This window comes from Prionailurus viverrinus, chromosome C2 (assembly GCF_022837055.1).
Source record: "Prionailurus viverrinus isolate Anna chromosome C2, UM_Priviv_1.0, whole genome shotgun sequence".
In the NCBI taxonomy this organism is placed as follows: Eukaryota; Metazoa; Chordata; class Mammalia; order Carnivora; family Felidae; genus Prionailurus; species Prionailurus viverrinus.
Window position 1 is genome coordinate 6853845 of NC_062569.1, and position 144179 is coordinate 6998023.

The 144179-nt window shown below is 44.4% G+C and overlaps 1 protein-coding gene across 1 annotated transcript; it reads right to left on the reverse strand.

Moving 5' to 3' along the window:
* Positions 1 to 6146: 6146 nt before the first annotated feature.
* SCN11A (sodium voltage-gated channel alpha subunit 11) lies at positions 6147 to 92821 on the reverse strand. The gene is made up of 27 exons (XM_047875156.1): positions 92785 to 92821; positions 92368 to 92678; positions 89152 to 89270; positions 87066 to 87167; positions 78776 to 78904; positions 77373 to 77476; positions 73368 to 73541; positions 72359 to 72422; positions 66777 to 66918; positions 66012 to 66209; positions 65003 to 65176; positions 61890 to 62019; positions 60568 to 60806; positions 56102 to 56284; positions 53304 to 53672; positions 50730 to 51161; positions 40025 to 40138; positions 39180 to 39294; positions 37226 to 37380; positions 34113 to 34286; positions 28251 to 28352; positions 27528 to 27797; positions 26794 to 26847; positions 23976 to 24117; positions 15670 to 15770; positions 10390 to 10660; positions 6147 to 7462 (listed from the first exon to the last, which is right to left on the reverse strand). The coding sequence occupies exons 2-27, from the start codon at positions 92638 to 92640 to the stop codon at positions 6432 to 6434; spliced, it is 5361 nt and encodes a 1786-aa protein (XP_047731112.1). The 5' UTR covers positions 92641 to 92678; positions 92785 to 92821; the 3' UTR covers positions 6147 to 6431.
* Positions 92822 to 144179: the final 51358 nt, after the last annotated feature.

The following is a 144179-nucleotide window of genomic DNA, read 5'->3' on the forward strand; positions in this document are numbered from 1 at the left end:
AACTGTAGCTACAATACATGTTAATGGATACACAATATAAAGAGATACAAGGCGTGATGTCAATATCATTAAATGTGGCGACAGGAGAAGTAAAGGTATAGGGTTTTGTATGTGATTGAATGTAAGTTTTTATTAGTTTTAAAGAGATTGTTAGAGCCATAAGATGTTTTATGTAAGCCTCGTGGTAATAACCACACAAACGCAAAATACTGCCAAGAGATACGCAAAAGATGAAGAGAAAGGAATTAAAGCCTTCCACACCACCATGAAAAATAAATAACAAAGGAAGAAAATGACAGAGGAAGAAAGGAACTACAAACAGACAGAAACAATTAACAAAATGGTAATAGTAAGTCTTTACTTCTCAGTAATTACGTGCACATGGATTAAATTCTCCAATCCAAAGTCCTGAGACCTGACACCATAAACTCTTGGAGGCCAACATAGGGGAAAAGCTCTTTGCCATTGGTCTTGGCGATAATTGTTTGGATATGACACCAAAAGCACAGGCAACAAAGCCAAAATGAACAGGTGGGACTACATCGCACTAAAAAGCTTCCGCACAGCAAAGGAAACCATCGACAAAAGAAAAGGCAACCTATGGAATGGAAGAAAATATCTGCAAAGCATATATCAGATTAAGGATTAATATCCAAAGCATATAAAGAACTCAATAGCAAAAAACCAAATAACACAATTTAAAAACGCACAAGGGATCTGAGTAGACACTTTTCCGAAAAAGATATAAAACATGGCCAACAGGTACTCAATATCACTAATTATCAGGGAAATGCAAGTCAAAACTAATGAGATATCACCTCACCCCTGTTAGAATGGCTATTATCAGGGGCACCTGGGGGGCTCAGCTGGTGAAGCAACCGACTTCGGCTCAGGTCATGATCTCACAGTTTGCGAGTTCGAGCCCCGCATCAGGTGGCTCGAGCCCCATTCCAGGCTCTGCACTCTGATGCCCTTTGTCTCTTGCTCTCTCTCTCTGCCCCTCACTCACTCACTCTTTCTCAAAAATAAAAAAAATAATGGCTATTATCAAAAAGATAAGACGTAACAAGTGTCGATAAAGGTGTGGAGTAAAAGGAACCCTTGTATATTGTTGGTGGGAATGTAAATCGGTACAGCTATTGTGGAAAACACCATGCAAGTTCCTCAAAAAATAAAAAATAGAACTAACCGTACAGTGCAGCAGGCCCATTACTGGATATATATCTAAAGGAAATGAAATCACTTTCTCGAAGAAGTATCTGCACTCCAATTATCATTGCAGCATTATTCAGAACCACCAAGATGTAAAAATGACCTAAGAGCCCATCAACAGATAAACAGATTTTAAAAATGTGAACGAAATGTCATTTGGAATGGTAATGGAATATCACGTAGCCATGAAAAAAGAAGGAAATCCTGTCATTTGTGACAACATAGAAGAACCGGGAGGGCATTACGCTAACTGAAGTAAGCCAGACCCAGCGAGACAAATGCTGCATGATTTCACTTATCTATGGAATCTAGAAAGCATCAAACTCATAGAACCCGAAAGTAGAAAGGGGGGCAGCAGGAGCTGTGGGTGGGGTGAAGAAAGGGAAACATAGCCAGGTTAAAGGGTGTAAGCTTTCAGCTGCGAGATGAATTAAGTTCTGGGAATTGAACGTACAGCAGGGTGACTATAGTTAATAACACTGTGTCATACACCGGACACTTGCTAAGAAGCTAAGTGAGGCGTTGGATGCGGGAATCAGCTTGATTGTGGTAATCATTTCACAATGTATCCGCGTCTCAAACCACCATGCTGTGTACCTTAAATATACACAATTTTTATACCTCAATAAAGCTGGGAAAAAAACAGAGTGCATCAGTGTGATTTGGACCCGGAAGTGATTTTAACATTTGGATCCGGAAGTGATTTCAAAATACGAAAAGAGCTTAGAGGAGGTAAGGGCGTTCGAACTTCCAATGGCTCAGCAGACGCAGTGGTTTTCGGGGGACTGTGTGCTTGTCCCGGGTGGCTTGGGCCGGGGATGGAGATTACGGTGGACTAAATCAGCACCCCCACGATACCTCTTGTACCATCGCGGTCACGTCAGCACGCTTGAAGCTGACATCCATAGCCATACATAAATTGTCCAAAAGGAGATAGACTAACCGGAGTTTGGAGAAGGAGGGGGAGAGCAGGAAAGGGATGGAAACTACATCAAAATGTTAGGGAACCGAGTACATGGACAGAACTGAGGATGTGACATGTGCGGGGTGGGAGGGGGTGGGGGGACAGCATCTGTGTCCCCCCGCTGTAGGGGATGTTTCCACAATGCAAGAACTTGGAAAACATGCGTTATCTCCAGGGGAGAAGAGGGGGGTGGCGAAAGGTTCACGGACGTAACCGGGGAGGCTCTGTCCCCCCCCCCCCCCCCCAGACTCCAGTCACACTACCCCTTTGTGTCTGGCCAGTGGAGGGCAGCGGTTGATCGCTTGCGCTCTGTGGCCCGACTGCTTGGGTTTGAATCCTGCCAGAGCCCCACGCTGGCTAGGTGGCCTTAAACAGGCCTCTTATACCCCCTACATGCCTCAGTTTTCTCATTAGAACGGTGAGGATTAAAACCAGTCTCTAATAGAGCCATTGTGCCGATGAGACGGGGTCGTCCCGGTAAAGTGGCCGGGTCCAGAATAAGCTCTCAATAAATGTTACTTTTGTTTCCTTACCGCCTCTCTGATTACTCCTTGTGCAGCCACGGGGACAGGACTGCCCAGTGAATGGCCCTGGCGCTTCTCTGTGTTGCCAGGCAACAAGCTCTCCGCGACCGGCGGCTCCCCCTCCTGGAGCGGGAGGAGCTCGCGCAGGATTTCAACTTTCCCAAGGGCACCGAGCACGAACACGAGTGGCTGACATTCCAAGACGGCTCCCCCGAGCAGCCGGCTCCCGAGCCCGGACTGTGTGTACGACAAAGTCTCATGCTTGCTTCACAGACAGGGAGAAGAGCGGGCAGTGGGGTCCTTTCCTGGAACCCAACGACCCCGCGTCCTGGTTCCTGGCTTGCTTCTTGGTGGAACGGGTGGGAAGGTGGGACCACGTAACTCGTCCTGTTGGCTGTGAATTTCTCGTGAAGCCCGCTCCACGCCCAAACGGCCTGGCATCGTGTTTCCCTTCCCCTGCCTCCCCACGCCCTTGGCCGAACTGTCTCTCCTCCTCGTCTTTACCCTCTGAAAGCATGTCCCCCCGGGGCGAGGCCTCTGCCTCCTTCTAGATCTGGGTATGCTCCTCTCCTCCAGGAGTTCATCTGTTCCTGGGGCTTCAAACGCCATCCCTGCTCATGCCTTATCCTCGCGGTCTTGGCCGGACACCGTCACTTGGACGGCATCTTAAACCTTCAAAATGTTCCCAACTGTTAAAAATGTTCCGAACTGGTAAAAAATAAAAAATAAAATAAAAAATTTACTCTGCCAGGGGTGCCTGGGTGGCTCCGTCGGTTGGACGTCCGACTTCGGCTCGGGTCGTGATCTCACGGTGTGTGGGTTCAAGCCCCGTGTCGGGCTCTGTGCTGACAGCTCGGAGCCTGGAGCCCGCTTCGGATTCTGGGTCTCCCCCTCTCTCTGCCCCTCCCCCTCTCATGCTCTCTCTCTCTCTCTCTCTGTCAAAAATAAATGAACATTAAAAAAAATTTATATAAAAAATTTCCTCCGCTGTACCCATGAAATCAAATGACTTCTTGCCCTCCTATAGTCATGAACTTGGCAACTTGTACTGCTGTCTACCCTGTCACCTTGACCCTCAAATCCTAAGGTTCCCCCTGGATCCCTGCACCACGGCCGGTCAGTGGGCACAAGCATCCTAGGGTCACACTGCATTGCCTCTGCCTCCCTCCTCAGTGCCTCTTCCCCTCCAAGACCAGTATTCTGCTCTCTTTCCACTGTATTCCACCCTGCATCCTCTGATTAGTTTTTCTCCCCGTTTCAAACACCTTCAGTGCCTCCCTATTACCTAAATATGTTATAACTCCTCACCCTGGCATTTAAGGCTCTTCAGAGAACAGCCCATTTCTAAGATTCTGTTGGGGCTGCTCCACCAAGGTGCTCTACGTCCCAATGGGTCAGCTGGATGGCCGGTCCTTCCTTACACCTTCTACACCTTTCTCCTTCCCCTCCACGGTGCCACCTCCTCCGTCTCCACCTCAACACCCTCCCGAGCCAGCTTCCCTTGCCACAATCCTGCACATCTATCAGTGTCACGTCGGGTACCCCACTTTCTCTTGTGAAGCCTTCCCGGGAGCTTGCCTACTACAGTCACACTCTCGAGAACAGAGGGATGTCCCTGGTTTACTGCACCTGTTACGTTGCATTGTATTATTATCCCATGAGTCCTTGTCTGACTCCCCTCCCCACCAGCGTATGTGCTCGTGACGTTAAGGGCTATTGGCTGTGAGCAGTTTACCCAGGGTGGTCCTGCACTGGCCCTCAGGGACATGGCTGTCGATTGAATTCAGCAGGGGCTGATTTGCCTGGAAATACAACTCAGAAGACAAGACGCCTGGCTTCTTGTGCCTGTAGGACTGTTTGCCCTGGACATGCAGCTTAGCCCCAGGAGGACAGAGTATCGTCTCTGTGTCCTGGGGGTATCCTGGAGCCCCGCATGGTGCGAGCTCTCTCAGAGGAGAGAGACTTCTAGCACCCGCCCAGGATTTGGATAATTCTCCCGCCTTGGCTTTCCTCCCTTAGCCCTTTGGGTCTCCCAGTGCCAGGCTCACACACAGATGCCGGGCAGCGCTCGGAAAAGAGCACGTCGGGCATTTGCTGCCATCTAGTGAAGGAAGCGTGGCTCAGTCTGTGGCTAAAGCGAAGCAGAGCCTGTGCCCTCCCCGCGACAAGGAGCAGCAGGTCAGAGGCTCAGACCTGAGACCCGGGGCCGCTGGCAGTCACCAGCCCCTCCAGTCTGCCTGCAGCCCCGGTTTGCACAGGGTTTTCCTCCACGCCTCCACTGTCACGAGGTAGGTTCTCCGCCCCCAGGGCAGCCTCTTGCCAAGCCTGTCTTGGTCTGTAGACACCTCCAGTTTTTAGGGAGGTCCTGGGCCTTTTGAGAGAGGCCTGGTTGGTTCTCTGGACAGCATTTCACTCATTCAGCCAGAACTGGATATAGGGCTCATCAGCTCACCCGCTACGGCTCCCCCACCCAGGGGTCCGTGTGTGGCTAAGAAGGTGCTCTCCCTGCCCAAGGTGGCCACTGCAGATATTTTAAGTGAGGCTTTCTTTTTTTTTCCCCTAATGTTTATTTACTTTTGAGAGAGAGAGACAGAGTGCAAGCTGGGGAGGGGCACAGAGAGATGGAGACACAGAATCCAAAGCAGGTTCCAGACTCTGAGCTGTCAGCAGAGAGCCTGACTCGGGGCTCGAACTCACAAACCATGAGATCATGACCTGAGCCGAAGTCGGATGCCCAACCGACTAAACCCCCCAGGCGCCCCATTAAGGGAGGCTTTCTTACTGGTTCCAGCCAGTGGTGTGCCGGGGCCAGCTCATGAGAACTGGTCGGGCATCTCTTCCCCGCTCCACATTCAGTAATATCATGTCGGTAGCCTGAAATCAGGCCTGATGGGAGAGTTCACCACAGAAATCAGTACATGTTACAAATCGTGGCCCCCCCTTTTTTTTTCCTGAAGAGCCAGCTGCTATACATTTATCAGCATATGACTGGCTTCCATCGAAATTCGAAGCAAAGCACCACTTTTAAATGATTCCTTAGACAACCGCCAAACAAGATGTTTTTTTAGTGTGCCATCTGAATGAAAGGCCAACTAAAAGTCTCATTTATTTATTTATTTTTTCGAAATGTATATAACGGAGATTGCAGCTGGTGAAAGATAGGGTGGGAACTGAGAAGTCAAGATCATGCCTTAGGTTCAAAACAAAACCAAAATACTAATGGCTGGTAAAAAAAAATATATATCTGCAATAGGTTATTTATTTATTGGCAGGTTTTGAATTTTTACTCAACATGCAAAGGAGTTATATGGGATAAGCCACATACTTGCATTGGGGAAAACACTGAACGAAGGTATTGAACAATGTGCTTAGAAACAATATGGAAAAACACCATCTACAGTTTTAATGTGGTTTTTGTTTTGTTTATTCTTTTTTTTCTCCATGATTTGAACTGTGCTTCAATCCTAACATTGGTGTGTCCTCTACAGCCCTTCTAGTGTCTTCCTTGCTAAGATACTGCCAGTGGTTGATAGTCAGGCAGCCTTATCGTCTATCTCTGTAAGAACCATTTGAAATACACATTGACATATCACTTCTTTTAGGCAGAAAAAGAAATGGGATGGCTATTCTGGGGGGTCAGTTGCTTGTTCACACACCGAGCTGTGGACCCCTGGAGCTGAGAGGCCGGAGGCAAGGTTGTGAGGCTGTGAGGTAAGGGTGGAGGTAGGGGCTCAGTCGTAGTGGACCTTGCCCTCCGCCACCCCGGAGCTGGAGAGGTCTCCATTGCAGAGTGTCTGGAGTGGTGAGCGAGGCCCGTCTTCTAAGGCACACATGGACATCTTCAGCTTGTATTTTCGAAAGGCCTTTTGAATAACAGCAGCACATCTTTCCTCTTCCTTCCTCTTGGTGGTGGTGACTATGGGTTCATACAACTTCTTGGAAGGGTTGGCCTCCATGAACTTCTCCTCCATCATTGCTTTCATGCTGTCCAGGCCGCTGGAGTCACCAAGTACCCTAGTGGTGAACGCGAAGAGAATATCCAGGCAGTGGAGGCGATCTCCACTCACCATGGGCAAGTCCATCATTAGGAACTGAAATCTGTTTGGCTTTGCCACCCGTAAAGGCTCAGGAAGGGCATCGGCAAAGTCAGAAAGGGCAGGATACTTGATAAACTGTGTTGCTTCTGGGTCAAACTTTTCCCAGACTTCATAGAATATTTCAAAGTCATCTTCACCCAAAGGGTCCTCGCTTTCTTCAGTGGCAGTATTGAAGTTCTCTAAGATCACAGCAATGTACATGTTGACAACAATGAGGAAGGAAATGATGATGTAACTAACAAAGTAGGCTATGGCTATGGCAGGGAGGTGACGGCTGTCTAAGTTGGGGTTGCATGAATCATTTGATTGCAGCATGGGCCTGAGGAGGGCATCCCAGCCTGCCGAGGTGGTGATCTGGAAGAGACAGAGTATGCTGCCAACAAAAGTCTTGAAGTTGAATATGTCATCAATTCCAAACCCTTCCTTCACTTTGCAAAAGCAGTTCATACCAAAAATGGCATAGATAAACATAACCAGAAAAAGCAGAAGACCGATGTTGAATAGAGAGGGAAGGGACATCATCAGAGCAAAAAGGAGGGTTCTAATTCCTCGTGCTGCCCGAACAAGTCTCAGGATCCGACCAATCCGAGCCAAGCGCACAACTCTGAAGAGCGTCGGAGGGAAGGGAATGTGCTGCTGGTTCTCCAAGGCAGAAACCATGGCACCTTAGGAGAAGGAGATAGGTCGATTAATTTCCAGCAGGCACACTGCTTTCAGATGCAGCTTGTCGCTCCTGCCTTGGAATCTTAGCGTGACCGACTTTTCTCGGTACTTTGCAACTTACGCACCGCACCCTTACCAACATCAGGGCAATATCTATCTGTGCCTTAACTTGGTAAATAATTTCCAAGCACCGTACAACTTTAAGATGGGACTTTGGATGGAATAGGAGATGATCTAAAATATTGAAGGCACCCAAGGAATGGAAAGAGAATGCAGTTTATAAAAGACTATTTTGTGAGTTATCTCATACACTCGAAGTACATTTTCTGTGCCGGGTATTGAAAGTCATTCACGGGATAAATATTTTTCCGTATTTGTTGGAAATGGAAGTGGAAAACAGATGGAAAACAGATAAACTAAGGGTGGAGTCCTTCAGATTAGAGCGCAGGGAGGAATGTCTGTTACCGAAGGTTGGCTTGAACCTGAGCTGTCATCAGAAACTGTGGAAACTCTAACCCCAAAACTCCTTAAAAAGGCCAGTTCCTCTTTGTGTAGGGGAATGTGAGCACAGCCTGCTACAGGTGATGACAGGGCTGGAGGGAGAAGGTGTTGGGAGGCTCAAATCTGGGCGGAAGCTGCCATGGGCGTCTCATATTTGTCAATATGCTCATCCCAAGGAAGGACTCCTGGGGTCTGCTCAAAAAGCTTGAGGGACTGGAGATACTTTCCGTATTGCTGTAGACACCCCCCAAAAGAGCATCTCGAGCAGAGGTTTCCGCAAACAGCTGAATATTTGCCCTAAAATGTCATCCTGTTCTCTCATCGCCTGCTCTGCAAGGAAATGATACAGGATTTGAAACAGCTCACATTTTGGCCTAAATATTATAGAACGGCTGGAACCTGCTTACCCTGTGTAGATATGGCCTTGGTCTTGCTCTGGGGGGTCCTCTGAGGTCATTAGGGGGGGTGGGCAGCCAGAATTGTCTGCTATCACCTAATGACTAAAGAGAAGTGGTGGATAATATACTTCACCAGCTGCCCCGTTGTGCCAATGAAGTTAAATTCACATGTTAATTTTGCAGCCGACGCTGGTAGATGTGGAATTTATTAAGTTCCAATTTAGCAACAACTGGAGGAGGTCCACCCTTTAAGGCCACCTCCTCCACGAATATTTCTCTGACTAATTGAGCCAACAGTAATCCGTCCTTTATCTGAGCTCAGTTCTGTGTACCATGAGATTTGGTGTGCAGCTAATTTCTCAGTTTCTGACTCTTTAAGGTGAGTAAGTCTCAATACGTCACCTGCCTCGTCAACTCCTAGAGAGATTCACTTTGACTCGCACTCATTTTGTATTTATCTAAAAGCTTAGGAAAGAGCTTGAGGAAGCGTAGAAGCTTAGTGTTGGGTGGCATATCTATCTACTGGCAAAGGCAGATAAAATGCTGCCCACATCGGTGAGTAGGATTTGGCTCAGCGCATGCATTTTCTCATCCACTGGAGCAAAATGCGATACAGTGCTCTGCTGGGGTCTGTTCAAATTGCCTAGCAGTTGTTCAAAGGACAGAAGTAAGAGATACTCCCACAAACTGCACAATGGCTGGCACTGCCTGGAAGGAGCTCAGTAAGTGGTGGGATAAGTGAGCTGCTCTCTACATATTGGAGGAAGGGCTCTTCAAGTTCTCCGAGGGCTGTGCCAAGACCCATCCTTACCACAGTTTTCTGGTTTTGCTGTTGCTGTCAGTTTCACCAGGACTTGGGATTGGAAGTGATTGACGAAGATAAGCGATCCATTTCACTGTAGGCGGGTGGAAGGATCTATTGCTAAACTTTATCTACATAAGTTTCATGGCTTAGAAGCCAGAACAGACTATCATCTGTACCATTTTCTCGTTCTTGGAAACATCGGCATTGCTGCCGTAGTGATAGGAACCAAAATATTTTGATCTCGCGTATCTGTTGAACGCATCCTTTCTGAAGGAGCACAAAAGCTCCCACTTGTGAAATCAGTTTTCATTATCTTCATTGCTTTTTGAACTACGAGAATGGCCTCTGGGTGGTTGCACACAATTATAAAAAGTCAAATTATCGGTTTAGTTAAAAGCAAACTGCAAAAACCCAGAGTGTTAACTCTCACGGTTTAGCCATGAAGAATTTAATTTCAAAGTTGATGTGTGTGTGTATGTATGTGTGTTATAAAAGGTATACAGCAACAGCTCTTTTTTTTCTGTATTCTTCTTCCATAAATCTTCTAGGTAATCCTGCTTATGTTAAGAAAAATATACTGATTATAGAGTAAGGCTGGTTGGTGAATGGGGTCCAAGCAGTAGAGACAAGCATCGTTCATGCTGCGGTTTAGGTTAACGTGGGATTCAGAAAAAAGAGAAAGCTCTGTTTATCTTTAGGACACACTCTTGGAAGCCCAGTTTGGAAGCCATGGAGGCCCTGTATGGGAGGTGAGAGAGGGCCTAGGAATGTCCCAGGGATACAGTAATTGTGATCTGATATCCACATGGATTTTGAACTAAGGAAAACCGTGGGAACTAAGTGCCAAATCCTCCAAACTAAAAGATGCTGACGAGAGCTTATAGTTGCGCAGGAAAGGTAGAGCTTTGGCTCAACTATGTGACTGTACCAGGTACCCCCACAAACACTTTAAGGTCATCTTAACTTTGTCTCTCTCCACTGAATAAATGGATCCGCACATTTATTGGACTCTCTACTTCACTCATGTAAACAGTCAAGAGAATGAAAATTGCTCCGTATCTCCTAGCAACTTCCCAGGCGAGAATGGCATCAGTACACCTATTTTTCTCAGAATCCACGTTAAGCCTAATTTGTTGCGTTGCGGATAGTCTGGACACGCTACCAAATGATAAGATTTACTTCTAGCTCTCAGAGGAAGGCCCCTCTGGCTTCTGATTTTACTTACTAACAATAGAGAGAACCACGATCACACAGTCGAATAAGTTCCAGCCATTGGTGAAGTAGTATTGCCTCAGAGCAAAGACTTTGATGAGACACTCAATTGTAAAGATGACCACAAAGGCCAGGTTGAGCTCCTCAAGGATGGCTTTTGTGGCTTCGGGATGGTTATTTGATTCAGCCATCATGATAACCATGTTGAGGAAAATGAGGATGATGATGATGACGTCAAAGACCTGGTTTGTGACCAGGTCGAACGCGAGACCCTGGCATTTATTCTGAGAGGGGGAAAAAGAAAAGAAATCTTAGATCATTTTGCATTGTAAGAACGAAGTCACGTACATAAGGAAGACACACACGACAGAATTTGTCCTCCCTCACAATTAAAGCAGTTTCTTGAAAAACGAACACCCTTTTTAAGCAAGAAATTCTTGCATATACATGTTCATTTAAATTTAATTACATGACTGCTTTTAAGCTGTAGGCTTACAGCTTTAATTCCATTTTAAAACACAAAAAATTAAAAATTCTCAGTGACAGCATAACTTTGGTATGATGGATGATGTTTTGCTAAAATAGAACAGCTCATGTTGGATTTAATGACACAAAGATGACCTTTGGTCTCTATACTTCAGCTGTTTCTTTACTTTGACTTCAATAATACCTGCTTACATAAGTATGCTGGACAAAATGGAATTCACATCCCCAAGGCTCCGTTCATTAATTCAGAATAGTCAGACCTTGTCCTTAACCCAAACTCTGTATGCGAGCAGTTCTTGAATGCCAATGTTCCACATGTGGCTCACTTGAAAATAAGGCTAGGTAAATGGGATTGTGAGGCAATGATTACTAAAGACAGAAGTGGAAAAATGATTTCATTTTATTACTGGTGGTGAACTTGCACAGTTGGCTGGTACACAGATGGCCATACGATGCACAGTTGCCCTGGTACAGGTTCTATCTCAAGTTTGCACACCTAACCCACCACACGCAGTGATATGACTCAACTATTCCACTGTATTTTCCGTAATCTAATGGCTGTGAAGCACTACTTTGCTCTTAGTGGAAAGCTATTCTTGAACACAAACTCAGACACTAATATTGCATGGCATGCTTGACTATAAATTGATTGTTTTATAATATATGTACATGTTAAGGTATTTTGTATTATCACCCAATCAAAATATACACACGCCAGTCTACTTGGAAAGCTCCTAAACCCCTAAGAATCATCATTAGAACCCTAGCATCTGTTACGGTAATCAGGCAAAAGATGATGGTGGCTGGTGGTGGTGATAGTGGAGAGAGATATAAGCATTTAGGTCGAAGAGCTAAGAGGGAAGGAAATGCAGAAGGAGTGTGTTTTCATGGCGGTGGCTGCGGGAAAATGATAAGCTGAGGCTATCATCTCAGGCTGGGGGAACCGGTCAGCCAGCCACAGAGCAGACAGTGCGGAATTTCGGAGGGAGATGTTAAGATCTGTCCTGACAACACTGAGTTTGAGGCACCAGTGAGGCATCCGAGGGCCCTGGGCAGGTAACGGTATGGGTACGGAGCTCAGGCGCAGAGCTGGAACGCAGATGTGGAGTTCAAGGGCACCAGTGCCGACATGACTTAAAACCATGAGAGTGAACGGCATCAGTCAGGAAGGGCGAGAACAAGGAGAAGAGGGGTTAGGGACAGCACTGGAGGGATACTACACGTAAGTTGGTGTCTTCCAAATTTTGTCCCAGAATCATTAAAGGAGTCTGGAGGAGAAACTTGAAAGTCAATTGCATTTGCTATGTGAGAATGCATCTGGGAAGTCAGAAAGGAACTGGAGAAAAGGTACTTTTAAGGGCGCTGTCCGGGGAAGCCCAGTGAGTGGCAAGAACTAAGAGCGAGGGAGGGTAAGCCTAGGCCTAAGAGTTCAACTCTGACAAACAGAGGAGATCAAGAATACAAGGTAGCTAAGTTGGCAGAGATAAAAAAGCATTTGCATGTACAAAAAAGCGTTAGAATGTAGTGAATCCTGCACCTCAGTATCATTTTTAAACCGGTAATGGAGCCCCCTCCCCCCCGCCGCTGTGTGGATGGTTCAGGAAGAATCAGAAATGACTCCAGATCCCTTCCTCTACTGTTAAAAAGAAAATGCATCACTGCTCAGGTAAAAACAGTTAGATTCCCCCCCCCCCCGCCCGTGCAATTGTTATTCATCTGTCCCAAAGATAATATTTAGATTTTAGAGATTGAAAAAAGTCAGTAGGAGGGGCGCCTGGGGGGCTCAGTCGGTTGAGGGCCAGACTTCAGCACAGGTCATGATTTCACAGTTTGTGGGTTCGAGCCCCGGGCCGGGCTCTGTGCTGACAGCTCGGAGCCTGGAGCCTGCTTCGGGTTCTGTGTCTCCCTCGCTCGCTGCCCCTCCCCCACTTGCGATCTGTCTGTCTCTCTCGCTCTCAAAAATAAATAAGCATTTAAAAAAAATTTTTTTTAATGTCAGTAGGGAGATTAAGTTGCAAGTTAAGTGCTAACAGCTGATGTAAAGTCTTAAATTCAGGGACATCAGCGAGTATGTATTCACCTCTTGCAAGACTGCTGTCTGGAACATAGAAGTTAACGTAAACGTGATGTGTTAACTGAGGAAATGATACTCGGTTGTTGGAATCGCTCGGTGTGAAGCTATGACTGGTAAGCTGCAGCTACACAGGGGATTACGGGGTGACACCTACCCGCAGACAATCCATGGGCCACAAGCACGGAGGTGGCAGCTTCCCTGGGGTAAAGTAGCTCGTGCCCACCGGAAGCTCAGCGCTTGCAGCCTAGCATGCAAAGTGCAGCGGAAAGGCCTAGAAGCTGCATCTGTGCCCTTGCAACATCTGTCTGGCTGTGTGCTGCCTTGCTTGCTTCATACCCTTTATGAGGTCGACGGGTAAATACGTGGGAACATACTGTGCCTCTTGAGTCTTCCAGTTAATTTCAAACCTAGGACCAACCAGTCCCAAATCAGCGGTTGCACAAAACCCACGGGCAAATAAAAATTCTCTCTGTCTTTTTTGTTGGCTCGAGGTCAAATGACAATGTCCTCAAATATAGTTATATCATTAACCTCCCAGTGAAAAATTCTTCCTGGTATAAATTCTAAACCCTTTGCCCGAACACTCACAGGTATTTTTAGCGCAACGCAAATATTTAATCCTAGTGGCGTGGACTCTGTGTGGACCCTCGAACATAACCTCTCACTCAGCTAATGGTCACGGACAATACACGCTGTGCCACGCTCTATTCTGCGTCACGGGAATAGCAGTAAACGAAACATACCTTGGATCATTTGGGGTCTCGTGTTCGAGTGGAAGTCTCTATGTCCTCTACACGCTGCAGACATCAAGCCCCTCTTCCATATTGCCTTCCTGAACTTTTCGGCCCCCTCCCTCCCTTGAAACTCACCTGTCAGAGCTGCTAACTATGGCTAGCCATCCCTTTTTAATCTGGTGTGCCCCAATTCCAGAGCCTCAATTAAGCTGCAAGCCTGAGACAGCCCCAGGCTACCTGAGAAAGCACGATTCACAGAGAGCAGGGGTCAGATCTGGCCCGCAGTTGGTTTTTGTGTTGCCTGGGAGCTCAGCATGGGTGTCACATTTTTTTAATGTTTGGGGGAAAACTCACGAGAAAAATAAAATGTCAGCATGTGAAAATTAAAGAAATCCAAGTTTCAGTGTCTATAAATCAAGTTGCCCTAGAACACAGCCATGCTTTATGACCATTAGTTCAATACTGTCTACGGCTGCCTTTGTGCTAATGCCAGAGTGGAGACCACGTGGCCCGCAAAGCCTGAAATATTTACTATCTGACCCTTTGCGGAAAAAGGTGTGTCAACTCCCGACACAGAAACTTCGTCGTAAATGCTGGTGAGGTGGAAGCCAGTAGGCATGGCCTAGACTTCACACCAGAAAAGACCGGTCGAGGATAGTATAAATACATTTTACACTGGTCAAGATTTAGTCAAAACTACAGGGAGAAATCACCTCACACCTGTCGCGGTGGGCAGAATTAACAACGTAAGAAACAACAGGTGTTGGTAAGGACATGGAGAAAAAGGAACCCTCTTGCCCTGTTGGTGTGAATGCAAACCGGGGCAGCCATTGTGGAAAACAGTATGGAGTTTCCTCAAACACTTGAAAGTAGAACTACCTTAAGGTCCCACAATCGCACTCCTAGATATTTGCCCAAAGAATATAAAAATACTAATTTGGGGGGATACATCCACGCTGATATTTATAACAGCCTTATCTACAATAGCCAAATTATGGGAACAGTCCCAAGTGTCCATCAACTAATGAATGGGCAAAGGTGGATATACACAATGGAATATCACTCAGCCATAAAAAGAATGAAATTTTGCTACTTGTAACAACATGGAGGGAGCTAGAGCCAAGTGAAATAAGTCAGTCAGAGACAGACAAACACCATAGGATCACACTTGCATGGGGAATTTAAGAAACAAAACCAACGAGCAAAGAGAGGAAAAAGAGAGAGAGAGAGAGAGAGAGAGAGAGACAAACCAAGAAACAGACTCTTAACTGCAGAGAACACACTGAGGATTACCAGGGGGAGGTGTGTAGGGGGAGGGCTGAAATAAGTGATGAAGATTAAGGAGTGCACTTGTTGTGGGGCGCCTGGGTGGCTCAGTCAGTTAAGCGTCCACCTCTTGATTTCGGCTCAGGTCACGATCTCACGGTTCGTGAGTTTGAGCCCCGCGTTGGGTTCTGCAATGATAGTGTGGAGCCTGCTTGGGATTCTCTCTCTCCCCCTCTGTCTCTCTGCCCCTCCCCCACTTGTGTTCTCTCTCTCTCTCTCTCTCTCTCTGTCTCTCTCTCTCTCAAGAAATAAACGTACAAAAAAAAAGGGGGGGAGTGCACTTGCCACAATCATCACCAAGTGATGTACGGAAGTGTTGAATCACTATACTCGACACCTGAAACTAATATAACACTGTGCGTTAACCACACTGGAATTTAAAATTAAAAAAGAAAAAAAAGATTTAAACTGTTAAGTTCACATCATTGCGATGAGCATATACTAAACACCTATTGTGCGCTTACCAAAAAGCAAATGAAAGGTTTTTTGCCTAAGTTCTTATTATTGAATTTGAATGTCTCATTTCCTTAAAGACACTAGGGTATCTGGGTTTTTATGGAGTTCTTAGATAATGTCTGTAAACTTAAAAAATAAAGGAGAATGGCACAGTAGACATCTGAGCTCAAGACCACTTAATAGATCTATGTGTTTAGAACAAATCAATTGCTCTCACCAGAGGCCTCGGAATGGGCTTTTGAGGTTTTTTGGATCCTAATTTTTTCATTGCATTATAGTATTTCTTCTGTTCTTCTGTCATAAAAATATCTTCACCACCTAAGTATATGGAGAAGATGAGAGCTAATTATCATTAACAGTATTTTTTTTTTTTTTGGAAACAAGTTCTAAATTTTCAGAAACAGTTTCAAAGTTCTACTACATTCTATCCTAAAATTCCAGTGGGAAGCAAAAGAGGCGGGACTCTAGGGGAAGGCTGAAAGGTAACAGGGTTTAAATTAAGGAATGAGGAAATAATGTTACTTTTATCAGCTATATTTTACTTTTTAGAATGTCAACAAAGATTACTTACTCTTTGCAAACAGCCATGGAATCTTTACAAGAACTGAATATATTTCAGGTTTCATAAATCAAACCACAGTGCAACAAAAATCTAGTAACAAACATTTAAACAGAAACTCTCACGAAGTGGCAATTAAAATTCTCCCGAATAAGTGTATAAATGCACATACCACCATTAATAGGATTTCATAAGATTTGTTCCGACCGATTCTCAGAAAAGAGCAACAACTAGAGAGCTTTAAATGTCACTATTGAGCAAGAAAGAATAGAAATATGAACAAGAATTTCTGTTTCTGGAAAATTTGGGAGGGAGTAAAATATCTAGAAATGCTGGGTAAATCAGAACAAATTCTTTTAAAACGTACAGCTAAACTGGCACAAAAGACAGGAAAATCTCCAGGGTCTGAAAATCAATAGTGATCAAAAAAGACAGAGAGTAGGAAACTAGCTTGAAGCCATTGTGGGCCAAGAGCATTTGCTAATCTCTGTAAAAACTAGAATCTTGGGCCTTAATAAGTATAAGGGAGTCATGAGGGAAAAAGGCAGTGGGCTTATGCCAAGATGCCTCCATGAATCTGGGACTCCCCAAGTGCTACCAATGACAGGGTGAAGAAGAAAACAGAATCTGTCTGTTGGTGGAGGAAGATAAGTAGGAAACTTAGTTTGGACTCTGGGTAAAAATCCAGTCTTCCCTGATAATTTGTGAATCCAGGCCTGCCTTGATGACAGTGTGGGATTTGAATTTTCACCCTACCAGTGTAGACCAAAAATATACAGCCTTATGGCAGTGTTTTCAACAATGGTGCTGGGGAAACTGGATATCCCCAATTTTCCCAGCACTAAGAATAAAGGTAAATCCTTAACACCACACACACACACAAAATACTCAAAAAAGATCAAAGACATAAAGGTAAGATCTAAAACAATAAAACTCTTAGAAGAAAACATAGGACAAAAACTTCACAACGTTAGATTTGGCAATGATTTCTTGCATGTGATGTGAAAGGCACAGAGAACAAAATTAAAAAGAGACAAATTGGACTTCATGAAAATTTTTAAATTTTGTACATTAAAAGACATTATCAGTGGAGCCAAAAGGCAACTCACAGAATGGGGGGAAATATTTACATATATATATATGTATATGTATTTATTTTATATATGTATATATCATATACATATTTTTCTATGATTTTATTTTTAAGTAATATTTATACCCAACATGGGGCTCCAACTCAAACCCAAGACCAAGAGTCACATGCTTCACTGACTCAGCCAGCCAGGTGCCCCTTATATATCAGAAATCATGTATCTGATAAGGGATTAATCAGAATATATGGAAAACTCCTAAAACTAAAAAACAAAAAAAAACCAAACAGCCAATGTCAGAGAAATTACTATCCGTGTTCTCTTCTAGAATTTTATGGTTTTAAGTCTCACATTTAGGTTTTTGATCCATTTTGAGTTTATTTTGGGGTATGGTGTTAGAAAGTGGTCCAGTTTCATTCTTTTACGCGTAGCTGTCCTGTTTTCCCAACGCCACTTATTGAAGAGACTGTTTTTCACCCATTGTATATTCTTGCTCCTTTGTCACAGATTAATTCACCAGATAAGCGTGTATTTATTTCTGGGCTCTCTATCCTGTTCCATTGGTCTGTGTGTCTATTTGTGCCCCGGTGCCATGCTGCTCTGATTACTACAGCTTTGTAGCATATCTTAAAATCTGAAATTGCAATGCTTCCAGCTTTGTTCTTCTTACTCAAGATTGCTTTGACTCTCCAGGGTCTTTTGTGGTTCCACACAAAGTTTCGTGTTATTTGTTCTTGTTCTGTGAAAAAATGCTGTTGGTATTTTGACGGGGATTGCATTGAATCCATAGATTGCTTTGGGTAGTATGGACATTTTAACGATATTAATTCTTCCAGTCCATGAGCATGGAATATCTTTCCATTTATATCATCTTCGATTTCTTTCATCCATGTTTGTAGTTTTCAGAGTATAGGTCTTTCACCTCTGTGATTAAATTTATTCCTAGGCATTTTATTCTTTTAAGTGTAATTGTAAATGGAGTTGTTTTCTTAGTTTCTCTTTCTGCTACTTCATTATTAGTGTATTAAAATGCTACCAATTGGCGGGTATTAATTTTGTGTCCTGCACATTTACTGAACTTATCTATTACTTCTGGTAGTTTTTTGGTAGAGTCTTTAGGATTTTGTTCATATCGTTTCATGTCATCTGCAAATAGTGGCAATTTAACTTCTTTAACAATATGGATGACTCATTCCTTTTCTCTTGTCTCACTCTCTTGTCTCCAGCCACGGCTGGAACTTCCAGTACTATGTTGAATAAAAGTGCCAAGAGTGAATATCTTTGTCTTCTTCCTGATCTTAGAGGAAAAGCTCTCAGTTTCCCCTCCACTGAGTACGATGTTAGCTATGGGCTTTTCGTATATGGCCTTTAATACGTTGAGGTATTTCCTTCTAAATCCCCTTTGTTAAGAGTTTTTATCATGAATGAGTGTAATATTTTTGTCAATATGTTTCTAGATGTCTCCTGAGGCAAGGGGAAAAAAAAGCCAAGATAAATTATCAGGAGTACATCGAAATAAAAACTTTTGCACGGTGAAGAAAACCATCAACAGAACAAAAAGGCAACCTACTAAATGGGAGAAGACCTTTGCAAATGATTTATCCAGTAAGGGTAAATATCCAAAATATATAAAGAGCTTATACAACTCAACAACCCAATTAAAAAATGGACAGGGGACCTGAATAGACACTTTTCCAAAGAGGACATACAAATGGCCAACAGACACATGAAAAAGGGCTCAACATCACTGTTGGGATCTTGATGCAAATCAAAATCACAGTGAGATATCACCTCACACCTGTCAGAATGACTAAAATAAAAAGGATAAGAAAGAACGAGTGTTGGCAAGAATGTGGAGAAAAAGGAGCCCTCACGCACGTTGGTAGGAATGCAAAATGGTGCAGCCACTGTGGAAAACAGTACGGAGGTTCCCCAAAACATTAAAAATAGAAATAGCATATGATCCAATAATTCTACTCCTGGGTATTTACCAAGAGAAAATGAAAACGCTAACTTAAAAAGATGCACACACCTCTATGTTTATTGTAGCATTATTTATAATAGCCAAGACATGGAAGAAACCTAAGCATCTATTGATAGACGAATGGAGAAGGAAGATGTACTACAGGGGCGGGTGCCTGGGTGGCTCAGTCGGTTAAGCATCTGAATCTGGCTCAGGTCATGATCTCACGGTTCATGAATCCGAGCCCCACATCGGGCTCTCTGCTGTCAGTGCAGAACCCGCTTTGGATCCTCTGTCTCCCTCTCTGCCCATGCTGGGCGCGCTCTCTCTCTCTTCCTCTCCCCCTCAAAAATAAATAGACATTAAAAAAAAGGGAAGATATGGCACACGTGTGTGCAATATTATGCGACCATTAAAAAAGGAGGAGTTTGTGCCATTTGTGACCACCTGGGTGGGCCTAGAGCGTATTATGCTAAGTAAAATAAGTCAAACTGAGAAAGACAAACACCACATGATTTCACGCCTACGCGGAATCTAAAAACCAAACGGATAAACAAACAGAAAGCAGAATCAGACCTAGAATACAGAGAACAAAGTGATGATCGCCAGAGGGAAGGGGGGGGGGGTGGGCAAAATGGGGGAAGGGGAGTGGGAGATACAGGCTTCCAGTTATGGAGGGAATAAGTCATGGGAACAAAAGGCACGGCATATGGAATAGAGGCAGTGATACTGTAATAATGTTGAAGAGTGACAGATGGCAGCCACACCGTGGTGAGCACACCGTAACGTATAACCTTGGCAAATCACTATGTGCTACACCTGAAAGTAATGTGATATCATGTGTCCACTATACTCTAAATAAAAAATAAATAAATAAATAAATAAATAAATAAATAAATAAAACAATCCAATTCAGAAACTGGCAAAGGACTCGACTAGCCATTTGTCTAAAGAAGACATATAAATAGGCAACAGGCCTATGGGAAAAAAAAAATGCTCACCACCGGGAGGCAGAGATATCTGCACACCGATGTTCACGGCAGCTCTAGTCACGAAAGCTAAAATGTGGAAGCAACCCAGGTTGCTTCACCGTCCATCAAGAGCTGAGCGGCTGGGCAAAATGCAGCATATATACGCGGTGGAATATTCTTCAGCCTTAAAAAGGGAGATTCTGACATATGCTACAGCACGGACGAACCTTGAGGACACGATGCTGAGGGAAATAAGTCCATCACAAACGGACAAATGCCATAGAACTCCACTTACACGAGGTACTCAGAGCAGCCAAATTCATAGCAAAAGAAAGCAGAATGGGAGTTTGCCAAGGGCTGGGGGAGGGGGAAAGGAAATGGGGAGGCAGGGTTGAACAGGTACAGGGTTTCGGTTTTACAAGATGAAAAGAGTTGCGGGGATGGGTAGGGGTGACGATTGCACAACATTATGAATGTACTTAATACCCCTGAACTGTACACGGAAAATGGTTAAGGTGGTAAATTTTATGTTATGTATATTGTACCACCGTAAAAAAAACAAAAAACAAAAAAAAAAAAACAAAAAACATTTTTTTTTGTAAAAAAAAAAAAAAAATGCAGCCCTAGAAGTTAACCAGATTGTCTCAGGATGCCTGGCAGATATGCGTCTTCAGTAATCATATGCATCATGACAGTATGTATTAGTGCTGTTATTCTGAGACTGTCCTGTGTGTGTGTTGGGGTATAAAGCAAAAATGAGTAATCATGGAAAATGTTGATTCTATCATTTCCTGTGCCCGTGAGAATCGGTTTTCTCAGCATGGGAAAGAAGAGATTCAATTCAAGTTATTATCAGAGAAGAGGTTAAGTGAAAACCTTACAGTTCTCAACGTGAATGACCAGTATTCATATTTCTACGTACATTTCCTTGAAGTCCTACATGTGAATAGCTCTGGCCACTGAAACATCCTAGAAGCAATGGCAATGAGCGTTCCAGGTTGTGATCTTGGGATACCACCTCCCCACCCACCCCCCCCCCCCCCAAAAAAAACCCAAAACAGAACTCCTTAGAGAAATGGCTGATTCTTGATCGGACACAGGAGTGATACCACTTAGCCCTGGAACATCTTGTCATTCCAGATGGCAAGGAAGCTGTCAAACGGGAGGACCTGATTTGAATCCTGATTTGAAAAGAAACAAACTTTAAGATCACTTGATCAAAGGATGAAAGATAAATATTTTAAGAAAATGAAAAGACTCAAAGAAATCTGAATGTTGACTGGGTACTTGACAAGCTTAAAGATTTCATGTTAAACTTTTTAGGTGTGATCATGGACTGTGTTTATGTTTAAAAAGAGATATGTCGGGGCGCCTGGGTGGCGCAGTCGGTTAAGCATCCGACTTCAGCCAGGTCACGATCTCACGGTCCGGGAGTTCGAGCCCCGCGTCGGGCTCTGGGCTGATGGCTCAGAGCCTGGAGCCTGTTTCCGATTCTGTGTCTCCCTCTCTCTCTGCCCCTCCCCCGTTCATGCTCTGTCTCTCTCTGTCCCAAAAATAAATAAACGTTGAAAAAAAATGTTTAAAAAAAAAAAATAAAAAGAGATATGTCTTGAAATATCGGTGGATGAAATGATGTGCTGTCATTTGCTCTGTTGAAAAATCTGGTGGCAGGATTGGATAAGGGGAGAGATGCCATAAAGATGGTTGTTTTTTTTTAATTTTTAAAAATGCTTTATTCACTTTTGAGTGAGAAAGAGAGACAGAGCATGAACAGGGGGAGGGGCAGAGAGAGAGAGAGAAAAATAGAATCTGAAGCAGGTTCCAGGCACTGAGCTGTCCCGCACAGAGCCCGACGCGGGGCTCGAACTCACGAACAGTGAGATCATGACCTGAGCCGAAGTCGAACGCCTAACCAAATGAGCCACCCAAGCGCCCCCATAAAGAAGCTCTTAAATCAATAAACATGTTGGGTGATGGGTAGTGTAGGTTCATTTTAGTATAGTCTTGTGCATGTTGGAAATCTTCTATAATAAAAAGTAAAGACAAAACGAAATGCCATGGCCTGATCAAAACAGTGATTTCAAATGTAAGCTGAAATCTAAAATCACAAGGCCTTGACATCCAAATTGTAAGTATTGACTGCAGTCAAGCCGCATATAACAGAGGTGACGCCACACCACACACCTCCAAGTAATAGCAGCAGTAAACTTACAGAAGGACAATGAGTGACTTTCCCCGAAGTCACTAAAGGCTAATCAGGGGCACCTGGGAGGCTCAGTCAGTTAAACGTCTGACTTCGGCTCAGGTCATGATCTCACGCACGGTTCGTGGGTTCGAGCCCCGCGTCAGGCTCTGTGCCGACAGCTCGGAGCCTGGAGCCGGCTTCAGATTCTGTGTCTCCCTCTCTCTCTGCCCCTCCCTTGCTCTCTCTCTCTCTCACTCTCTCTCAAAAATAAACATTAAAAAAATATTTTTAATAAGTAACAAAGCTAATCAGTATCAGTCTACATTTTGGATAGATTACAAGAGTTCAAGAAAAATTGAAAAGAGCCATAAAAAAGTTAGAAAACCAAAGGTGAATATTTAGTTACCTGATTTTAGGATTTGGGGATTCAGTTCCTACATGTAAGAGAAGAGGCCAAAAAAGGACAAGATTGGGAGTTCGGCCCCACAAAAATACTAAATGCCTACAAATCAAAAATGTCATTACAGAAATATAAGAAGCAAGTCACAAATTGGACTTAATATATAAAAACATAAGAAAAAGTGACAATTTCCATTTGGAAAAGAGACAAAGGGAGAAATATGGCCATCAATCTGAAAAATATATAAGCTCACAAATGATTAAATAAGTGAATATAAAACAATGAAATAACACCTTTACCCATCAAGCTGGAAACGAAAAATTATAAAAATACGAATGATGAGAACAGAGCAAACAGGCATTTTTGTATCTTGCAATCCTGTTGCAAGGAGCACCGAGCACAGCATTTCTGGAAGGTTATTTGACAATATATGTTTAATGCCTTAAATTCTAGAAACTTATCCTGAGAAAATAATCACAGATACAGAGAGAATTTCAAGAATGTTCACGATAGTTTCAGAAGAGCAAGAAATTTAGAAATGACCTAAATGTCCAAAAAAGAAGGGAGTGATTAAGATAAGTTACTATCTATCTATAATATGAGATGCAATTCAGCCCTGAAAATTCTCACAATAGAGATGATTTCATCACATGGGCTCAGTACTAATGGGGAAGGGGGTGCTACAAAATTAAAAATATTGTGTCATCTCAACCATGTACAAGGAATACATATTTAGTGAGAAAGTAACTGAGGAGGCTTACTCTAAAACTGTTATCATCTAGTGACCACCTTAGTGGCGATTAAATTTTTTTAGTCTTCTTTTATTTTCCGCATTCACTAAACATCCCCTTATAGACTACAGAATCAGAAAAAAAATACACATCTGTTTATTACAATGCATGACGAAAAAAATCTCCCTAAAAAAACCCCGCCTCTTTCCCAACCGACTTGTTTCCAAGTATGTTCACAAAATCTGCCGAGACTCGCGTGCTGGGAGCCAGGACACAAGTTTGCTGGAAAAGGAGAGTTCTTCTTTTTATCTTGGATTACAAGGTACACTTGAAAGGTTACTTAAATATGACTGTAGAGTCATAAATACTAATCCTAGTACGTGTTTTTCTGTTGGGGTTCAACAATGTCCTCTGTGTAAGGGGGTAGAATGGAGAATAAACGCAGCGATTTAATAGAAACCAGCTATCCTCAATCTCTTTTCAGCCATATCTCCAAGAATCTTCTCCAGGTGGCTTTGTTCCCATGCAGATGATGCTTTGCACCACAATCTAGATCAGCATTGTGTTCCTTCCAAGCCCTTTGGGGAAGACGTAAAACCACCAAATCAGAACAACCCCCATACTTATCTTTTTCTGCTGTTGGTTGAAGTTGTCAATAATAACACCGATGAAGAGATTCAGAGTAAAGAATGAGCCAAAGATGATAAAAGCCACGAAGAAAAGGTAGTTTTGTGGGTTCTCCTCAAACCCTGGCTGTAGTTCTTTCTGTTAGGGAGTTTTTTTAAACAAGAAAAGAAAACAATTACTGGAGAAAATTAGAAGCCATCTTAACTACCTTATCTAAAAGACCACAGTGTCTCTCGGCAGGAGCTTTAGCTCCCCAGCCTCCTCCAACCAGCCATGGATCGTGCAGGGAGACCCTCTTTAAGCTTCCCCTTGAGGGGCTTAAGTTGTACCATGCAATGGGGAGGGCATGTGAAAAGAGGCGTAGGCTTTTTTCTCCTAAGCAATAGAGAATCATGAAAGGGTTGTAAGATTGGGGAATGGCATGACCCCATGTGTCCTTTGAGAAGGTCTCTAGAATGTCTATATGGACACATAACTGGAAGGAGCCAGACTGGAGATGAGGCCACTGGAGAAGGGGCACAGTCCCTTCAGGCAGAGGTGACTACCAACTCTTGATGAACAGCTACATCCTTCATATAGAGACCACTGTTGTATTTAGTCTGTGCTTGTGCCCGGTCACTCTTGAATTCCCAGTTTACTGGGAATACTTTGGGCATACTTTGTGACATGTGACATGTAGATTCTCAATACACCTTGGATGGATGGATGGATGGATGGATGGATGGATGGATGGATGAGTGAATTAATAATCAAGCTCTAGAGCAGACGCAAAAATGGACCACAACTAACTTCCCCCAACTCAAGGTGTGACCAAAAGAATCCAAAATCCCCTTTGTCCAAGTTCTTCACATTGTCATTGGCTTTATGCAGTTTGGGGACAGGTGGCAGGAAGAGTTCTCTTTTCTTTCTTCAGATTGCATGCGAAGATATATCTATGAGTGTTGATAGCTCTGTCACTTGTTCAATGTTTTTATGATGTTTGCTATTTAATACCCACCACACAGACTAATGTAATGAAGGTAATATTTGAAAATATTTTTGTCTTTTGCCTTGAAGAGTACCTGGCCTTGGTCCCAATTGGCTTGAGATGTCCATTTGTTTGAACTAAGGGTAGCCATTAGTACAAAAACTATATAATGGAAAGAATCACCACTCAGCATCTGACATTTAAAATAAGGTTATAATGCAGGCTAACCATCCTGCAAAGGGAGGTTCAACTAGGGAAAGTAAATGATAAAAGCTCACCTCTCTTGTACCCAGAAAAAGCAGTAGAGCGACAGAGAACATCAGAGTCATGAGATGTGTATCCTGATTCTCCCTCCATGGGTTTGGAGAGGGGACTTGGGATTCAGTAAATTGAAAGGAACATGAAGGGGGGAAAGAGGATAGTTTTGCTCAACTTCTGTATTTTTCTAAAAGGAAGCTGCTGCTGGGAAGGTCTGGGATACATTGTGTAGGCAGGATGACTTAAGAGGTTAGAGTAGCATACTTGGACAGAAAGAGTCTCTCAAACTTCTCAGTTTTCATGAGGCTGGGAAATGGAGTTGATAGCCATGGGCCCGCCCTGATGGGCTTTTGGTAAGTGATGGGAGTAGCCTGCTGGGCCAGGGAGCCAAGTAGAGGACATGACAGAGAGTCAGTGTTTAAGGCCAGGAAGAGTTAAGGGGGGAGAAAGGCCCATGTTTTCACCAATATTTGAGACCCGCAAGATTCTCTGTGACTACACAGACAAGGGTATCATCATGCTAGGTGCCAGCACATACCAGCTATAATGTCCCAGGACCAGCATCAGGATGGGCATCCCTCCACCCACCGCCACCCACCTATCATTCGCTCAGGGAACATACGTAAGCCACGCTTCCTGCAGACTTCTGCATACGATTCCCTCCCCATCCCCCATCTCCACCTCAAGGCAAATGGATGCCTAAGGTAAACTAGGGTGAAGGTCATATACTCAAAAGACAAAAATTAAGCACATTAATACTTTAAAATACTGCGTTTGTTATAATTTACTACTGTACCACTTCTCACACCCCCAGTGATGCCTCTACCAGCTCACATGTATTGAACATCTACTATGTGCCAGGCATCAATCCTGCAGACTCTCAAACAGAACAACATGTGTGTGACGACAGGAAAAAAATAATGCTGGCTCCATTCTTGATTCAACCATTTGCTTACTCCATGGCTTTGGGCAGCATTCTTCCTTTCTACTCCTCGGTTTTCCCTACTGGGAAATAGAAATGGCCTAGATGGCTGAGTACCCTTCCAACTTTGGGAATCCATGATTTTACTTCTTACTTAACTAGAATTTAACAGGTGGCAATCGCCAAAAGCCCGTTTAGTCTCTGGAGAGACTGTAGCCATGGGAAGCCTCTCTTATCAGACGCAGTCCGTCTGTAAGGTCTTCCCAACAGCCCTTGCCTGGCACCCTTTGAAATCTGGCTTCTGCCTGTATACCCATTTGGAAAAGAAGTGAGAGAGGAAAATCAAGGCATTCTGTGATTCTGTTGCTTCTGGCTCCAAAGCATCCCAAATCCCTTTTGTCCAAGTTCTCCTCCGTGAGAGGTTGTTCCTTGGTCACTCTGGAGAAACAGGACTGGGCTTTGGAGCAGAACGGAATGGAATACTCATCAGAAGATGAATGGAAACTTTTTTTTTTTTTGATCCCTATTTCATAGTGTTTGTCCCAAGGAAAACAGGGCAAGAATGCTAGCCAGTGGAACTACGACGTGGGAAGTTCTAGACCGTGTAGTGATAACATCCCTGATGTGACCCTGGCACTCTCTATAACATGGCAGAACACGAGCTCACCCCTCTGGAGTCGACAGCTGCATACATGATATCCATCCAGCCCTTAAATGTTGCCTGTAACAAAAGCAGAGAAACATGAACACAGAGACTTGCTATCTACAGATGAGTGCCATAAAACAGCAAGCAAGGCCCAGTGGGCAGATGCATCTAAGACGATGCCCCACCCTTCCAGGACAGAATGGCCAGGTGAAAGAGAATTCCTTTCCTTTAGAAAGGAATTCAGACTATGGGTGTCTTGTGGGGTTTTTTTTTCTTCTTCATTTATACAAAATAAAGAGTTGTTTTTTTTTTTTAAGAAATTCCTGCCTTAAAAATTTCTGGAGAAGCTTTGTTAAAGCTGCTGGAAAGAGCCTGGCTGAGGCTTCCCTTGTGCCTCATGTTTGTGCTGTTCAAGCCCTGGCAACCGTGGTTTGACCAGAGGACTGACTTCCAACAAAGAAGTGCTGCTTAGCAACTGAGTCTCCGCTCCTGTTTGGCTCTGGAGAGTAAGGCGCCATACGGGACAGGGTGAGAGATGTACAGGGCCTTGCGTGGAGGTTGAGGCTCAGTAAACAAGAAAGTTGGAGACACTCGGTGGGGGGCAGTTCCAGAGGGCACTGGCTTCCACATGAGGAACTGGGATTCGATTCCACCAGCTCAATGCAGTCACTGTGTTTTTCGTTAACCCGAGAAACGATTTATGCTTCTTTTAAGGTTTCTCTCCTCCGAGTAAAAAATATACCAACGGCACTTACCACTTGCAAGAGGGCAAGGTAGGCCATTCCTACATTGTCAAAGTTGACCGGCGGGGTGACCCAAGAGAAATTTCCACTTTCGCATTGACTTTGGTTTGCCACAACGCTGTAATTTATAACTGAGTTTGTATCTGATACATTAATGCATCTTCCAAATTTTCCAGAGAAGAAGTTTACTCCCAGGATACAAAATATGAGCCAGAAAATGAGGCAGACAAGCAAAACATTCAGAATGGCAGGTATGGCACCTATGAGAGCATTGACGACCACCTTAAAAAAGAAAACGGAAGAAAAAGTAGGACTCACCAAGCTCTGGATCTCAGGATGGGCCTGATGTGCAGGACTGGACCTCTTAGGGTCTGTCTTTACTTTCTACCCTCAAACTCCCAACCCCGCATCCTAGGACAAGCCCTGCTCTCGGCTCCATACGGACCCGTTTCTCTTGTCACTGAGGATCACTTGAGAAGTGTCCCCTGATGACAGTGTCACAGACCTATGGGACACCTGCCCTAGGATTGAAGGAAAGCCGGAACCCATCTTGCCTACCACAGAATGCACGCTACGTCCTAAATTTTTCATCTCTCAAATTCTAAACAGCACGTTAGGTAGGAAGGAGTCCAGAAACAGCTTGATGATTTAAGGGAAGCCCAGCCCAAGAAGAACGATTGGTGTTTCCACTTCTCCCTGACAGCTGACCTTCCTCCCGTGTGCTGAAGAACGTACCTTCATTCCTTCAAACTGGGACAGTGCGCGCAGGGGCCTCAGTGCTCGTAGAGTCCTGAAGGACTTCAAGCTCTTTAGGTCGATGAGACTGGTCACAGAGACCTGGTGGGAAGAGAAGCGATAGGTAGTGTACCTGACTTGGCTCCCAGGGAAGCCAGTGGGGGGCTGGTAGCCCTCATTCTGAGAAGCAGACACAGGGTATCCTCAGTGGATTATCCAGAAACAGAAGCCAGCCAGCCTTCTAGAAGTCGGAAGGCAAGTGAAGAGGCTATTTTTGCTCCAGTCTGCCAAAGCTACAACCCATGCAGGTGAGGGCAATGCACTTACATGATTTGTTTAATGAAAGACAAAGAAAAGTGAGAAATTGTTAAAGGAAACCAAAGGACATGACAATGATGTGTCACTTAGGGTCCTGAATTGGATCCTGGACTAGGGGTAGGTGAGGGAAGGTGACACAGGTGGATAGAAAGAATTAACCATAAAGGACCTTATTGAAACGATTGACAAAATTAGAAAATGTGTATGGATCTTACTATTGAGTCACGTTAAATTTCCCAACTTTGATAATTGTGCTGTGACCATGTGAGACAATTTCATTGTTCTCAGGAAATACACACTGGAATGTTTAGGGGTAAAGAGGTGTGGTGCCTGCAACCTAATCTCAAGCAGTTTAGCAAGAAAAATGAAGAGAGGGGCGCCTGGGTGGCTCAGTCGGTTAAGCGTCCGACTTCGGCCAGGTCATGATCTCGCGGTCCGGGAGTTCGAGCCCCGCGTCGGGCTCTGGGCTGATGGCTCGGAGCCTGAAGCCTGTTTCCGATTCTGTGTCTCCGTCTCTCTCTGCCCCTCCCCCGTTCATGCTCTGTCTCTCTCTGTCCTAAAAATACATAAACGTTGAAAAAAAATTTTTAAAAAAAAGTTACAATGAAATAATAAATTGTTTGCTAGTATTTCCCCTCACTCAGTTAAATTTGGGGGGGAATTCAATCCAATTTTCTCTCCCAACATACTTCTTCCCAATGAGTCAGGACTAAGGACTGGATAGCTCTATAAACACACTAAATTGAAACTTAAATATAATGAGCTTAAGTTGCACACCACCATTTGTGGATTCCAGTCACTCTCATCGATTATGCAGAGGCTCAGCTTGCAAGACGGGTTGCTCAGCGGGACAGGAAGTGAGTTATCCTACAACTGACTATGCTGATATTAGAGTTCGCTATTATCTAAAACCATTCCCCACTAATCCCGCCAATCTCATCGTAGTAGTAAAATACTGGCAAATTCAGAGAAATTAAGTGAGTTGGTATGGCAGAATGACAAAATTTTTAAATGGGTAATTCAGCTTTTAAAAAATTATCGATTCAGGGGCGCCTGGGCGGCTCAGTCCGTTGAGCGTCCGACTTCGCCCAGGTCACGATCTCGCGGTCCGTGAGTTCGAGCCCCGCATCGGGCTCTGGGCTGACAGCTCAGAGCCTGGAGCCTGCTTCCGATTCTGTGTCTCCCTCTCTCTCTGGCCCTCCCCCCGTTCATGCTCTGTCTCTCTCTGTCTCAAAAATAAATAAATGTTAAAAAAAAATTATCGATTCAAAATGCTCTTATTTATAAAGGTTTCCTAAAATAGGCTGTTTGTTTGTAACGGCACTGCCTGTCGGGAGAGTTATTTCAGCAGCTTTTCCACAAATACTCCTTCTACCTGGTTCCTGGCAAGAGGGAAAAGAACAGCACAGCTTAACGGTTCTTCTGGCTTTACCCAGTAGCTGTTATGGGTGGGGAAGAAGGGCCCCTAGAGGGACATTGTACACCTTTTCACCTGGAATCCGAACCCCAGTCTCCGTTCCACTAGATTCAGAAGCACCGACGAGACACGCAGACATAAAAACACCCGCATTCTTTCCCACTCTACAGTCTTCTGCTGCTTTTTATCTTATCTTTTTTTCCTATCTAGCTTGCATTTATCAGTCCGCACCGTGTGAACAGTCACCATTTTGATACATATCTTTTTTTCCTTGTGGTTTATTCCTTTTAACTGTTGTAAAATATTACAGTATATAAATATTCATATTTTATGGGTCCATCCCCCCTTGGTGAGGATCTAGGTTATTTCAATTTCTTTGCTGCTATGAACAACAAACTGGACAGCTGTATGCATTTTTCCTGCCTACGTACTCAAGAATTTTCCTTACATGTCTAACTAGAAGTGGTATTTCTGGAGAGTAAATTACAAATTGGGCTCATTTGCAAGTTTACTTAATAGTGCAAGATTTTTCTGGGGCACCTGGGTGGCTTAGTTGGTTAAGTGTCTGACTTTTGATTTCAGCTCAGGTCATGATCCCAGGGTTACAGGATCGAGCCCCACATCAGGCTCGGTGCTGAGTGTGGAGCCTGCTTGGGATTCTCTCTCTCCTTCTGTCCCTCTGTCCTGCTCTCTCTCTCTCTCTCTCAAAATAAACAAATAAACCTTTTTAAAAAATACTGCAAAAATGTCCCTGAAGTTTTATTACATTAGTAGCAGCGATTAGAGATTCCATTTTCTTATATCTTTCTAAGTATTAGAGATTTTCCAACTTTAAAATTTTTGTCAGTCTGATGAGTAACACAGTTTCTCATTTTAACGTGTACTTCTGGGCTAACTGGTGATGCAGCTAGTATGTATGTCTTCATCTATTTATTACAACTTGAGTTCCTTATGTGAATTACCTGTTTGCATCCTTCTACCATTCTTACATTGGGTTGTCTTTCTCTTAAGAGCTGTAGGGAGTTTTTTATACTATGGATAATAATTTTCTGTTATGTATATGTCAAATACTGTCTCCAGGCCCTAGCCTGTCTTTATAATTACAATTCTACTGAATAAAAAACCCAGAAGTTTTACATTTTGGGATAGTTGAATTCAATTATGTTCTTGTGGTTGTGTTTGTATTTTTCTTTTTACATACATTTTTTTTTTTTAAGTCCGACCATTTATTTTGAGAGACAGAGTGCATGCAAGCAGGGGAGGGGAAGAGAGAGAGGGAGAGAAGATCCCAAGCAGGCTTCTTGCTGTCAGTGCAGAACCCAGTGCAGGTCTCCAACTCACACACTGTGAGATCATTACCTGAGTCGAAATCCAGTGTTGGATGTTTAACCGACTGAGCCAGCCACCCAGGCGCCCCTCTATTTTTCTACTTCAAAATTATAAAGATCATTTTACACAATGCTGATTAACAAGCAGTGTAAAAGGATTATTCACGGACATTCTCTTATTTAATCTGCACAATAATTTTCTGAATTAAGTACATTTTATATCACCTACCATGTTACAGACAAGGAAACCCAAAGCCCAGAGGATTAACAACTTACTTCAAGTGGAATTGGCGTTCACACCCTGGCCTATGTGATGCTACAGCTAATAATAGCAATAGTGGACCACACTTATCCAGTGCCTTGTCTGGGATTTATAAAGCATATAATTATAAGATTATTTCTTTCCTTGTTCCGTTCATTTTGTTATCAAGGTTATACTTGTCTCATTAAGTAAAGTTTGTAAGCTTCCTCTCTTTTCTTATTCTTTGTAACAATTTGAATAAGGTTGGGGGTAACTGCCTATCTTAGTTCAGGCTGCTGTAACAGAATATCATAGCCTGGGTTGCTTATAAATAATGGAAATTTATTTCTCACAGTCTGGAGCTGGGAAGACCAAGATCAAGGTGTCAGCAGAATCACTGTCTGGTGAGAGGCCACATCCTGGCTCACCTATTGCTTTCTTCTCCCTGTGTCTTCCCGTGACAGAAGGGGTGAGGAAGCTCTGTGGGGTTCTCTTTTATAGCAGCTGTAGTTCCATTCATGAGGGCTCTTCCCTCATAACCTCAGCTCGTAACCTAATAAACACCTCTAAATAGGAACACATTGAGGATTACGTTTCAACATATGAATTTTAGGGGATGCAAACATTCAGTATATAGCACTACTCCTTGAAAGTTTGATACAACTTGCCTGTAAAACCATCTCGGCCTGGTGCCTTTTTTGACAGTGTGGTATTGAACTACTGTTTTGGTATTTTAAATGGTTATTGTTAGATTTATGCTTTCCATTTTGTATCTGGTCAAATTTTGGCACTCGGTAAAAAGTCTATACTCTCATTTTTATTAATGTGAAGATTTATGTCAAAAGAAGGAAGCACTTTGCTTAAGGTTACACAGAAAAAGCACAGACAAGAGAGGTTTAGGATCAGTTTCCTGAGTTGAGGTCAGTGGACCACAGGTCCCTAGAATGGAGATGCCAATCATTTGTCCACTGTCTTATGGGTTCTTCACTATAAAAGAAGATAATGGATTCGGAATGATTTGCACCCTGGAAACTGACAGGGTTGACAGACGTGGATATATTTATTTCCTTTTATCACTCCTGTTGGAGCTCCCATAGCACTGCTGCCTTTCTAAAATGCCTGAAACACATGGCTACTTGTGTCCACCAATAATTTTTTAAATTTTTATTTAAACTCTAGTTAGTTAACATACAGTGCAATACTGGTTTCAGGAGTAGAATTCAGTGATTCATCACTTACATACAACACCCAGTGCTCATCCCAACAAGTGCCTTCCTTAATGCCCACCACCCATCTAGCCCATCTCCCTACCCTCCTCCCCTCCAGCAACACTCAGTCTGTTCTTTATTGTTAAGAGTCTCTTATGGTTTGTTTCCCTCTTTCCCTTTTTCCCCCTTCCCATATGTTTATCTGTTTCTTAAATCCCACACATGAGTAAAACCATATGGTTTTTGTCTTTCTCAGTGTGACTTATTTCGCTTAGCATAATACACTCTGGTTCTATCTACATTGTTTCAAATGGCAAGATTTCATTCTTTTGATGGCTGAGTAATATTCCACTATGTACATATATACCACATCTTCTTTATCCATTCATGAGTCGACGGACGCTTGGGTGTGTCCACCAACATTAGCAACATGGTTCTCCAAATAGGTATGCTGACCACATGGTTTATGCACGTATCATGTCTACTTCTTTAAATAGCAGGGACAAAGTCTAACTAGTTAGCTCATGGTAGAAAGGATATCAATGTGAAAATCAAGGGCTTTAGAGTGAGGCTTCCTTGGTTTTTGAGTTTCACTTCCGCCATTTCTAGCCAATCTTTGACATGTTTCTTAACTTCTCTATGACTTAGTTTCTTCCTGCGTATATGAGAAAAGTAATAGTGCCTACCATACTGAGTGGTTGTGATAGCTAAAAGAGAGAGTGCATGTGAAGCATATAGCAGAGTACCTGGTACAGACAAAGCTTTTGATAAGTGTGATATACTATTATTAGCTTTAGCATCACACAGACCAAGGTGTGAGTCCCAGTGTCATCTGAAGCAAGCTGCTAACCACCTGAGCTTCAAAGTTCTTTGTCCGTAATCTGGTAGGTGATGTATAACTCTGCTTAAGCCAGAGCACTGATGTGCAGATTAAATGAAAGAAGGTTCTTATGTTGCTTGACAATCAAAAGGGAGACCAGCTTAGTCTACTGGCTTCTGACCTGCTTTGAGAAGTCTTCAGAGAAAATAGAAAGTTGGAAGGAAAAGGGTAGGACACTCAATATTATTCTAGGCATACATCAGACATAAGCAGCGTTTATGGAGAGAACTGGATGAGTCATCATGGAAAGGGCTGGGGTGGTGAGAATATGAAGTGCAGTGTGAAGAATGTGACCCAGAACAGACGGGACTGCTGATGGGTAGAGGACGACTATTTGCAAGTACTGTGAAGAAAAATATTTTGGAGAGGCACCCATATAAGGCACACAGGAAAGGCAGCTCCCGTATGATGCCCACCCCTCCCCTCCCCCCAACCCTTGCCCGCATGGGACACAGACATGGCAAACTTACAATTACAATGATGAAGTCAAGCCAGCACCAGACACTGGTGAAATACTTCCCAAATCCAAAGGCCACCCATTTTAGACCCATCTCCAGGATAAAAATGTATGTGAAAATATGGTCAGTACAATTAAGTAATGCTTGGATATTGGGTCGTTTCTCAAGGTGAATATCTTCAAATACCTGAAATGATAAAGCATAGCCATGGGCCAGGTTGAATATTTGCACAGAACTGCTTGAGGACTTTGCTTTTTAATTTTTCTTCCTTATTTGAATAAACTAGTATCTCTTTTGGTGACAAGGCTTTGCTCAAAAGGTATTAAGGATGAAATGTCTCAGTGGAATCAATTCCTTGAGTAAGTAAAACCACAAGAAGGAAGATCCTATTTCTAGACTTCCATTGCCACAAGAGCTCCCTAGGTTCTCATCACTGACCCCTGAAATATGAAAACATCTTTGTAACAGATCACCACACAATTTCCTGATCTTCCTGATCCTTCCAACTCTTGTCAACAATATCTTGCCAACGTTTCCAGAACCACTCAGTGAAATACTCCATCTCTCTCATCCTCCTAGTTACTTTAGTAGCCCTATTCAGTGGCTCTCCATTGCCTGTAACACCTTAGGTCCAAACACCTTAGCTCCCACTCTAAATCCTGCCAACCCTGATGCCAACGACCTACCGCAAACAGCCTTACCACTTACCCCTGTGCTCACGATGCATGTGCTCATTTTTATGTGTACCAACACATGCAAAAGTTGAGGAAGCTCTGGGCTAGTGTAAATTACTTTGAACGTGAAACATTCGTTCAGTGTGATCATGAAAATGAGACGCCTTAGCTTCTGAAGAGACTCTTTTTCATGCTACATGCAAGCATCTCCGTCATTCAAAGTGCATATGTGATTCTTCGGGGTCTATATAACTAGGCTAAAAACTGAGAATGAAAAAAAAGAAGATAAGGGGACCTAGTACTGAACCTGTCAAGACATCTGGGCAAACACTGAAGGCAAGAAAGAAATCGGTCCTCTTGTTGAGTACGAAGGTAAGCCCACGGCCCCATGGCCCTAGGGAACAATAATGCAAAAGAATAAAACAGTCTGACTTTCAACTCCTAGGTGGGCTTTGACTGGAGAAGACCCTCCACTTCCTCTTGTCCCCTGTCATCTCCTCATCATTTTTGAAGTCTCAGTTTGGCTGATATTTTCCATAGGAAACTGTCCTTCTTCCACCAAGAATGAGTTGGATGCCCATTCTACATGGTCCCATGTCATCCACTGCTTCTCTGAGTGTATCACTATGGTCCTGGTCTATAATTCTTGGACCCCATCTGTCTTCCCTACTAGACTCCCTGCTCCTGGAAGTCAGGGACTTATCTGTGTGTTTGCCTCTTAAAGACAGACAAATGGGAATGGTGTGGAAGCTCAGTTCCTCTGTCATTTTGGAAGCTGAGCAGCAAGCTGGCTCAGCAGATCTGTTTGCTCTGCAGAAGAGTAGGCCAATGTTAGCAACTGAGCTTTGGAGGCTCCCACATTATAATGAGGACATTTCCTTGTCCAGGAAGTTCCCATTATTACACAGTTGTCCAGACCAGGGCTTCCCAAACTCTAATGAGTCCCGAAGCATCTAGGTTCTGATTTCAGCGGGCCTGGGGTGGGCCCAAGACTGCATTTCTAACAAGTTTCCAAGTGATACTAAGGCTGCTGGTCCACACAGCACAGACAGTGGCAAGAGACCAGATGTTTCCTGTCTTCCTTTCTCTGCAGATACGTTAAGTGGAACTAGACCCGAGTCCCTCTCCTATAACCCTCAACATTGTGTGTTCAGTCTTGCTTTGTCCAACCTACACTCCTCTTAACATAACAAAGATGAGAACTAGAAGGAGAGTACCATGTCTCCCTGGCCTTCTGACAACACCGTGCTTTCCCACTGAGTAACACAGGGTTTGGTAGACACCAATTACCATTGTGGAATAAATGAAGAGCCCTATTACTCGAATAAGGTAAATAGCCAGTGAAAATGTAAGCCCAGAAGACTTCAGGGGATCCTAGACCGAGGGTTCGCGACAGAAAGTAGGAGACTTCTCTGATACGGTTTAGAAAAGGTCACTTTTTTTTTTCTTGAGAAATAATTTGTACCGCAAGTAGATAAATGGAGACGGGTGCTGATCATAGGGTCTGGCGGGCCCCAGCGTGCACTTATCTGCTTTCACCTGGAGATCACACAAACGTAAAGCACTAGCCAGGAAAGCAGTGGTGACGAAGCAAGACATTTCCTTGTCCCTTCCAATGGCTAGTGACTTAATGTTCTGTGACCCCAAATCAATAAGGGAGAACCTAAGGTTCCATTCCCTTACATACCAAATAGTAAGAGAGTTTAGTTATATATTCTGTCCATTTTAAGGGAAAACACAAGATAGAAGGGGACGAAGGGAAAGGGAGAGAGAAACATGTAGGTAGTAAGGAAGAAGATACTATCACTCAAGGGTGGGAGGCAAAGAGAAGGCAAGGACCAAAAGGTGAGGAGAGAGAGCAGGAAGGATATATGCTATGGAGGCCAATGGATTTGGAGTTATTTCCAAACCTCACTGGGACACACCTGACACCTCAATCTAGAAGGATCTGCCATGTACATAAAGCAGTATCTCTTTGTTTCTCCTCCCAAGGGAACATGAGTGGTGGAAAATACCAAGACAACAGATTATATCCTCATCTGGTCCCTGTAGCCTTTCCCTCTTAATGTTTTACCTTTTGGAGAGCAGCTCTATGTTCTTCTGGAAAAGAGAGGTAGAAACATTGCTGTCCAGAGGAAGAAATATGTAGGATACAGTGAAAATGTCTAGAAATTCTCCAAGAATGAGGGACAGGCCTGGGGTCAAGGGCAGGCTCCAGTAGCCACTTTAAAGTGCTGATTTGAGTCACGCTTCCCCACAGGTAAAGTGCCTTTGGCTTGGGGACTTGGCAGTTGGAGCATGACTCTAGAATTTGGGTAAAATCTTGCCCTTGAGGGGGCCCAGCAGCAGAGATCCCGCTTCTGCCTTGTCTCCCCACATTCACAGCCCCATGTCAGAATGTAGCCCAGCTGCCTTGATCCCCAATGTTCCCACAAGACCGTGATAATTTACCAGTGCCCCACTGCTCAGCAGAATCACAAAGATAACAAAGCTCTCAAACCAACTGTGTTTCACTATTTGGTAGCAGGTTTTCCGCAGGTTCCACCAAATGATCCAGTGGGACTTTCTCTTGTCCGTGGCACAGCATGGGAAGCAGTGACCCAGGCCTGCAAGAAAGAAGCAGTAGCATTATCATTAGTGCCTGCCTTGAACTGTATTAATAATCCTAACTCTTCATCCCTGCCTTTATGTTTATCCCTTACCTTTGCAATTTTTCCCACTGAAGAAAGAGGTGTAAGTCGTTTTCCAACCCTTCAGCTCTGGGCTTGGCCATATGACTTGATGTGGCCAATAGAGCAGAGTGAAAGTCACACATGCCAGGTCCGAGCTTCGGCCTTAACAGGCCGTGCATGTTTCCACTTGCTCTCCAGGACCATTTCCATAAGAAAGGAATATTTGGGCCAGCCCACTGGTTTCAGGAGAAGGAGGATGGACATGTGGTACAGAACCAAGTGGCCCAGGCAAGCCCCGGCTAGGTTGGCCGGCTCCCAGTCATTACCACTCATACGAATACAGCCAGCCAAAATCAGCAGAGATACCAGCCTAGATGAGCGGAATCATGTAGATGCACGTTCACTCTTGTGTGCCACTGGGGCTGCATGGCTGTTTGTTATACTGCAATTTCTTTTGGCAATAGTAAACTGTGTCCTAAGGACTGAGGGGAATGAGGCAAGGAGGGGCACAGGCTCTGTGAACCACCCAAACCACACAGGGGAGAATCTGATCCACTGTCGAGGTGCTTACACATAGCTGAACATTTGCCTTCAACACACACGAGCCCTCGGCATGAATCACATCACCCTTCTCCCCTTGTCTCCTCCGCCCATCCTCCAAGTCCTGTGGATGCTAATTTCACAGTGATCACAACATTCCACTCCCTTCCTCATCATCTTCCTAAGCAACCGTGAGGTCTCCTCAGTCTGCCCCTGCCATCCTCCATTGTTTAGAACACCAATAGGTCAATCTCCCTGAAAGGTTATTTCTTCTTTTATGCCACCCCTCCCTTCTTGAAACCAACCTTTCTTCTCCAGCTCCACTGTTGACAACCTGTGCATACCTCAAAGACCAGTCCAAATGTAAGTCAGGAGAACGGTGATCTATTCCTACCCTGACTTCTGACCCCGTGAGAAGTTGGGGGGCCGTCAAACAACCTGGAATATGTTTGAAACCATTCTTGGTGTCTTGTCTGAGACCGGTCTAGTGTCAAACTTATGGAGAAATTTTTAATTTTTAGATTCATTCATTCACTTAAGTCCCTATCTATCTATCTATCTATCTATCTATCTATCTATCTATGTTGAGCCCATAATCTAGGAAAGATTCCATTCTCACCCTAGAGATACAATATTAAGTCACTGCCTATGTTTTTAAGGACCTCACAAGAGAGACAGACACAAATAAATTCCCTACATGAATATAGGAAATAATAAAGGCACATAGGAACGAACCACTATAACTACTCAAGGAATCAGGAGAGACTGCATTTATTGATTGCTTATTATATGCCAGATACTCTTCTAGAAGGTGATTTACATTCACTCATTTAATACTAACAATAACCCTTTGCAGTAGATACTAGTATTATAGCCATCTTATAAATGAGGCACAGAGTGGCTAAGTAAATTAAGTCACACAGCTAGTAAGTGGAGAGGCCAAAATTAAGCTCAGGCAAGTTTTCTGGAGTTTCTACCCCAGTTGTTAGGTTATATAAGTTGAGCCCACCTAAATCAAGAATTTCCTGAAATCTCCTTTGCCTGGATCTGATAATGGCCCCAAGAATTGATAGATGCCCTCTCTTCACTTTTGTCTCCAGTAGAAGTAGAAAGAAGGCATCTACAGAGCTTCCAAGAAAACAGAATTTCCTCCAAATGTTCTGCGAACTGGATGCAGGAACACTGCCACTTACCTTTGGGAAAACATCTCTCTGGTTCTTTTTTGGGAACCATTTCCGGTACCCTTGCAAAAGGATCCTGTGGATCAATGGTGCTACATTCTGAGAAAACACTGGTGGTATCAGACTTCTGCACATGAGAACAAAGGAAAAAGGGAATCATTTACCAAGACTGTCTCTCACCATGGTAGCACCTAATACCTTAGTGTGCGACATTTTAGGAATAAAGCCAGCTAGACAAAGATTCCAGGTATAGGGGTTTCTAGAAAGTGTCCCTCTCATTGGGTGTTTCTAAAAAGTGCTCTGAGTACCCCTGACATTAGGAGAGAATTTCCTAACTGCTCTCCCCTGGCTGAAAAAAGACAAGGTATATGAAGATACAGTGTCTCAACCTCCCCCCCCCCCAAATCATATCTCTGATACACTACTTAACTCCAAATAGGGAAGCTGGGTGATGAGGTGAAGGCTACTTTACTGAGACTAATTTTCAGCTCTCTCAATCCCTGGAAGAGTAGGCCTATGTTAGTGGCTCTTATTGATTTTTGTCTTCCAGGATACATTTTGACAATGTCTAGAGACACTTTTGATTTCACAACTGGGGGATACTATTTGCATCCAGTGGGTAGATGCCACGAATGTTGCCAAACATCCTACAGTAGACAGAAGAACCTACCACCATGAGGAATTATCATGCCCCAAATGTCTTAGTGGAGAGGTTAAGAAACCCTGGCCTACACCTTTGCTTAAGATCTGACTCTGGCAATTGGTTCCGCATTAGTCTTGATAGCCATAGTGACTGTCTTGGAGAATGTGTATGGATAAGCCACAGGTTCCTCCTGGAAGCACCCTGGGAAAATTACCTTTCGGGGGTTCTGTGCTGACAGATAAATGTCACCTTCAGAGAACACATCAATTTCCACACTTTGAGCTCCTGGGCTGGTAGACGTCTTGGTCTCCTGAGGGAGTTCATAGGCCTGACACAGAGGAGGCCAATTAAGTACAATTAATATTCCTCCTGGACAGCTCACTTGAGATAAAACAAGTTTGAATTATGACGTTTTACTCCTTTTCTTTTCACTTTTTAAAACTCTCCTGGAGAAACTCCACACAAAATAATTCTGGGAAAGCTACCATAGGAAACAGGTAATGAAACTTACCCAAAAGTCATTTAAGCAAAACTATATGGTTTTGGTACAAAATTCACCAAATAATTCAGAAGGGGATGGCTAAATAATAAATTATTTAAAAAGTGGTGCTGGTATAATTATCCCTGAAAAAAATAATATAATACAGAATGCAGTAAAAATAAAATCCATAATGATTTGATGTACTAATATAAAAATAGATGAGTAAAAAATGTTAGAAGAATAATTTGGAAAATAATTTTTTTTATTCTTTGGGGTACAGAGGGTTGGTTTAGTGAAATAGAAAAGGGCATAAAGAGACAAATGAAGATGTATTACTACAGAAAAATACAAAGTAAATTTTGTGTGACAACCTGCGGGTATATTCAAGAAAGATGTACAAAGTCATGCAGGTATATGTGATTACACCTGCAGGTATAATCAAGAAGGATGTCACGGTGTATGTAAATATTCCTGTGACTCTGACACTCTAAGGTCATAATTTAAGAACACTTCTCCCTTTTGAACACATGCATGGACACATTACACACACACACACACACACACACACACACACACACGAAACACAGGTAAATGTATCTATGGACCAGACACAGAACAGAAATATGAAGTAGTAACAATTTAAAATGTGTAGCAGAGAGGGGCGCCTGAGGGGGTTCAGTCGGTTGGGTGTCTGACTTCGGCTCAGGACATGATCTCATGGTTTGTGAGTTCGAGCCCCGCGTCGGGCTCTGTGCTGACAGCTCGGAGCCTGGAGCCTGCTGCAGATTCTGCGTCTCCTCCTCTCTCTTCCACTCCAACGCTCATGCTCTGTCTCTCTCTGTCTCTCAGTCATAAATAAACATTAAAAAAAAAATTAAAGTGTGTAGCAGAGAATGATAACTAAAAGTGCCCCATATGAGGAAGGGAACCACAGCTATGTCCAAAGCTTGAAACTGTGGACTGGGTTGAAGTTCTTGCACTTAAGAGAGAAGGCCAAAACAAGTTGTTGTCAATGCTTGGAATTACAATTATACACAGCTGCCTATCTAGGGAGGCAGAAGGAAGGAAGGCCTCAGCAATAAGACCTGAGTAAAGGTACCCACTGGATCTGAAATACGTCTAGTGTCACTATTAGACAAGAATCTCCAGTTGGCAATTTAAGACTTGGTTCTGCGCTGGTTGCCCCAGAAGTATCTATTAAAGACATCACAGAACTTAGACTGCAGAGAGAGTGACAGATCCTCTCACTAAAGATGAAATTTTACTTTTTTTTTTTTTTTATTTTAATTTTTTTCAATGTTTTCATTTATTTTTGGGACAGAGAGAGACAGAGCATGAACGGGGGAGGGGCAGAGAGAGAGGGAGACACAGAATCGGAAACAGGCTCCAGGCTCCGAGCCATCAGCCCAGAGCCTGACGCGGGGCTCGAACTCACCGACCGCGAGATCGTGACCTGGCTGAAGTCGGACGCTCAACCGACTGCGCCACCCAGGCGCCCCTAAAGATGAAATTTTAAATGAAGACTCTGAAATACAGGAGGAGACAAACAAATCAGTAGCCCTGTAAATTAACTACTAGGAGGTGGATTTACTTGAGAAAAAAACAAAATCATATAGTAATCTGGAAGTGTCATCAAAATGAGTAAGTTTAGGATTTAATCAAAAGTATACAGAGTTTCACTTCCTGAATGGCAATGTAAGGAGCTCTGTGGACATGTTCACCAGAGAAATGAGCCTAAGTGGGGAAAAATATTTTTAAGAAATCACTTAGAGTCTCTGGAAATTGTCCTAAGGGCATACAGCAAAGGAAGAAACATTTATTCAAAAAAATCTTCAGAATTCAGGAACAGCAGCAGGAGTCCATGGCAATCGAGCCATGATTTCCCCTCTCTGTCTCACCTTCCAGCTCAGTTTGATGGAAGCCTTACTCGAGGCAGCTGTGACAAAGATGAGGTTCCCTCTACCCTCAGCCCCCAAGGAAGGGATATGTATCTTATCAGCAGGTAGAGATCACTAGCTTTTCTTATCCTCTCCAATGCGGAGTTGACGAGGCCATGTTCCTGGTGAATGTGGCCAAGAATTTGGGCTCTCTTTTTCCAACCAGTCTCCTAGGACAGAGACTATTCCAGGCTCCCCAGCCTGAGAATACTGGAATCCTGATAAGCCTCACGCCAGCTAGTTTGTAGGGAAGAGGTTCCCTCTTTTTACAAAGAGGGAAGCTGAGAAGATGTGAGACCACTGCCCCTCCAAGCACTTGCATTAGTAGCTAAGGGCTCTTGTCTATGAAAGGAGGCATTCCATAAGAAACAAGAACTTTGAAGCTCTCCACAAAAGAATCGACTTTAGGGGCACCTGGGTGGCGCAGTCGGTTAAGCGTCCGACTTCAGCCAGGTCACGATCTCGCGGTCTGTGAGTTCGAGCCCCGCGTCAGGCTCTGGGCTGATGGCTCAGAGCCTGGAGCCTGTTTCCGATTCTGTGTCTCCCTCTCTCTGCCCCTCCCCCATTCATGCTCTGTCTTTCTCTGTCCCCAAAATAAATAAACGTTGAAAAAAAAATTAAAAAAAAAAAAAAAAAAAAGAATCGACTTTATCTGACACAACATGAGGGAGTCCAAGCCTAAGGGTATTCTTGAAAACAACAGAGATTTTGACGGTAAGCAAGTAAGAAGAGACTGGTAGCTCTTCATTAAAAGCAACAAACTCCAACTAATTTGGATGTAAATCTTAAAAAATAAAAAAAATAAATTTAAAAAGGCAACAAACTAAACCACAGGTCAGCAAGTTCACCACAGAGAACCGAGGAAAGAGACAACTGAGAAGACTCTCCCTGGGTTGGGGGCGGAGGGGAGGGACCTGAGTGGCTCAGTCAGTTGAACATCTGACCTCGGCTCGGGTCATGATCTCGCAGTTTGTGAGTTTGAGCCCCACACTGGGCTCACTGCTGTCGGTCTGTCAGCGCAGATCCCACTTTGGGTCCTCTGTCCCCTTCTCTCTGCCCCTCCCCGGCTTGCGTGCCTCCAATAAATAAAAAATAAATAAATAAATAAATAAATAAATAAATAAATAAATAAATATTTTTTTAAAGAAGAAGGAGGAGGAGGAGGAGGAGGAAGAGGAGGAGAAGAATCTCCCTGGGGTCAGAACAAATCTCCAAGACTGGCCGAATAAGTAAACCCTACCTGAATTTAATTAGGTCAGACTGCAGAGCAGTCAATGCTCTGTGGTATCGTCAAAAACAGTAGAGCAATTAAGCCAGCAATTAGTTGAGCCTAAAATCTGGGTGTGACGCCATATATGGCAGACAGAGTAACAGAGAGATCGTGGAAAGAGACAGTCAAAGAGAGACCTACTAAAATAACTGTCATCCTGCAGTGACGGCCAGCAAACCCAAGGGTGTGCCCTCCAAAGTGGCACCAAAGACTTCACATTTGTGTGTGTGTGTGTGGTGAGGGGAGGTAGGGAAAGGAGGGAATAGACTTCACTAGAATAGTCTAGCCAAGTCACCAAACAATCCCCAGAGAGGAGAAAAGGGAATAAGTTCCAGGTCCGCTACAATATATTAAAATGTCCAGTTTTAAACAGAAATTATAAAACATGGGGAAAAAACCCAGGAAAGTATGACCCATACATAGGAAGAAAGCGGACAACATATACTGCCTGTGAGAGGGCCTGGATGCCAGAGTTAATAAACAAAGAATACAAAACAGTGAGTATACATATGTTCAAAGAATTTTTAACAATATTTAGTAAATAAGGGATGCTATGATAACAATGTATAATCAAATACAGATTATCAATGAAGTGAGAAAACTTATTTAAAAAACAATAAAAATTCGGGGCGCCTGGGTGGCTCAGTCGGTTGAGCGTCCGACTTTGGCTCAGGTCATGATCTCACAGTTTGTGAGGTCGAGCCCCGCGTCGGGCTCTGTGCTGACAGCTCAGAGCCTGGAGCCTGCTTCAGATTCTGGGTCTCCCTCTCTCTCTGCCCCTTCCCTGCTCATGCTCTGTCTCTCTCTGTCTCTCAAAAATGAATAAACCTTAAAAAAATATTTTTTAAAAACCAATAAAAATTCTAGAGTTGAAATGTGTAATAACAGAAATGAAAAACTCACTAAGTTGAGCAACAGTACATCTGAACTGGCAGAAGAAAGAATCAGTGGACTTGAAGAGGGATCAGTACAGATTGTGCAATCCAAAGAGCACAGGAAAGAAAGAAGAGAGAAAACCTAAAGGAAACTCAGAGGAATGTAGGACACTATTAAGCACACCAACCACAAAGAAAGGAGAGAGAAAAGGGAGCAGAATAATGGCTGAAGACTTCCCAATTTTGACCAAAAATATTAACTGACACCTTTAAGAAGCTCAGAAAACTCAAAATAGGATAAACACAAAGGGATCCAAACATAGATATACCATAGTAAAAATGCTGAAAGCCAAGGACAGAGGAAATATTGAAAATAGCAAGAAAGAAGCCATTCAACATGTACCATGGGATTCCAACAAAATTAACAGCTGACTTCTTATTAGAAACAATGGAGACTAGAAAGCAGTGGAATGATATGCCGCGAGTGCTGAAATTAAAAAGCAAATGTGAATCAAGATTTTATTATCCAGCAAAACTATCTTTCAAAAATGAAGGTGAAATAAAGACATTCCCAGATTAACAAAAAGGAAATTCTTGGCTAGCTGACCCACCTTACAAAAAAATGCTGAAAAAGATCTTTCAGGCTGAAAGGAAGTGATCCTAAATGATAGTAAAAGTGCACACAAGAGAGCAAAGAGCGGAGGTAAAGGTAAGTCTGTAATTATAAAAGGTGAGAAAAATGCGTATTTCTTTTCTTCCCTTCTGATTTCAAAAGAAATCGTCTGAAACAGTTTAAAATTAACGTATTTTTGGACATGTAACATATAAAAATAAAATATATGTGAGAATAATAATACCAAAGAGGCAACCAGGAGCAAAGTTTTATTGTAGTAAGGATATGACACCTGAAGGTAACTCACATTCACAGAAACAAATGAAGAGAGCTAGGAATGATAAATGAGAAAATTAATAAACTCTATAAATAGATACTTGTTTTCCTTCTTTTCTCAGCTTCACTAGTAAACATATAATTATATAAAGCAATGATAAAAGTGTATTGCTGTGTTTTTAACATATATGAATGTAATATGTATAATAAAAATAGTACAAAAATGTGGGAGAGGAAACAGAGCTACACATGAGTAATGTTTCTGTATCTCATTAGAACTAAGTTAACTTATCAGACATCAATTCTGAAGATGTTAGATGTATGTGGCAGCTCCTAGAGCAATTAATAAGGAAGTAACTCAAAAAATGATGTGAAAGTCGTTAAAGGAATTAAGATGTTATATTAGAAAATACTCAAATAATGCAAAATAAGGCAATAAAGGAGGAAAAGAGGAATAAAAACACATGGAACTTATAAAAACAAAAAGCAAAATATTAGTAGATAAACTAGATCAATAATAATATTAAATAAAAATAAATAATATTAAATATTAATTAATCAATATTAATATTAAATGTGAATGGGTCAAACAATCTAATAAAAAGGTAGAAAATGTTAGACTGGATAAGAAAACAAGATCCAATTATGTACTGTCTACAGAAGAGACATTTTAGATTCAAAGATACAAACAGTTTGAAAGTAAAAGAATGGAAAAAGCTATCATACAAGCAGAAGCCAGAATAAAGCTGTAATAACTATATTAATATCATACAAAACAGACTTTGAAACAAAAAAATTTACTAGAGATAAAGAGGGACATTTTATAATGACGACAAATCACTCTATCAGAAAGAGATAACATTTATAAACATGTATGCACCTAACAGAAGAGCCACAAAATATATGAGGCAAAAACTGACAGAATTGAAGGGAGAAATAGACACTTCAATAATAATAGTTGGAGACTTCAATAACCCATTTTCAAAAATGAATATAACAACTAAGTAGAAGATAGAAATAGAAGACTCAAACAACCTGATCTATCCATTATACTGAAAAGACACCTGTGGAACCCTCAACTCCAAACAGCAGAATATACATTCTTCTCCCATGCACACGGAACACTTCCAGGATAGACAATATGCTAGGCCATAAAACAAGCCTCAATAAATTTAAATGTATTGAAATTGTACAGACTGTGTTCTCTGATCATAATGAAATAAAATTGGAAGAACAAAAAGACACTTGAAAAATCACAACTATGTGGAAATTAAACAAAACATTCCTAAACAACCAATTTGACTTGTAGTCAAATGAAAACATCACAAAACATATTAGACTTTAAGGCTTAAAGTATAAAAGACTTTAAGATAAATGGAAATAAAAATATTATATGCCAAAATTTGTTGGATACATGCAGCTAAAGTAGCACTTAGAGGGAAATTTATAGCTATAAATACCTACAATTAAAAAACATCTCAAATCAATAACCTAACCTTCCACCTGAAGGCACTGGGAGAGGAAGAGAAAACTAACTCAAAACAAGCATAAATAAGCATACAGTAAGTATTTGAGCAGAGATTCAGAAAATAATAGATATAATCGACAAAATCAAAAGTTGATTATTTTAAAAGATCAACAAAATTGACAAAACTTTAATAAGACTGACCAAGAGAAAATGAAAGATCAAATTGCTAAAATCAGGAACAAGAGGGGACATTGCTATCAACCTTAGAGAAACCAAAAGGATTCCAAGGAAATATTATGATTAACTATATGTTAACAAATCAGATAACTTCAAAAAAAGGACATATTCCTAGAAATACAAAAACTACCAAAACAGCCACAAGAAGAAACAGAAAATCAGAACAGCCCTGTAATTCCTATAACAAAGTAAACAGATTTAATTTGTAATTTAAAAACTTCTCACGGAGGGTGGCTCAGTCGGTTAAGTGACTTCTGCTCAGGTCATGATCTCAGGGTTTGTGAGTTTGAGCCCCACATCGGGCTCTGTGCTGACAGCTCAGAGCCTGGAGCCTGCTTCAGATTCTCTGTCTCCCTCTCTCTCTGCTCCTCCCCTGTTCATGCTCTGTCTCTCTCTCTCTCTTCCAGTTTCTGGTCTGACATGTAAGAAGGCGTGGAAGTCTCCACTTCATCCTAACGTGTGAAAAGCTAAACAAACTGGAAAACCAATAACTCTTCTTAGAGCCATAAGAGAAATAAGTCCAGGACAAATTATTGTCCCCCAAGTTGGAGAGAAAGACAGGATAATACAGAGAATCACAATTTACCAAAGCAGAAGCCCAGGAGCAAAATCCTCCATGGGAATCAGTCCCCGAGGAGGGAAACCTAAACTGTAATTGACGAACTGCTGGAGGCTCAGTGTGGACAAGTCTCAGAGATAAAAGTCCTAGGGGACCCAGTCAACAGAGGCCCCCACACATTTGTGAGTTTTAACTCTTAGAGCTCTACCAGGTTCTCACAGTAAATGTAGGAGAAAAATCCACACTTGCTTCCAGCAGGGGGAGAGTAAAAGGAAGCATTTTGAAACATGCTAGAGAATTCTATTCTTAACAAGCCCTTCCCTCAAGAGAAACTAACCAGAGCCTAACCTGCTGGGGTTTTATCAGGACCTAACTGACCCGGGGGTGGGAAATACCCGACTCTAGCTCATGCTAGCCACACTGAGAAGCACTGTTCACGGTCCAGAAGCACAGGCTCACTAAAAGACTGAGATCTAATCATAGGACCACAGAGCTTCTTCATTCCCCTAAACCTCACCAACACATTGATAAAGGCCCATTTAGAGCATTTCCATCTACCCAGCACATCATGTCTGATTCTGAAGAAAAAATAGAAGGCATACTAAAAGGCAAAAAATATAGGTTGAAGAGACAGGCAAGCATCAGAACCAGTCTCAATATGGCAGTGTTGTTGGAATTGCCAGACCAGGAATTTAAAACAGCTATGATTAAAATACTCAGGGCTCTAATGGACAGAGTAGACAGCATGCAAGAACACACAGGCAAATTGAGCAAGAGAGATGAAAATTCTAAGAAAAGATTTAAAAAATGCTAGAGATCTAACACATTGTAATAGAAATAAAGAATGTCACTGATGGGCCTATTAGTAGACTGGATACAGCTGAGGAAAGAATCTCTGAGCTTGAGGCTATCTCAGTAAACATCTCCAAACCTGAAAGACAAAGAGAAAAAATATGGGGGAAAAAAGGAACAGAATCCTTAAGACCTGTGGGGCACCTACATAGGTGAAACATACATGTAATGGGAATACCAGAAGGAGAAGAGAGAAAAGAACAGAGTATTTGAAACAATACACACAATGTTCTAGCCTCAATTACAACTGATAATATTTGGATGGACCCCAGGACATCACGCTCAAGTGAAACAAGTCAGAGAAAGACAAATACAGCATGGTATCACTTATGGGTGAAATCTAAAAAAGCCAAATTTGCAGAGACAGAGAACGGAATGGTAGTTAACAGGGGCTGGGGGGTGGGGGGTGGGGGGAGTGGGTAGCTGTTGGTCCCAAAATACAAACTTTCAGGTAGAAGATGAATAAGGATATAATGTACAGTGTTGTGATTATAATTAATAATACTATGGTATATACTTGAAAGTTGCTAAGAGAGTAAACCTTAAATATTCTTACCACAATAAAGAAATAATTATGTGACATGACAGAGGTGTTAGCTAATACTATGGTGGTAATCATATTATAAGGAGGGCCATGTTAACCTGATACCAAAACCAGGCAGACACATTATAAGGGAAAAACCTAGGGATGCAAAATCTTTAACAAAATACTAGCCAGTTGGATGCAAATATACATAAGAGGATAAAAATATACCATGCCCGACTAGGGATAATCCAAGGAATGCCTAAGTGATTTAGCATCCAAAATAAATGTTAAAAATGAGTATCCCAATAAATATAGGAAAAGTATTTCAGAAAAATCGATACACATTCATAATTTAAAAGAAAAATAAAACCTCCTGGCAAATGGAATGAAGGGAACTTCCTCCCCTAAGATCTTACTTAATGGGAAAAGACTTTATGTTTCTAACTAAGACCAGGAGCAAGGCAAGGAATACATTCCCATGATTCCTATTCAACATTATACCAAAGGTTCTAACCAATGGAATAAGGCAAGAAAAAAAAAGCCCACATAAAAAAAAAAGTTTTTATTTACAGATGAAATACTTATATGCCTAGAAAATTCTAAGGAAACTACAAAAAAGCTATTGGAATTAATAAGTCAGTTTACCAACACTGCAGGATAGATACAAAGTCAAAACACAAAAGCCTATTTATATCCATGTACTAATACCGAACAATCAGAAACTAAAATTTTAAAAATTACATTTACAATAACATAAAAATATTAACAGATAGAGCCAATTTGATTTTTGACAAAGATACCAAGTTGATTCAGTGGGATAAGAACAGTCTTTTCAAAATACGGTACTATAATCACTCATATATACAGGAAAAAATGACTCAACTCATATCATACACAAGAATTAAGTTGAAGTGGATCATAGACCTGAACCTGAGCGTTAAACCTGTAAAATTCTCAAAGAAAACATATGGGAAAATATGTCCAGTTTTGGGTTATACAAAGATTTCTTAGAATGGAATGAAAACCCATGAACCATAGGAATAATATTGATGAGCGATACTTCACCAAAATTAAAAATTTCTGCTCACTGAAAGATACCGGGAAGAAAATAAAAGATGAACCACAGGCAGTTAGAAAATATGTGCAGTATTATACCTATCAAAGGACTTGTATCAAAATATGTAATCGACTCTTACGACTCAATAATAAGAAATAAATATGGACAATAGATACTTTACCAATGAAGATATATTATGCAATATCATTATTTATCAGTGACATGAAACTTGAAACCACAATGAGATACCACCACAAACCCGTTAGAATGATTACAATGATTGCTAATGGGAATGCAATATGCTACAACCACTGTGGAAAACTCAGGAATATTGAGACAGCCCAGCTGCATCCAGAATGAAGCCTGTGGTTGTTTATTTAGGGCGCTCAGCTCCCTGCCACTCCCTGACCGCCTCATCTCCCACCACGCCTCGCCTACTGGTCCCTTCAGAGACTTTGTTCTCACCACCATCTCCTTTTCTGTGCTGTTCAGTTCACTTCCCACCTTTCAGCTAATCCAAACGCTACGCTTCTTTTAGGGCTCAACCACAGTCACTTGATTCCCCTGTCACCCTGGCCCACTCTGATCTCACTCCCCTCTGGACTCCTCTGCCATCTCTCCACCTCCGTACGTGCGGGACCACGATTCGAACCGGCACTAGGATGTGCACGCAAATACTGCATGGCGCTCAGAACAGGGCGGGCCACCAGTGCCCCATGGCAGCTCTCCCTTCATGTGACCTCTACGTCTACGTATGAAGCTTCGTACCTGTTTGCCAGCCTCAGGTGGTGCAACGCACTGTGGATTGATTTTTCCAGAAGATTCAAAATCATCCTCTTCCTCTGCAAGTGGGGCCAACCAAGTCCGGTCATGCTCCACACTCAAGGTCTTTGGTGCAGACGTGACTACACCGAACTCCTCCCAGGTCTCCGAGCCCCTTTTCACCCCTGCGACCAGTGGAATGATGTCTTTGCTTTTGGCAGGAGGGCCTCCCGACACCTCTTTTTGCTGCGGTAACGTTTGCCTCCTGCACCACGTGTGACAAAAACGCGCAAGAGTATGGATTACAAAGCAAAAAGCCCGGTGGAACCGATCCAGGGCTAACTGGACTTTGGTTTTTTTGGCCTCTCCATCCAAGCTTCCATCCTTCTCCTCATTACTGAAGGAATTGAGCAGCAAGGCAATGAAGAGGTTGAGTACCTGGGGCGGGGCGGGGGGAGGGGAGACACAAGGGGAATAGGAAGTTTAGCAGATGGGAAGATACAGTAGGTTTCCGGAGCAACTTCTCCCCCAAGACCCAAAACTAACTCAAATGAGAGTTCTACATCCTTCTGGCTTCTAAGAAAGTTTACCTATAAAATGAATAAGAGGAGAAAAATTGAGGAAGAGAGCAAGGTAAAAGAAAAACGGAAGGGAAATGATGCAAACAGCCCAAGTCTGGCTTGTCTACATACAAGCAACAGATGTTGTAAACCCTGGCCACGGTAAAGCTGAGCTGTGTGGCCATGTATATTCCTTGGGGATCCGTCGAATCCTGACCTTGGTTTTCCTGGAATTGCCCACAGGGATATGGGTCTGATGTCTCATACTGCCGTGGAGTCCTTGCCTGTTGGTACAGTCTGAGAGAGGATGTTTGGGCTTTGGGCAGGCTTTTTAGGTCCTGTTGCCTGAACCACAACAAAGTATTGGGACTGAACCGGAGGGGTTGGAATCGAATCTGCGACTCTTCTGTTGAAGCTTGGATCAATTTAAATTCAGATCATCTCATCAGCTTCCTACTTGGGGTTTTTTTGCTGACACTTACACACCCTCCCATTCATCATCTTTACCTCCTCAAGCGCCTTTGTGGCTGTCACCCGCTCAAAAATAGACTGCCTTCGGGAGGCGTGCGTATCTCATGAGCTCGAATGGGTCTCGTCACTCTCCCTCAGCTTCACCATAAGAATTCCCAGCTGTGGATCTTTGCTCAAGCTTTCCTCTCTTTGCTAAGTCCACCTTGCCTCTTTTTTTTTTTTTTATAATTTTTTTTTTTTTTTTTTTTTGAGAGAGAGAGAGTAAGCAGGGGAGGGGCAGAGAGAGAGGGGGACAGAGGATCCGAAGCACTCTCTGGGCTGACAGCAGTGAGAGTGATGTGGGGCCTGAAATCACAAACCGTGAGGTCATGACCTGAGCTGAAGTTGGACGCTCAACCGACTGAGCCGCCCAGGCGCCACCTCCTTGCCTCTTGAGTACCCTTCTCAAGTACTGTATCTTCCACACATCCTTTGTTAACACCGTTCCCACTCCCCCTGGTGATACCCTGTTCCAAAACTTTTGTATCCCTTACTGTCTTTCTAACACCGCTGATTTCGTACATAGGATGAAGCAATGGTGTTCATGCGGATGGTTCATTATATTTGCACGATAGCCCCAACTTGATTCTCAAGACCTTGTGGTCAGATGTCCTGTGTGTCCCTTGTCTCTTCATAGCTTTACTGGGTACCCAATTAGCTAATAGTGTCTATGTTTCCGGCTGCAGGTAATAGACTCAAGGTAACTTACACAACAAGAAAATGTAACACAACAAGACCTTGAAAATAAAACAGGGGGGTGGGGTGTCTGGGGGGCTCGGTTGGTTAAGCGTCTGACTCTTGATTTCAGCTCAGGTCACGATCTCACAGTTGTGAGATCAAGCCCCGTCCCAAGCTTGGGATTCTCTCTTTCTCCCACTCTGTCCCTCCCCTGCTTGCACACATGTGCGTGTTCTCTCTCTCTCTCTCCCTCTCTCTCAAAAAATAAAATAAAATAAAAAAATAAAACATGGGGAACACGAAGATAGGTTCGTTCCACCTTTTCCCTCTACCTTCCTAACAACTTTGTGTTAGGCTGGCTCTTCTCCTGCTTGGATAATGTTTGCAGCTCTGAGATGAATCAGTCTTTAATAAAAAGGCCCAGGGAAAGTAAAAGGACCTTTTTTTTTTTTTTTAGCTCATCCCCCCCTTTTTTTTTAAGACCAAGAAATCTTCCTTACTAGATATCCCTTTACATCTTATTGCCCAAATTAAGTCACACATCCCTACCTCAGCCATTCATGGACAAAGAGAATACAATTATCTTAGAATAATCACCTGTAGTAGAATAGATATTGAGGCATCAGTCAACATGAGCGCTGTGTGACGAGGAGGTTTTGTTTCATGCTTATAATAATTTCCTCAAGTCAAATTCAAATGCATGTTTTAATATCATGTAACATTACATGCATAATTTTATATTTAGAGTAATAATCACTAGCGAAGCATTGCAAAAAAAGGTAATGCATCCGTTTAGTCCGTATATTAAAAAAAAAAGATATAAGACACTCACCACGAGTTTTCCTATCACCATGATCAACAGAAAGACGACGACGCACAGTGGTTTACTAGTTTCTTGCATACATTCCCACATGTTTTCGATCCATTCCCCACAGAGGATGCGGAATACCACCAGAAAGGAACGGTAGAAGTCCCCCATGTGCCAGCGTCGTAAACATGGGACTGTAGGGCCACAGGCTTTGGTGTTATTCCTTATAGAATTGAATTTAGAGCCAAAAAGCTGCATGCCAACTACTGAGAAAATGAAGACCACAATGGCCAGGACCACGGTCAGGTTTCCCAGGGCTCCGACGGAGTGACCAATTATCTTTATCAGTGTGTTTAAAGTCGGCCAGGATTTGGCTAACTTGAAAACCCTTAGCTGTAGAAACAGACAATAAACAAAAGTGGAAGAAAAGCCTGTTAAAGACAAATTCCATCTGCTCAGCTATGTAGTAAATGACACGTTCCCAAAGCACAGCATTTATGATTATCAAAAATCTTTTCAAAGCCAAATCCATCCTAAACATAGTCATCAACTCCTTGTCCTACGCTAACACCCATATTTACTTTTTGTTTTAAAAATGGAAATATTTGGGGCGCCTGGGTGGCTCAGTCAGTTAAGTGTCCGACTTCGGCTCAGGTCATGATCTCACGGTTCGTTGGTTGGAGCCCCGCATCAGGCTCTGTAATGACAGCTCAGAGCCTGGAGCCTGCTTCGGATTCTGTGTCTCCCTCTCCCTCTGCCCTCCCCTGCTCACGCTGTCTCTCTCTCGCTCTCTCTCTCTCTCAAAAATAAATAAAAATTTTAAAAGTTAAAAAAAAATGGGAATATTCTACAGAGAACAAACTAAGGGTTGCTGGAGGGGAAGTGGGTAGGGGGATAGGCTAGATGGGTGATGGGTATTAAGGAGGGCACTTGTTGGGATGGGCACTGGGATATATGCAAGTGATGAATCACTAAATTCTACTCCTGAAACCAATATACACTATATGTTAACTAACTAGAATTTAAATAAATTAAAAAAAAGAAATATTTTGTTCTGATTTTTGTTAAATGATACTTTGGAGTCATGATGGTGGAATTAAGCATACGTGTCTGTTGCATAAAATGAAATGTTTTGGAATTCTATACTATCGAATACTATAGAATACTATACCCAGAGTCAAAAAAGTCTGGCCCAAGGACCAAATCCAGCCAGTGCCTGTTTTGGTATGGCCTAAGGGCTTAGAATATTTTACATTTTTAAACGGTTAGACAATAATCAAAAGAAGGGTATTTCATCACACATGAGAACTGTATGAAGTTCAAATGTCCACGCCTGTAAATAAAATTCTATCGGAACACAGTCACGTCCATTTCTTCTCGAATGTCTATGGCTACTTCTGTGCTATAACAGCAGAGTTGAATGATTTCGACAGAGACCATATAGCCTATAATGCTGAAAATATTTACCATCTGGCCTTTTACAGAAAAAAACTGCTAACTCCTGCTTTACATAATTCAGGTCACAAGTCTGAATCTAAACTGTCTACCGGTGATGAGAGTAATATGACATTTTGTACCCAGGAGAGAAAAAGCAATCAGCTACTCAAAACACACACACTTTTTCCAAAAAGAACATTTTTTCCCTGGAACCTTATAGACCCTGTAGGAGACAACGTGGCAACTACGTTCATAGGTCATTTCCTACATTAACTTCCAATGTAAACCAATGGGTTTCATTCCAAAGTACAATCCTATCAACTATTTGGGAGAAACATTTCAGGTCAGTAAGACTTATGGCCCAAGAGAAGGATCAGCGCTGTGTCCCCAGAGGGTAGATGGGGGAAATCATGGTTCTGTTCTCATATAGACAACTCCACAGAGTCCCGCCCCTCAGAGCATGGCTGTAATAAGCCTAAACAATCGTAAAGCAAACGTAACTTTGCTCACCTGAGCACCAATAAAACTTCAGGAGAGCAGCCTAAAACGATGCATGACTTTGGGCAGTGTGATCGCCTAACATATCCCAAGTATAAAATGTACACCTTCTGTAACTGCGGCAACTGTCTTACTCCTGGAAATCTCATCCCTGCCAAAATCAAAAGCAAGTCTCTGGAAGGGGACAAAAGGCCACCTTTTCTGGCTTCCTGCTTCCCCTGTTAGATGTGGTCTCTCTGTAGCTTTCTATCCATACTTCTCATGGGGTCTGTCACGTTCTCTACTTTGCCTCATGGTCGTTTCTGGCCCTGCCTTGTCTCGTCTCTAGATGCCAGACTCCTTGAAGACAGTACTTTTCCTCACCTTTCAGCCCTCCTTCGAGGCAGCTCCTATCAGGTGCCTCTGCAAAAGGTCACCAGCATGCCTCCATGGGCAGTAGACGGAGGGCCGAGACGACAGGATGGGAATGTGGCCCTGGAAGCCGTGAGGTGGAACCTCGTGCCTGTCGGTCTTCACCCCCCCCTTGGTGAGCCCAGATGTGAGGGTGCCTGGCTCGGAGCTCAGGGGTGGGTGGTGGGGAAGAGATGGAGGGAGGGGTGGTACGCTAATCAAGGAGCAGAATCCTGACACCAGAAGACACGACACTGCACCTGCTTGCCCAAACGATCATCTTGGGAGTGGGGAGGGAGGGGTTCAGCTGGGAGGAGACCCCCGCGGACTCCCAAGAATATGCAAAACCTGGGTGGCAGGGGGAGCGCAGTTTTGAGTCTCTGGTTAAGGCAAGAGGAGTTCAAGTTGAGTGCAAAATAGCCACTGAACTCACTCAAGACTCTCGTCAACCCTGGCCGCTAAGGCATTTCAGTCAAATACAACAGTAAGTGCCTTACCACTCTTAAGGAATGGAAAAACAGAGGACTTTGTTTTCCTACAACTACACTGTTCATCACATCTGCAAAACTCAGAAGAGCGACGATGCTGTCAAAAATGTTCCAGCCTCGGCGGAAGTAGTTGTAGGGATCGAGCGCGATGATTTTTAGGCACATTTCTGCCATGAAAATGCCAGTGAAAACCTGCAGTGAGACAGGGAAGAATGAGAAAAGGGAGCTACTGCTCCTTGAAGATACAATTCTAAGAATGGTCCAAGGGAATTGCAGAAGTCACGAAGAAATACAGCGCATTTTGATTTACTTGGCTCCTCTCCCCCCATTCCTCTCCCCATAGTGCCCATTCCAGTGTTCCCAAGCTCGCAGACATCGGCGTGGAGAATAAATATTATTTCCCATTCAGCTGAAAATAAGGCAGAGTGATAGAAAATGTCAAGCGATCCCTCCTCTAAGTTCCTTTAAAATGTCAATGAAAGTTCCAAAATGGGGGAGGTGGGGAGTACACGGCAGCTCTGAAAACTGAAGATAAATATCCTCCATAAAGCAGAACCCAGGAGGAGTTCACCCAACCACTTTGATCAGAAAAAGATTTAAAAGGGGCCCAGATGGGGCGCCTGGGTGGCGCAGTCGGTTAAGCGTCCGACTTCAGCCAGGTCACGATCTCGCGGTCCGCGTCGGGCTCTGGGCTGATGGCTCAGAGCCTGGAGCCTGTTTCCGATTCTGGGTCTCCCTCTCTCTCTGCCCCTCCCCCGTTCATGCTCTGTCTCTCTCTGTCCCAAAAATAAAAAATAAACGTTGAAAAAAAAAAAAAGGGGGGGGGGCCCAGAGCAGAGACTTGAAAAAACACTGCCGGGAACAGGAAACATCTTTGAGCAACTCAATATGTAGGCTTAGCCTCTATGATGAATACCATGGGCTAAACCCCACATTGGTCATGGTTGAAAGGAGAGGTGAGTTGGCGTATAATCCTAAACATTCACTCGCAGAATGCAGGGTTCCTTATTCCAGAACAAAATACCGGAGAATCAAAAAGAAGGGCCAGAGTTACAGAAAGCGCTAAACGATGTGATTTCCACGGGCACAAATATATGTTTTTGGTTTTGTCTCTGAAAATTAGATAAATACAGGCTGAAAAACACTGCAGTGTTGAATAAGTGGCAGCCAAACTCTACGTCATCTACATCTTTGCAGACGATAAAACAAAGCATTTCTTCATAGCAAATAGCACATTCTCTCTCACACATACACAAATAGATATGAGAAAACAATAGTATGAAATAATATGAAATATGAAAACAATAGCATGAAATAAGTAATAAATATAAAAAGGTTGTCAGCTATAGGACTCTACGGCTTTGGAAAAGAAAAAGAAACACCCCAGAAATGATTTTTAAACGTCCTTATTAGAAGTAACAGATGATCCATTTTTATAAATAATTTGATGACGTACTATTTATCTTTAAAAATCCCTAAAATAAAGTGACACAAGTTAAAAAAAAAAAAGGGGGGGGGGGGAATAGGCAAAGATAAATCCAAGATAGGCAAATAGAAATCAAGGGGGCAAAACCAAAAACCAAAAACCAAAAAACCCAAAGCTCGTATCAGTCTTTTCCCTTTAAAAATTTCTATCTACTTCTGCCCAAAGCTGCAACCAGAGTCTAAAAGCACGCAGTGTTACCTGTTCTAGTTAATTATGCTGGACTGATCCCTGTCCCCTTTTGAGCTCCTCCTCCCCCTCCTGTCCCCTTCAGGCTTAAGCCGTCTAGCCCTACAGCAAGCAACCCTACATGCCTTGGGACCATGGGTTTTGCAAGCCGACTCAACTGCTACTCATGGCTTTGCGGGAGCTCAACGTACTCCCCTGATTTAAGCTGTCCCAAAGCCTAGAGAGTCCATTTTCAAGTCCAGTCCCACAGAACCTCCACAGGCCAGTTAAAGCCTCGTCCACCCATCAGAGGAGGGAGGCTTGGATGTGTTCTTGGGAACTCAGGGCTCCAAAGCCTCCTTCCACTGCTCCTACGGGGGCACAGATGAGGTGGCTACCACCCTCGTATCGTGTGCCTAGGGAACGGGGCGCAGGGGATGGAAGCACAGGCTACGTGGCCAGCAATGCAGGTTTCATGTCAATTTTCAGGGGCTGGGGTGCAGCCACTGCCTGTGAACTCAGACACCAACAATGTCCCTGGGCCTCCTTCTATACCACTTCTGGGGAGAGTGAAGAAGAATGTCACTTAATTATCCAACTTCTGACTACAAAATGCAGCTTCACCTCAACACCCATAACGTCTAATCAGTGGGAAATCTGAGAGGGTGGCTTTTGTCATTTCCCACACTTGGATCAGAAAATGAAGGGATGGACAGACAGGCCACCTTTGCAACTGGAAAGCCCTGTCTAGGGGCATGACTTTGGGTTTTTTGGGTTATTCTCTGGAACTAATCTAATAACTCCATCCACCAGGAGGTGATGAAGGATGGCTCTGCTGACTCCGTTGAGCCGGGAACCATGGTCTCGTGGGCACAGCTTTCTGTCTCCAAGGGAAATAACACTGTCAGCCCATGTCTGGGATACGTCAGCAGGAGATAGCTGAATACGCTGGCCTAGAGCCCAGAAGACACCAGCCTATTAGAAGGGACCATGTGTGTTAGTTTCATCGAGCAGCATGAAATCTGATCTGACCCACACACACCCACAAGGGCACTTCCTCCCAAGGGCAGTTTGGGGAAAGAAACGTAAATGCAGACTGCATGGAGAGCCACCTTGGTCCTGCCCTGTGGTCCCACTGGATCCCTGCTCCTCCTGAGGGGCGCCTGGAACTGAGGGTGTCAGTTACCTAAACCTGATGCATGGAAGCAGCTCTGTGAACCAACTTCTGATTCAATAGGCATAGCGGGTTCCGATCAGCGTAAAATAATTAATTAAAAAACACATACGTACATATTGCCTAGAAATCCTCTGCAATGCTAAAAAATGATCATCTTTGCCAACAGGACCATAGGAAATAAGTTTCTGCTTTGTATTCCCCTCATTTTAAAAATTTTCCTTATTTTTAAAATTTAAAAAAAGCATGTATTACTTTTTAAGCTGGAAAAATAAAATAAAACTTTAAGAATAAATGCCTACAATTTGCAACTATGTAGATGGAACTAGCGGGTATTATTCTAGGCGAAATTAGTCAGAGAAAGACAAATATCACATGACCTCACTCATATGAGGAATTTAAGATACAGAAAAGATGAGCATAAGGGAAGGGAAGCAAAAATAATATAAAAACAAGGAGGGGGACAAAACATAAGAGACGCTTCAATATAGAGAAAAACAGGGTTGCTGGAGGGGTTGTGGGAGGGGGGATGGGCTAAATGGGGAAGGGGCATTAAGGAATCTACTCCTGAAATTATTGTTGCACCATATGCTAACTAACTTGGATGTAAATTAAACAATAAATAAATTTTTTAAAAAAAAGAATAAATGGCTACATACTCTGGTAAGATTTTTAGCCTATTCACTCATTAGCTAATTAGGATAGAACGTTCAGCGGGTAATTTGCTATTTCTGATATTTAGGAGACTAATTAATCCTCGGGAAAAATGCCTTCTCCGGGAACAATAAATTGAGCAGTTCATGAAATGTCTGCCCTCCTACCTTAATTTTCCCAATTTAACTTGGATTAGATACATCTAACGAGAAACATACTGAAGCAGGCTCAAGTCGGGAGCCCCACCCCACCTTCATAAGCATTGTACTTCATAAGCTTTGCACATAAGCATAAGCTTTCCCTCCTGGGAAAGCAAGCCTCCCACAGCTGCCACGCCCTGGCCCACCTTTCCAGGGGGAATAATAACTAGTAATGGCAGTCACATTATTTTGTGACAAATGATGCCATCAGCATCACTGGGGACCATGAGACACGTTACCAAGGGTCTCTGGACATCATTAACGTTTTCTTGCCCCCAAGATCGTGCCAAATAGCTGACCTTTTAAGATGTCTGCTGCCTTCTGGCTTACCACTGGATGGCTAAAGAGGTGCCTTGGCATACCAGAGGGCCAACACGGGGGCCATGGAAAATTACCAAACGTGGGGCGCCTGGGTGGCACAGTCGGTTGAGCGTCCGACTTCAGCCAGGTCACGATCTCGCGGTCCGTGAGTTCGAGCCCCGCGTCGGGCTCTGGGCTGATGGCTCAGAGCCTGGAGCCTGTTTCCAATTCTGTGTCTCCCTCTCTCTCTGCCCCTCCCCCATTCATGCTCTGTCTCTCTCTGTCCCAAAAATAAATAAACGTTAAAAAAAAAAAAAAAAAAGGAAAATTACCAAACGAGTAAAAACAAAATTCTAACAGTTGTATTTGCCCTCGACTCTACTTAAGGGGACCAGGGACCTAGGCTAGGTTAGGCCACTTACAAAATGTTTAGACTTTGAAAGAGTTATAAGTCACAGTTTGGAATATTTGTATATTTTAAAAAGCCTAAAGTTACCAAATTCCCCGTATACAACATATACTCAAAACTCTGGTCCATTTTGTAATGCTCCAAGGCCAAGAAGACAGTGTTGATTACGATGCAGATGGTGATGACCAGCTCAGTAAAGGGGTCGGTCATCACGACTCGCAGGGTCTTCTTAACACACAGCCACTGGGGGCTGCAGTTCCACACGAGGTATCTGGACGCCACGTTTCCCCCACATGGGAGGCAAGGCTCCTGTGACTTTTCTTGCTCTGGAGAAGGAGAATGGGAGAGCAGTTGAGTAGTTAGCTATGAATCCAGCTGGCCGCTGTTTGCCTGAGTGCATTCCACTCTCTTCCCTCCCTCTTCCCTACGGTCTCTTGTGAACAACGTGATCAGCCAAGAAGGGCGCTGACGGGTGCAGCCAGAAAGGTTTGCCATATACAACTTCCCTGCGGTACAGCCATGTACATCCAGTCTTTATACTTGTGTTGAGCATCTGGGAGCTGAGCCGCACCGTTAGAGATACAGATGGGGAAGTCAACACTCACAGGCTGTGAACCCGTGAGAGAGAAAGGTATAAGCTCAAATTATGTTCATTCAAGGCAGACCACGGTGACAGCTGTACCAGAGGCACACAGAGCTACCAGGGCTCAGAGGAAGGCCAGGTATTCAGGCAGGGGCATCTTTTGTTTTGAAGCAAAAGGTACTCTATCAGCAGGTTGAACTCAGGCCACAAGGCCACTGTACCCCTGATTTCCGATTTCCCCGGCACCATTTCAAGGGACTCATACAAGCCAAATGAAGTGATGCAATAGGGCTCAAAAGTGCTAAGGACGAATCTGACCCCATCCCTGTAAGGACTTGGGTCCTGCCTTTGAACACCAACCCCTCAGTTGGGGGTCCTGGTTACCTGCTGTTGATGAGGTCCATCAGATGATTCCAGCCTATCTACACAGGTCTTCCACTTTGCATGCCAGATTCCTAACTCTAACTTCCATGACAACCGTCACCTTCTGGAAACTTCTGTGTCGTCTCTTCTTTGGTCACTGTCATTGCCACTGCGACCCCCTGTGACTGCCTGGCCTGATCAGGGTGGGTAAGGGTGGGGGTCTTGTCTGTACTCTTGGTCCTAAATGCCAAAGCTAGCCAGTTCCCACCAATACCCAAGGGCCAACTCAGGGTGGGCCTGCTTCCTCAAGCCACTTGGCTCCCGTGCTCCAAAGAGGCACAAGAAGTCACTCTGCAGGAAGCAGAAGGGGCTACAGAGGGCTTCTGGGGGAGATGGAAAGAAGGAAAAGGGAGGGACGTCACTGCAGTTGGGCTGTCCCTGGGGCCAGGAGGGCAGAGCTTACCCTGCATGGTGATGGTGAGGATGCTGACGGCACTCAGGGCCCTCTGCCTTTGGAAGGGGTCCCCGTGCTCATCACAGAAATCCACTGACAGATTCTGGGACAGCCGTTTGGTTTGCTCTAGGATGTGTGGCTGTAAGAGAAGGTAAGGCATGGTAGACCTTCAAAGGGAAGGGACTGCCCCTCCTCAAAAGGTCACAAGCTACTCTGTTTGAACACCACATGCCTGGAAAAGACTTAGTATCTTATAAAGCTCTGCTCCCTTCCATCTCATGGCAGGACGAAGGTTCAGCTTTCCTGTTTCAGATTTCATAAATAACTAAAATGCAGGGTGGCGTTCATACTTTTTAATGTATGCACATTTCCAGGATCCTAACTATGGAAATGTTTCTTTCTCTGTGATTTATTCATTGTCAACAAAGAGGAAACGAAATTTTACAAAAAACGAAGGAGCAATAAACGGTTCAGGACACAAAAGCAATAAAAAGTCAAAATTAGAAATAATGTTTTTGAGTGGCAGGAGTGAGGGGATAGATTCATTTAGAAGGGTGGATCGGGGCCAGGTTAGAATGGCTGCCTAAATTGATTCTGAAACAGTCAGTAACTAAAAAGAACAGCCAAAATAAATATGACAAAGTCTATACACTAAACCTCAAGCACTCTCTCAGGCTGTGCTTGGGGGCTCGACTCTCGCCTTACCTACAATTCTAAAGTCTCTGGACACGACAGTACATAAATCTGCAGCTACCTAGGGAATTGCCATAATGACTTGTTTCCCCGAAGTTCTGACCAACCGTGGCCCCAGAGGGAACTATCTTATTTTAGTTAAGTTTATTCATTTATTGTGAGAGAGAAAGCATGAGTTGGGGAGGGGCAGAGAGAGGAGAGAGAGAGAATCCCAAGCAGGCTTCACGCTGTCAGCACGGAGCCCGCTGCGGGGTTCAAACCGTGAGATCATGACCTCAGTTGAAGTCAGATGCTTAACTGACTGAGCCACCCAGGTGCCCCAGTGATAAGCTATTTTAAAGGCAACCTGTAGTCTTTCTATAGCTATTTCCTATTTTGGCTTAGGGAAAAGACACTTTTTATTAGCTGTCTGCTCTTGGTCTATTGTTTTGTGAAATGAGAAAAAAAAACCCTTCAAAATACTAAAAAATATTTGCAGGCTCTTCAATATGCTATGGTCTGACATTAGAGAAGCCTCTAAACTGAAAGATGGGTCCCTGTCACCCCACCAGAGAACTGCACACAGCAATGGACGAGGTCTGCCCACCTACTTCTGTAAAGGCCCCCGACCCCCTTTCCCCACCTCCCCTCAGGCAAGCACCCTCCCTTCCGACCACTTCACCTCTTCCTCCCATCTCAGAAAAGTGGCTCTCGCCGTGATTCCCTGGCCTGTATCTTCAACGTTTTCCTCTCCTCCGATTTCTCTCTCCACAATTAAAATGTGTTCAAACATCCCCCACCACACTGATAAAGATAGGGTTTTTCTCTACCCCTCATAGCTTCATATCCACTTGGCCTACAAAATATCCCTGCTAGGATGCCCCACAGGCATTTCAAACTTGCCACACCCAAAACTGAGCTCGCCACCCTTCCCTCCCCCAGGACAAGCTCCTTTCCGGTCTCGGTAAACTACCGTCCATCAAGTTGGCTACCCAAGCAGTCAACCTGGCATCTTCCCCCTCTCTGCATCTATCTAGTCAAGTGCCAAATTTTCGCTTCTGGAAATCACTGTACCACTATTGTCTCTTCATCCTCCTGCCCTCACCACAGTTTAAGCCCCTGTCGCCTCTTACTTGGATTGCCACCACAACTTCTCAACTGGTTCCCTCCAGTCTCGTCCTGCTCTGGTCCGGTCTCTTCAGTGCATCTAGGATTTCAAAACTGTCAACCTGGTCAAGTCACTCTTTTGCTTAAAACCTTTCACGGGCGCCCGGGGGGCTCAGTCGGTTGAGCGTCCAACTTTGGCTCAGGTCATGATCTCATGGTTCATGAGTTCAAGCCCCGTATCGTACCAGGCTCTCAGCTGTCGGCTCAGAGCCTGGAGCTGCTTTGGATTCTGTGTCTCCCTCTCTCTCTCTGCCCCTCCCCTGCCCGCACTCTGTCTCTTTCTCTATCTCAAAAATAAATAAATATTTAAAAAAACAAACAAACAACTTTCAATACTGCTTAGCCCTTGGTCCCTGAGTAAAGGGCGAGCCCCTCAGCTCGGCTTCAAGGCCTTTTGTGATGACCCCATCCTACCGCTATAGCCTCTTGCCAGGCCGTCTCCAGCCTCATACACACATGCACGTGCACACACACACTCACAAGTGTTCTACGAGGTCACATTCTCCCGCCCTCCTTTGCCTCCAGGCCTTTGCGTGTGCCGCTCCCTCTACCTGTGGTGCTCCATTCACTTTTTACCCAGGGATGAAACACTAATTCATCCTTTGGGCACGGATGCTTTTTTCCTCTGGGAACTCTTCTGATCCATGGCTCTTCTCCCGCCCCCCCCCCACCCAAGTCATAGATGCTGCCGTTGGCCGGATCTGTATGTCCCCGGGTCCTCCCTGAGGGCTTTCTCTGGCGACCTGACCACCCTCTGCCCTAATGAACACAAAGTCAGAAATGCAGGAAAATGATTGTCACCTGAATCCGGCAGTCTGGAACCAATGATGGACCAAAGTCGGCGTATAAATACTCTAGTGCCCTCACTCCACGGAGGTTAAATTCCAAGTACCTTCAGTGGTAACCAGCTTAATGACGAACCTTAGTTGGCCACTTTAAGCCATGGCTTCTCCTCTGTTCTCCCATATGTGATCATCATGTCAGCTGTCATACTAAACAATAACCGCCTCCTTGTTCGTGTGTCTTCATCGTTAGTCGTCTGTTTCAGACATCTCACATAGCCCTTGTACCTACCCCAGTGCCATGTGGCTGGTAAACCCTGTCGACACTTCAAATAGATGTTTGCAAAGAAATGGGTAGTTGAATAGATGCATGGATGTGGGAAAGTACGTGCAAAAGGATGAATGACTAAATGAATGAATGAATCCCTTCAATTAGGCTGACAACTTGACCTGTCCCCCTAACGGTGCTATAGGATCATTAATCCCTGGGCCGAGACTTGCCTTTTTCGTGGAATCTTCATCAGAATCTGATTCTGGAGGCTGGTCTTTCCCAGAGTCTCTCAAAAAAAAGGACTTTCGTTTCCTATTACCAAATAGCTTTCTCTTCTTTGGGGAAAAAGATGATGCCTCAAGGGAATTAAGTGAACTTCTGTCAATTCCCATGGCAACCAGAGCCTTAGAAAGTGAACAAAAGCAATTAATAAACAGATTATACCTCCCCATAAAACACTGCAAATGACCTGACCCCCGTGAGCGTTCTCTCCTCCCTTCTGGAGGCGTCCACCCACTTAGATTGCTCATCGCCGACTTGGAATAGGCTAGCTTTGTTATTATTTACCAGAGGGACATATCCTGTTTATTTATCCACAGAGACTGCAGCCTCAAAGGCAAGGTTAATGCTTTCATGTCTCTATCGCTAAACCATAGCACGGCACTCTATACGTGTCTGTGCCTGATGATGCCGGTATTAAACATGGTGGGGCCTCCCTCTGACAAATCTCCGTGGAGGCTGAGAAAGAGAACAAAACATGTTCCTGAAGTCTTCGAATTGGAAAAATGTAAAGACGCCAAGAAACAATGAGAATGGCCTGTAAATATGACGGGAGTTTCAAGAAGGGAGAGGTAATCACGGCTATTGTGTCTAGAGCACCATTGTACTTTCCCAAAGCCTCGGCAAGCAAAGGCCCTGAATACAGGCATCTCCGGGTTCCCATAAACAAGCCTGGAGCACAGCCTTAATTTACATATATGTATATTTTATCCTCTAGCCCCGGTTTGGGGTCTGTCCTACAAGGCCCAGGTCTCAGAAGACCGAGGATTTCCTGCTCTCAAGACCTCTGTGCCTGGACAGCTCAGTAAGAACAGCAGCAGAGCCAGTCTTCGAGGGGCTTAAATTCTCCAAAACGCATAGTAGAGAAGGCTCTGAGCCCCGGCCTAAGGCTCAAGGCTTCGCGACCTCTGCAGTCCACCCCCTAAGCAGACCCCACTGTCTGACGCTGCGTGTCCCTACCTCCTTTTCCTCCTTCAGCAGCCGCTGGGCTTCCTGGAACATCTTCTCCTTGGCCTCGGTCTCGGCAGCTACGTTTCTGTTCTGCTCCTCGTAAGCCATGGTGACAACAGCCAGGGTTAAGTTAATCAGGTAGAAGGAGCCCAGGAAGATGACCACCACGAAGAAGAAGACTGAGAAAAGCCCTGAGGTACGCAAGGTCTGCAAAGGACACAGCACACGCTTGCGTCTGAAGCCTTGTTCCGCAGGAGGTGACCGTCACCTCAAGGAGACGCAGCACAGTGGCAAGCGGCCCGCCCCCAGCACCGGTTGGCCGAGCCGCCCACAGCAGCATCATGGATAGCCTCGCGTTCCTGGGGGGGCTCCTGCTGCCCATCAGTGAGGAGAGGCCGGCCCTGAACTCCCATGTGAGTCTCGGAACTTTACGATGACTTTCTCAAGGGTATTTGCATTTTAGAATTGAAAAGGCAGGAGAGAAAGGAATGCTTCCTGAAAACCCCAGCTTGGGCAGCAGAACCGCAGGCTGCAGGGAATCTGGAGAGGGGCAGCATTTCTAGGAAAAGGAGGCACTTTTTTTGGCGTTTCGCACGGAATATCTGAAGTAGAACCTAACAGTACCACTGCTGAGGACGGAGAGCAGAGGACAATGGCGGGGAGTGGATGGCAAGTTATGAATAAACGACGGAAATGTCGATGAGTGATGGAGGGGGAGGGAGGGAGGGGGGAGAGGGAGAGGAGGGGGAGGGGGAGGGAGGGTAATTAGATAACCTGTTGATAAAGCTTCTCCCAGGAATCTTGGGTTATCAGCCGAAACATGGACAGAAAAGACCAGCCAAAGTTGTCAAAATTGGTATAATTATAGTCAGGATTCCTTTTGGTGTGGTTGCACTGAAATTGTTCAGAACAGGCACTAGATGGAAACAAAGGAACAGAGGAGGAGTTACATTCCAGGCCAGCTTCGCTCCTGCCTCCCGCCCATCCTGGCCAACGCACCTGCTCTTCTGGGGACCACGGCTCCCATTGGAAAGCCCTAGAGCTTTTGTCGAGTGACTGTGCCCCAGCTGCCAAGCTTCCCAGCCCGCACCTTACTGTGGGCACTCACTGGCGCTTTTCAACTGGATTGATTAGTAAGTTCATATTAGCAGGTTTTTTCTTTTCATTAAACATGGAGTGCGGGGACGCAGTGAACAATTAGTGGTAATAAATATGAAATCTCCCTCTCTCCTCAGACCCTCAGTCCCACTTCCTAGAAGCAACAGCTTAACAGTGACTTCTATAGCTTTCCACAAGTTTTCTACAAAGAGAAGCACGTATGTACCCGTATACACCTTTTACGATACATTTATGGGAGCGTTCTTTGACCGCTCTCTTGCGCCTTGTTTTTTTTTTCATGGAACAAGATAGCACGGAGGCCTTTCCACACGACCATACAGGGAAATATCTCATTTCTTTCCGTGCCTTACAGCCCGATGATTTATTTAACTGCTGTGCGAATGGTGAAGATTTATGCTTCAGTTGTTAAGTCTTTTTGGGCTCACAAACATTCGGGTTCTACTTTACAAACAGTGGATATCGTGTACATGGGTCTTTGCCCACGTCATCAGAGCACACATCACTAAGTGCATCTATCAGATAATACTAAGGGTACATACTTTCTTCATTTTTGATAAGTACAGCATTTTGACCGAAGGAATACATGCGTACAGTTTAAAAGCCATGTGGTACCCAAAGCCTTGTAATTAAGACCTTTATCACCACTCTTGAACCACCATTTATTTACATACCCCAAAGTCAACAACTTTCAACTCGTTTATGTCCGTACCTCTAAAGATAATGTTTATGCCGATATCTCTCAATTTTAGTCCTTGGTGATTAAGTTGCTGCTGTGGTAGATGAGGGTTAGCTCCCCAATATCCTACCCCACTCCGTCACCACTTACATCCCTCTTTCCAGAAAAGTACCGCGGCCTTGGTTGACGGCTCTCCCCAGTCAGATCCATTTTTTGTTGGCTCTTGTGTGTTGCTTTTTCCAAGTTGTATTTCCTCATTTTTCTGGAACAAATCTCAAGTGGCTTCTTAAGAAGACTGGGTGATCTTTGCCTATGTGAGTATACTTTTATCCCGCCTTCACAGTTGATGGTTTGGTCAGAAGTAGAATTCTGGTTTGAAAATAATTTTTCCTCAGAAATATGAAGGCATCGTGCAGTGGTTATCCTGTGTCGCTGTTGAGAATTCTGATGTCATTTTGATTTTTGTTCCTTTGTGGGTAACCTTTTTCTCTTTATTTTAAGATCTTGACTCCTAAAGGTTCTGAAATGCCACAATAATGCCCTTGGCATGGCCTTTCTTCATTCACGGTGTTGGGCACTTTATGGGACATGGAGGGACAGAGAGACGTGCATCCTCAAGCTCAGGAAAATTCTTTGTATTGTTGCATTGCTAATTTTCTCCCTTTTGTTTTTTCTGTACTCTGTTTCAGAAATTTCTATTTAGTCGAAAGTTGGAATTTCTGGATTGATACTTATTCTCATATTTTCTGTCTCTGTTGTTGCTACTTTCTGGGGAGTATTTCCTCAACTTAATCTTTAAAAAAAATTTTTTTTAATGTATTTATTTGAGAGAGAGAGAGAGAGAGAGCGCACGCACATGTGCGCACAAATGGGGGAGGGGCACAAAGATACAGAGGATCTGAATCGGGCTCTGTGCTGACAGCAGAGAACCCAGTGTAGGGCTCAAACTCACAAACCATGGAATCATGACCTGAGCCAAAGTTGGATGCTTAACCGACTAAGCCACCCAGGTGCCCCTCCTCAACTTAATCTTTTAATTCTATTATTGAGTTTTTGGAATCATGTTACAAAAAAACCTTGTGTTCACTGTTCCCTTTTTAATGTTTATCTTAAAAATTTTAATATAATAATAAAATAAATAATAATTTAACAATTAAATAAATAATACTTAAAATTTTTAATGTTTATATTTATTTTTGAGACAGACAGAGCATTGACTGGGGGAGGGGCAGAGAGAGAGGGAGACACAGAATCGGAAGCAGGCTCCAGGCTCTGAGCTGTCAGGACAGAGCCCGACGCGGGGCCCGAACTCACACGAGACCACGCGAGATCACGCGACATCACGCGAGATCATGACCTGAGCCGAAGTCGGACGCTCAACCGACTGAGCCACCCAGACACCCCTGTTCCTTTTTCATAATGAGCTATTTTTGTTTTTATGTACACAATAGCTCTTTTAATTTCGCTGAGGACCCTATTTAAGGTTTTAAAAGTCCTTGTTGGTTCTCTCTAAACTGTTGTTTTGTCCACAGCTCTTATGGCCTGAATGTTTGGGTCCTCCTGAAATTTGTACCTTGCAGTTGTTATCTTCAGTGGGATACTGTTTGGAGGTGGGGCCTGTGGGTGGTGATTAGAGCAGGAGAGTGGAACCCTCATGATGGGATTCGTACCCTCAAAAAAGAGACCCCAGAGAGCTCTCTCACCCCCTTTCTGCCATGCAAGGACACAGCAGAGAAGACTGCCACCTACAATCTGGAAGAGACCCCCACTAGAACCCAACCAAGCTGGTGCCCTCATCTTGAACTTCCAGCCTCCAGAGCTATGAGAAATAAATTCCTGTTGTCGATAAGTCACTCCGTCTACTGTATTTTATTATAGCTGCCTGAACTATGACAACGATCATTTTTCCCATTTCTTTATGTCGGCCCCTTTATGCCAAAGGCTTTCTTCAGATACCTGGTAAGCCTGGGCTGTTCAGTCACATTTAATCAAAGGTCCTGACAAATTGATTGGGAGTTTGCTTGGTGGGCAGAATAGGACTCGGTGAGGGGTAGACTTGGCGTTAGGGTGACTCAGAAGGAAGACATCCATTGTGCCCCTTTCTCAGACCTCAGTGAAACCCTACTATTCAATTCACAAATTTTGCTCTTTCTGTCTCCTAAATGCCTTTGGAACTCGTCCATCCATTTCTCATCATCTCCACCGCACTGCTTCGTGACTCTCACCTGTATCAACGTAGTCTCCTAAGTGGCTGCCTCATCTACTCCATGCATCCATTCTCCATGTAGTAGCCACGGAGACCTTTATAAACCCCTAACCTGGTCAGGTCTTGTTTCCTTTGTGATCAAAGTAAAAATCCTTGGCACTGACGGGCTACCAGACCCTGCAGAGTTAGTTCCCGTCTCCTGCCCCTGTGCCCAACAAGCTGCTGGGTTTCTTCTTACTCCCCCTGACCACTTACCCTCAGGCGCAAAGCCTTCCCCGTTACTTTTCTACTGAATGGACTTGTTCACACTATCTCCTCACCTGCCAGAACCTCCTACTCATGCTTCAGAACCAGCCGGATGGTCTTCAGGGCACGAGGCAGCGAGGAAAGGCTGAAGACCAGGCCTGGGCCCTGGGCACATGGAGACCTGCCTAGGAAGGTGACCTGAGACCTGCCATCTCCTTGGAAACTACTGTGCTATGATCAATGCAGAAGATCATGTACTAAGAGTTGGTCTACCAAACACCTGGTGCACCTGGGTGGCTCAGTCGGTTGGGCATCCGACTTCGGCTCAGGTCACGATCTCGTGGTCCATGAGTTCAAGCCCCGATTGGGCTCTGTGCTGACAGCTCAGAGCCTGGAGCCTGTTTCAGATTCTGTGTCTCCCTCTCCCTCTGCCCCTACCCTGCTCACGCTCTGTCTCTCTGTCTCTGAGAAATGAATAAACCTTAAAAAAAAATTTTTTTTTAAAAAACAACGCCTGAGCTTTGAGACTACACCTAGACTAGAGAACTAAGACCGGCATACAAGGTTAGAGAGACGAAGACACAATAAAGACCATTTAGAAGCCAAGGCTGCGGTGTCTGTGGGTCCAGGTGGCCCAACCCCTCTTGGATTTTGCCCATAGTAACTGTACCTGCCTTGTGCGGGGTCAAGGAAGCACTGTACGTTACAGTGTCTGTCTCCTCATTAAACGAAAGCACTGTGTATGCAGTGTCCTGCCGGGGATCCTTTCAGAAAGCTCAAGAAACTTTGTATTAGATTAAAGCCTATGGCGTCTTGTGGGCTTGGCTGAGTCTGAACCTGTGACCGTCCCACGTGGTATTGCAGGATGCTTCTCTCGTGTTATAGACAGGGTTATATCCCCTGTTATTTCTCTCAGTATCCACACATCTCTCTTAAAACACTCATCATACTTCCAAAGAGTCAAACACATTTTCTCTCGTTCCTGCAAGAGGCCAGCTTCCAGAGGAATATGCTCCCTCGTTCGCACTTGGACTCTTTGGGCTTAGCACAGAGCTTGGCATGCTGCTGGCCTTTGATACTTATCTGTTACTGGGGCGCAAATTTAGCCTATTTTGTGAGAAGGATTTGCGTATTATCTTAATTTGAAATATGCTCATTAGGGGCGCCTGGGTGGCTTGGTCGGTTGGGCGTCCGACTTCGGCTCAGGTCATGATCTCACGGCCTGTGAGTTCGAGCCCCGCATCGGGCTCTGTGCTGACCGCTCAGAGCCTGCAGCCTGTTTCAGATTCTGTGTCTCCCTCTCTCTCTGCCCCTCCCCTGTTCATGCTCTGTCTCTCTCTGTCTCAAAAATAAATAAACGTTGAAATATGCTCATTAAATCACCCTGAATTGAATTTCTCACCACAAGAGAGCACTGAGACCCTGGAAGAAAGAAGGGTATCCCCAAAGGGCCAGAGGGCTACGAGCGGCCTGTGAACACACATAAAACCGTGTATGAAATTAGAGGCTTTGGTGATCAACACGTGAGCACCTGAGAAAGACGTTCGGATAGCCTTGCATCAGGACCACGCCATTGAACGGCAAATAAGGATTCCATGAGGCTCTCAGTCATAACATTCTTCCTAACCTTTGAAAGTCCTGAATACTCACTCCATAAAGTCAAAATACTACATTCTCAGTAGGTTTCTTCAGCTACTAATTCAACCTAACTTTGGGGAGGAAGGGAAGCTGCTGTAAACACTTGGAAATAATTATTATATTATTTTTTTAAATCATGTTACCTTACTTTTTTATTATTTTTAAGCTATATGAAATTAATTGAATTATATTAAATTCATGTTCACATGAATATATCAATTGCAGTAAGCTTAGTGTTTTATGATTAATTTTAAAAATAATTGATTTTATTTTTATTAATTACAGTGGTGAGTTGTTAATAACTTAATAGTGCATGTCGAAACTTGCGTAGATGCGTGCAATAATCGGTACTGTTTGTCAACTGCCATCACTGCCTCCACGAGTCATTAGATGAAGACCGTTTGCAACATCACCCTGAAAGGTCCACAAGTGATCTGCTTGGGAGTAAAAAGGAGAGTGTGAACCTCTTACCTTTCACCCATCCAGCTGCCACATATTCTGAATTCAGTGGAATCTTTCTTTTCAAAGCAATGGTCTGAAGAGGAAAGAATCATAAATTCAGATTTAAAAGCAAAGCCTGAAAGGAAAGACAACAGCCAATGTGCCAGGTTTGCTTGAAACCCATGGTTTGGAATCCTCTAAAATTATCAAAGTGGGCAGCCAGAGAAGAAGCAGACAGTAAGCCCTCAGGAAGGAGCAAGAGAAAAGGAGGGAAAGGAAGAAGGAAGAAGGATGAGGAGGAAGCAGGGACACCACCATGCCCCCCTGGCCTCTCGGTGCATAAAACTGAACCAGAGACCAGGCCCTGGGGGAAGCTGGACACAGACTCAACCCACGAGAAGTTAAATAAACCAAGACAGACACGGAAACGGGGTAGCCATGTGAGATCCAGGACATGTGGAATTGCTGGAGGGTCGACCTCAGTGTGGAGAGGGTGCTGCAGAAAAAGAAGTGGTATCGGGGCTCCTGGGTGCCTTAGTCGGTTGAGTGTCTGACTTTGGCTCAGCTCTTGGTCTCACGGTTTGTGAGACCCACAGTGGTCTCTGTGCAGACAGCTCAGAGCCTGGAGCCTGCTTCAGATTCTGTGTCTCCTCTCTCTACCCTCCCCTGCTCATGCTCAGTCTCTCTCTCTCTCTCCCTCCCTCCCTCCCTCTCCCTCTCCTTCTCCCTCTCTCTCTCTCTCTTTCTTAAATTAAAAAAAAAAAATAAAGCAAAACATGACACAGGGTGGACAGATCCACAGGGGAAGGGATGGGAGCTGACACCACTTGTATGGATATGGCTTCAGGCTTTGCCTTCTCCATGGAAACCCAAAGAATGAGGCAGTTCTCTAAGAAGCGCATCTGCCCATGTGAGACCCCTGGAAGGATGAAATCATCCTTCCTGCTAAGACTCTGGAACGTAGATCTGTAGATAGCATGAATGGTGAGAATAAAAGTTAACCATGCACGGACCAAGGTGTGGAAGGTAGAATATTTACCGTCAAGGTTATCCATATCCTTACAGTCCTTCCTGACACATCTCTGGTTCAGATTTTCCTTAAAGAGCTGCTGACCTACCAGGGCGAAGATGCTGAGGCAAAAGAGAGTCAGGATCATCACGTCAACAAGCTTCTTCACAGAGCGCAGCAAGGCCCCAACGATGACCTTCAGACCTGGGGAGGAAAAGGACCAGGGTGGGAAGAAGCCCCCACTCACGTCTACAGCAGACACAGGCGAAGGGCATGGAGCGAATGTCCAAGGCCTCGGGTGTCACCTGACTGCCGGCTGGGACTGTAAACTAGCCTGGCCCAGGATTCTGCTGCCACGGGTTCTGGTTCTAGCTCTGCCAGAGCAGTTCCGTGCCACTGGGTGGACGCCGGTCTAGGGCTCAGCCTCTTCCTCCCGCCCTGTGTCTGTGACGGGGTTGCTCCGCAGGGCAAGTTAGAAGACCGAACAGAAACATCCCATATAGGCAACTTGATTACAGTTGTGCAGACAACGCACAGCTGGGGGTCACGTGCAGCATTAAGGCCACAGTGAGGCCAGCCTCGAGGAGGACACAGAGCTGTATTTAACATGCAGTGGTCACTACCAACCACAAGCTCTGCAAGGTGCCATGAGACCTCGCTAAGTCAGGGGGCAGGGAGCTAGAAGGAGGAGCTCTTTCTGGACTCAGATAATGAGAATATTCTAGGGAGGGGGGAACTCAGATTACTACTCCTAATAGGGGTTTTTTGAATTCAAGAAATATTTACTAAACACCTACTGTGTCCACGGCAAATGTTTAAAATCAGCTTTCTGGGGAGGGGAGAGGGGGTGTATGTGCAGGGAAATTCCCATCTGCAGCGTTTACAGCCTTCCTTGTTTGCAGAATCGTGTAGCAGATCCCTCTTCTCCCTCCGTACAGCCCTCCCATCCAGCTGGTTTCAGGCTACACAGCACGACGTCCCTGGATGCGGAGCTGGAAAAGGACGTGCACGTTCTCCTGCTGCGGAGCCAGAACAAGTCAGCCCCAGCACATGACTGAGCCAGGGGCCCCGCTGTCCACACAGGTGGAGAGATAAACAACCAGACAGGACTTACAGTGTGTGGGATGGCACCAAGTGACAAAGTTTCCAGTGATCAGTGTAAACCACGACGGGTAGACTTGAGAACAGAAAGTGCCACCTGACAGGAGGCCAACGCGGCAGCAAATGACTTTCCCACAGAGTGCAGTGCCGCATAAGGAGGAGGCTTCCGGCCAAGCTGGGACATTCACTGTGTCCCCAGCGGCAGCCAAACAAGTGGACGCTTCAACCTTACCTAAGCCCGACTCTCACCTATAACAACGTGTTTGAGTCTTCTCCAAAGCCAGAAGATTTGGCTGAAAGACGGCTGGGACGCCTGAATAATTTTTACAAAGTTCCTTAAAGGATCATACCTCACGCCCTTACTTCCAGAAAGTATCCAGGGATCTCATGTGTTTCATGGGTCAAAACAGAGACTATGGTCACCCGTGTAGAGATGAAGAAGGAAACTCTGCAGCTGCTAAGTGACTGCCTGATGTATATTTCACCCATAGGAAACACAAGGCACTGAGCCCCTCACTTAACTTGGGAAACCAAGGCCGACCTTGCAAAAGAGGAAGAAAAGGAGAGGGGCAAATCCTACATAAACTGTCCTTGACTGCCAGTTTACCATTACGCGGCTGTTTTTCTGAGGTTTCAAAAAATAACCAACCCACTGCCTCTTTTTGAAAGGATCCAAATTGCCTAGCGTTTTGGTCGGGGAGCTAAGCATTGATAGAAGAGACTAGAAGGGAAGGGAAGAAGAAGGGGCAAGGGAAGGACTGCAGAGAGGGAAAATTTTTTAGTGAAGAGGGTTTACAGTTAATGATGACTCCATCTGGCCAGTCACTCGGGCCAAGAACCTTGACTCACTCCTCCACACCACCTGATCCTAGAGCACAACCGTCTCCCCTCTTGGATTATGACAGTGGCCTCTTGTGCCTCTGTTTGAGTTCTCTGAGAAGCAGACACTCTGGAATGAGAACTGCATGGGATGTGTTGGGTGACATGCCCGTGAAGAAAAAGGGGAAGAGAGCACAGCTGGCAGGGAGAGCCTCGGGCTGTGACACAGCGCTGACAGCTGGGAAAGGAGAGTGGGAAGGAAGCAGGAGTGGACAAGAAGAGAGCCACTGTGAGAGAGTCGCAACCTGGCTGCTGAGGAGCCCCTGAACTAACGTCTCCCACTAGAGGGGGCCCATGTCCTTCAGCAATGGGCCTGCCCTAGGCCCCCTGACATGCAGGGAAAGCACGATCTTGGCGTGGACACGGATGCAGTGGTGAATCCAGAGACGTGGCAGCTGGGATCATTATTCAGCCATGCTGCCCGCAGCAGATCTGAGTGACACATTTCCATGGCGACCACCATGTCTCCTATCTGATTTCCCTGCTTCTGCCTTTCCTTCCCTTCACTCTATTCTCCATGCAACAGCCAGAGCAGTCCATTTAAAGCCTGTCAGATTAGATGAATGGACAAATAAGACGTGGTAAATGTAAATACACACACACACACACACACACACACACACATATATACAATGGAATATTACTCAGCCATAAAAAAGGACAAGAGTGTGCCATTTGCAACAACATGGATAGACCTAGACGCTCAGTGAAATAAGTCAGATGGAGACAGGCAAAGACCGCATGATTTCACTGACATGTGGAATCTCAAAAACAAAATAAATGAACAAACAAAACAAAATGGAAACTCACAGATACAGAGAATCGACTGGTGGTTGCCAGAGAGGGGGAAGAAGGAGGATGGGCAGAAGAAGGGGAGTGGGAGGTACAGGCTTCCAGTTTTGTAATGAGTAATCCGTGCAGAAGAAAGGCACAAAATAGGGAATAGAGGAGCCCCCGGGTGGCTGAGTTGGTTGAGCATCCAGCTTTTGATTTTGTCTCAGGTCGTGGTCTCACGGTTCATAAGACGGAGGCCCGCGTTAGGCTCTGCCCTGACAGTGGGGAGTCTGCTTGGGATTCTCTCTCTCTCTCTCTCTCTCTCTCTCTCTCTCTCTCTGCCCCTCCCCTGCTTGCACTCTCTCTCCCTCTCAAAATAAATAAACATTTAAAGAAAAGAATAAGGAATATAGTCCATGGTATTGTAAGAGTGCCGTATGGCGACAGATCGTAGCTACGCTTGCGGCGAGCACAGCATAGTTTATAGAGCTGTTGAATCACTATATGGTGCACCTGAAACGAACGTATCATGGTGTGTTGGCCAACTTCCATAAAAACAAAACAAAACAAAAGCCTTGTCAGGTCATGTGACTCCTCTGCCCAAAGTCTCCCATTTATCTCACAGCAAAACCCAAGTCCTCCTAGTGCTTACATACCTCCCCACCTTCGCTAGGGTGGTCCCCCTCCACCACCTGGCCCCTCACTCCGTCTGCTCGGCCCATCTGTATCCTTTCTATTCCTCAGTCTCAGCACTCCTAGCTCTTGCCTGTGCTCAGGACACTCCTTCCCATGCACCCGCTTGCGGGACTCTCTTTCGCTGCCTTCAAATCCACTCCCGTATGCCCCCCCCCCCCCGCAATGACACCTATCCTGATCACTTTATTGAAAACCACATCCTGTTTCCCTGAACCCACGGCTTCCAGTAGCCCTCCTGTTGTTTACTTTTCCTTTTTATTTTTCCATGGCACATAGCACTTTCTAACAGGGCAGGTAATTACCTATTTATTATAGTTATTGCTCAGTATCTGTCTCCCTACTCCCACTCAGAATGTAGGCCCTCTGAGGGCAGGGACCTCTGTGTGTTCACTCACTGATATACCCCAAGTAGTTAGCACAGTGTCTAGACATATGAGGTGCTCAAAGCCACATTTGTTGAATGATCAAATAAATGAGGAAAGTAGAATTTGTTTGGTCTTGGTTTATACGTCATCTTGAGAAACGTTTAACATACAAGAACATTCCTCCCACTAAAAGGCAATGCTGGAAGTCAGACTGACTTACCTGAAACCACCGAAATCGCTTTCAAAGCTCTGAACACCCGGAAGGTACGTAGGGACGACAGACTGATGCCACTGGCCCTGATACTTGGTGAGTATGATACAAACCTAGAAGACAAAGCACAGGGAAAGCCTGGGCCTACTCAGTCCTGCAGCTGCACTATGTATCTCCACGCAGGCCACAAATAAATGTGCCCTCAGCTCTCTGTCCACCAAGGTGAAATCTGGGGCCTCACCTTCTTGGCCCCACCTCCATCTCGGGGTCTGTAGTATCATTCTCCATAGCTGTGGGCCACAGATTGCACGGGAGGCTGTTCTCAGCTAATTTTTATATTTGGACATAGATTAAGATCCCTTGGAATAGCCCATGCAGTCGTGGCTACAGCTACCGATAAGAGAAATCAATCAAAACATGTATTGACTGACTACCGGGTTCCAGGCCCAGTGCATTTACGTAAGGTCTCACTACGTGGCCAAGCCCAGAAGGAACCCAGGCAATCTGACTCTTGAGCTCTCACCACTGCACTACGCCACCTTTCAATAGCCAAGATCACCCAACCGTGGAATTTCAAATGTAAAACTTGGGAATTAATAGCATCTACCTCAAAGGGCTTTTGCAAATACTAAACAGGAAAGCATAAGCAAAGTGCTTACGACGATGGCTGGCACAAATTAAGTAATGTTAGGTTACTATTATTGTGCCAGTGATGGGCCATTGCTTTTCTTGTTCTTCATTTTGCCGACCCTGTGTCATCATTCAGATGCCAAACTGATGCCCTTCCCTCCGGGAAGAACTTCAATCCTCACCTCATGTCATATACAATATACACACAATAATTAACTCAAAAGGGGCCATGGACTTAAACATAAAGGCCAAATCTAGAAAACTTCTAGAGGAAAATGAGGAAAACTCCTTGAGAGCTTGCAGTAGCCAAAGATTTTCCAGATTCTGTGGTTCCTCCTACACGTTCTGACAGCCCAATACATGCCCAGCTCCTGTCCCAGCACTCACCCTACCAGATTGCAATGGTTGTTAATTTTCCCTCTTCCCATCTGGACTGTGAGCTTCAAGAGGGTGAGAACCATGTCTGTTTGTTTTGTTTTGTTTTCATTATCACAACCCTTGTCTCTTGCACAGAACTTGGCCCATCATAGGCCACTGTTTGGGGAGTGAATGGCTGGAGGAAGGAGAGCATGAATGTGGCCTAGAAATGGATTCACGTGTGGAGGCCTCTGGCCAATTGGCTGCATGATGCTGTTCAGGGCCAACCCACGCTGCACTCAGAGCTCTAGGCATTATTAGGACATGCTTAGCTACTCACATGGACCCACAGAGACCCCTGGTGGAAGCCAAGGAGCTTCTTTCCCACCCCAAGTCTCCTCAATAAACATCTTTGACATTCTTACGCTGTTGTAATGACAATGGAGTCCAGCCAGTTCCATGGATCTCGAAGAAAAGAAAACTCATCCAGAACAAAACCTCTTGCCAATATTTTTATCAAAGCTTCAAAAATATAAATCCCAGTGAAGACATACCTGCAAAGTAAATCATTCAGAACAAGGAGGAATATGGTAAGTGATGTGAAAAGCTGAGAGGCCATCTGTCTTATCTGGCCTTTATGTGGTTTTTTTACATTTCAGTGTGACGTTTAGCATTCTGATTTTCAGTAAACCCGAGTTCAGAGTGGCAAGCATCGTAAGCAAGTTCTAGTAGTCAGAATTTCTAAGCAACAGGCCCACAGATAAAGTTGTAAGCTGCTGTTCAGTGCTTAGTTCCATGGCCACATTCGTGAGAGTTGTTTTAGCAACCTGGGGCCTTGGGACGGGGGTTGTCACTGCTACTTTGCCATCACTATTCTAGAATTGTCACTTTGATGTACAGAAGGGGATGATGGCAAAGAAACAAGGAGAATAAACGAAAAGGTTAAAAGCTGGATCTTTCCATAGCCCATGTTCATGGATCAGAAGACTTAATACAGTTAGGATGTTTGTACCACTCAAAGTGATCTACAGATTCAGTACAATCTCTATCAAAATCCCAATGACATTCTTTGCAAACATAAAAACATCCATCCTGGAATTCATATTTCAGGACCCCAAATTTCAAGGGACCTTGAAAAGCCAAAATTATCTTGAAAAACTTGGAGGTCTCAGATTTTCTTATATCAAAACCTATCACAAAGCTAAACTAATCAAAACAGTGTGGTACCTGTATAAACACAGACATATAGAACACTGGAATAGAGCAGAGAGCCCAGAAATAAGCCCTAACATATAGGGTCATATGATTTTCCACAAAGATGCCAAGACTATTCCATGGAAAAAGGACAGCCTTTCAGCAAATAACGCTGGGAAAGCTCAGTACCCACATGCAAAAAAATGAAGTTGGACCCCTACCTTACGCCATGTATAAAAATTAACTCAAAATATCCAAATAGCTAAGTGCAAGGGCCGAAACTATAAAACTTCAAGAAGAAAATATTTGTAAATCATATTACTGATGAGAGGTTAATATCTAGAAAATACAAAGAACTCCCACAACTTAACAACCAAAAAAATCACACCATACACAAAAACAAACTTAAAATGTCTTAAAGATTTAAAGGCAAGAACCAAACCATAAAATTCCTAGATAAAAACTTGGGCGGTAAGCTTTCTGACACTGGTCTCAGGAATATTTTTTTGGTTCTGTCTCCCCAGACAAGGATAACAAAAGCAAAAATAAACAAACGGAGCTACATCAAAGTAAAAAGCTTTTGCACAGCCAAGGAAACATCAACAAAATGAAAAGGTAACCTACTAGGGGTGCCTGGGTGGCTCAGAATAAACGAAAAGGTTACAAGCTGGATCTTTCCATAGCCCATGTTCGTGGATCAGAAGACTTAATACGGTTAAGATGTTTGTACCACTCAAAGTGATCTACAGATTCAGTACAATTTCTATCAAAATCCCAATGACATTCTTCGACTCAATGACAACTTCGGCTCAGGTCATGATCTCGCAGTTCACGAGTTTGAGCCCCTCACGCCAGTGTTTGGCTCTGGGCTGACAGCTCAGAGCCTGGAGCCTGCTTGGGATTCTGCATCTCCCTTTCTCTGCTCCACCCTACTTGTGCTCTATCTGTCTGTCTGTGTCTCTCTCTCTCTCTCTCTCTTTCTCTCAGAAATAAATATTAAAAAAAATTGAAAAGGCAACCTACTAAATGGGAGAAGATTTGCAAATGATATATCACATGGGGGTTAACATCCAAAATATATTAAAAAAAAAAAACTCATACAGCTCAGTATCAAGTGAACAAATAATCTGATTAAAAATGGGCAGAAGACCTGAATAGACACACGGATTGCCAACAGGAATGTGAAAAGACATTCAACATCACTAATCATGAAGAAAATGCAAATCAGGACCACAGTGAGATATTACCTCACACCTGTCGCAGTGAATATTATCAAAAAGCCAAGAAAGAAACAAGTGCTGGCAGGGACGCAGCAAAGGAACCCTTGCGCACTGTTAATGGGAATGGAAATTGGTGCAGCCACTGTGGAAAACAATATGGAGGTTCCTTCAAAAATTAAAAATGGAGGGGCGCCTGGGTGGCGCAGTCGGTTAAGCGTCCGACTTCAGCCAGGTCACGATCTCGCGGTCCGTGAGTTCGAGCCCCGCGTCGGGCTCTGGGCTGATGGCTCAGAGCCTGGAGCCTGTTTCCGATTCTGTGTCTCCCTCTCTCTCTGCCCCTCCCCCGTTCATGCTCTGTCTCTCTCTGTCCCAAAAATAAATAAACATTGAAAAAAAAAAATTAAAAATGGAAGTACCATATGATCCAGTAATTCCACTTCTGAGTGTTTATCCAAGGAAAGTGAAAACACGAATTTGAAAAGGTACACATATTGCCATGTTCATTGTAACATTACTTACAATAGCCAACATATGGAAGGAATCTAAGTATCCATCAATGGATAAATGGGTAAAGAAAATGTGGCGTATGTACACAATGGAATATTATTCCACCCTAAAAAAGAATGAAATCTTGCCCTTCATGAAAACAAAGATAGACTAGAGGGTATCATGCTAAGTAAAATCAGACACAGAAAGACAGATACTGTATGATTTCACGTCTATGTAGAAACTAGAGAGCGAAACAAAACAAAACAGACTTCTAGACACGGAGAGCAAACTGATGGTTGCCAGAGGGGAGGGGGTTGGGAGATGGATGAAATAGGTGAAGGGGATTAAGAAGTACAATCTTTCAGTTATAAGATAAATAAGACATGAGGATGTAATGTACACCATGGGGACTACAGTCAATAACACTGTAGAACTTTGTATGGTGACTAGACTTATGGTGATCATTCCATAATGTATATAAACTTTGAATCACTATACACCTGAAACTAATACAGTATTGATGTCATTACATCTCCATAAGAAGATTTTAATTAAAAAACTAAATTTAAAAAGAAACAGCACAAATCAAGTAACCTAATTTAAAAATGGCTAAATGACTTGAATTAGACGTTTCTCCAAAGATGACATCCAGATGGCCAACCAAGCACACGACAAGATGCTCAATACCACTAATCATCAGGGAAATGTATACCAAAACCACAGTGAAATATCACCTCATACCCATTAGGATGGCTGCTTTCAAAAAAAAAAAAAGCCTCAGAACATAACAAGTGTTGGTAAGGATGCAGAAAAACAGAAACTCTCGTGCAGTACTGTAAAATGATGCAAACAGCCATGGAGAACACTACGAAGGCTCTTCAAAAGAATTAAAAATAGAATTACCATGTGATCCAGCAATCCCACTTGTGGGCATTCACACAGAAGAACTGAAGCAAGACTTCAAAGAAATAATTGTACATGCACGTTCACAGCAGCATTATTCACAATAGCCGAGAGTTGGAAACAACCCTTAATGTCCACTGATGGATAAACAGATCAATGGGGTACATACCAAAAAATATTATTCAGCCTTAAAAAGGAAGGAAACCCTGACCCAGGCTACAACGTGGATGAACCTTGAAGTCATCCTGCTAAGGGAAATAAACCAGGTGCAAAAAGATAAATACTGTATTATTCCACGTAAGTGAGGCGCCTAGAGCAGTCAAATACATAGCAACCAAAGGTAGAATGGTGGTTGCCAGGGACTGGGGGGGAGTTAGTGTTTAATAGGCACAGAGTTTCAGTTTTGCAAAATGAAAAGAGTTCTGGAGCCGGATGGTGATAATTGGTTGCACAACTATGTGACTGTACTTAATACCACTCAAAAGTGGTTAACGTGGTACATTTTATGTAATGTGTATTTTACCACAATTAAAACAGTCTGTCAAAAATGCTGGGTCTGTCCGTGCGCACGTGGGCACACGCACACAAACGGGTTCCACTTTGGGGACAGAAACGATCAATTCAAACAATCTGTTGGTTCACAGTGAAAGAAATGGACCTTTTCTGGTAGAACATCCAACCACTGTCAGCCCACAAAGCTAAAGAGCTAAGATCTTGGAAACTTGAAAAATCCAAAGTAGCCAAATCCAAGGGCAGAAATGGTTATGAGCTGCTCTCTGCTTCAGCCTTTTTTTTTTCTAAGCTGATCACCTTTTAGGTGACAAAAGAACACAGCAGATTAATTCATGTCTGCCCTGAAATACCGTTTAAAAAAACCAGGCATAATTTACAAAGTTAAGGGTATTTTGGGAAAAGCTGTAATTGCAGATTTGTGGGATTTTGCAAATCTCCATCTAGGTCTCAGGCAAATGAGACAGCAGCCCTTGACTGCCATTTCTACCTAACCACCTGGTCTCCCACCTCCCACTCGCAGCCGAAGCCTGGCCAATAGAGGGACAGGCAGACCAACCATGATATCTGATATGGAGTACAGCCATGCCCACCACAAGGAACAGGGCTTGGGAGCTCCGTGACAGAGAGATCCCAACCCACCAGGCAAATGAGGCCCTCTGGAGCGTGTCACTGTCAGGTCAAGCATGGTTAGGGTATCCAATCAGGGCCATGGGTGGTGTCCAGGTAGGTTAAGAGAACACCATCGCCTGATCCTAGGGCACTTTGGCATTCATTCTCTGAGAGCTATAGACCTGGAATCAATTTCCCATTTAAAAGTTTTCTAACCAAAGGACACTGACAAAATTAGAGAAACTCTCCCCCCATGGGCCTAATAACCCAGTCACATGCCTTCTTTTGTAAAAACATTTTCAACCTCCTCCTCCCACCCTCACTTTCATGCATCCATTGTCAGTACAGATGCCACCAGGAGACAGCAGCAGCTTCCCTACAGCCTAGACAAGGGTTTTTTCATATCTTTGCCTTATGGGTCTTTTAGTAGTGAAAATGACCTTTGAGCAGATTAGCATCCAATTGGGCCACTGTTTCCATTAATAGGAAAAAGAAGACTCATTGCATCTCACTACTAGAAGAGCCGAGCAGGCTCAGCTACACTTTGACTACAAAGGCTTCCAGAGACACTGCAGTAAATAATGAGCAACTCCTCCACCCTCAATTAGCTCCTCACATGGAATAGCCAACTATCTAAAGGGGAGACCATTTTCCCCAGTGATATTGCCCAGGATCACTTCTATTCTCAGCAGTATCCATGCCCCTTGCTTCAAGGCATAGCCCCAAGCTCACTGTCCTTAACTAGACCCAAGTCCCACTTAACGACAGAGAAGGAGCAATCACTAAAAAGTAATGCAAAGAAGTAAATCTAAAAGAAAAACAGTAGAGATTTAAAATGAAATACTAAATATACCTGATTAACAAAAAAGAAGGTAGGAATGGAAGAACAATAGAAGAGGAAAGGAACAAAAAACAGATGAGAGCAACAGAAAACCAATAGAAAAACAGCAGACCTGAATTTAAGCATATTCATAATTACATTAAATGCAAATGAAATAAATATACCATCAAAAGGCAGAGATTAGAAAATAGACTGCATAAAAAACAAAAACCAACTATGTGCTCTTTACAAGAGATACACTTTAAATACAAAAACACAAATGGGTTGAGAGTAAAAGGATGGAAAAAGATATACCATGCAAACAATGAGCCTAAGAAAACTGGAGTAGCTGTATTAACCTCAGACAAAACAAATACTAAAAGGAATATTACTAAAGATAAAGAAGGGCATTTCATGCTGATAAAAGAATGCATACATCAGAAAGATATAATAACCATAAATCTGTATGTGCCTAATAATAGTGCTGCAAAAATATATAAAGCAAAATTTGCCAAAAATGAAGGGATAATAGACAAACTCACAATCATAGATGGAGCTTTCAAGCTTCTCCTCAGTAATTCATAGAAGTACTAATTGAAATGGCAAAAGGATAAAATATATAAATGCCACTATCAACCACCTTAACCTAATAGGACTATTTACAGACAATCATATCAAACTGCAGAATCCACATTTTTTCATGTACACATGAAACATTCCCCATAGAGCCATAAAATAAGTTTCTCCTAATTTCAAAAGATTGAAAACTTACAGAGTATATTCTTTCCACAGAATTAAATTGGAAATCATTAACAATAAGGCAACTAGAAAAATATAAAATATTTGGAAAAAAACACACTTCTAAATAACACATGGGACAAAGAAGTAATCATAAGAAGAAGTAGGGAATGTTTACCCAAAAGGTAATAAAAACACAACATATCAACATTTGTGGGATGAAGCTTTCTTTAGCAGTGCGTAGTGGAAATTTATAGCTTTATACAATCGTACAAGAAAAGAAGAATGGTCTAAAACCAACTATTTAAGTTTCTACCTTAAGAAGCTAGAAATAGAAGAGCAAATTAAGGATGAAATTAATAAAGACTTTGAAACCCTCATATATTGCAGGAATGTAAAACAGTTCAGCCACTTTGGAGAAGTTTGGCCATTTCTTACAAAGTTACTCACTCATATACTTCACATATGTCACAGCAATTCCACTCCTACGTATTTATCCAAGGGAAATGCAAACATATATCTACAAAAAGACTTTTACTTACCTACTTAATTAATTCAATTTTTAGAGAGAGAAAAAGAAAGAGCATGAGCAGGGTAGAGGGCAGAGGAAGAGACAGCATCTTAAGCAGGTTCCTCACCCAGCACAGAGCCCAACATGGGGCTCTGTCTCACGACCCTGGGATCATGACCTGACCCCAAATCAAGAGTCAGATGCTCAACTGACTCAGTCACCCAGGTGATCCCCATAAACAGACTTTTATACAGAAATGTTCTTAGCAGCTTTATTCATAATGGCCCAAAACTAGAAACAACCCACATGTCCATCAACAGGTGAATGGGAAAACAAATTGTGATATGCTCATACAAAGGAATACAACTCAACACCAAGGAGGGGAAAAGCTAGTGATACAAACAACAGCACGGGTGCATCTCAAAACATGCTAAGTGGAAGAAGCCAGATAGGAAAATATGGTATCATATACATTATATGAGCCCATTTATATTAAATTCTAGAAAAGGCAATACTGGTCTAGAGTGACAGAAGGCAGATCAGTATTTGTCTGGGGTTGCGAGTGGGGGTCAAGGGATTGACTGCCAAGTGGAAATTTTAGAGTGTCTGGAATGTTCTGTACGTTCTGTATGTTGACTGTGATGGTTTCTGTCACACAGTTAAATATGGGATAAAAATATGTGAATAAAATAAGTGATTTCTTATTATTCTCTCAATTATTCAATATATTCCTGAAAGACTAAAGCAGCAAATATGTTCAATTAGAAAAACTAGGACAACATTCTCTTTGATAAGAGAATACTTATCAAAATATAGAACTTTCTAAGTTGAAAAATTAACTTGCCTTACTGGGTAGCCAACTAAAAATTACGAAAAGTTAATATTTTAATTATAGGAAGAACTCACTCCAACTCGCCAGGGAAAAAGCAAAAATGATACATGGGAAATGGAAATGTTGTTAACTCTATAAGTTAACAACTATCCCAAACCTTTTGGAAAACATTTTGTCCCCATATGTTTTTCAAGCATTGAAATGTACTTTTGATCTAGTAAACCCATTTCTAAGACTCTACCCTAAGAAAAGTAATCATTTTTGAAAAGTAGCTTTAGGGGCACCTGGGTGGCTCAGTCGGTTAAGCGTCCGACTTTGGCTCAGGTCACGATCTCGCGGTCCGTGGGTTCGAGCCCCGCATCGGGCTCTGTGCTGACAGCTCAGAGCCTGGAGCCTGTTTCAGATTCTGTGTCTCCCTCTTTCTCTGACCCTCCCCTGTTCATGCTCTCTCTCTGTCTCAAAAATAAATAAATGTTAAAAAAAAAAAGAAAAGAAAAGTAGCTTTATGCAAAAAAGATGCTTGTTGCAGTGATATTTATAGGAGTAAGATACTAGAACGGTTAAGTAAATTATGGTTTATTCACCTGATAGAATGTTATATTACCATAAAAGCAGATTCCTATAAAGCCTCTACAAACACAAAGAAAACCTCTTAAAAGCTAGACATAAAAGTTGTAAGTGTGCTGCTTATTATTTTTGAGGTCTTTAAAAATAATCGTTAAAAATATGTGTACCAAACTAAAAGGGACCCTTCCGACATTTGCACTGGGAAGTTGGGATCATGGGTGACTTTGTCTTTCTCTGTAGAGCTGAACTCTGATCTAATCACAGGTCGTTTAGGCGTATTTGTTCCAAACCTTAGGTTGGATGAGCGCAGGACACTTACTCGGCGTTGTCGGTATATATGTTGCTGTTGTCCTTCCCACAGGCGGTGGCCATGAACACGCAGTTGATGATGACGGTGCAGATGATGAACATGCTGAACAATGTAACTGCTGTCTGTTAAGGCAGGTACACTTCAGGGTGGCCCGGGTCATCCGTCACAGTGGAGGCTGCGGCCTACCTCCAGGCCCCATTGGCCGCAGGTGCAACCTGTCTGCGGACGGCGCGTGTTGGCGGGCAACTGCCCACACCTGTCCCCTCCCCTGAAGAACTGTCCTCAGCCAAAAGGCAGCCCCTTCACCTGGAGGGCTACAACTCCCTCCCTCATGTCTGACTGACTGAGACGTAGAGAAAAGCTGGCCCTCGCTTCCAGGTGGGCTTCCTCTGCGACGTAATCGGTGCTCTAGAGCTCCTGGTGGACTCCAGCTGATGTGGGCTCAGCTGAGACCCCATCCTTGTTTGCTCCTCTTTCTCTCCATCATTTAGTATTCAATAATTAAATAATAAAGATGGGGGCGGGGGGCGCCTGGGTGGCTCAGTCGGTTCGGTGTCCGACTTCGGCTCCGGTCATGATCTCGCGGCTCGTGGGTTTGAGCCCCACGTCAGGCTCTGTGCTGACAGCTCGGGGCCTGGAGCCTGCTTCGGATTCTGGGTCTCCCCTTCTCTCTGCCCCTCCCCTGCTCATGCTCTGTCTCTCTCTGTCTCTCAATAATAAATAAACGTTAAAAAATTTAAAAAATAATAATAATATTAAAGATGGGGATTAAATAAGAATCCCCGGGGCGCCTGGGTGGCGCAGTCGGTTAAGCGTCCGACTTCAGCCAGGTCACGATCTCGCGGTCCGTGAGTTCAAGCCCCGCATCGGGCTCTGGGCTGATGGCTCCGAGCCTGGAGCCTGTTTCCGATTCTGTGTCTCCCTCTCTCTCTCTGCCCCTCCCCCGTTCATGCTCTGTCTCTCTCTGTCCCAAAAATAAATAAAACGTTGAAAAAAAAATTAAAAAAAAATTTTTTTTTAAATAAATAAATAAATAAATAAGAATCCCCATCTCAGATTCTGCTTCTAGGGAAGCCAACCTGATCAGTTATTCCTTCCCATCCCCCCAGTACTTCAATACATGTACCAGTCCATGTCTTTCTGACCTCCCCCAGTCTAAAACTGCCTGGCATCTTCCACCACCCCCTGCACACAGCAGGAATGCTCAATAATCCCCTCCTATCTTTATCCTTAAGACTGAGGTTGCAAACTCAAAGCCTTAAGAGTCTCGGGAGTCCTTTAAATGGGTAAAATGGGCCACAAATAGGGGTGGACAGGTGGTGAAGCAGAGCTTGCATGGCCCCTCTAAAACAGGCAGTGGTTCCTCACTACACAGATTTTTGCCAGCTAGGACGATAGGCTGAGCCTTGAGAGAGGTTCCGTTTTTCAAAAGAAGCCAGAAATCTGGACTTTCCACATTACAGAGTGTTTCCATAAAGCTTTAAATTCTGTCTAGGTCCGGGGCGCCTGGGTGGCTCAGTCGGTTAAGCGTCCGACTTCAGCTCAGGTCACGATCTCGCGGTCCGTGAGTTCGAGCCCCGCGTCGGGCTCTGGGCTGATGGCTCTGTGTCTCCCTCTCTCTCTGCCCCTCCCCCGTTCATGCTCTCTGTCTGTCTCAAAAATTAGATAAAACGTTAAAAAAAAATTAAAATAAAAATAAATTCTGTCTAGGTCCAACACAACACCGTTAGCAGGTAAATACAGAGCACGGGTAGATGGTTTGCCACCTTTGTCTGGGCCCCAACTTAGATGTTCCTTTCTCCGGGAAGTCCCCCTGGATGCCTCCAAAGCACAGCGGTGCCTCTCCACACTACCGCTCCCAAACTGCCCACCCCACTGAAGAAATTGCCTGCCTTTTGGCCCGTCTCCTTCTGAGGCCACAGGATCCCAGGGCAGGGCCAAGCCTTGTTCACACGCAGTAAAAGCACAGCCCCCGCCATGCAGCCGCAGGCACTCTGCCATTATTGGTTCCAAGAATCAGCTACTTCCCCTCAGTCTGGGGCTCTGGCACTTTTCACATGACTTGGACTTGGCGGAAGATGCAACGAAAGGATATGAATGGACTGAGATCCTAATGGCTAAACTTCGGATTGGATTGAAAGGCCCAAATATGAACAAGGCACGATTGGCACTGAAGCGATAGATGGTCCTCTTTTTGTTCAACACCATAAACGTCTGCGAAGACAAGCAAACAAATGCCACAAGAATTACATGCAGTGACGGAACAATATTTATCGCGAGTTAGTTCATTCAGAGGAAATTCAGTGGGACCGCGGACTGAGGCGTGGCTTGGCTTATTATGATCATGACAGTTTCTGATTGGGCTACTGTCATCCTCTAGCCTGAGGCACTTTCCAACCAGCCCACGCTGTGACTCTGGACACCAGCAAAACCCTTCGTCTTGTATCTCCGACTAGAGAGATAAGAACTAGGAGGGAACTTGAAGAGATGGGGAGTAGTATTGAACATTCACATTCAGCAGATTATTTTAAATTATTTTGATTACAAATAAGAGCTTCGTAACAAAGGTTAGAACAGTCAGGGATCCGGGGAGTCTGTGTTGCTGTACCTGAGCAGTTCTACGCGAGATAGTCTGCCGATCAATTCCAACCTTGAGGATCTTCAACAGAAAAAGTCATCAAGCTTCCCAGACTTGCTCTCCCATTCTCCCCACTGATGTATGAGCAAATCTTCCTCCGGTTCCCAACTAGGGGGGTAGGCCCTACGGAAGGCGTCTGGAAATACATGTGGGTGTTTTTGGCTGTTTGTCACAACGACTGGAGGCTCTACTGGTCTTTAGTGGGTAGGTCTAGGGATGCCGAACCCCGGACAGATCTGCTAAGTGGTACACTGTCCCATCCAAAATGCCCACTGGCTCCACTGAAGACAACACCAGACGTGTGCCCAATTCTTCCTGGGACCTAGGAATGAGGCAGTGCCTGCAGAAGAACCCATCACTCACAGGGTCTCACATCAACCCCCCGAAACCTCCTTCTTTCCATTTAGCTATAATCTGGCTGTCCCCTTACATGTCCCCAAGGCTGTTGGTTACAAAAGCCTTCACAGAATGAGGGTCATTCCTGTTTCCCCATGTCTCTGCTCCTTTCAGATCTGCAAAAGTACTACTTGGCATGTAATCCAGTATGTTCTTATACAGGAAAGACAGGCCTTGTCGCCAAGGCCTAATATAGCAGGGTGGGTGCTGCCTTGGCTGAGGTACCAGAACTTCAGCCACTGCCAACCATCAACCTCCCTTTGCTGAGTTGCTGGAACTTACTTGTCTGCTGGCCATCTGGCGGCAGGAAAAAATGGGGCAGGATATTTTCTGTTGCCTCCATAACAAAAGGAAATGGGCCACAGGCTTCTTTGAAAGCTATGAGCTCAGGAGCCCAAGACCCACTTTAGGGATTCTGGGCCCTTCCTTCGGCTAGAAAGACAATTTTAGGGCAGAGAGCAAACCCCTCCTTGAGGCAGGTCACCCCAGATTAATAGGTGGCATGATATGGCTCTGTCTCTGTGCCCCTTGATATTTTATTAATGCCATCTCTCACTGCTTTAAATATTTCAGCTAATGGTGTATTTAACTATACTCACCAGGGTTTAAATTATTAAAATGATAGGTACCCGCTCCTTCTGTCTTCTTGCTGACATATCTCCACCCCTTTCTCTGTAGCTCTTCAAAATGGAAGTTTCAAAAGACAGGAAGTGGCCTTAGACTATCAAAAGAGCCCTTGGGTTTAGGGCCCAGCTTCATCCCTTACTGGTTGCTTGGCCTGTCATAATCCACTTCCCCATCCAGTCTTTGGATTCTCATTTATGAGGTGGAGGGCTAACTATTACATATACCTCACATGACTGCTGAGAATACCAGCCATGCAGGGTCATGGGTGTGCAGAGCTCTAAAAAAGTATCGTGTCTTCTAATTTAAAGGGAGAGCCCAAGCTGAGAAGAGATAGATAGTCCTAGAACATTCAGCCAGGCTGGAACAGAACCTGTCCTCCCAGGACTGTCTGCAGCATACCAAGCTGCCACCTGCTCCAGCCTTGAAGCAGAAGACCTCCAGAAATCAATTCGCATTTAACAACTCTGCCTCCAAGAAGCCCCTGGGATTCTGGGGCATAAGAAGAAGGAGAAATATTGGGGTGTTTTCGTTCCTTCATCTCTCTTCTTCTTTCTTGTCTTTCCCACTCACACCCCACTTTCCTCTATACACACAGTTCCCATTTGGTCTGGTAACCCTAAGTCTGTCCCAATGCAAGGTAACATACCAGGCAATATTTCTCTGGAGAGATCGATTTCTCATGGTTGCCAGCAGAGAATGGTCTCAGCATCCCATATTTCTAGGACTTCTACCCAGACTTCCTTCCTCTCTGCCCTCAGTCTGGTGAGGTGGGTTTTCCATTCGCTGCTGGATCACACAATGGGATTATTATGGCAAGGTCTTCTGAGCTTTTCCGGATGGTCTGCAGAGGACCGTCCTCACTGTCCCAGGCTTCCAAGCAGCCATCAGAGGAGCCCAGAGCTCACATTTCCTCACTTAGGAGCCCCTTTAAAGAACTTTTACTAGAATTTCCCTGCAACAACTATATTCAGGTAGGTTAAATAGCAAGCCTATCACATATCGGCATGGGATTTATGCAAAATCTCCACCTGCCCACTTGATTACCATATTCTTGAACATCACTTATTGAACTTCTATTATGCATCACGTTGGTGTACGGTTCCAACCTCCAGAATTCTCATTTAATAGCCTAAAAAGCCTATAGCTGGGGAGTTTTTCAAGGAAAACTTATTACTGAATTGGACGTTCCTGGACAGTGATATTCATCTCTCATATCAGTACAATGCTTTACAGTTTATAAGTGCTTCCATGGCCTGTCCATGTTGTAGGAAGCATGCTTTATTCCCATTTTACAGATTAGAAGAGTGAGGATTAGGGATTTATCCAAAGTCAAAAAGCCAGTCACTTAAATGGCCTCCACCTAATTTTTCTGACTGCTAGTCCAGTCCTCTTTCCTGACACCATTTATGTTTTCTCCGTTTTCCTTTTAACTTTCCTGCTGCCCCCTGGACCTTCTCTTCTTCGCCAAGACATGCATTACAGAGAGAAGATGAAGACTGAAAGAGGGTCTCAGGACTATGGAGGCAATGACAAGTGGTGATAGCAAAGGAGGACAGACACCCCTGCAAACCCCAAGATCAATGTTTGGAGGTTCTTGTGACACCGGTTATAACTGCATGGCTAGAACACCCCAGAGCCCCATCCAACTACCTTATGATTTCTGTAGAACGGGTCCAAGTCTTCCAGGGGCCTTGCTATCAGCTCATGGGGAATGTTGCCATAGAGTTTGGGCAACTTCCTGGAGACCTTTAGGTCAAGCTGAGGCCGAGGCTGGGGTTCTGCTGGTGTCTGGTCTTTGCACTTCTTTTTCTCCTTTTGGATGGCAATCCGCTTCTCAATTGTAGCCAGGGTGTCTGAAGTGAAGGGACGGAAATTTCGTTCATCTGGAAAGATCACTGGGTAGCACCTGTCATCCATTTTCATCCTCGGGACAGAGATAAGCAGCAGATCCTCAGAGAGCTCTGGAAGATAGAAATCACACAGCCTGCCCTGGAATTCTGCTCCTTAGGGGGGTGATGTCATGGGGAGCTATAAGATTGGGTGAGGTAAGGGGGCTTGGGAGCTCACTGATTGTGGGGCAGGCCAGCAGAGGTGACCACCATTGTGGATACAGCAGGAATTCTGGGCGCAGGGAAGACCAAAGCAGGTCATCATTCCTGGAGGACCTAGATATAAGTGGAAAGTTAAGTTCAGGAACAGTGGGCAGAAGAAGCCCAGTCTCTAAAATTGAGACCCAAGCATTGAGCAACACAGTAAGACTGAACCAGCTAAACTACTGAAATGGGGCCTGCAGATGGTGACTAAGTGGCCATAGTGTGAACAGGAGAGGAAAAAATAGGGAATCAAGTGGGACATAAGTATGAGCTGCAAAATCAAAACTATTAAGTGCACACATCTTCTCACATTTGGTCAGCAAAGTTCTTAAAATATGATGAAATGGAAACAAAAAGGCCATAAACACAGGCAAGAACATTTACACTAACACCTCTGATTCCATGCCAACTCTCTTACTTCTGAAACCCAGACCTGGCAGAAGTAAGGATCCAAGAAAGCAGACATGATTTGCCAACACTAACGGGGTGGCTCTACCATGGGATAATAGCTGTACTGGCCCCTATCCCTGACAACCCTTCTACAAGGACTTTCTCTATAGCTTCAAGTTTAAAAGTAGGCTCTGAAAGGGGCACCTGGGCGGCTCAGTTGGTTAAGCGTCCAACTTCAGCTCGGGTCATGATCTCACAGTTGGTGAGTTTGAGCCCCGCATCGGGCTCTGTGCTGACAGCTCAGAGCCTGGAGCCTGCTTGGGATTATGTGTCTCCCTCTCTCTCTGCCCCTCCCCTGATCACTTGTGCTCTTGCTCTCTCGCTCTCTCTCAAAAATAAGTAAACATTTAAAGAAACAAAAAAGTAGGCTATGAGAAAAGGCAGTAGGGCTCGTGTTAAATGCCTTTACTTCCCATGCCATGCATCGTCTTCCTTTCTTATTTACCTGAATACCAATCTACGATTGACTTCCAAGGCACTCCAGAGAATTACGAGTAATCCAACATAGCCCTGGTTTGTTCATTCAGCAACCACATGCGTGGTGTCTGCTCTAAGAACAGTGGTAGGCACTAATGGAAAAACACAACAGTCCCTCCTCCTGGTCCTACAAGTTATGCTCTCCTGTTGTAAGTGGAGAAGACAGATAAAAGGCAGGAAATTATAAGAGTAAGACAGATGCTGTTATAGGGAGAAAGAGAGGGTACTATGTCTGTGCATGGGCTAGGCGTCTAACCAGTCTTGGGGAATCAGGGATGGTCTCCCAAAGCTTTAATGCCTCAGCTGAAACCTGAAGGAGATATAGGACATAGATAAGCAAAAAGGAGGACATTAGAGTATGGTAGGGGAAACAAGCAACATATGCAGTGACCCGTGGGTGAAAAAGAACATGACGTCCATCAACAAGTTCTATCTGCCATTGTAAAATGGCCAGATAAGGCCCCAGTCAGCATTGAGAGAGCATGTGGGACCCTAGAATCCTAGTGAAAACCATGGACCTCACCCTGACGGTAATGGGGGGTTGCTAAAGAGTGAGTTGCTACTGTTGTTGTTGTTGTTGTTGTTGTTGTTGTTGTTGTTGTTGTCGTTGTTGTTACAGAGGAGTAACACTATCAGGGTTTCAAAAAAAAAATCCCTCTTACTGATGAGAATAGATAGGACTTGGGACAGGGGCTGAAAGAGGTGAGGAGGTAGAACTGAAGAAATTGTTGCAATGATCGCAACCACTGAGGATGACCTAATGGAGTGGGTAGATTGGAGAGTCGCTTTCGAAATAGCCATGGTGAGGGAAAGATTCGAGGGACAGGAAGGAGCTGAGGTTCCCGGCTTGGGCGCCAATGGCTTGGTCAGAGGTGCCACTCACTCAGACAGAGAGCACTAAGGAAGGAAGAAGCTTTGGGGGAATAAATTGAGTTTAAAACAGATAAAGCTGAAGCTGTTTATGAACGTGCAAGTCGAGAGAGCCAGGAGGCATTTGAATACAGGGCAATCATAGCTTACACGTTAGCCTCTGAATATAGCATATGAGAAAAAAAAAAGCATAGTCAAGTTTCTCTTGGAAATCCCTCAAGAAGGCACCATACTGAAGAGACATCCCAACTCACTGGCCAACGAGGTCAACACGGCCAGTTTTGCTTCTAGTGCCGGAACCAGTCACCCTTCAGTTATCCACAAACAGAGTGGTCAGGTTGTGTTTAAGGGCCATGATAAAGGCAACATATGTGTCTTTAAACACACTAAGGGTAATGCAATGCCCACAGTGTGAGTCATATGTCAACTGAAATGACACATGGAACCTAGATTCACAGCATTCTGTCCCATCCTTTCAGCATTAAACTCTTTATGGATATGCCTGGATGATGGAATTGGCCACACAGTTTAAATTACTCTCTCTCCCTTCCCACCCCTCCAATCCTCTTCTCTTCCATTCCACTTCCTGCTCTCTCACAAACATATATTATTGAATTTGTATAAATAAAATGGGACTATGTGAGACTCTACTGTATTTGGTTCTGGAGCTCATGAAAGACATTTGAGACAGGGATGAAGTCCTCTGCAGTCAACAGCCTATGGATGCTAGTTGATCCTGGAAAATAGATGAGCCCAGAAAGACCCTGGATGGCAAAAGCTTACGCTAAGTTACCGCAAGGAATCCAATACAGGACTGCTACCATAATAAGGAGACTATTAAAGAAGAAACTGTATACTCTGACCCTGTTGTTCTGACCCTAAGCATATTTCACCCAGGTTCTAGCAGAAAAGAGACTTAATGGAAATAAGTAACACAAAATAAAAACTGCACACATTAAAATTGTTGATAGATATATGCATGAAAAGATGCCCAACATCACTCATCATCAGGGAAATGCAAATCAAAACCACAATGAGATAGCACCTCACACTTGTCAGAATGGCTAAAATGAACTCAGGAAACAACAGATGTTGGCGAGGATGCTGAGAAAGGGGAAACCTTTTGCACTGCTGTTGGGAATGCAAGCTGCTGCAGCCACTCTGGAAAACAGTATGGAGGTTCCTCAAAAAATTAAAAATAGAGCTACCCTACGAACCAGCAATTGCAATACTAGGAATTTACCCAAAGGATACAAAAATGCTGATTCAAAGGGGCACATGCACCCCAATGTTTATAGCAGCACTATTGACAATAGCCAAAGTATGGAAACAGTCCAAACATCCATCGACTGATGAATGGATAAAGAAGATGTGGTATATATATAATATACAATGGAATACCACTTGGCAATGAAAAAGAATGAATTCTTGACATTTGCAGCAACATGGACGGAACTAGAGTGTATTATGCTAACCAAAATAAGCCAGTCAGAGAAAGACAGATATCATACGATTTCATTCATATGTGGAATTTGAGAAAACAACAGATGAACATAAAGGGAAAAAAATAAGATGAAAACAGGGAGGGGTGCAAACCATAAGAGACTCTTAAATACAGAGAACAAACTGAGGGTTGTTGTAGGGGAGGCTGGTGGGGGGATGGGTTAAATGGGTGATGGGCATTAAGAAGGGCACTTTTTGGGATGAGCACTAGGTGTCACACATAAGAGATGAATCACTGGGTTCTACTCCTGACGCCAAGACTACACTGTATGCTAACTAACTTGAATTTGAATTAAAAATGAATAAATAAATAAAATTTGTTATAGACGTGGAAATAACTAAAGAGCCACATGTTAAAGGTAACATTGAAAACTACAAAAATTGACCTAGGAACAAGAGGACTTTAGGGGACCCTGGGTGGCTCAGTCGGTTAAGTGTCTGACTCTTGATTTCAGCTCAGGTCATGTTCTCACGGTCATTAGATGAAGCCCAACATCGGGTTCTGTGTTGAGGGCGGATACCGCTTAAGATTCTCTTTCCCTCTCCCTCTGCCCCCCTTCCCCGCTCATGCTCTCTCTCTCTCTCAAATAAAAAATAAAAATAAAAATAAATAAAAAAGAGGACTTTATAAAAATTATCAACACAAATAAACCTGAAAAAATAAATCACACACAGTAAAACTGTCTTATAATTGAAAAACATTGATGAATCAAATATTTTTAATAAAAGTAGACTCGGGAAAATTGGACTGTGGAAATAAAGCCTGTGTATGCAAAATTAACTCAATTAATAAATTAATAAAATCAGTATGCATAATTGGTAACATGTGGAACAATTCAAACCTTCATTGTGAAATTTATACCCCAGATACTTGACGCTGAGAATTTTTCTATATAGCGAGTAGACTGTGTTGCATGGAAAAATTGGTTGAAAAATTGGCTACAGTGCAATCTTTCTCAAGCTTTACTAATAATCAAATATGATGGCAAGGTTTGCAGACACTGAGTGATTCTTTACAAAAAAAAAAATTATTTGGGTATATGCTTCCAAATAATGAAAACAGACTCTCAAAAATGGTGGGCACATGAATTCCAAAACATAGTGTACCAAACCCAAGAGTGCAGTAAAAAAAAAATCCAGGATAACTGCACTACGATCAGCTTAGAAAGCAATTGATCTAAGAACTAGAAGTCAGAGAGCCCTAAGAAAAACCTTTCAAGTGTAAGTTAAGTTCTCTGTCACAAGGAATATGATTAAGCAAGTGGTTTCTTAATAGGTAAAAAAGAAAGGTAACTAGAAATTCCATCAAAACAACAGCTCTTCAGAAAGCCAGATTTTACGTATGAAGCTGACTAAATGGCTTGAGCAGCTGACAGAAGAGGGGAAAAAGTCCACTTGACCTTGACACTTAGGACATTCTGCTTCATGAAACAGAAGGTCAGTGACATCAGAGTCCATTCGCATCTCTATGGGTCCAAATAAGATACCAAATATTGGTTTTAGAGACTAGAAGCTACAAATTCATTATATCATAAAAGTTATACACCAGTTTTTTATTTTAACAATCATCCTATAGATAAAGCAGAATTGATTACAATTACAGAATAGAATTCAAATGACATAAATGTTATAAAATTGTATTGCAAGCTGGAGTTGGAGAGCAAAGATGAAGGGATGCTCAGAGCTACAGTTTCCTCATCCTAAGCACCTGAAGAATCAAGACATTCTACAGAAGGCCTGTGGATCAAGCAATACAAGTATAAGTCTATCCCTGAAAATTACGCAGGTAATCCAGCGCAAGACCAAATTAAAAATATGCTAAGTAGCAGAAACTGAAGGAATCCTGGGTACGGAAGAAGGATTACCGTCAGTACACTAAATTCCTCATCTTGCACAGGGGCAATTCAATAACTGTTACTTAAACTTGATAACTCGGGGCGCCTGGGTGGCGCAGTCGGTTAAGCGTCCGACTTCAGCCAGGTCACGATCTCGCGGTCCGTGAGTTCGAGCCCCGCGTCGGGCTCTGGGCTGATGGCTCAGAGCCTGGAGCCTGTTTCCGATTCTGTGTCTCCCTCTCTCTCTGCCCCTCCCCCGTTCATGCTCTGTCTCTCTCTGTCCCCAAAATAAATAAACGTTGAAAAAAAAAATTTAAACTTGATAACTCAAGAAATAAAAGCATTAACAGGATCAGTTCGAGTTAGCTGGACAACAACCAGAACACTGAAACACTGAAGGGATTCAAAGTGGGACGGAGGAGATAGGCAAGGGGGAGCGGGGCGGGGGGGGTGGGGGCATTTCATTTTTCATGTGATACCTTTCCCAGCATTTCTTCCTTCTGAGTTATTGGAATTACGTACACCTAAGTGTCACTTTTACAGATTTGCTAAAAGACTAAAAATCCTTCCAGGCCTCCAAGCATCCTCGGATTTAAAACAGAGAGTCAAAATATCAGGTACAATGACAGGCTCCAAACTAACTCGAGTCCTAAAGGAAGCAAGCAGAATCTCAAGTTGAAGTCCAAAGCAGGAGGCCAGCGCCGTGTGAATTATGATGTGATAGGGAAACCACAGAGACCAGGAGCACCCCCCCCCCCCAGAAGGCTCTGCCAGACCTCCCTGAGGGGATGCCCTAGACTGGCTGGAGGGCTCCCCGTCAGAGGGGGCTCTGTCCCTGCTCCTCTAAGGACTGGCCCTCAGCAGGCTCACAGGCCCACAGGCCCACGCTTGCCAGATAAAAAACAAGCTCCCATCCAGGGAAACAGGGCTGAAGCTTCATTCCCTAAGCAGAGAGCTTAAATTACTCAGGGAATTCACTTGCAGTTAAGATCAGGTCGCTCCGGGCTTTGTGTCCAATCTACAAGCCTTACAGAGGCATTAGATCTGCACTCCGATTGCTCGCTCATTCATGCTCTGCGCACGGGCAATGCAAAATGATTTAAAACACCATCCCAGGCCCCAAGGGTCTTACAGTGGGGTGGGCACCTGGGTGAGTCAGGGACCGAGGCTGAAACCACACAGTGAATACGGCTGCACTAGCGGGGAACCCGAGGTGCTGTGGGAGCCCGGAGGACAACGTGGTTATGAAGAATCGGAGATCACTGAGCTGGGAGGATGGAGGGAGGTGTGAGCATGTGTGAAAACACTGAGGGTAGCAAACGGCTTTTTTCCCCTATTTATGACTCTACCAGTCATTATAAAAGTTGAGTAACCTCATTGTGCTGCACATCTGCAGTTTGCGCTCCAAGCCTCTCCCTGTCCTCCTCCTTGCTCAGTGCCTGTGCAGCTGATCCACGTGGACCCCTCCGTGGGAGCCCCTGAATTCTGGCTTCTGGTTCCGTTTGGCCAGTGGGAGGCACCAGCAAGAGACCCAGAGAATGGTGGAGAGTGAGGTCAGGGTTTTCCTTCCCAGCTCTCTCCCCAGTGGCGGCCATGCGCCACGGCTCCTGCCCGGTGGCCCATCCACACGGCTCTCTCTGGTCCTGTAACACCTCCCTCCCCCGGCCCCTTCAGATGTGGGTGTAATGGCACCCCATTCTCACCACCCCTGAGAACTGCACCCTCACCGGTTGCTGCTACTGAGCTCTGCCTGTACCTTTTAAAAAAAAAAAAGTCCCTTTAATAAAATATCCTCGAAATGCCCAGTTTGAATGTGCCATCTGCTTCCTGCCAGGGCTCTGGCTGATGGAATCATCCATTAAATAAAATTTAGAAAACAAGAAAAGGAAATGATCGCCCACAAACCAAAGCCACCTAGCACATGCAAGTTTTAACATTTTGGTATATTTCTGTTCCGCGGTCTTTTTTCCATATACTTACACTGCTGGCATTGTCATGCATAGGCAATTTTATCTCGTGAACTTTTCAATTAATGTGATATTGCAAACATTTTTGCAAAGATAGGTATCACTTAATGGCATCTACCCTGTTCCGGGTAAAATTTTAAGTGTGCTAACACACATTATCTCCGTTAAGCCTCAGAACAATCTCATGAGATAAATATTAACCTTGAGGGGTTTCTGAAAGGAAATGTTCATCTGGACTGAAGGTGAATTATTTGTGGCCTTCTCTTAAGAGGCAGGGGTTTTAACCTTATACCTTCCTTGGCTAGAGTTTCTCTCCAGCTCTCTCTGTTAGTAGGAGAAAGGACAAACCGACCCTCACACTTGACCCTAACCAGTAGGGGAGGCCATTGGGCAAGTCACCAAAGGTTTGCAACCCAAAGCCTTTCGATGTGGATCTGGTCCACACAACCTGAGATGCAACACTGCGGTTAATAAAAGCTATACACTATGGGCCAAGCACTGGGTCAAATGCTTTAGATGGATTATCTCTCATAATCTCTCCTAACTTCCCAGGAAATCTACAAGGTAGATATTGTTATATCGCCCCCATCCTACAGAAGAAAGCATGAGGATGTAAAGGAATTGGGAGGCTTGCCTAAGATCACATACGGAAGTGCCAGAGAATCTCAATCCCAAGTAATCACCACTGTGCAATCCACCTACCTGCCTAGTTCTTCATAGTCCAAGCTAAGACAACCCAAGAAGGTGAGAGAAGGGAGTCCGGAGGAGAAAGCCACACAGCTTCCAGCTGGGCTGGGTGGGGTCTATGACATCCTCACTGTGTGACAGGCTTCCCAGGACATCAGCCTTACTGCCACAGCCTCACACGTCACTCCCTCGGGCATCCCACCACCCCCACCGTGACACTGTCTCATCCACCCAAGCCAGACAGCCCGATGGTAACGTACCCTATAAGACACCCCTTTGTCCATTTTGGGTGGTGGTCTGAACAACAAGATCTCAACTCTGGTGACACACAAACCATGTCCATTAACACAGGTTACAAATAAATAATGGCCCCTTCGTCCTTCCTAGATCCCACAAGAAGATCAGAAAACAAACGAACATGAACAGACTTTCATTGATCTCAATCCAAAACCAATCCCAGGTTGATGAGCTTACTACCTCTTCAGAAAAAAAAAATTTTTTTTTAAGTACACATTAATTTCTGATTAAGTTAATTGGCCACAGGGAACTCAGAAACTATTTGGAGGGTCTGCACTGCAGTCTCGGGATAGAAGACTTGAGCACATCTTTTCTAGAAAAACCCAATTCCTGACATGAAGTCCGGTGTTGTGAGCACCTATCAGGCCAGGCAGCCATCTCCCGTCCCCCTGGCCCCATGTCTTCTCAGAGCACTTGAATGGAGGAGAAACACCCGATGGACCCCATCACCCGAGCCGTGTATCTTGTACCTGGTCCCTGACTCTGATCTGAGTAGGACGTGGTTACAAGAGGCCTGTACTCCATCCTGATGGAAAACACAGAGCAAGTTCCGTAGTGACAGGTCTAGCCTCGAAAGCCCAGAAGAACAGGGATGCCACCGGCCCAGAGGACTTACCTGCCTTGGGAAGGCGGCTCCGGACAGCAGCCCCTCTCAAAGCTCTCCACGGAGCAAGTCTCACAGAGCCTGAGCCTCTGCTCCTGGCAGTTGGAGGCCTTCTGGGAGGGGCAGCTCGGAAGCTGGGTGGAGAGTGTTGAGGAAGGCAAATGGGAACACAGCCAAAGTGATTTTAAAGAATCGTGTAGGAAACCCTGTAACCGGAGAAGTGACTGAGATGGTACTTACATTTATACTTTGGAAGCATCTGCCTTTAATCAGCGCTTAATCTAACCCTGCAGAGAGCATCATTAATAAAGAAACAGGTTGTTGTTTTTCTTTGGCCTCGTCCAAGTGGGTGAGAGAACAGCGAAGAGTCTAGCTGAAAAGCCACGCCGCTCAGCCTGGAGGCCACCTGACCCAGGCGCTCCGGCTTCTTGCCCCCCGGAACCTGCCAAGGCCCACGATGTGAAATGGTTCATAAGGCGCCCGGTCGGCTGCTCCTCCCTTCTTTTCTCTCGGGCCATCAACACCGAGGGTTCAGACCTGTGAAAAGACATGCTTACCTAGGTGGTTGTCACCAGGGACGCCAAGCACATCCCTTGGCCACCAAAGCGATGCGACAATGATCTGTCACCAAACCCCAAACTCCCCCAACTTAGCTTTTGTTTTATTAATTCTTGGGGAAAACTGAGATCTCTTTGGGAAGTGTTGCACCATAAGCTATTTTCAGCCGCTGTCCCCTTCCAGAGGCTAGCTGACAACCAGCTGAGATAAACGATACAAGATGTTTATACGGGGGCAGGAGGCAGGAAGTAGGTGTTTAAAGGAGTGTTGGATTGCAATTACAGGCAGATTTCGGTCCTGTCAGAAGTGGCACTGAACACTCGTCAGAAGAACTGGGCATAAATCCCAGCTCTACCGCTAAAGCTGCATGATATTGGATGAAGCGCTCAATTTCCCTGAGCCTTAATTTTCTTCGCATAAAATGGGATCATTCTTTCAAACCTCCTTGGCCTTAAGAAGCAAATATGATAATAGCTACAAAAACACTGTGCAAACACCGGATATGAGTATCTTCATTTTTAAGAGGGAAAAGGCCTCGTTGCTTTTCTCCCCCTACTGACTCAACACCTAAATCCCACGCAGCCACACTGAAGTCACAGACATGGGATTAGTGCTGGGCTTGGCACAATGTATATGCCCTGACTTTTTAAAGCAGTGATCAGAAATTCTAAACCTCTGTCTGATTTCAGGGCGATTCTCAGAATAAGAGAAGGCCAGTGAAGAGGAAAAGGACGTAGAGCTAATAAATAAGCATTTTTTTTACATGGTTAAAAATGTGTGTGTCTGAAGAGGTTAGAGGAGGCCTCTAAATCCATTATCTTAAAAGGCCCTGGCTTTTTTTTTAAATATAAACTCTTGGCAAATATTATTTTCCTAAGCTATTAAGTCATTTTCTGACTTCCCACTCTGAAGTCTCAGAGAACATCCTAGCTTCTGTCTTCAAGGTAAATGCAAATGATTCCAAATGTAAGGACTTCCAAAGAGTAATACACCAACGCAGGCCACAGAAGCAGCATGGGGTTTGCATGCAGGACGTTCCCCAGACTCGCCTCTCCTGCGGAGCACTTGGGGAAAGCGAATGTGCACCTGAAGGCTGGAGCAGAGCCCCTGTGTTGAGTCTGCATTATAAGGGGATGCTAACAGCAGCACATGGGCAGGATGCCCCCACATCTGCTGTATCCCTGGAGCACTGTCACCTCCCTTGGGTGCTAGCAGGGAGCAAGATCCTGACAGTCTCAGTCTTTCCATCTGATAGGCTGACCAGCTTTGACATCAGTGGCCAAGTAGGGATCATCAGCTTTAGCAGCAGCCACACACCCATCTGTTTATTTAGCAAAGATGACATTGAACCTCTATTACTGCAGAACGCCTGGAAATACCAAAACAGGACCTGAGTCCTTGAGGAGCATGCAGCCTCCTGCATGGGAAAGAAAGATGTACGAAGAACTAAAAACAAGACAGAGGGCTTCAAGAAGCTGCAAGCAAGATGCAAACAGAGGCCTTCACAGAAGGGAGCAGAGAGCCTTGGGAAGGCTTCCAAGAGGAGGTGGGAATTTGAGCTGAGGCTGAGAAGATGAATGAGAACTCAGTATGCAGAGCAGGTAGGGATGGACCTTCCAGGAAAAGCCTGAGCAAGGACACACAGGCCGGCAAGGACAGGACATGTGTAGAGAACCTCAGGTTGTTCCATGAGGATGAAGTGGTGACAAAGAAGAGGATGCAGAAGAGGAGGAGGCTTTGCGTGGCCTTGAACACCACTTGACTACCACTCGGGAGTTTGAACTTGAACTTGTATGGAGTCACAGGCATGGCGCCGGCACAGCCTTAAGCTTCTGATGATGTATACCCACCAAGTCTTCCGTTTCCCTAATGTGCACCACCACCGATATCTCACCGACAGTAAGACATCCGCGCAAATAAACAATGTTCACGGATAATGCCGAGGGTTCGACGTATGCCACAGCGGGTGTGGGCAGCCGAAGTGAGCGGCACGTGTGCGGGAAAACTTGGGAGGGAGCAAACCAACCCGGGGGAACTGGCTGTGACCTATTTAGCTGAAATCGGAGGTAGTCCGAGGAAATGTAGCAGTGGGTACCAAAAGCAGCCGCTCTAGTCAGAGACCTCCTAAAAGCTGGTTCCTATATATTCTTCCCTTCCCCGATGCCACACGGTCAGCCAAAGGCTCGTACAAGCATGTAGGGACTGAGCGAAGGCTTCAATGTCCAGCTCTTGAGGCCTCGTGCAACACAGGAGTGAAGACAGCCCCATCACCTAACCCCTACCGTTCATTGCTGGAGCCTGCATTTAGCATTTAGTCCACAGAGCTTCCACTGTCTGATATGCATGCTGACATGATGCGTATTTCTGATATGTAACCGTGAGGACTCTTTGGGTTGCAGCTAACAAAATCCTAACCCTGGCGTTTAGTATAAGCAGAAAAGAGATTTTATTGGCAGGGGTCAGGGGTGTCACACAGAATCCAAGGGACGAATGGCTGTGGCCCCTGACGGAAAAGCCGAAGTCCAGCAGGAAACTCAGGAAGCTCTGTCTCTCCTCATCTCCTGTTCCTGTTGCTGTTCCCCAGCCCCTGTGCTCCCTTTTCTGCTGTACATGAGTTTTCTGTGATCCTAGTTGACCCGGCAGAAAATGGCATCTCAACCTCTGCGTTGAAATGGGGAGCCTTTCCATTCTGGGATGCAAAATCCCTGGGGAAGGATCTGCATGACCCCACTCGGCTCCGAGGCCTGACTCTGAACCTCTGAACAGATCAACAGAGGTCAGGGCGCTGGAGGTTGGCCATTCCCACTGCCAACCCGAACGGATCCAGGGGGAGCAGCTCCTGGAGAACCCCAAATGCGGACAGCACCAACATCACCATGTTCTAAGGATCAAATGAGGCAACGTGTGTGAACTTCTCTCTGTACAGTCCTACGGGTATACAAAGAAACAACTTTATCCTTCTTGGGGAACCACAAGACCTGGCCTGGAATCCTGCCTTGTCGTGCCACCTAAAAGCCACGTGATCTCTTTTTCAACGTTCTCTAAATCTTGGTTTCTTCGTCCAGAAGCGGCACTGACAACGCCTGCTGTATGCAGCATTTGTGAGACTTAACTGATCAGGGGCTACCGCTTTTGTGAGCTGTAAAGTACAAGCTGAAATGAACGCAGGCTCGTTGCGGTGAGAGTCAGCGTTCCCCTGTGTGGTCGCCCACTGGCTACCGCGTCTTTACCCCCCACCCCCATAGATACAAATACACACAAGCTCCAACGTCTTTGTGCCCACTGCAGCCCCTACCCTTTTTAATCCCCAGCAAGTAGTAGCTACAGTGTATTGCTAGCTTATTTGTGTAGGAGGGAGAGGGGAAGAGGTAGAGGGAGGGAGCGAAGGACGGAGGGAGGGGGGAAACAAGGCAGGCAGACAGGCATGCCGCCAGCCCGAGGCTGGGATAGGTGGCCAAGTCTATAAGGAAGCCCGGGGAAGGGACTGGCTGGAAGTCAAAAAGGATATAATTAACTTAAGAATCACAATAAACTTGTAGCCACACTTAATAGGTTTCAAATATTTTCTCAATTTACCCTGGCTTCATTCTTCTCGGTGGTTTGCCCGTGTGGAGGAGGAAGGGAAGGAAAGGAATACAGGCAAGGAAAAGTCTTAAAGGGACAGCACCCCCAAGCGTGTAAAGGAGAGGGACCCGTCTAGGCTTTGAACAAACACGCAGCGGGCCTGCCTGACATCAGACCTCTGCACAGCTCTCCTTCAGAGAATAGACAGAGGAGGGGGGTTGAGCTGTAGTGACAGGAAGAAACACATCTACCTATGAAGCTGTCTTGCCCCAACTGCCTCCCTACCCCGCTCCCGCCCGCCTCCCCCACCCCCTCCCCAGCAACCCTTAATCCCCTAGGGGTTGAAGGTGGTCTCAGGACTGCAGTTCAGCAGGTTTGCCTCAGGATGTCCCCCCCTCCCCCCCCCCCCCCCCCCCCCCCGTTGTTTTGTCATTTCAGCATCTTCTCTGCTTTTCCCTGACTGGGCAGAAAGTGGATGTTGGTATTTCTGGAGCAAATGTAAAGCCATCTGGAAATGAATTCACCGTGTGCAACAGAAGAGAAACAAGGTCTTCTGAGGTTCAAGTTCAGAAACAGAAGGGGGGGTCCCAGGAGAAGCCTGAAGACGTGCCTCCTCTGCCTCCCCTGGCCTCAGGTTAAGTGCTTCACGCCAAAGCCTAAACTTGATGCTATTCCGGTCTCTTTAAAACCCTCAGCACAGTAGCTCCTCTGGCCACCGCTGAAAAACGTGGCCCGACCCAAACCTCTAGGAGGGCTGGAGCCTGTGGCCGTCGGTGGCCATCGGGCGGCCATCTAGAGAACGTAGCCTTTTAACTGTAGCACCGATGTCAGCGGTCTGTCCCTCCAACGTCTCCTGGACCCACCCCGGCTGTCCCTTGCTTCTGGCTCTGGGGAAATCTCTCTCGGCCTTCCCCAGCCCCCCTGGGCCCTCAAGTCTTTGTATTCACTTCAACATCCTGCCATCTCTCCCCTCAAGAATGAGGCACATTTCTTTCCAAGCCTTGAGCATCGCGGTTTCAAAGATGCCCCCTCAATTTTTTTACCCGCAGGCCCTCGGGTCTCACCTGCCATCTCAAGCGATTTACCTGAGCATTTCTTTCGAGCAAATAGTACGCTCTCTGCAAAAGAAATGTGGTAAAGAAACATACTTGGGAATTAAAGGTAATACTGTCTTATTTTGTTTGCCATCGGTTTTACGTTTAACTTTAGAATTCAAAGCGGATGCCGCAAATCCTCATGTTTTTGAGGCCTCGTTTTTAAGACAGTTTAGTCTTAAATGACACCATGAAGCGAGTACGTGTTTAGACGTTCCTAGATGCCTGGGGAGTCAGACCACTGGGGTGCAGCTTCTCCCCCTCTGCTCCTCTCCACTCTCTGGAATTATCTGTGCCCTGACCAGTCCAACCTGTCAGCACCTCAGCCCCTCGAGGCCAGTGAGAGCACTCTCCCACAGCACCCAGCATGAATTTCCTTCTGAGAGGGGGTCGGCTCAGTGGGTCGGTGGGCCCTGACCATGGGACCTTACGTGTGTCCCCAGAGGCCTAGGACCTTGCTCAAGAGGAAGGGCCTTCCTGGGTGCTCCCTCAGCCCCTCTGAAGGCCCAGGATTCCCTACCTCCCCATCCTTGGGCCCATCCTCCACTATCAAGGAGCCTGGCAGACCTCAAGGTGAGGACAGAGCTGCTACCAGAGTCCCCGTAGTGGGGCTGAGGGTCTCACAGCGTCAGTGACTCAAAGCTATCGCCCCTGCTGCACCAATTCTGTTATTATCGCCCCAGGCTCAAGTCCAGAACACAAGTGTCTGATGAGGCTCCCTGAGAGCCCAGGTATGCATTCACACACACACACACACACACACACACACGCGCGCGCGCGCACACACACACACACACACACACACACACAAACAACACAGACACTCATCCACACAACCCAGCAAACAGAGACGTGACAGTAAATAACACCAAGAAAACCTAAAACTTCCTTGGGGCCATTACCTAATTTCTTCTATAAGGGTGTGCTCCCCACACCCCCAAACACCAGGAGGCTAAGAAAGGGAGGCTCACAGGCCAGGTGATCCCGAAGAGGAGACAAACTAGCAAGCAGGCAGACAAAGGGCCGCCCTGAGCAGCCCTGGCTTGGTTAAGGCTCACCTCCCTGACCTTTACTTACCTCCCTTGTGCCAGCTGGAGGCTCACATTCAAAGCCACACCTGTGCTCCTGCCAGTCCCCTGCCCACGCTGCCCTCCCCGCTACCTCCTCCTGGAATCCACACCAACATTCAGAACTTAGGTGACGCCCTCTCCTCTAGGGAGCTTTTCTCATAGCAAGGTCGCACTTTGCCGACACTGACTGGCCCCCCCCTTCCTCCTCTGACCATTCCCTGTTGGATGAGCCTCGTCACCCTATTTGAAGGCTGGTCCAGGGCAAAGGCTGCGTCCTCTTCCCTTGCATCTCTCAGCACCCCGCTCTCTGGGTGCCCATGAATTAGCATTCAAGCTCCCTATTAAATGGGATGAAGGAAGCTAGATGAGGGATGGCTCAGCTGCTTCCAGAAAGACCCTTGTGCTTCAGAGCTCGAGGAAAGCAGGAGGAGGGCGGGAGAGAGGGAGAGGGAGGGAAGGAAAGGCTCACTAAAAGCTTCTCGAATACACAGAAGAGCTGAGCATCAGAACAAAGACTCATTTAAAAGGGCAAAGGAAACACTAGATGGCTGTTAATGGTGAACTGAATATGATAAATTATTGCTTAAATCACTTGGTTTCACTCCTTGTTGTTATGCACAGTTAATTGGAGGGAACGCTGAGCCTGCCGAACGGGGTGGGAGACGGCAGCAATCTCAGGCTTGCAGCTTCTCTAGGACCACAAAGCTATCACGCAGGGGTGACAAGCATGGGGCCAACCTCACTCCCTAGCCCCCTGCGGTGGCCAGGTCCCCTTACCCACACTCTGGTCCCCAGTGGCTATAGCTGTTTGCAGCCAAGTCTCCTAAGGGAGAGAGAATCAGAGGGGTGAGCTGAGTGGCAGGAGGTCACCTTATGATCCCCCAGGCTCTGAACACCAACCTTGCCCCACGGGGCCCTACTCAGATGTCTTTCACCCTAAAGAAAGCCAGGTGGCTTCAACAGCAGATTCAATCTCTGTTCAAAAACTTGGATTTTGACTGTTATTCCTTATGTTTCTATTCTATTTCCTATATATATCCTGAGTTCCTACCAAATTATAAAGCGCTTAGTGGGAGAGAGGGTTAAGGAGACCCAGAAATAAGTAAGACGCAGCTTCTGCCTTCACTCAGCTGAGAGAACAGACATGGAACTCACTGGCTGCATAGAAAAAAAAATCTCTCTAACATTTAATTTAAGACAAAGGATCTGTTAGAGTCTGGGATTTTATTGACAATCCTGTGGCCGAGGGAAGAAGAAGCAGGCAAAGTTAGCCTGATAACAACATCGGCAAAGAAAGAAGTTTCGAGACATTTAGAACTGTTACAGACTAGATTTTCACAAGTAATGTTTACATGACAATTAGTTAGCAAGGCTTGGAGAGTTACAGTCACCTGATATGGGAGACGACATTCAAATGTTGAAGTCTACCCATCTACAAGATAGTTTAACAAATACTATCAAGAGACATTTTTATGGTTACAGAAATAAAAAACAAGGGTTATATAAGACATAGCACAAGTAGAAGTTTGAAGACCCTGCCCCTTTTCCTAAACGTGGATTTAAATTTATGTTTAATCTTATGTTTAAAGACTGTTCTCAACCTTCAGTTTTATCACAGGAAAAACTTTTTAATTGCTGTACTCCTTTCATGAAGCTTTTGTGTAAATACATGTTATCTCAGGAGAAAAAGCTTTTTCACGGGACTATTAATTAGAGGTTCACAGACTCTCCTTACAGTCAGGAGTCAGTACTGGGAGAAAAAAAATAATTAATATATATATATATATATATATACACACACATATATATATTAATTATTTTTTATAATGATAAAATTACATGTATACATAAAATTTTATAATTATAAAATTATATAAAATACATGTATATATAAAATATATATATGTATATATATACACTATATATACACGTATATATATACATGTATATATATACGTGTATATACATATAATACACATATATATATAATACGTGTGTATATATATATATAGAGAGAGAGAGAGAGAGTTAGATACCTTGAAAATTTCTTGTATTTGAAACAACTAGGGGCGCCTGGGTGGCGCAGTCGGTTAAGCGTCCGACTTCAGTCAGGTCACGATCTCGCGGTCCGGGAGTTCGAGCCCCGCGTCGGGCTCTGGGCTGATGGCTCAGAGCCTGGAGCCTGTTTCCGATCCTGTGTCTCCCTCTCTCTCTGCCCCTCCCCCGTTCATGCTCTGTCTCTCTCTGTCCCCAAAAAATAAATAAACGTTGGAAAAAAAATTAAAAAAAAAAAAAGAAACAACTAATATACTGGATAAAACATTAAAAGATGAAAAATTAAAATATTTAAAAAGCTCGAAGGACTCTACAGATAAAGACAAAACAGAAACCCTTGGATGCAAAAGAGTGTTGGAACCAGCTTTTACCTAAAGGATCTCTGCCAAGCCTTAGAGACCTTATGTGTCCAATAGACGGCTGCACAGTGTGGGGGGCAGGACAGAAAGCCTAGGGTTTATCTAAAGTGGGATGTATCAGAACAGTCCACTGTATAAGGTGGAAGCCTCAAAGCACTTACACCCACAATGCACAGTAAACAAGAAATAAAATCTGCCTCTAGAAGGAGTCTGGCAGAAGCAAACACAAATCCTTTCAGGAGAAATTCCACTGTGATCCAGGGCCTCAAGCAATTCCCACAATAATGTTTTAATAAAACTCAGCAGTGCACAATCAAAATCACAAAACATGGAAGGAAATAAGTCACCAAGAGCGAGAACCAGTCAAAGCAACAGACAACACAAAGATTTAAGGTGGTAGAATTATCTGACAGGAAATTTAGGAACTGATTTTAAAAAGCTTAAAAATATGAGGGAGCAAGAGACTGTAAATAATGATCTTTGCAAATTTTAAGATGAAACAAAAAATGTCTAGAAAGTAAAACATTTAGTAACTGCAATTAGAAATGCAATATACAAGTAAAGCAGCAGATTAGACACATACAAAGAGAAAAATTTTAAACTGGAAGACAAATATAAGGAAATTAGAACAAAGAGCAGCACAGGATGTAAAATTAGTAAGAGGGGTTAGGAGATATGGAAGATAAATTAAGCCTAACATAAGTTCATATTGAAGTTCCAAAAGGAAAAAATAGAATAAAGAAAAGAACGTTCAAAGTACAGTTGGCAGAAATTCCCAGAACTGTTAGAAAACATCAATCTTTAAGTCCAAGGAGCTCAATAAATCCAAAGAAGGGAAAAAATTTTTTAATAAAAAAAAAAAAATTTCAGAACCTCCAAAGTAACTAGAAGCTTCCATGGAGAAAAGACAGATCATGTACCAACGGATGGTGATGTAATTGACGGTTAACAACTCAACAGCAAAAAAATAATCCGGGAAGGAACCGAATAAAACATCCAATGGAATGGGAGAGAGAAAAAAAAAGTAAACCTGAAATTCCATGTTGACAAAACTATCTTTTGAGAACAACAGTGAGCTATAGACAATTTTGGACAAAAACTAGGAAAGGTTTCTCAACAAAAGATCCTCACTAAAAATATACTGTGTAGGATTCTCACACAGTCATGACACCAAGACTTTCCTGTCCAGGAAGCAACTTTATTCCTGCCGGCCCCGCTCAGGCTCAGTTGGGTTCCTACCTGAAGAACTGAGCCCCACAGGCCACGTAGCCTCTTTTATATACATTTTCTATTTCTTTGTCTCGCATATATGGTAACACACAAACATGCAGTCTGATCAAGTGGTCTCATGTTACAAGGTCCTGTAGCCAGGTTACCTTGAGTTGTTTGTTTGTTTCTTTGTTTGTTTCCTCTCCTTAGGGAGGGAACTCTGCCACAATCCCTCAAGCCAAAGAAAAATTTTCCCAGATGGAAAGTCTGAGACACATGAAACGATATTGAGTAAAAATATGTTTTTAAAACATTTTTTTAATGTGTATTTCTGAGACAGAGAGAGACAGAACATGAGCAGGGGAGGGGCAGAGAGAGAGAGAGAGACACACAGAAACCGAAGCAGGCTCCAGGCTCCGAGCTGTCAGCACAGAGCCCGACGCGGGGCTTGACCTCACAGACCGTGAGACCATGACCCGAGCCGAAGTCGGTCGCTCAAGCCACTGAGCCACCCAGGCGTCCCAAGTAAAAATATGTTAATATGTGGGTAAAGCTAAACAAACACTGACTTTAAAAATTAATAATAATAACAGCAACATTAATAATAATGCTTAATTTGAGGGGTGAAAGGTAGGCTAGAAATAAAATACTGGATCACAGGGAGAAGGATCAAAGCATGCTCAGACCCTTGGATTGTCTAACTCAGTAGGATTAAAATGTTGATTAGGGGCGCCTGGGTGGTGCAGTCGGTTAAGCGTCCGACTTCAGCCAGGTCACAATCTCGCGGTCCGTGAGTTCGAGCCCCGCGTCAGGCTCTGGGCTGATGGCTCAGAGCCTGGAGCCTGTTTCCGATTCTGTGTCTCCCTCTCTCTCTGCCCCTCCCCCGTTCATGCTCTGTCTCTCTCTGTCCCCAAAATAAATAAACGTTGAAAAAAAAAAACAAATTAGAAAACAGTGCAGTATAAGAAGAAAACAATAATGTAGTAGAAATGTATCTTGGTATATCAGAAATTACTGTAAAAGTGAACAGGGCTCTCCAGTTTCAAACAATGTTGTAATATTAGATTTAAAATTAAAACTCCAGGTGTAGGCTCGTTTTGAGACATGATTAAAACATAAGGAAACAGAAATACTGAAAGTCAACCAACAAAACACACATACTGTGACACGCCAAGTTTCCATAGTTATGAGTATTGTTTCTCGCTTTTTACACACTCGAAGCGTCCACTCACACCCCACATTAGACGTTTCTGCGTGCAGGGGACATTACTGAAGCTCTTGGGAGATGGTGACAGGGTCTGCACATTGCAGATATACAAACCTTTTCAAACCAAAGTTTGAACAGTTCTTTGGTCACCCCTCAAAGTCCCATGCCTCAAGTGACCTCAGTGGCTTAGTTCTTCTCCCTCCACCCGCCCCTCTGTTTGGCAACCAGGGTCTCCAATCCTCCCTGGTCTTTGTTCTGAGCAACTCAGTTTTCTCCCGTCCCTCTGTCCAAACTCAGAGGAGCCTTCCTTCTCAGAAGGCAGTGACTTATCACTACATGTAGAACTAGAAGTGGTCGGAGAAATAATTTAATATCCAATACGGCTCACAGAGTGTAGATCATTCGAGAGCAGTGGTTCCTAACTAGGGTTGAGAAGCAAACCCTCTGAAAGCCTCCCTTCAAACCCTCTCAGTCAGATGTCTTATGGTGAATTTGGATCCACGTGCATTTCTGCTAAAAAAAAAAAAAAGGAAAAAAAGAAAATGACATGAACAAAATTATTGTTGCCGAGTACACAGTGATTACTCCAAACAAAACGAAACGAAACAGTAGGTTTCTGCTTCACAATGAATTTCCACCAGGCTAGTCCAGCGTTCATAGTTTGTCCGAAATGTTATGGTTTCTTCCCTGGCCATCGCTTCTCGGCCTTTTGGCCAAGATCGAGTGCGGTTTCCTCCCTGGCCATCGCTTCTCGGCTTCTGTTCCTCTTCCCCTCCATCCGCCCCGCACACAAGCACTCCTGAGACCACAGCTGCTCAGAAGGCTTGGAGGACCCCCGCATTAGCTACTGAGTTAGAGTTGCACAACCTTGAACACGTCACTTAAGCCCTCTGTGCCTCAGTTTCCTCCTCTGTGAACTATAGAAAACAAAACTCACATGAGGCATGAGGCTGATAGAAGGAACACTTAGTGTTTGAAAAGCCTTTCAAACATTGCCTGACACATCATAAGCACTCGACAAATGTCAGCTGTTACCACTGTTGGTTATTTTCTTTTATTATTTGCTCTGTCTTGCTTTGCTCACAACTGTCCACCCCCCTGCAGACAAAGCTGTGCACTGTGGCCCTACCCTCACTGACGCTTCTTGACTCATTGCATGCTGTGACTCAAACTGGACCATCTCCATTGCCCCCAAACATGCCCATGAGTTCCTATCCCTGCACTTTAGATCACTCTGTAATTTCCGCTTGGAATGCATGCTTTTTCTCTCTACATATTGGTTAATAGGCAGATGGGCCATTTTCTTAAAGGTGTAACTCAAATATTACTTTCTCTCTTGTTGCTTACCAGAATTTCGAACCAGGTCTGTTTCCTCAATTCCACAAGTATGGTCTCTGAGCTGCGTTTGCAATGTTTGCCATTTCTGTTTGCCACCTAACTATTAACTTACCATTTTTATTTAAATCAAGCCAAATTTTAGTCTTAAGTATGTTCTTCTGAGAAAATCTGAATGTTACTACTAGCCATTAAAAACTAACCACACTCGCCATAGATAGAAAGTCATCCTGAATAACAATACCGGGAAGGTGCCATTAGGCCTCGCCTGCCCCTCCAGCCTTGAATCCCTTCATTCTTCCCCTGCCCTTTCCACTCTGGTCACAACAGTTTGCTTTCTGTTCTCAGTGCTTGCCATGCCTCCTGAAGCCACAGGGTATCTGCACATGCTGTTCCCCCACTCAGAACACTCTTCCCCACTCTCTTAGCTTACTCTTAAACTCCTTCAGGCCTTGGGGCACCTGGGTGGTGCAATCAGCTAAGCGTCCGACTCTTGATTTCGGCTCAGGCCGTGATCTCATGGTTGGTGAGATCGAGCCCTGCGTCAGGCTCTGTGCTGACAGGGCTGAACCTGCTTGGGATTCTCTCTCCCACTCTCTCTGCCCCTCCCCCACTTTGCACAAGCTCTCTCTCTCTCTCTGTCTCTCAATAAACTTAAAAGAAACTATGAAAAAAATTCCTTCCGGCCTTCCAGATACCAGTGTAAAATATTTCCCTGGGAAAACCTTCACACACCTCCCTGAGTGACCTCAATCCCCCTACTCTCCGGTCTCAGAGCACTGCTGGTCCCTCCTCAGCACTTCTGCCGGGAACACTTTTCTTTTCTTTTCTCTTTTTAAATTTTTTTTTAATGTTTGTTTATTTCTGAGAGACAGAGAGTGACAGAGCATGAGCAGGAGAGGGGCAGAGAGACAGGGAGACACGGAATCCAAAACAGGCTCCAGGCTCTGAGCTGTGAGCACAGAGCCCGACCTCACTACCCGTGAGATCACGACCTGAGCCCGAGTCGGACACTCAAACCGACTGAGCCACCGAGGCGCCCCATCCACCACACTCTTCCGTTTGTCCACTAACATCGGTCTTTCCCGCCGGCTCATGTAAATTCCACCAGGGGTATGCACGCTGTTGGTTTTGCTCACCACTGCATTTCCAGAGTCAAGCATAGGCACTTAATGGTATTTGCTGAACGAATGACTCGCTGAACGAATGAACGATTCCTGGATTTTGGAGATAGCAAGTAGTGAAGTCCTGCAATTCCTTGTGGGTGTAGCAGGGAAGTCTTCTGTTCCCTGCTCAGCTTCTGTGTCTCTGATGGGACGGTGAGGCATGGATTTGCCTGACAAGCCTGCAGGGTGGTCCTCTGAAGCTTCTGGGTCTCCCCGTCTCCACTGCCAACCTCTAATGCGTGCCCTCATCCTCTGGCACCTGGACCATCATAACACGCCCCTCTGGTCCCTGTCTTCTTCAACCGATTCGCCACACAGTCAAAAATTCATAGACGAGCAGACTGTCTCTTAGCTGAAAAACCCTCGGTCCCCAAGATGTCCTCAAAACCCCCCGGCAAACATTTAAGGCCCTCTTCAGCGCGGCCCCAACCTCACATCCAGCCTCTGTGAAGCATGGGAGAAAGAAAGGGCTCCTTTCCAGGGGCAAAGTGGTTTTTAAAACATCTTTCCGGGGAGGGAAGTTAATGGGCGAGCAGCACAACAAAAGACCCAGAACCACCGCAGGCAGCCGTGGCACGGCGATCTCAGTCATTAGTGGGAGTCAGGGGTCACCGCTACCACGCGCCCTCCCTGCAGGGACTCAGGCACGTCCCTACCCGTGGACTCTCCAAGTCCGTACCAGGATCCGCAACAGATCGTAAACTGAATGCCACTGGAAAGACAGGATGACGAGGAGAAATGCGTGAGAGGCTGCTCTAACTGTAACCGGGCTGCGAGGGCATCCGAGCCCAGGAGAGATCTGGGGGCTTTTCGAGTTTCCAGTAGGTGCTGGTGTCCAGCGGGGAGGAGCTCACGGTACAGTCAGGTCAGACGCGGATTTTGGTCCTGAGCTTTGCTGCATCAGGAGCATTTCATTTATTAATAAAACAGTTGTGACTGCTATCCTGGGCAGCCTCTTCCCAGCATCAGGATTCCAGGGAAGCCAAATTAGTACCCAGAAGTTCACTCACTGGGTGGAAGTGAGCCGGAGGGGACCAGACAGTTGTAGACATATTTTTGTTTGTTTGTTTCATAACCAAGACTACACAGGGCCTGGGATGTTCGATGTAGTGGGGAACTGGCCTGCCTAAAACTCAGAGTGAGGTACTCAAGAATGCCAGACGCCGTGCCTCCTCCCTAGGCTGCAGCTGAATAAACCTTGACATTGGTTTTCTCCCATCTACCTTCGTCTACCCTCTCTGTGGGTACATGTCTGTCATTACCATGTCACCGTTTCTAAGGCTACCGTTTATTTGATGTGGCTCCTTATCTTCGTCATTCGGAAAAACCGGAATCTCAAATCACCCATGGGTTTACAAGCCTTCTCTGGCATTGGGCTGCCCATCTATTAGCCAAATTCCTAGTACCCAGGGATGTCGCTTCCTGACCTGAGGGACAAATGCAAGGGTGCAACTGTCTCGCCTTGCACCTTAATTATATTTCCAAGAAGTGGTTCAGAAAAAAAGAGACCTGGAAAATGGCTTCAAGTCGGCTCCAGTAGGAATCAGAGCTCTGTCTGCTGAGGAGAACTGAAAACCAAGGGCAGCCAGTGCCCCCCCAGCCCCAGCCCTATGGGGCTGTCTTCAGGGATCAGTCTCGAGTCTCTCTTTCTGCACCCTTATCCACGGTCTTGGGAAAGGGCAGCAGACCATCCGACTTACGGCAGGCTTTTGAGGTTCAAGTGCCATAGTGGCCATCCTAGGGCAAAGACGAGGCTAGCTACAGGTCAAACAACAGGAACATGCCAGTTCAAAACATGCGAGGGATGGGGAGTGACCTCACTCAACCTCAGACTTTCCAATGAGTGGGATGAATCTGACACAGAGTGCAAAGTGAGACACGACTGACTCAGAACTATGAGAACGAGTATAAGACAAACGTAGGGACTGGGGCCAACACCAGGCCCTATTTAGAGCTGTGATGAAGGACCAAAAAACTGAGGAGGAAACAGTAGCCCTGACACCTGGTCTGTGGGGATCACACCTGGAGCAGCCCAGGATGCAGAATTCCTGGAACCTTTGATGAGTATAAAGGGCATTTTCCACAGAGCAAGAGGAAATGAGCTTTACTCCCAGCAAAGTGCACAGATCGTCCTGGCCCGCTAAGCATCGCTGTTCCTAATGGTTTAATGGGCCCTGGTGAAACAGTAGGTGAGCCCCTGACTTAAATGGAAAAGGGTGAGTTTATAGAATACAGCCCCACAGAGCTAATAAAGCAGGGTGGGGAGCTACTTTAAAGTTGCTACTCCTGCGTGAACCTAAAGGGACATAAAAGGACCCTATGGACTGTTCTACTGGAATAAGCCGAAAGAACGGTTTCGTTCACTAAGGGAAGGAGATTCCTGTGAAAGTAGGCAATCAGCAGAAATACTGCATGAGAGCTACAACAGCAAAGCATTATGTGGTTACCTGAAATGTGTCGTGCTACATCATAAAGATGGTTGATGGCTTAGGAAAGGGGTGACGGCAGGAGGGGGAAGCCGGGAAGGAGGGCCCTGGCCCGGGGTCGGGAGCCTGGGCTGTCATGTAACATCTACCTATTCATTGTAAGCTTGGGGGGCCCCATTCTGGGCCTTGGCTTCTACATCTGTGAAGTGCTGTAATAATAATAGCAACCAACACTTGGTTCCCTCCAGATGGCAGATGCACGTTCCAAGCACCTTGTATGCAGTTATTTCGTGTAATTGTCACAACGATCTCATGAGGTAGGAGAAGAAAATTTCTGATTTCTCTGAAAAACAAATCAGGAAGCCTGACAATGTTGGGCGCCAGTCCAACATAGCAGAAAAAAGCCAGAGCTGAGTAGAAGCTGGGCTTTTTTTAAGTGAGACCATCAGCCACACCATCACACTCCTATCATACTGTTTATTTTCTTTATGGTGCCTGGATGGTTCTTGCAGCAGGTGGGCTTGTGGCTCCTGGGTTCAAGGTCTCCATGATCCCGCCCTCTACTCCTGAGAGTTGGTGTTCTTTGCTCCGCATCACCCCGCCCAGAGTGATCAGGCCACTCATTTCTCAACACTCAGGCCTCAGACAGAGGGTGCTGGGTGTTGGGCCCCCCCATTCAAGGACTCCAAGGTAGCAGGCACTGGGGACAGAGGGCGGGCACTACGCTGCCCTGTAAAGTGGTGTTTCAATGGACACTGGGTCCTCTGCAGCCTGCCTACCCCTGAGCCAGAAGCTTGAGTCTCATTTGAATGGGGAAAGAAAGTAGTAAAGAACAAGGACATTCTGAAACCCCCAGGCACTGTGCCAGGATGAATGAGGACCCTCCTATCCTAGAGGCAAGACAAGATGTGACACTAAGGCAAGTTATTCAACCTATGCGTCGGCTTTCCTCAACTATGAATTAATAATAGTCCCTACCTCATAAGGAGGCTGCGAGAAGCACAGTAAGAACCCCTATAGGTTGCCAAAAACTCTGGTCCCAGTCCTTTGGCCATCATAAGAGAACTGCGGATTCATAAAACAATGATCTATCTCTATTAAAAAAAAAACAAAAGCAAAAACCTTTTTCTGCTTAAGCTAGCTTGTTTTGGGTTTCACCCACCAGGAAGTTAGAAACCGAACCTACTTAGAGATGAGCTTACACATTATAAATCCTTCAAGTCTGTGTGCTTCTTCCATTACTCTCTTTCTAAATGGTCCTCTGGTGCAGGTCAAGGTCAGTTCACTGGTTTGTTTCCAGGACTAGAATGGGGTAAAATGAAATCCTGCTCATCACATTTCTAATTCCTTTTAGTCCAATCGCTTTGGGAAGGTTTCCAGAGCAGTCACCATTCCCCAACCTCAACCACCAGACCAAAGGAGGAATCCTGGAGCAGTCTTGCTCTATGACCTTGGTCATATGGTCCTTTTCACTAGGAGCTCTCTCTAACCACATTTCTCCAGTTGGGTTTGCTCATTCTTCATCTGAGGCCCCTGCCCTGGGGCAGGTGCTCTATTCAGAAACTTCAGAGCTGCCCAACGCCTGCTCCTTCCTGGCCCTTCAACGCTGCCTTCCATCAAATTCTGCTCCCCCTGGCTTCTCATAATTGCTATTTTAGCTTAAATAGGAAAGAGTTGGTTTCTGTTGCTTGCAGCTCAAGAACCTTGGCTTCAATACGATACCTCACCTGTGAGGGAAAGAGAATAGATGGGGAAAGGGAGCTGTTTATATAGAGTTGTCAAGAAAAGCCTTTCTAAGGAGGCAAAATTTCTGATGATCCTTCAACAAAGTGTGTGAACAAGGCAGGCAAGGGGTTGGGAAGGAGCATTCTAGGAAGGCAACAGTAAATGCAAAGACCTTGAGGTGGGAACATCATCAAGGAGTAGCAAGGAGGTCAGTGTGGCTAGAGCCAAGTGAACAAGGAAGGAGTCGAGGGCAGAGACCTAGGCAGGAGCTGGATCCCGAAGCGTCTCTAGGCTGCAGTGAGGGGTTGTGGTTTTATGATATGGTAAGAGCCCCTAAAGGGCTTGAACAGGGTGACCTATTCTGATTTAAAAACCAAACGTATTTCTGGCTGGTTGTCTTGAGAACTTCCCACGGAAGACAAGTGTAGAAACAGAAAGGCCAGTGAGGACACTATTTCAGGAGTCCACAAACACACACTATTTCAGGAGGTGACTGTGGCTTGGGTGCAAGTCAGGGTAGTGGAGGTGGGGAAGAGTGGACATACTTGTGATAAGGTTTTAAGGAAAAGGTGCCTTAAAAAACGTGTTGATGTGGGGTGGGAGGGGAAGAAAAGAATCCAGTTTTACTCTTGGATTTTGGACTGAGCCACAGAGTAGATGGAGTTGCCATCTGCTGGGATGGTGGAAACCATGGGAGAGAGAGGCCTGTCATTGTATTCGTCATCTAGCTCCATAACGATGACCACAAAATTTAGTGGCTTACAGTAACAATAAACTGTCACTATCTCACTGTTTCTGTGAGTGGCCACAGAATTCAGGAGTGGCCAGCTGGGTGCTTCTGACTCAGGCTCTTTCATGAGGCTGCAAGCAAGCCGTTGACTGGGGCTGCAGCCCCTGTAAGTCCTCTTTAGGGTCGGAGGATGTGCTTTGCAAGTGGCTCACTCACTGGCCGGCGGGCTCTGCTTGCCATCGGTAGGCAACTTCCGTTACTCACTACCTAGATCTCTCTCCAATCTCCTTAGTGTCCTTACAACACGACAGCTGCCTTACTCCAGGCAAGTGATGTAAGACCTCTTATGACTTAGCCTCAGCAGTCATACTCTGTTATTCCCATAGTATCCTGTTGGTTACAAAGGTTGGCCCTATTCAGTGTGAGAGGGGCATGATCCCAGGGGACAAAAATGACTAGGAGCCATCTTGGTGACTGGCTCCCACACCGTCCACACTGATGCTGGAACACAATGCAGACAGAGCAATCAGGGTGTTGAGGGGCCCACCTGGCAACAGGGACCTGGAGAATAGGATTAGAGCAGATTTTAGAGGTACAAATGAGAAAACGGGAGTGATTCCAGACGTGTAAAAGTGGACTTGAGTGGGGCACGATGTTCCCCGTTAAGAGGCGAGCTGGGCTAGAGAGACACAAAGCCCTATTTGTCGAAAGGCTTGTGGATTCCTGCTTGGGGTTCAGAACACACGGAGGGGCCCACAAGAGTTAATGAATCATCATACAGGGAGGTGACCGTATCTGCTGAAGGAAGAGGAAACCAGGAGCTGAAGATATAAAAGAAATCGAGTAAGGCTAGTGGTCAGTGTTGAGATGCAAGCATCCCCACCCTACAAACACACACCCCTCTCTTCTTTTACAGGAGTCACTGTTACCTTACAGGTCTGGCTAAAGGCACAGGTATGCCTGGGACCCATATCCCTAGTTGATGCCTTCTGCCACAGGTGATCCAGGTGACAGGATCTCTCCCAGTGCCCGAAACTTCTCAAAGACTCCACCAAGGAATGTGGGTCGAATACTGAGGAAGGTATTAATCTCCCTGAGACACTCTGAGACCAAGAGTTGGCTCCTAAGAGCAGGCAGCACAAGAAGGAGGAAGCTCTCCACCCCTGTGATCTGAAGGGTTGTGACCTCAGCTCCGAGATGGTCACCTTGTGAACACTATCAAACTCAGCCTGGGCACTGACACGTCCATAAATGCTAACTGATCGGATTTACTGAGTCTTACCTTAAAAATGCAAAGACTTGGCTCTGTGAACACCCAGGTCTGCTCCCTCGGCGAGCCCAGGTCCTGTCTTGCCCCAGGACTGGCCTTAAGGAAGAGTTCTCTTAACAAAGGACCGTGCCTCATACCCATCCGTCTTCGCCAGTGGCAGGACATTTTCCCACCCTGTGCCATCCCCAGCCTCCATCCACAGAAGCACATACGTTCACTTTGCTATCCCATGAGGGATCTAGGCACAAATTCTGCAGCTGAGCCTCTGATTAAGCCTGAAGGCGACAGTCAAGCTGCCCTGCCTACAGGACCAAGTTTATCATTTGCAGCGCCCCGTGCAAATGGAACCGTGAGGTTCCTTGCTCATATATTATTAAGAATTTCAAAATGGTGACAGCAGAGCATTAAACCAAGTGCAAGGCCCTTCAAAGTGCAGGGCTCTGTGTGGCTGCACAAGGCTGCACACACACCAAGCCGGCCCTGCCCACCTGTCCCTTCCCCTGAGTCCATAGCTTTGATGCCTGCCATTGACATTCATCCTGCCAGTCTCCCTGTGTGCCCCCTCCAGCCCTGGGCTGGGCCACACAGGACCCTGAAGGAGAAATATTCTTCCTTCCTCTACTTATTATCCATCTTGTACTCTCTGAGCCTAAGCAATTTCATCTGCCCCCCTCCCGGCCTCCACATATCCTGTGGTCTCCATCATCAAAGTTTCTGGACCATCCCATCCCTCCTCCTTACAATGTTCTTCCTACTTTGGGGCAGCAGTGGCAGCCCCATAGCCCACACACACCCTCTTGGATCACCTTCCAGTCTCTTTCTGTCTCCGGTGATCCCACACGTGCCTCTCACCTCTGCCCAGCTCTGCTCCATTTTCCCCACCGTTGCTCTCAAGGCCCTCTACCCATTTCTCCATTGCTACCAAGCTTTTGCCTGACAAGAACCATACACAAATTTGGGGACATTCCAATCCTTTCCGAAAACCCTTTTCAGATCTTTTTTAGGACAGCTACCTTTTAAAGATATTTTAGAAGTGACAAAAGATATCCAAAAGTTTGTTGGTTTTATAGTAAATGATTTTGTAAATGAGAAAATGGGAATTTGGATGGGTTAGGTAAATTGCCCAAGGTCACACAACTAGGAAGTGGCAAAGCAAAGGCAGGATTTCAGCACCTGCTGACTCCGGCCACAGTTTCTAAAGGAATTAGGAATTAGAGGGGTCATAAAAAAATAAATAAATAAAGCAACAACGACATAAAGGAATGACAATGGTGGTTTTTAAAAACGATGGCTGTGGGGCGCCTGGGTGGCGCAGTCGGTTAAGCGTCCGACTTCAGCCGGGTCACGATCTCGCGGTCCGTGAGTTCAAGCCCCGCGTCGGGCTCTGGGCTGATGGCTCGGAGCCTGGAGCCTGTTTCCGATTCTGTGTCTCCCTCTCTCTCTGCCCCTCCCCTGTTCATGCTCTGTCTCTCTCTGTCCCAAAAATAAATAAATGTTAAAAAAAAAAATAATAAATAAAAAAAAATAAAATAAAAACGATGGCTGTGTGTTCTTTGGCATTATTGAGTGGTGGGGTATCTGTGTTCCTTCCTTTGAGTCTGAGCACCCTTATGACTGCCTCAATCAATAGAATGGGTCAGAAGTGATGCTAGGTCAAAAAAAGGTCTGTCAAGTGCTCCTGGGAGGCTCACTTTGGGGAAAGCCAACCCCCGTGTAAGGGTACCAAGTACCTTGAGACTGCCATGCTACAGGGGCCACACGTGGGGCTCTACTCAATAGCACCAGCTGAGCCCCATGATGGCCAACATCAACTGCCAGCCATTGATAAGCCACCCTGGACATCCACCCAGGTGGACCCTTAGAAGATTCTAGCCCCAGCTGTCAAGTGACCCTCGTGGGTAAGTCTTCCCAGCAGACGCCCCAGAAAGAAGACACCATCCTCACTGTTGCCCTGTCTGAATCCCTGAGCCACACAATCTGTGAATATAATGAAATGGTTGTTGCGAGACCATTAGTTCTGGGGTGACCTGTAATGCCGCGGTAACCAGAACAGACGTAGACAGGCCGTACATCTGTCCGCTGAGGTTTAAGTCATAAACTTCACATGACTTCTTCTAACAGTGTTCTCTTAATAGACAACAAGGAGGTGCTTTCGGAAGATGTGCTTGGGAGAAGCAAGGCTTCTTCCCCGCTCCCCATTCACACTCCTCGCTCCAGCCAGGTTTGCTTTCTGGAAAGAAGTGGACAAGCTGGAGTTTCACATCCAGTGCTGTATTAAGGTCTCTGAACTTCAGTTCCTCTTCTATAAGTGACAGATGGGGTGTGATTTTCACTTTGTGGATCTGGTGGGGGGTGAGGGAGGGTCCAGGAAAGTGAAGGCATAAACCTATTCACTCTAAGGGGATCACAGAGGCCACCTACCATCTGTTCCCCGTCCTGCCTACTCCACAGCCCCCCTCGCCTTGAGGCCTGGGAGATACAGCTTGACTTGGTCCAAACAACGTTCCCAGCCCAAGCCATTAACTCGAGAGCCTCTCGCAGCTGCCATCCTTCCCCTCTAGTTTGCACCTTTCCAATAAAAGCATTGCCTCTTTTGATTACAAGAGAATTCTCCGCTCTAATTGACTTCCAGGCATTAAAGTTTTACTGAGATGATCTCAGAAGCTCCCCGGGGACAGGAGAAGTGCCGAGCAGTGCCGCCCTGAGGGCCCTGGTGCGAGGGAAGAGTTTCTAAAACTGTTTGCTCTAAATTTTGGCAGGGCACCTTCTGGGGCATATAAAGAGCAGCTCAAAACAAGAGAAGCCCTCCATTTTCCTCTCACCCCAAGCCCTGGACAAGAGGGGCAGCTGGGTCCCAGGTCCCTGCTGTAGCTCGCTGATCTCTGTGACAGGGGACAGAGCAGGACAGAGATATGGAGGCACCTGTGTTCCTGCCCCAGCTCTGTTCAAGCGGTGCCTTGACAGAGACACAAAGAAGAGGCGTGGCCCCTGCCTTGACAGTCAGCAGGACACATGCACATATGACAGACGGTGGGACAATACGAGGCAGTATAATTGGGTGCCAAATTAAGTGGCATGATTAGCACTAAAAGAGGTAAACTGGAGGGGAGCAGGGATTAGGGCTAATTGAAGGTTTCCTAGTAAGGAGGAAACAAGTGCTAGGCTTTTGAGAAGAAGAAGAAGAAGAAGAAGAGTAAACATGTATTTATTTTTTTCATGCACCCATTTTAATGTTTTATTTATTTTTGAGAGAGCGAGAGAGACAGGGTATGGGTGGGGGAGGGGCAGAGAGAGAGGGAGACACAGAATGGGAAGCAGGCTCCAGGCTCCGAGCCGTCAGCACAGAGCCCGACGCGGCGCTCGAACACATGGACTGTAAGGTCATGACCTGAGCCCAAGTGGGATACTCAACCGACTGAACCACCCAGGCGCCCACTTATACACCACTTGCTTTGTGCCAAATCCTGCCCCAAGCCCTTTATACACTTTAGCATATTTTACTCCTCGTAACAACCCTTTGAGGTGGATTCTGCTTTTTATCCCCTTTTACAGATGAGAAAATCGTGGCACGAAAATGTTGAGTAACTCAGCTAGAATCAGAGTTAGCAAATGGTAGAACGGATGTGCAGCCAGAAAGTCTGACTCGGGAATCTGTCCTTTACCACTACGTGGTGCCGCCATTCAAGGCATTAATACAAAGAGGTGAGGGGACAGGGAAAGGAGGGGACCCTACAGGTGAAAGGCACAGAGGTGGGGCTGCGCTCTTCATTCAGTGGCCAATCACATCTTTCCTCTGACTCCTGGGAAAAAAAGGAAGCGTGCGTATGGCTTTATATGCTTAGCAAATTTCTGGAACGATACACACAAACACATGTTATCAGTGATTACCTCTTAGGAGTGGAAATGGAAGCGAGTAGGGGGGAAGGAAGAGGAGCTCTTACTTTTTACTTTGTACTTTCCAAATGTGAGAAAGTTTTGTCTGGTGTCACTTTTACAATTCTATATTGTTTAGTTAAAAATGAACAAAGGAAAGACTCTCCTCCACCTGCCCCCACCATTCCCTTAAGGGAATGTCAAGAGGGGGAAAACAGATCAAGCCAGAGCCAGCCCTTGGGCTACGGGAGTAGCCAGGGACCATGAGCCTCTGTAACCTGTCCTCCCCAGAGCGAGCTGGGGACCCGCCCTCCTGCCATGCAGAGGGCCCATCCTTTGGTCCCAGGATGCCAAGCTTACCCCCACCACTCCTTTCTCTAGGAGCCCTCCCCCCCAGCTTTCCACTCACCACTACATGTTTGCAAAGATCCCAAAGAGGGCTACAGACCCATGTTTTATAATTTTTTTAATTAATTGAGAACCTACAAAAATTCAGAAATTCCATATAAACATCTGGATTTCTTATCTCTTTTGACCAAACCGGAAGACCTGGCAACCATACGCCTTCATTCTCGCTGGGCAACTTGGGAGCTGAGCTGAGGTTCCTGGCCCGTTCAACAGGACCCATGCTGTTTGCCTCTGTCTTTACCCCCCCCCCCCCCATATTTTCTTATTAAGTCTAAATGCCATCGATATGGCATCTACGCATTTCTTTCTCTTATAACTGGTGTCCTTCCTCAGCTACGTCACCTGCTGGGCCCTGATAAGCAGTCGAATTTTCAGTTCGTGGTTTAGATTGCAAATAATTCCCAGTTGTCTCACAACTCTATTCTCCCCACCATCCTGGAGCACAGGAACAAAGTCCAACACATCCTTTCCATTCTGTGCATCCTCTATCAGTGAGACGTTTCATTGAGGGCCTGACGAATTGATCTGTCAAAGTTAATTTCAGGGTAAAGACCCAGATTTCAATCTATCCAGGATGGGTCACGGCCAAATCATCCATACAGCTCCCCCTCATGAATGCTGTGCTTTTATGCCTCAAAACGTTAATAGACAACACACCACTCACCCCGAGGCCTATAGTTTTGCTAAATATAACTGTTGACTTCTGTTATGTCTTTACAGACAACCTGCATCCCTTCGGCTGATCTCGTTTCCCCATTGACAGTCAACTCCCCATCACCTCTCTCCTGCTCGCGCATATTATATAAATGACTCATACCATGACCTTCTACTTATTTTAAATAGTAAAAATGCCCTTACAGTTATTCTGTCAAGCTAATATTCTCTCACACGTTTAATCTCACTTGACTCTTACAGCAACCTCATTAGAGTGGCATGGCACTATTTTAGAGATTAGGAAACCAATGCACAGACAGGTTAAGTGCCTTGCCAAGCATCACACTGCCCAGATGGGGCCCGACTCTAATCCAGTGCATTTTCTTGATTTTCAAAGACAGGTAGAGTTGGCTGATTTTTAGGAGCAGTGGTTCATGCTGCACTTGGCCCACTGAGCCCCAGAGAATGGGTTGCAGTGAGAGGAAGAAAGGAAAATTCGATTTTTCCAAGGCACTTCTCTGTCACAGATCTGCTGTGGCTGGTTGGTTGTTTGGAGTGACTGACTCCCAAGTGTTTGGGTATCCACCTGGACTTCTTTGGGGTGCCCATGAGAGCAGAAGGAGGCTTTCTAAAGGGCCTTGAGAGGGGCAACAGACCCCAGACTGGGGTTACTCCTTGGAGTCCTACTCATTTAAGAATCCAGGATCAAGTCTACGAGAAACCACAAAAATGGAGCCCTACCGAAAATGAATCTCCATTGCCACTTAGAGGCACTGAGCCAAAATCATGTCTCGCCTTTTCTCAGCCAAGTTACATCATATTTAGGTGTCGCAAAGTTATGCTGCTTTTCTTGGTCATCTCAGGCTTCAACAAATACCATAACTAGGTGGCTTGAACAACAAATATTTCTCACAGTCCTGGAGATGGGGAAGTGCAAGATCAAGGCGCTGAGAGATTCAGTGTCTGGTGAGAGCCCACCAGATGGTGGTTTACAGATGGTCACCTTCTTGCTATGTCTTCACGCGGTGAAGAGAGAGAGCATAAAGCACGAGCTCTGGTCTCCTCTTATAAGAGCACTAATCCCATCATGAGGGTCTCACCTCATGACTTCATCTAAACCTAATTACTTCCTAAAGGCCCCACCTCTTAATACTATCATACTGGGGGTCAGGGCTTCAATATACTAATTTGGGGGTACAGGGCGGAATAGGGACATTAACATTCAGTCCATAAAACTGACCTTGGCTCCTTCTCCTCCTTCTAAAATTATTAGTTCCCAATCAAATACTTTTATACTAACCAAGAGAAGGATTAGGTTCACTACAAGAATCAAATTATGCACTGATCATAAAACCAGGCCAATAGAAGCTTCTAGTCACTGAATGACATTTCATAAAATTACAGGGAGACACTGTAAATCCAGAAGAAACAGAGGTCTGAAAAAAATCTATACATTCAAAGAAAGAAAAATCCAAATGGAAACACCTCTCAGAACACTGGTAGTTAAACTGGTAAAGATTCAGGTAAAGGTTGGGATAACATATATTTGAAAAGTCAAAATGGCCCCAGGACCACAACAGCAAGAACAGAAGTCCACCATAGCCTCATTAATAACATATGCAGTAGAGAGTAGGTAGATAAAGGGGCTGGTCCACAGAGAAAATATACTCAAAAAGCAGAGTCCAGAGGCACCCGTATAGCATTATCCAGAGTGGGGGATGCCTAGTAAACAGGATATTTCAATCTGTCCTTTTCAAGGATGGGTGCATCTCGCTGTTAAGTTCCATGACATCAGTCATCAATTACCCAGTTAGTCCCTTTTGTTGGAATCCCAGGCTTCATGGTTGGGTGGCTTCCATGAAACAGTCCCCTAAAGGAGGACTCTAGAAAGGTGCCATAAAGACCTAGTTCTCTAAGCAGTTTTGTTGTTCATTGTAAATGAATAAATCAACATCAGCCTGGTGTGAGCTTCGAACTTGAGACCTTAACTTAAGGAAACTGAAGCACTCAGAAGAGAATTCCCCAGAATCCCACAATTATATCTGTTTACCTACTGGGATCTGCATTCATATTCACTGCCTTCTGTCCTGTCGCCAATTGCAAAAATGGCCACAAACTCTTCCCCTCCCTGAATCCATGTCCCGTTGGAATGTACTTATGCAGCTTCTTCTATCGGGAGATAGAATGTATTTCCCTAACGTTTGAATCACTTTAGCCAGGAGGACATTAGTCAGTGTGATGCAAATAGAGGCTTGAGAAATATTTGCACACTGGGGTCTGCCTTCCCCTGGAAATCTGAGACTACCATGTCAACAAGTTCAAGTGAGCCTCCCAGCAGAGTGGTGGCCACGTGGAAAACCACTGACACACTCCGGTTGACAGCCAACTGCCAGATAGATGAGTGATGCTTGAGTTCCAAATGATGATCTGGATCACCCAACTTCTAGCCAACCCACCAGCTGACCCACAGCAAGCCCAGGAAAGACCATTCAAGCCAGCCCAGACAGGAAGAACCACCCCACTGATCCACTAATCCATTAAGCTTCGGGGTGGTTTGTTTGGCCACAAAAGCTAACCAACACACTCCCTATTACTTTGGATGGACTCTCTGCGACCCATCTAAAGCCAGCCCCTCCACTTGCACACCTGTCTTATCCCCTCTTATAACTTTAGAGACACAATTTCACCATTTCTCCCCTCTCTTTTCTGCACCCCAAGTGTTTCCCACTTTAAGGAATCATCCCTACCAGCTTGCAAACATGCTGATATTTCCCCCACACCAAAAAATAAATCAAAACCTTCTCTTGACTCCACTTCCCCTGCCAGTTTCTGCCCCAATTCTCTACTTCCTTTTGCTCTAAACCTCCCCAAAGCGTTGTCTCTTCTTTCAGTCTCCTGTTCTTTTCCTCCTGCCTTTTCTGAACCCCATTCCAGTCAGGCTTTTGCCTCGATCCCCATGACAAAACCTCTCATGCCAAAGTCACCGCTGCATCCCAAGTTGTTAAACTCAATGACTAGCTTTCAGCCATTTAGTGACATGTGATAAAGTTGGCCATTCTCTCATCTTATATACACTTTCTTCCCTTTGTTTCCAGGTCACCATACTCCCTTGGTTCTCCTCTGGCAGCTCCTTCTCAGTCTTCAGTTCGGGTCCTCCTATTTTTCCCAACACCTTTACATGTTGGTGCCCAGGGACTCCATCCTGGGCCCCTTGTCTTCTTTACTACCCCTGGCAACCTCCTCGGTCAACGTGGCTTTAATTATCATCTATCTGCTGGTGACAGTCAGTTTATATCTCCAGCCTATACCACTCTCCTAATCTCTAAACTCTATTTTCAACTGCTTATTTACTATCTCCACGGGGATGACTAGCAGACATCTCAAATTTCGCATATCCAAAGCTAAATGGCTAAGATTTTCTTACGCTTGAAACAGTCTTCCCTCATCAGCTGATGGAAACTCAGTCCTTCCAGTAGCCAAGAAACTTAGAATCATTCTTTGCTTCTCTTGCATCACACATCCAACGTACCAAAATACATGTTGGATCTACCTTCAAAGCGAATCAGTTCTGAACACTTTCTTTGCCTCTACCTCGGTTGAAGTGACCATCATTTCCTGCTTTGGGTATTGCAGATAACTGACCTCCCCGCTTTCACCCTGGTCACACAGTTTAAAAAATAAATACATTAAATATCTATAAATTAGGGATAGGGAGGGGAAGAATTCTCAAAACATTTCTCTTCCAAAAAAGGAGGAATTCTTTGCTCCTAGTATAACATGGGGATTCTCTGTTTTTTAAGTATGGACTTCCCCCCTCCCTTAGAATTGATTCACTTGATAAATATTTTATTTACATGTATCACTTTTTAAGAAATGTGGCTGCACCAGGGGTGCCTGGGTGGCTCAGTTGGTTGAGCGTCCGACTTCAGCTCAGGTCATGATATCACGGCTTGTCCCACATCAGGCTCTGTGCGGACAGCTCAGAGCTTGGAGCCTGATTCTGATTCTGTGTCTCCTTCTCTCTCTGCCCCTCCCCCACTTTTGCTCTGTCTCTGCCTCTCAAAAATAAATAAATGTAAAAAAAAAGAAAAGAAATGTGGCTGCACCATTAAAGGAAGGATGGACAGCCAGTTATATCAGCAGCTGAATTCCTCACAAAGCCCAGAGAGTCTGCAATTTCCACTAACCAAACACAGAGCGCATCTAAAATGCTCTCATGCCTAGTGGGCCCTATAGGCTCTCACAGGGTAGAATTAAGGAGTTCCTTAAGAAAAAAAAAAAAAAGGTTTTTGAGGATAATTGGTCCTGGCAAAAGGTCACTTTAAGTGAATCCACTTAAATGGAAAGCAACATTTTATAGCAAATAGAGGGGGTAAATGGGAATGCGGATTAGAGATTTATCTCAAAAAGAACTAAAAATGATGAAAGTAAATTTATTTTATATTTAACCACATTTTGATTATAACTGCAATGGACTAATTGGTGGAACAGAAAAATGAATCCAGACTTGTTTGGGGCATGCTTTTTTTCTGAAAAAAAAAGAAATTGTAACATAGCAAAATACAACATTCATCATTTCTCACTGGAACTTCACAGTGAGGTTTTAAAGAAAGTAAATTTTGAAAATAGTCGAGGGCTTCATGACTTTTCCCCAGGGCTGCTCCTAATTTTTGAATTTCTCTTCATCCCCTTCTGAAACCTCCATTATGTCATCATCATTGTTGAGTTTCTTTTTTTCAGTTGTAACCAGATAAACTCTGCCAGACCCTCATTTCTTGGAGGCTTTGTAATAATTACTGAATCAGTCCTCCACCAACACTTCCATTATCTTAGCGAAATCCTACATCTTTGGCGAGACTGGCAATTTCACTTTGCAATTGTTTGACACAGTAGTAATCACAATGAAAACATCTGACATCAAGGTTGGGTGGGAGTAGATTGTCAGCGTTAAGCCACAAGGAGATGTGATGGGGGACTGGCTTTAAGGGATCTGTCTGTCAGTGAACATTTCATGTTGGGAGGTTGCTTCCCAACTGGTAATTATGGGTACTCCGATAACAAACACTCTGATAATGCCGTTCCTTTGCACTCAAAAACAGGAATTAGCACTGCAGTTTCTGGGTGAAAGGACTCCTCTGGGAGAAATGTGAGGAGTCCACCACGGGTGAAGGTGGTCAGCTCTGATGTAAGTGATGCTGGCTGAGAGGCTGACTAGGGTCTCTCCAGGCTCTGGCTTCCAGACCCTGCATGGTGAAGCCCTAAGGCTATGGTCAACACCTACAGCCAAAATCCTGGGGGAAAAGAAGACACAAGTATCTGCTTTGTGAACACTGCCACCTATTGAAAGTAAGCGTCATTTACAATGTTACTGTTGTAGACAATATAAAAGACTCTAGGGGGCAATGCATTGCAGTCTATGATTTGTGTAGATTTGCTTAGGCCTAGTCAGGGCTGAGGAGTCCCACTGAGGAGGTCTGGCAAGGCTTAAAACCCCTTCCTCCTAATGGGAGACTGTTGAGAGATTCTGGTTTTGTGTCTGGTTTGCTCTGGACTGTGTTGGGTGTGGCTCTACAAGCCTTCAAGGCTTGCACAGTAACAGGGAAATCCATTCTTGGAATATGGCTCATTCTTTCATATCTGACTTTGCACACGTTCTTTATACTACTGGTCCAATCAGCAAACTGTTCTTCAAGATCAAGCTCAAATGTCCCCTCTACAAAGACTTTCTCAACTTTCCCAAAGTTGTTCTCCCTTTCCTCTGTGCTTCAAACAAGTTTTAGTCAGTTCTGTTGACAACACTTAACCACATGCAACCTAATTGTTTAATAGTCCATCTCCTCCTCTAGACTCAAGCTTTTTGGGTATAGCTGTCATGATTTCATTTTATTAGCAGGTGTTCCACTACCTAGCACGTGGAAAACACTCACTCAAAATTTATTAAATGAATGAATCCTGTAATTGTGTCAAACAGCCCAAGGTGTCATCAGTCTCCTGAAGTCAGTGTTTTCAAATGGGGTAAAATTCATGTAACATACAATTCACCATTTAAGTCCTCTTAAAGTGGACAATCAGTGGTTTTAGTATATTCGCCATGTTTCACACTAGATATAGCCACCCTAGTGAGTATGAAGTGGTATCTTATTATGATTTTGGTTTGCATTTCTTTAATGACTAGTGATATTGAGCATCTTTTCATGTGCTTGTTGGCTATTTGTATGCAGTGGCTCAGAATATATCACCTCAAGCTTTGCCATTTGGCATACTGATTATTTTGAATTAAACTTGAGAAACACCATGCACAAGAAACACCAACACAAACTTGAGAAACACCATGCACATCTGACCTGTCTTTGTCCTTCTGAAAGCAGGAGATAAATCTCCCCTATGAAAGGAAGCATCCTTATCACTAGAGACAGGGAATTTAAGGCCAAAAAGGATCCTTAAAACTTGTTACTTCTTCTCCATTTTACTACCCTTAGTCCAAACCCCTTTACCAGTCAATTCTTCAGAAATTTGTGGTTTCCTTGTCTAAAAGGTAAAATACTTCCTACTTTGGTCACTTCTTTATCCCATATCTTTGTGGGGCTCCTGTACATACACATGTAATTAAATATGTTTTCTCTTGTTAATCTTTTTATTATAAGGGATCTCAGCCAAGAACCTAGAAGAGTACAGGAAAACTACTTTTCCTCCCCTACATGTATATGTTCTTAGAAGAAATATCTATTTCTATTGGGTTGTCTCTTTGTTGCCCAGATGTAAGAATTCTTTCTATGTTCTAGATATGAGGTCCTTATCAGATCCTATAATTTGCAAATATTTCCCCCATTCTGTGAGTTGTCTTTTCACTTTCTCGATAGTATCTTTTGGGGCACAAAAGTTTTAATTTTGATGAAGTCCAATTTGTCTATTTTTTCCTTTTGTTGCTTATGTTTTTGGTGTCATATTTAAGAAACAATTGCCTAACCCAAGGTCATGAAGGTTTACACCTACATTAGCTTCTCAGAGGTTTATAGTTTCAGGCCTCACATCTAGGTCTTTGTTCCATTTTAATTTTTGTATATGGTGTAAGGTAAGGGGTCCAACCTCATTCTTTGGCACCTGGCTATCCAATTGTCCCAACACCATTTGTTGAAAAGGCTCTTCTGTTCCCAATGAATGGTTTTTGCATCCTTATTAAAAATCAATTGACCAGAGACATATGAGTTTATTTGTGAACTTTCAATTCTATTCCATTCATCTACATGGTTATCCTTATGCTGGTACCACAATGTTTAGATCACTGTAGCTTATAGTAAGTTTTGAAATCTCACCAGTGATTCTTAAGCAATAAGGCATAAAGAAGTTTAAGTGAAATACAAAGACTATGAAAGCATGAACTTGTAAGTTTATTTTGCCCATAATACGCCCCATGACCAGTGCTATAATAAATTCTCTTTACTCAAAGATGTTTTGTGTGAATGGAATATGTTTATGAAGTAAAAAGAGAGCTGAGTTTCACCATTTGGAATGATTCATATGAGCAAAAGCACAGAGGCAAAAGGGATCATGAAAACTTGGAAGCAAGTGAGAGGTCCTTTAGTCAGTGAATGCATACATCAATTATGGTACATCCAGAAATGGAATATTATTTAGTACTGAAAAGAAATGAGCTATCATGATATGAAAAGAGAGGAACCTTAAATGCATACTACTGAATGCAAGAAGCCAATGTGAAAAGGCGATATGTGGCATGATTCCAACAATATGATATTCTGGAAAAAGCAAAACTATGAGGACAGTAAAAAGGTCAGTGATGTCAGGGGTTAGGAGTCAGGGAGGGACGGATAGGTCTAGCACAGAATACTTCTAAGGCATTGAAGCTATTTGATATAACACTACAGTGGTGGATACATGACATCGTATATTTGTCAAAGCCCACAGAATGTACAATATCAAGACTGAAACCTAATGTTAACTACGGACTTTGGTCGATACTGATGTGTCAATGTAGATTCATTGACTGTAACAAGTGTACCACTTTGGTTTGGGGTGTTGATAGTTGGGGAGAGTATGAATGTGTGGCAGTAGAAGGTATTTGGGGAAATATCTGTACCTTCTACTTGATTTTGCTGTGAACATAAAATTGATCTAAACAATAAAGTACAGGGGCACCCTGGTGACTCAGTTAAGCGTCTAACTCTTGATCTCAGCACAGGTCATGGTCTCATGGTTTGTGGGATTGAGCCCCATGTCAGGCTCTGTGTTGACAGTGTGGAGCCTGCTTGGGATTCTCGCTCTCCAACTCTCTGTGCCCCTCCCCCACTCATGCTCGTGCTCTCTCCCTCTCTCAAAATAAATAGATAAACATTAAGAAAAAAAAAAAAAGTATAGGGGCTCCTGGGTGGCTCAGTCGGTTAAGCGTCCGACTTCGGCTCAGGTCATGATCTCACCATCCGTGAGTTCAAGCCCCGCATCGGGCTGATAGCCCAGAGCCTGGAGCCTGCTTCGGATTCTGTGTCTCCCTCTCTCTCTCTGCCCCTCCCCTGCTCATGCACTGTCTCTCTCTGTCTCAAAAATAAATAAAAACATTAAAAAAAAAGTTTAAAAAAATAAAAAATAAAGTATATTAAAAACTTTAAAAAGATTTGAGGGGCTCTAGGTGAACTAACAATGTCTGCAACAGGCACCATTTTGAAATTAGGAAGACTGAATGTTTACTTGCTGAGTGCTAAGATGCCCAGTGCTCTTCCCTCCAGAACAGTGGTAGCCAGACCTGTGTATATTCTTATGAGATTGTAATATGTAATAAATATGTACATTTGGTCTTTGTCTCATTCCTGGAACAGAGCTCCTAAAACGTCCTGAAGGATAAAGAGTGATGGGAACATCTTTTGCTATAATATTTGGTCTTTTGTCCTTGGTTCCTAAAACGGCTCCAAAGCGGCAAAGATTTTGTCACTCATAAGAAGCCCCTTTCAACCACACCTGAGTTCATGTTAATGACATAATTTTTGTAAAGTCCCTAGATAGACTCAGGATGGGGGATGGTTGCCAGGGAGCACCAACCATGTGACTACAGGGTTGGATCTAGCAGTCCCACCACCTGACCTGCAGATAGAGAACAGGGACTAGAGGTTAAGTCAGTCACTAATGGCCAATGATTCAACCAGTCATACCTATCACAGGTCATAGGTCTTCAGGTTACCTATCCTTCTGTCTGATTTGGTTACAAAATGGAGGTTCCTACAACTCTCTCCTCAAGTTCAATAATGGCTCACAAACTCAGGGAAACACTTTACTTAATATCACTGATATATTATAAAGCATACAGATAAAAAGCCAGATGAAGAGGTACATTGGGCAAGGTCCAGAAGGGTCCCAAGCACAGGAGCTTCTGTTATCATGGAGTTTGAGGTGCACCACCCTCTCAGCTTCACCAACCAAGAAGCTCTCCAAACCCTTTCTTTTAGGGTTTTTATGAAGGTTTCATTATGTAGGCACGATTAATTAAAAATTGGTCACTGGTGACTAACTCCATTCATAGCCTTCCCCTCCCTTTCCCCAACTCCTGACACCCCAGAAGTCAGGGAGTAAAGCTAAAAGTTCCAACCCTCCAATCACAGGGTTGGTTCCTCCGGCAACCAGCCCCCAACCTTCGAGTCACTTCATTAACATAAACTCTGGTATGCTTGAAATGGATTTGTTATAAATAACAAAAGATGTTCCTCTCACTCCTACCACTCGGGAAACTCCAGTGGGCTCACACCAAGATATATCACTGTGAAATTTCAGAACAGGGGGAACAAAGAGAAAGTACTAAAAATTCCCTGAGGATAAAATACCAGGATCAGGAATCACAATGGCTTTTGACTCATCAGCGACAATGTAGGAAGCTAAAAGAAAAGGTGATGGAGTAATGCATTCAAAATAATGATGGAAAGATAATTTCCAATCATTATAAATTCAGCAAAATTCCAATGGAGTATGAAGGTAGAATATTTTTGGACATGCAAGGTCTATGAAAGTGTGTTTCCCATGCATCATTTTAAAGAAAGCTACTGCAGGATATACTCCACCAAAACCAGAAAGAGGAAGCCTTGGGATATATGAAACAAAGGATGTTTCCTTTGGAGACAGGTGAAGGGAGATCCCGGGATAATAGCTAAGCACTTGACATAGAGGGAAACCAGGCCGTACTGGAGAACTCAGAGGGTCCAGAAACACCTGTTGCATCTGAACATATTTAAACCAATAATTCTCAAAATGAGGTCCAGTGACTGTAGGAGGTCCTCAAGATCCTGTCAGGGAATTTGCAAGGTCAAACTATTTCCACATGGGCATACAGTGGGGTTTTCCAGAGGCTACTTAACATACAACATACATACAACAGATTGAATGCAGAAGTAGAAATGAGAAGCCAGATGTCCACTGATAAGCCCAACATTAAAGATACTTGAAAATACATAAAATAATACCACTCTTCTTATTAAATGTATTTTGATTTGGAAAATATAGTTATATTTCATTAAAAATATTATTTATGTTTACATGAAATAGATTTACTAATTCTTTGAATGTATATATAAATATTTTTTTCGGTTTTGATTTCCAATATGGCATATGTCAGTGGATATGACCTACATAAACAAAAACTCTTTGGGATCCTTCATAATATTATGAGACCAAAAAGGTTGAGAACTACTAATTTAGACAGCTAGTGGAGTGTGTGGACTGCATTAATGTTAAGTAGACCTAAGCAAACGAACAACTGTAAACTCCAGAGAAAAGGGAAAATCAAATAGAAAAGGAAGGTATCCATAGCATACTGTATGGCTCAGTTGAGGAAAGCATTTATTTACATAGACATATTAATGTAAACTGATATTGTCTAATCAAAAGTATGGCATAACTGGGGCACCTGGGTGGCTCGGTCAGTTAAGCGGCCGGCTGTTGGTTTTGGCTCAGGTCATGATCTCGTGGTTTCATGAGTTCAAGCCCCATATCGGGCTCTGTGCTAGCAGCACAGAGCTTGCTTGGGATACTCTGTCTCCCTCTCTCTGCCCCTCTCCCACTTGTGCTGTCTCTGTATCTCTCTAAATAAATAAACTTAAAAAAAAAAAGTATGGCATAACTATGTTGGGGGACTGGGGGCAGGACCAGGGGGCTAAAAGGACAGTAGGCAAAAGAGTGCTAACTCCACATCTCCCACAGTAGAAAGCCAAGAGATAACATAGTAAATTTGGGATTTTAAATTCTGAATTGAGAGGTGGGAGATTATAACATGCTGGTTTTCAACTGGGGAAGGGAATATAAGAGAATCACAAGAGTCAGAACACTGAGGAGGGTAGGTGTGGTTTGAAGACAAACCACTATTTGAGAGCCGCTAGTATTTATGGGAAGCAGTGAAGGTAGAATCAAGAGGGTGGTTTGTGGTCCTGGCTTTGCCACTTACTCGCCTAACCAAGTCACTTGGTCTCAATTTCCTATTAAATTAGAGGGCTGCACTTGATGGTCACTAAGATGACAATTAAGTCTAAAAACCTATTGTAGGCTCTACCAGTAACATTCTGGACAGCAAAGGCAGGTCAGATTGATCTGAACAAGGAAACTCTTTTATCTTTAACACAGAAATGAAAACATTTTGGAGAAGAAAATAGCATTTGATTTGGGCTTCAAGATTTGCCAATTAAATAATCCATAATTCTATTCATCGAATAAAATTGGCGTTGTGGATACAGTTTCATTACATGCAAATGCCATGGTGTTTTTATCTGAGCTCCTTGTCAACAGCTTCTCTGCTTGGTAAATTCTATTTAAGATGCTGTTTTCTCTTCCTGATCTCTGTGGCTAGAAAAAAGGAATTATGCTTAAGTAATAAGTGATGATACTCTTACTTTTTCTTATGTTCATTTCTATGGTTTCTACTGCAATTATGTTTCTTTACTGAGGATAGCTAAAAATGTACCTGTAGCAAGAGCCTGTAAATGCAAGGTAAATGCTTGATTAGCTGCAATTAGGCATGCATGAAAATAAATACCAGGTGACAGTTTGCACTATTCATCAAAGAGTATTAACGGAGGTGAGAGGGGGCATACTGTTTTTTCTTTTTTAAAAATAACCAAATGAAGAAAAGTCATCAATAATGCTACCACTTAGAGAAAACCACCTTTAACAGACTGCATCATTAATAGTGTCTTCCAATCTTTTTCCTTAGCAGCTCTAGCAACCAGAGTGACCCAGCGACACATTTCAAAGGCACATTTTAAAAGCGCATACACACACACACACACACACACACACACACACACTGTCACAGACATAAAAGGGTATACATGTCATAGCTGTTCTATGGAGGAGACGTGGCCCCCCGCCAGAGATGATGCCCAGAACAGAGAAGAAGACAAAGAAATTCCCTGGCTTCCTCCTTTCTCTTCTTTCCGGGTTCCCAGTGGTGCCAAAACGCGGCCAGAAGCCAGCAGACATGAGGGTCTGGAAAGTGTGGCGGGCGGCAGGCAAGCCCCCATCAATCAGGGAAGGGGCCAGGTGAGGCATGACAAGAGCCACATCAGCACAGTCCACCCCTTTTGCTACTCAGCATTCGTTCCCTCTTTCTACCCATGCTTAACCCTCTGAAACAACTTCATGCCCCTACCTAACATAAAACTGCTGTGTATGTGCCTGGCGTTAAGCTTTTGATTGCTGAGGCATCCACTTTCAAAGATATCCATCTTGAATAAACATTTTGCCGGCTGTGTGACACAGCTACTAGCAAAACAAGCAGATAAGGAATCGAGCCACCACTACCCATGAAGTTTCCGCTTTCAGAGAGCACTGGGTAACCTAGACAACTGACCACTCAATTCTGATTCTCTTGTCAGAACCTTGTCTGACCCTGATTCTCTTGTCCCATGCCCTAATTAATTCCCACTCTTCAGTGTTAAATTAGCCAATGAAACTTATGAAACCCCAGACAACCCACCCTTGGACCCTAATAAAGGCAGAGCCCTAGGTCCTCTCTCTCCCTCTCTTTTTCTCTCTCCCTCTTTCTTTCCTTCCCTCCCTCTTTTCCCTTTACCCTAGACCTCACTATATGGCCCTCCAGTACTTGTGAGTAATAAATCCTGTTCCTCAAAATTCTCTGATCATTTCTTGCTGAAATGCACCCTACAATCATAATAAGAATCACAAGGGGCACCTGGGTGGCTCAGTCGGTTAAGTACCTGACTTCGGCCCAGGTCATGACCTCGAGGTTTGTGAGTTTGAACCCTGGGCTGGGCTCTGTGCTGACAGCTCAGAGCCTGGAGCCTGCAGCCTGCTTTGGATTCTGTGTCTCCCCTCTCTCTGCCCCTCCCCTGTTTGCATTCTCTCTCTCTCTCTCTCTCTCTCTCTCTCTCTCTCTCTCTCAATCTCTCTCTCTCTCAAAAATAAATAAACGTTAAAAAATAATAAAAATAATAATTAAAAAATAGGAAGAAGAATCTCAAGGGCTAATCCAGCCACAATGCTGGCCCTGGTGGGGAACTGTCTGTGGGGTCTTGCTAACAATAAAATAGGTCTGGGCAAGTGCTTCAGGCATTCCTAGCCAATAGCATCACTATGAATCGGCTGGAACCAACACAACACAAAGGGTTGTCAGTCTATGGTTTCTGGAGATCAGGCCAGGCAGAAGATGTATCCTACAAATGAAGATGCTCTCACCTTCTCCCCAACAAGAGGGAACACAGTTCCATCTACCAGGTTGTCCGTATCAAGTCTAGGATCTCCAAGGGATATGCAGCACCATCGGGCCTGAGTGTGCAGAGCTTGAACTCACAGACCGCGAGATCATGACCTGAGCCAAAGTCGGACGCTCAACCGACTGAGCCACCCAGGCGCCCCTCACCTTCATTTTTGAAAGATATTTTATTGAGTATAGAATTCTAGGTTGATGGGGTTTTTTTCTTTTAGCGCTTAAAGCTATTGCTCTATTATCTTCTCACTTGCATTATTTCCAACAAGAAATCTGAATTCATCCTTACCCTTGTTCCTCCATATGTAGAATGCCTTTTTTCTCTAGTTGTTTTCAAGATTCTCTCTTTATCACTGCTTTTAAGCCATTTGATTATTGACGGGGTTTTGGAGTAGTAGGGGTCTGGAGCTGATGACCAAGAAAGAATTCTTGAGATGTCTTTGACGCAAAAAGACATTATTAAAGCACAGGGACCCTACCCATGGGCTGAAAGAGCAGCACTGGGGTTGTGAAGAGCAACTGATTATATACCATGGATTTGAGGTAGATGCAAGCAAAAGGGAGGCCTCCAAAAGGACTTTCATATGCTAATGAGGACTCCTAAGACACCAGAGGCCTTGCTATTGTCAAGCTAAGATTGTTTTCGATTTAGTAAGGCATTAACCTTAGGACAGTAGGGGGTTCCCAGAGAAATGTTCTCTCTGTATTTGCCTCAAGTATTTGTCAACGGACTGCAGGTTACAGAGAAATTTAATTTTACCTGCCATTTCCTTCTTGTCTTTGTTCCCCATCACTATAGAGGGGAGGGGGCTCCAGGAAACTGAGTCTATGGGTTTCTCGAGATTAGGCTATTGATAAGATTGCCTTTTTCTTATAATTTGCTAAGACATTTGTACATTTGTAAACTGATGGAAACTCATGTCCTGCAGAACCGTGATCTCTCAGTTAACCATTTATTTTCCCCTTTCCTTTATCTTAGGCAGCCAGGAGTGCCTGAGGAATGTCACACATATCCCTACTGGGAGTGGAGGGGGGGCGGGGTGTGGGGGTGTCAGCTTGCCTTACGCTCCCTCATCAATTATGATGGGCGCCAATGTTGTTTTCTTCAACTTTACTGTGCTTGAATATCTGTGAAGTTTCATATGTATATGTTTATAGTTTCCCTCAAGTTTGGGAAATTTTCAATCATTATTTATTTAAATTTTTTTTGTCTTCCCCGCCCCCCCGGAGACTCCAACTATATTTATATTAGGGTACTTGAAGTTGTCCCACAGCTCACTTATTTTCATCTCTGAAAGCTCTATTTGAGTGTTTTTTAAAACATCTTCCATGTCTCTACCTAACTTTTTGAACATATGTATATGGTTATAACTTTATATCCTTGTCTACTAATTCTTATATCTGTGTCCATTCTGGGTGGTTTCAACTGAATAATTTGTCCCTTCATCATGGGTCATATTTCCTACTTCTTTGCATTGCCTGGCAGTTATACATTGGATAGCAGATATTATAAAATTCACTTGTTATGTATGGACAATTTATCTTCCAGTAAATATTTCTGAGCTTCGTTCTGGGCCACTACTAAGTAACTTGGAAAGCGTTTGATCCTTTGGTCTTGGTTTGATGATTTGTTGGGTGGGACTTCCACAGTGCTCATTCTAGGGCTGACTGTTTCCCAGTATGGAGGTTAAGACTCTTGTGTGTACCTTACCCAGTGCCCTGTGCGTCTTGAGGTTTCCCAGTCTGGCTGGTGGGAAGAGGCACCATTCCTGGCTCTGTGTGAGCACTGTACATTGCTGCCTCTCACACTTTTGGGTGCTGCTTTCCCTGTCCACAGGTTATTTCTCTACATGCATTCACTGACCAGTATTCTGCTGAAGACGTGAGAACACTCTACATGTCTCTGGGTTTCTCCCAATGTGCAGTTTTCTCCTGTTTTGTAGCCCATCCTGAGAACTCCAGCTTTCTTATTCTCCTCCAGACTCCGAGTTCCTTCCTCCTCAAGGAGTCTGCTGGGCTCTGCCTGGGTTCCTCTTCTTCCACCAAGGCCTGGAAACTCTCTCAAGGTGGGGCTCACCTCGTTTCCCATCAGGGATCACTCTCCTTTGTTGCCTGATAGAGCGTCTTGAAAACCTGTTTCATACGTTTCGTCTGCTTTTTGATTATCCAGGCAGGAGGGTACATCTAATTCCCGTTACTCTATCTTGAGCTGAATTGGAAGTCCTCTCTATTGTTATTTTTATTAATTCCTTACTTACATTATCCAATGCTGATTTATTCTTTTCCTAACCTTTTGAGCAGAATGCTTAATTCATATAATGTCACTCTTACTTATAATGATATTCCTTTTCATCACAGCTATAACCAGAACTCATCTATTTGGCCATATAGGGTTTTTCTTATTGGCGTTTTCATTTTCTCTATAGAGAAATTTTTTTAATCCCCAAACGATAGGAGTATTTATTGTTGGATCGTTATAACATTGTTATTATTAATCTGTAGTTTTCCCACATTATGATTAAAGGCTATGTGGAAGCATACCACGGAGCGGTTAGCACTGTTTTCTGGAGTCAGGAGGCTGGGATTTAAATCCCTGCTCTGTCTTTCCTGGTTGTATGACCTTGGGCAGAGTATTTAACCTGAGGCTCAATTTCTTCATTTGTAAAACTGAGATAATAATCATACCTATTTCAGGTGTTGCCCTGAGAATTAAACCTAGATAATCCATGTAAATCCTTTAGCACAGAGTAAGTATCCAACAAATCTTAGTTAAAATGTCTGTTTGTGGGAATTTATAGGGAATCCTTTGTGGCCAACTTTTGCCATTCGATTGGCACTCGCCAGAAGTGAAAAGGGGTATTCTCTGTAGGTATAAAGTTCAACACAGTAGCACACGCTCTTGATTCCAGTTCCCTACCCCTCGGACTTTGCCTGCAGCTGCAGGGGACAATGTGCTGATGGTCCCCTCAAAAACCTATACATTTCTGCTTCTCTGCTTGAAAGTGCCCAGCAAAGTTTGGGACTTAAAACCCTCAGAGACAACTGCTCAACCAGTGAAGGACAGGAGAAAGCGGATAAATACTCCAGCTTTGCTGTCCCTGGAGAGGTCAAATCTAACATACATTCTACATGTTCTTCCAAGAGTCCCCCAAAGGAACTAAGTTTCAGTTACCCATAGGTGAAACCTGCTCGTTGTGCATCCTGGATGGGGTTCTCCTCCGTCCTGCTCTCTCTCTTGTGCTTCCTGAGATTACCTCCTAAATAAACCATCTGCACAAGACCTCGCCTCAGAACCTGTTTTCTAGAGGAACACAAACACAGATATGTATGTATTAGATTATCCTCATAATTGCATGGTTGACATCTGTTAAGCAGTGGTTCTCAAATCTCATTTCATATTATAATCAATGGGAGATAAATATACCAAAATTTCTGGGAATTGTCAAATAAAAAAACAAATCCAGATTTAGTAAGGAGAGACTCCTGGAAAGGACTAATGAGAAGGGGCTGGGAGGGATTGGTGCTGCATAAGATCTCGAGTGTTAGGCAAGAAGAATTCTGCCTTTATGGAGAAGAATAAACAAGACTGGAAGGAACTAGATGTGGGGAAGTGGGGTGAAAGGGTGACCTAACGGGACAGTAGATCAGAGAATGTAAACCCTGAGGAGAGGCTATTAAGGAGGAGTTATGTGCTGGCTCAGGCTAGGGGTGGGGCAAAGCTCAGAGACTTGAAGAGACTCTTTACCAAAGTTTGGTTAACAAGGATTTTTGTTCTGATTGGTCAGCGGGAACAAGCGGGTCAGCTAATCATCTATGAGGCCACGGCTGGGAACTGAGAGGGTCTGTGCCTAGTAAACAAGGGAGCATGCATGAGACTTACCTAAGTCATATGGGAAATGATGGTTCTTTGTAGTAAGCCTTTTCCATAACACAAAAGAGATTCTGTGTGTGTGCGTGCCTTGATTGTCACTGTTTTCCAGAGCACTGGGCTCAGGTAAAATTCAACACTGTCAGGATGGAGCCTGGACAACAACAGTTTCTAGAAGCCCCCCAGATAATGTTTAGATTACAATAAAAGACTTGAGAGATGTGTCAACTAATCAAAATGTGTGGACCTTATTCAGGTCCTAATTCAAACAAAACTGGTTTTTTTTAATGACATTCATAAAACAATTAGAGATTTTAACACTGAATCTTTGATGAAGTTAAAGAGTTGCCGTTTATTTTTCAGGTGTGATAAGAATACTGTGCTTGTGATTTTTTTA

Coding starts and splice junctions, on each gene's coding strand:
- SCN11A (XM_047875156.1), bottom strand. CDS start 92,640: ATGAAAATGGATGACAGGTGCTACCCAGTGATCTTTCCAGATGAACGA. Junction 28,353..34,112: donor TTGACTTCATCATTGTAATT/GTAAGTTTGCCA, acceptor TCTTCCCACCAG/GTCTCTGTGACCAGTCTCAT. Junction 10,661..15,669: donor AGCCCATTCCGAGGCCTCTG/GTGAGAGCAATT, acceptor TCCCCCTCTCAG/AATAAATGCCAGGGTCTCGC.